The sequence below is a fragment of the Budorcas taxicolor genome, chromosome 2 (assembly GCF_023091745.1).
Source record: "Budorcas taxicolor isolate Tak-1 chromosome 2, Takin1.1, whole genome shotgun sequence".
NCBI lineage: Eukaryota > Metazoa > Chordata > Mammalia > Artiodactyla > Bovidae > Budorcas > Budorcas taxicolor.
Genome location: NC_068911.1, coordinates 16,145,060 through 16,287,670, shown reverse-complemented (window position 1 = coordinate 16,287,670; position 142,611 = coordinate 16,145,060). Strand labels below are relative to the sequence as shown.

Here is a 142,611-nt window from a genome sequence, read left to right as displayed (position 1 = left end):
TGACAATGAGGCATTAAAAAGAATGTTTGTAAGAGATTTCCAACTGGGAGGCTTCTTAGTACAGGGATTTTCACTGGGGGCTCCCTAAATGTTTGTACTTATAGGTTTTTCTCCCCTGGGCAGATTTATTTTCTCCAGAGAAGTACCTTCCACCTGTGCCAGGCAGGGGCAATATAAGCTTCCCAGTGTTTCTAATACTGAAGCTGAGAGAGCGGGCTGGACAATCTCGTTTTTATTCTTGCTTTTGGTGAGGCTCCCTGTCCTCTGCTCTGCTGATTGCCTTTTTATAGTATTTTTTAAATTCACATTTCCCAGAGACCAAACTGTCCTTTACCTACAGAGGTGAGAGGCAGTCATGTGGCTGTATGACATGGTGTGGGGAGAAGTTTGAAAACTGTGAAGATTAATTACCCTATGCATAAACTTTTAACCAGTATCTTTGACCCCATCTTCCTTGGTGTATTTGGAGCCTATCCCCAACTCTGAAAGCATTTTTTTAGGGGGGCCACACCTTGCAACTTTTGAACTGTGGTGTTGGAGAAGACTGTTGAGTCCCTTGGACTGCAAGGAGATCAAACCAATCAATCCTAAAGGAAATGAGTGCTGAATATTCATTGGAAGGACTGATGCTGAAACTGAAGGTCCAATACTTTGGCCACCTGATATGAACTGATTCATTGGAAAAGACCCTGATGCTGGGAAAGACTGAAGGCGGGAGAAGGGGATGACAGAGGATGAGATGGTTAGATGGCATCACCGACTTGATGGACAGGAGTTTGAGCAAGCTCTGGGAGTTGGTGATGGACCGGGAAGCCTGGCAGGCTGCAGTCCATGGAGTTGCAAAGAGTCAGACATGACTGAGCAATTGAACCGAACACCTCACAGCATGTGGGGTCTAAGTTCCCCAACCAGGGATGGAACCCATGCCCCCTGCAGTGGAAGTTTGGAATCTAACTACTGGACCACCAGAAAAGTCCTTCTGAAGGCATTTATACTTTGGCCTCCTCTGTTCTAAGTCAATTACCCGTCTTACACCCACCTTCCACCTTCCAAGAACAGCTGGCACCTTTCCTTTGCCATTTCCTCTCCCACCCTCTAGGCCTTGGGATTTATGACTGTTACGATCCTTTGCTGTCAACACCAAATGTTATGTTGGTTCATTTTATAAAACTGTAAAAGATGAATAATTCCAAAGATACATTCGCCAGAAGAATTTTCAACAAAACTATTTCACTAGAAATTGCTTTATTGATGAAATCACCAGGAATTTTCAACACAAGATTTAACATCTTAATGTCCACCAAGACCTGGGCTCTGGGGTTTGGTCTGCCTCTCCCAGTCCTTAAAGGGGTTTAGAGAGAGACATCATTAACAGAGACCAAGTAAGGTGGTTGGAGGTCCTCCTTTCCCAGTCATTGGACAAGCTGCTCAATTCTTGTCCGGAGTAGGAAAGAGCCAGTGTTTCAGAGTAATCTAATAAGAATTTGACATTGCATTTAAATCTCTCATAACAATTTCAATTTATCAACAGTATTGGTCCAAACTTATTTCTGATCTAAGTCTTTTTCATTTTGCATTTTTGGTGTAATTTTAGTAAATAATCTCACTCCCTGTACAGAAATCAATTAACCCCGTGCCAAGAAAACTATCTCAAACCTGAGTAATCTCCTCTTGCTCTTGGAAAGAGGAAACGGGGGGGTTTTCTGCTTTTTCCACTCAAGAGATGACCAAATATATACCCTCGACCCCCCGGAAGTCCAAAATGTTACTTCTGGCCTTGGAATGTGCAGCTTTTGATGGGCTGACTCAAATTACCTAGGAAGAGCATCTGGAACTACTATGCAGGCAGCCTTCTTTGGAAATTTCTTCCTAAAATCAACTCTGGCGATTGCTCCATGCTTGTGTACAAAGGCTGTACAGTTCGAACAACTTCTGCTATTCCATCTCACAAGCTAGGCTCAGAGGAGGCACTGGAGTTCTCAGGAGCAAGAGTAGCAGTGGCCCCACGAGGTAGGACCTCAATAACGCGAGGCTTGTCAATGATCCGGGCTGTCCGGTTTCCCTTTTCCACAATACCAACGATCCAGGCTTGATGACCCTCTCCATACTTTGAAGATTTGATTTCTGAACAAAAGCGAGCTGCTTGTTCTCTTGGCAGACAAATCAGTAGCCCCCCAGAAGTTTCTGCTGAGGTTCCTTGCAGGAGACCGAAGCGCCCGCTGGCCTTGCTGATGGCAGCCATCTTGGCAATGATGGGCAGATTATGAATGACAAAGGAGACCTCATTTCTTTGTTGTTTTGCAAGGTTCTGAGAGTGACCCAGAATGCCAAAGCCAGTGATATCTGTGGCTGCGTGGGCATTAAACGTGTGCATCAGCCCGGCAGCAATTCTATTGAGGGTAGCCATGTTGAACATGGCTTCCTGATAACCCAGCTCTACCTCTTCTCTGGAGACCACCATCTTTATCTTATTCCATCGTTCAGGATTATCCAGCCATTGGTGGGCATTGACGGCAACCTGGGTTCCTAAGGGTTTAGTTAACACGAGCACATCCCCAACAACGGCGCTGTCGGGCAAGATGAATTCATTTGGTTGACATACTACAGTGGCAACTCCACCGATGATAATCCAAGGGTTTACCACCGTTTGCCCACCAGTCACTGCAGTCCCTCCTTCCTCGGCAGCATCCCGAAAGCCTTTGATCATGAGTGGTGTTACCTTTTCTCGCTCCTCCTCAGGCATACTCTGGCTGACGCTGAGTAGCATTAACATGTTATCACACTCAGTAATGCCCATCGCGTAGAGGTCACTCAGCACGTTGGCACATGCGATGCGCCCCATCATATAGGGATCTTCCACCAGGGGGTAAAAGAAGTCGGTGGTCTGCACCAAGGACAGGCCCCCGTGTCTCAGGGGTATGACGCAGGAGTCCATCCCAATGCCCAGGATGGGGAAGGGAGGGCTGGGCTCCGCCCTCACCGGCAGACCGGCTTCCTGGGCCGTCTCTTCAAGGCCTCCGACCAGGCCCCGGCCCGGCGCGGGCAGCACCTCCGGTCGCGTCAGTCCCGCCAGGAGTTTGAGCAGCGTCTCCTGGGGGACCTTGCAGCCTCAGCCCTTCATGCCAGAGAAGCCGGTGAGCCGCCAGCTCGGGCTGAGACCCAACGCCTGGGGCTCGAAGGGCCGGTAGCTCGAGAAGCCCCGGCCTAGAGGCAAGCCCACCGGGCCCGAGGAGCCTTCCCCCGCCGCCACTGCCGCCATAGCCTCTCCGCCGGCGCCAGTCGCCGCGACTTCCGCCATTACGCCTACCCGGCAGGGAGGGAGAAAAGGGGGTGGAGGAGGAGAGGTCCCTTTTACTTTCCACTCCAGTTAGTAAGGCGTAACGACATTACCGCAGACTCTCTCTAGCACGACTAGCGCAGCACAACCGCCGCCGCACCACGCGCTCCAGGACGTCCTGAGGAAGCGGCCGCCGGCCTCTCCGTATTTACCTTGCTGGTGATTGACAGCCGTACCAGCCAATGACGGCTTCTCCACTAAGGGGCGGGTTTCCTTTGGTCTAAAAGATATACTACAAATCAACCACCAGCTTGCGAAATTGGTCTCGGCAAGATTACTGAGCAAATGCTTTGGTTCATTTCCCTTGATGTAATTTAAATGATCTCTTAGGAGTGGCTGGCGGAACCCTGATTCCCTAGAGACAGTTTACCAAGTCCAGCATTTTCAAAGACGAGGGCAGATCGGTCATTTGGTCAACCTCAAGCCGGTCAGATTAGTCCAAGGGTCACTTGGTAGCGCACATGATCTATCCAGGGTAGAAAAATAGCCCAGGAGAAAAATCGGAACGAATATTGAGAAATTAGATGTTAAGTTACTACCATTATGTAAGCAAACTGCAGCATCAACATAATGAAATGTGAACGAGGACTTGGTCGGACATGACTGAGCGACTAAGAACAGCGACTGAACAACTTCAAAGTGTTTTAGGACTCTTAAGTCCAGACTCCTGCGAGGGTTTTGGTGCTATTTCCACCACTAAACCTATGCCAGTCACTTCCTCTCTCTTGGGATCAATGACTCATCTGAACAGTAAAGTAGCTTTACCTAGGGTTCTTCTAGTCTAAATTTTTTATATCCCTTTAAGTTAATATATATGAGAGTGTGTGGTGTACTCATGAAGGAAAGCTTGTCAATATCTGTTAAAATGATAGCTGCACTAAATACCTTTGACCCAGTAGTTCCATTCTAGAACTTTATCTTTTAGATATACTCACCTATGTGAGTGGGAAGTGATATTTATTGCTGTGCTATAAACATACCTGAACAACTTAAATGTTTATCAATTATGATTAAAATAAATTGATACATATATATAATGGAGTATAAGACAGCCATAAAAAAGAATGAGAAAGCATTGATATGATTATGCTGACAATAGTTACAGTTCTAATAGGCAGGATTCTAAATGCTCTACATATATTAACTAATTTAATTCTCATAAAGACATTATAAGTTAGGATTTGTTCCACATTTTACAGATAAGTAATATAAGACACAGAGAGATTAAATGGCCTAATCAAAATCACCATGAGTTTAGCTTGAAGCTGAATATGAATCCATGCAATCTGCTCCAGAGACCACCAAATTATATTGCCTATAATGTTTGTTAAGAGAAACAAACAAGCTTCAGAAAAGTATGTATGGAATACTACAAGTTGTTGTAAAAGGGGGAAATATATGCAAAAACATATTTCTGGAACGGTGATCACCAGAAACTGTTAATTTTGATTATCTGTGGGGAGACAATAAGATGATTAGGGGACAGAGATTCTTTTCATTGTGTCGTCTTTTTGATCTTTTTGAGTTGGAACTTAAAAATAAAATTTAACATTTGAATGTAATACTTAAAACAAAAGTAAATGCCTATGGGAGTATAAATTGATGCAAACATTTTGAAAAAGAGCCTGACCTTAACTGATAAAGTCGGACATATGCAAACCCATGTGATTCCACCCAAGGACATGCCCTAGAGAAAAATCCTGCCCTTGTGCCCCAGATGATATATACAAGAATGGCTGTAAGAGGTCTGGAGAGGATTGTACAACAGTGGGAATGTACTTAACACTACTGAACTTAAAAGGTTTAAAAAAGTAGATAAGATGGTAAATTTTATGTTGTGTGTATGTGTGGTGTTTTGGGGTTTTTTTTTTTGGCTGAGCTGAGAGGCATGTGGTATCTTAGTTCCCTGACCAGGGATCGATCTGTGCCCCCTACAATGGAAGCACAGTGTCCTAACCACTGGATCGCCAAGGAATCCCCTGTTATGTGTGTTTTTCCACAGTCACAAATATAAAAAAATATAGTAGATACTTATAGACTTTATAGTCCACCATTACATTTGGTTTTTATTACTGCATAAGTGAAGTGAAGTTGCTCAATTGTGTCCGACACTTTACGACCCCATGGACTATAGCCTACCAGGCTCCTCCATCCATGGGATTCTCCAGGCAAGAATACTGGAGTGGGTTGCCATTTCCTTCTCCAGGGGATCATCCCGACCCAGGGATCGAAACTGGGTCTCCCGCATTGCAGGCATACTACAGTATTAAGTCCTGGAGTGAACTGGAAGGAACCAGAATGTTAGATTTAGAATAAGCTGTCATCATGACTCTCCTAAAAGGCTTAGCTAACTTGTCTAGTGTGTGGCTGTGTGGCCTAATGGATAAGGTGTCTGACTTCGGATCAGAAGATTGCAGGTTCGAGTCCTGCCACAGGCGAAAGGGGATGGATTGCTTTTTGAGAGCTTCCCGGGTGCCTCAAGTGGTAAAGAATCCACCTGCAATGCAGGAGCCACAGGAAATGCACATTCGATCCCTGGGTGACCCCTTGGAGGAGGAAAGGGTAACCCACCCCAGTATTCTTGTCTGGAGAATCCCATGGTCAGAGGAGCCTGGCAGGCTACAATCCATAGGGTCACAAAGAATAAGACACGACTGAAGCATATCAAATAGAAATGTTAAGAGAATTGAATTTTTTAAATGTGTGTAAAGTTCCTGGCTGATGGTAAACTCAAAATAAATGATAGAACTTTTATCATATAGTACTGATATTGTGGTTGTAGGGACTGAAATTTAAATTCACAAATCTTGTAACATCGTTCAGAGTTTTTTATAAAAATAAATGTATCCATCTTTCAAAGGAAAAAGAATTGTAACAGAAAAACACTGAAATGATCCAAGTTCTCATTGACCTAAGAGTGCACAAACAAGCTGTGGTGTCACCACACAATGGAATATTATTTATCTTTAAAAATGAGGTGTAGGCATCATCAATATGAATAATCTCAAAAACAAAACATTGAAAAGAAGCAAGTTATAGAAGAAAACATAAATTAGGATACCATTTATAAACAAGCAATAATATTTTATTAGTAGCAAATATTAATATTTTATTAGTAACAAGCAATAATATTGTTGAGATGCATACTTGATAAAGACTCTTAAAAGGTAAAAGAATGAATGATTAACAAAGGAGTTGTTAAAAGATTATCATAGGAATTACTTCTGGGGAAGGATATGTAAAAGAACTTTTGGGCTATGTTAAATTCTGTTCCTTGGACTGAGTAGTAGTTACATAGGTTTTCTTTAAACCATGCACACGTATTTCCCCATGCTTTTTGTAAATAAACTATATATTTCAACATTTTCAAAAGAAGAAAATAGGCTATATTTCGGAATTTTAAAAAATGAGATACTGAAGAAGCAATAGATGTGGAAGCAAAGGACCTCTGGGTTTTATCTGATCTCTGTGTTTGCCCTCAGTGAGTTGTCTGGCCTTAAGGAAGGTACATAACCTCTCTACACCTTAGTTTTAATTTCTGTTAAATGAGTATAATCTTCTTTGCTTCAGACCACATGAACATCTCAACTATGAAAAGTTCTTTGCAAAATGTTCAGCGTATTGTTCATGTGAAGAATTCTCTTATCAGTGAGTGAAAAACAAAAACAGTCTATGATGTCTGTACTAACTTCAACTAGATTAGGTGGCCCTGGTTATATTTTCTCTTAGTTCTCTGGACTTTTCCTTCTCAGTATTTGGTGTAATTTGTACTTCTTCATTCATGTGGTTACTCCATGACTATCTGTTCCACTGACCTGTAAGCTCCAGAAAGCAGGGGCTGCTCAGTTTCATCCACCCTAGCATTTATATCGGAGAAGGCAATGGCACCCCACTCCAGTACTCTTGCCTGGAAAACCCCATGGACGGAGGAGCCTGGTAGGCTGCAGTCCATGGGGTCGCTAAGAGTCGGATACGACTGAGCATCTTCACTATCATTTTTCACTTTCATGCATTGGAAAAGGAAATAGCAACCCACTCCAGTGTTCTTGCCTGGAGAATCCCAGGGACAGGGGAGCCTGGTAGGCTGCAGTCCATGGCGTCGCTCACGGTCTGACACGACTGAAGCGACTTAGCAGCCGCAGCAGCAGCATTTATATGGCAAAAACATTCCTTGAATGAATACTTTATTTTATACAATACAGTTTGCTGAGCACACGAGTCATGTGATGTGTTCGTGCATGCTAAGTCGCTTCAGTCGTGTCCGATTCTTTGCGATCTCATGGACTGAACTATAGCCCACCAGGCTCCTATGTCCATGGGATTCTCCAAGCAAGAATACTGGAGTGGGTTACCATTTCCTCCTCCAGGGGATCTTCCTGACCCAGGGATCAAACCTGCAGTTCCTGCATTGCAGGCAGATTCTTTACTGCTTGAGTCACCAGGGAAGTCCCTTGAGTCTCATGATAGTGCTGAGCATTTTCATTTATTTATCTCCTCATTTCATCCTCGGAGCAGCCCCAGGGAATCAACACTCTTACCTGCATTTTACAGATGCAGAAACTGAGGTCCCTGATAGGTTAGGAGAGTCTTGCACAGGGTCAACCAGCTAGGAATCAACCTGGTGAGAATTGCAAATCCGAGTTTGTCTAGCCTGAAGGCTGGTGCCCTACCCCTCATTTTGGCAGGCCCTTTGAAAATACTAGTAACCCTCACCACACCCCTCAAGAAAACAAGACTCTTTCTTTTTATAGGTACATAAGGTAATTTTTTAAAGTTTAGTTTTAGTTGGAGTATAATTGCTTTAGAATGCTGTCTCTGTTTCCGCTGTACAACAAGAATCAGCAACATGTATGTATATATCTGAGCTTCCCAGGTGGCGCTAGTGGTAAAGAAGACATCTGTCAATGCAGTAGACGAAAGAGACATGAGTTCAACCTCTGGGTCCGAAAGATCCCCTGGAGGAGGGCATGGCAACCCACTCCAGTATTCCTGTCTGGAGAATCCCATGGTCAGCGGAGCCTGGCAGGCTACAGTCCATAGGGTCACAAAGAGTAAAACATGATGGAAGCAACTTAGCACAGCACAGCACAGCCCGTACACATATCCGCTCCCTCTGGAGTCTCTCTCCCACTCCTTCCCCTGCTGTCACCCTTCTAGGTCATCACAGAGCACTCAGCTGAATTCCCTGTGTTATACAGCAGCTCCCATTAGCTGTCTATTTAAACGTGATAGTGCATGTATGTCAACATCACTCTCTAAGTTTGTCCCATCCTCTCCTCCCTCACCCCCAGGGACTCTTTGGGGGGAAAGTATGTATCCATATTACTTCCTGTCACTTCTCCCTGGGACCAATGTTCCCTGGGGCCAGTGCAAAGAAAGTCTGGAATTTTCCTTGGCCAGTGACCAACCCCCTGAACCAGGACAAGTTCATGTGCCTTTGAGCAGACCATTCACCTGGGTGGATCCTAGTGATTGCATCATGAGCTTTCGAAAGCATCCTTTTTATCTTTTTCTTCTTTTTTCACTGAGAGATTCATTAAACTACATTTGCCATTCGGGCCAAAGACTGCAAGGTAGAAACCTGGAGGTGGAGTGGGGAGAGCAGACAAAAGAGAAGAAAGAGGGATTTTAAAGAATAAGATAATCTGAGTACCAGCCCATCATGTTAAAGAAAAACAGAGGTATATAGTTGATTTACAATATGATATTAGTTTCAGGTATACAGCATAGAGCTTCAAAACTTACAGATGTATTCAACTTAAAGTTATTATCAAATATTGGCTATACTTACCCCGAGCTGTACAATACACCCTGTAGCTTGCTTATTTTATACACAGTGTCAGTAGTTTGGACCTCAATCCCTTACCCCTGTCTATTGCTCCCCACTCCCCCCATTTGTTTTTCATATGCAATAAAAGCCTTGGGGCTGGTGCTACTTACAGTTATTTCCAGTTATAATCATTCAGAATCATAACACTACACTTTAGGCTTCAGTGCACTTTTTGTTTTATTTATTTTATTGAGTTGGCCAAAAAGTCTGTTTGGATATTTCTATACAATCTTATGGAAAAGTCCAAATGAATTCTTGGCCAACTCAATACATGCTGCCCTGCCGAGCCGCAAGCAGGATCTTTGTACCTTGACCAGGGATTGAACCCATGCTGCTTGCACTGGAAGTGCAGAGTCTTAACCACTGGACCAGGAGGGAATTTCCTCCATACACTTGGAAAATTTTGTTGTTGTTGTGGGAAGATAGATATTCTGTAAATTTTCAGTACACTGAAAACACTTCAACAGGCTGTTTCCATTACATTTTTTTCTTGTTACAAAATCACTGTCTTGTTGTTGTCTGTGGCCATGTGGCCTAATGGATAAGGTGTCTGACTTCGGATCAGAAGATTACAGGTTCAAGTCCTGTCATGGTCGCAAGGACAGGTTGCTTTTTGAGGGCTTCCCTGGTGGCCATGCCCGTGCGGCAACCCAAGATGGGCGGGTCACGGTGGAGAGGTCTGACAGAATGTGGTCCACTGGAGAAGGGAATGGCAAACCACTTCAGCATTCTTGCCTTGAGAACCCCATGAACAGTATGAAAGGGCAAAATGATAGGATACTGAAAGAGGAACTCCCCAGGTCAGTAGCTGCCCAATATGCTATTGGAGATCAGTGGAGAAATAACTCCAGATAGAATGAAGGGATGGAGCCAAAGCAAAAAAAATACCCCGCTGTGGATGTGACTGGTGATAGAAGCAAGGTCCAATGCTGTAAAGAGCAATATTGCATAGGAACCTGGAATGTCAGGTCCATGAATCAAGGCAAATTGGAAGTGGTCAAACAAGAGATGGCAAGAGTGAACATCGACATTCTAGGAATCAGCAAACTAAAATGGACTGGAATGGGTGAATTTAACTCAGATGACCGTTATATCTACTACTGCAGGCAGGAATCTCTCAGAAGAAATGGAGTAGCCATCATGGTCAACAAAATAGTCCGAAATGCAGTACTTGGATGCAATCTCAAAAACGACAGAATGATCTCTGTTCATCTCCAAGGCAAACCATTCAATATCACAGTTATCCAAGTCTATGCCCCAACCAGTAAAGCTGAAGAAGCTGAAGTTGAACGGTTCTATGAAGACCTATAAGACCTTTTAGAACTAACACCCAAAAAAGATGTCCTTTTCATTATAGGGGACTGGAATGCAAAAGTAGGAAGTCAAGAAATACCTGGAGTAACAGGCAAATTTGGCCTTGGAATATGGAATGAAGCAGGGCAAAGACTAATAGAGTTTTGCCAAGAAAATGCACTGGTCATAGCAAACACCCTCTTCCAACAACACAAGAGAAGACTCTACGCATGGACATCACCAGATGGTCAACACCGAAATCAGATGGATTATATTCTTTGCAACCAAAGATGGAGAAGCTCTGTACAGTCAACAAAAATAAGACCAGGAGCTGACTGTGGCTCAGATCATGACCTCCTTATTACCAAATTCAGAGTTAAATTGAAGAAAGTAGGGAAAACCGCTAGACCATTCAGGTATGACCTAATTCAAATCCCTTATGATTATACAGTGGAAGTAAGAAATAAATTTAAGGGTCTAGATCTCATAGATAGAGTGCCTGATGAACTATGGAATGAGGTTCGTGACATTGTACAGGAGACAGGGATCAAGACCATCCCCATGGAAAAGAAATGCAAAAAAGCAAAATGGCTGTCTGGGGAGGCCTTACAAATAGCTGTGAAAAGAAGAGAAGCGAAAAGCAAAGGAGAAAAGAAAAGATATAAGCATCTGAATGCAGAGATCCAAAGAGCAGCAAGAAGAGATACGAAAGCCTTCTTCAGAGATCGATGCAAAGAAACAGAGGAAAAGAACAGAATGGGAAAGACTAGAGATCTCTTCAAGAAAATTAGAGATACCAAGGGAATATTTCATGCAAAGATGGGATCAATAAAGGACAGAAATGGTATGGACCTAAAAGAAGCAGAAGATATTAAGAAGAGGTGGCAAGAATACACAGAAGAACTGTACAAAAAAATCGTCATGACCAAGATAATCACGATGGTGTGATCACTCACCTAGAGCCAGACATCCTGGAATGTGAAATCAAGTGGGCCTTAGAAAGCATCACTATGAAAAAAGCTAGTGGAGGTGATGGCATTCCAGTTGAGCTGTTTCAAATCCTGAAAGATGATGCTGTGAAAGTGCTGCCTTCAATATGCCATCAAATTTGGAAAACTCAGCAGTGGCCACAGGCCTGGAAAAGGTCAGTTTTCATTCCAATCCCGAAGAAAGGCAATGCCAAAGAATGCTCAAACTACCTCACAATTGCATTCATCTTACATGCTAGTAAAGTAATGTTCAAAATTCTCCAAGCCAGGCTTCAGCAATACGTGAACCATGAACTTCCTGATGTTCAAGCTGGTTTTAGAAAAGGCAGAGGAACCAGAGATCAAATTGCCAGCATCCACTGGATCATGGTAAAAGCAAGAGAGTTCCAGAAAAACATCTATTTCTGCTTGACTGACTATGCCAAAGCCTTTGACTGTGTGGATCACAATAAACTGTGGAAGATTCTGAGAGAGATGGGAATACCAGACCACCTGACCTGTCTCTTGAGAAATCTGTATGCAGGTCAGGAAGCAGCAGTTAGAACTGGACATGGAACAACAGACTGGTTCCAAATAGGAAAAGGAGTACCTCAAGGCTGTATATTGTCACCCTGCTTATTTAACTTATATGCAGAGTACATCATGAGAAACGCTGGACTGGAAGAAACACAAGCTGGAATCAAGATTGCCAGGAGAAATATCAATAACCTCAGCTATGCAGAGGACATCACCCTTATGGCAGAAAGTGAAGAGGAACTAGAGAGCCTCTTGATGAAAGTGAAAGAGGAGAGTGAAAAAGTTGGCTTAAAGCTCAACATTCAGAAAACGAAGATCATGGCATCCGGTCCCATCACTTCATAGCAAATAGATGGGGAAACAGTACAAACAGTGTCAGACTTTATTTTTTTGGGCTCCAAAATCACTGCAGATGGTGACTGCAGGCATAAAATTAAAAGATGCTTACACCTTGGAAGAAAAGTTATGACCAACCTAGACAGCATATTCAAAAGCAGAGACATTACTTTGCCGACTAAGGTCCGTCTAGTCAAGGCTATGGTTTTTCCAGTGGTCATGTATGGATGTGAGAGTTGGACTGTGAAGAAGGCTGAGCACCGAAGAATTGATGCATTTGAATTGTGGTGTTGGAGAAGACTCTTGAGAGTCCCTTGGACTGCAAGGAGATCCAACCAGTCCATTCTGAAGATCAACCCTGGGATTTCTTTGGAAGAAATGATGCTTAAGCTGAAACTCCAGTACTTTGGCCACCGCATATGAAGAGCTGAGTCATTAGAAAAGACTCTGATGCTGGGAGGGATTGGGGGCAGGAGGAGAAGGGGACGACCGAGGATGAGATGGCTGGATGGCATCACTGACTTGATGGACGTGAATCTGAGTGAACTCCGGGAGATGGTGATGGACAGGGAGGCCTGGCATGCTGCGATTCATGGGGTCACAAAGAGTTGGACACGACTGAGCAACTGAACTGAACTGAACTTGTGGCTCAAGCGGGAAGGAATCCACTTGCAATGCAGGAGCCACAGGCAATGCAGGTTCGATCCCTGGATGACCCCCTGGAGGAGGAAATGGTAACCCACTCCAGTATTCTGGCATGGAGAATCCCATGGACAGAGGAGACTGGTGGGCTACAGTCCACGGAATCACAAATAATTGGACACGAATGAAGTGACTTAGCATAGCACAAATTGTCTAACCTCTAGGAACCTCAGTTGCACTGCCTAAAAGATAATAATACATATCAAATAGGAATGTTAAGAGAATTGAATTTTTTAAATGTGTGTAAAGTTCCTGGCTGATGGTAAACTCAAAATAAATGATAGAACTTTTATCATATAGTACTGATATTGTGGTTGTAGGGACTGAAATTTAAATTCACAAATCTTGTGACATCGTCCAGAGTTTTTTATAAAAATAAATGTATCCATCTTTCAAAGGAAAAAGAATTCCTTAAAAAAGATTTTTTAAGATTCCTTAAAAAATTGCAAATAGAACTGCCTTATGACCCAGCAACCCTACTGCTGGGCATACACACCAAGGAAACCAGAATTGAAAGAGACACATGTACCCCAATGTTCATTGCAGCACTGTTTATAATAGCCAGGACATGGAAACAACCTAGATGTCCATCAGCAGATGAATGGATAAGAAAGCTGTGGTCCATATACACAATGGAGTATTACTCAGCCTTTAAAAAGAATACATTTGAATCAGTTCTAATGAAATGGATGAAACTGGAGCCGATTATACAGAGTGAAGTAAGCCAGAAAGAAAAACACCAATACAGTATACTAACACATATATATGGAATTTAGAAAGATGGTAATGATAACCCTGTATGAGAGACAGCAAAAGAGACACAGATGTATAGAACAGACTTTTGGACTCTGAGGGAGAGGGAGAGGGTGGGATGATGTGGGAGAATGGCATTGAAACATGTATACTATCATGTAAGAAACGAATCGCCAGTCTATGTTCAATACAGGATGCTTGGGGCTGGTGCATGGGGATGATCCAGAGAGATGATATGGGGTGGGAGGTGGGAGGAGGGTTCAGGATTGGGAACTCATGTACACCCGTGGCGGATTCATGTCAATGTATCACAAAACCAATACAGTATTGTGAAGTAAAATAAAGTAAAAATAAAAATTAAAAAAAAAAAGGAAAAAGAAGAACTGTAACAGAAAAACACTGAAATGATCCAAGTTTCTCATTAACCTAAGAGTGCACAAACAAGCTGTGGTGTCACCACACAATGGAATATTATTTATCTTTAAAAATGAGGTGTAGGCATCATCAATATGAATAATCTCAAAAACAAAACATTGAAAAGAAGAAGCAAGTTATAGAAGAAAACATAAACTAGGATACATTTATAAACAAGCAATAATATTTTATTAGTAGCAAATATTAATATTTTATTAGTAACAAGCAATAATATTGTTGAGATGCATACTTGATAAAGACTCTTTAAAAGTAAAAGAATGAATGATTAACAAAGGAGTTGTTAAAAGATTATCATAGGAATTACTTCTGGGGAAGGATATGTAAAAGAACTTTTGGGCTATGTTAAATTCTGTTCCTTGGACTGAGTAGTAGTTACATAGGTTTTCTTTAAACCATGCACACATATTTCCCCATGCTTTTTGTAAATAAACTATATATTTCAACATTTTCAAAAGAAGAAAATAGGCTATATTTCAGAATTTAAAAAAATGAGATACTGAAGAAGCAATAGATGTGGAAGCAAAGGACCTCTGGGTTTTATCTGATCTCTGTGTTTGCCCTCAGTGAGTTGTCTGGCCTTAAGGAAGGTACATAACCTCTCTACACCTTAGTTTTAATTTCTGTTAAATGAGTATAATCTTCTTTGCTTCAGACCACATGAACATCTCAACTATGAAAAGTTCTTTGCAAAATGTTCAGCGTATTGTTCATGTGAAGAATTCTCTTATCAGTGAGTGAAAAACAAAAACAGTCTATGATGTCTGTACTAACTTCAACTAGATTAGGTGGCCCTGGTTATATTTTCTCTTAGTTCTCTGGACTTTTCCTTCTCAGTATTTGGTGTAATTTGTACTTCTTCATTCATGTGGTTACTCCATGACTATCTGTTCCACTGACCTGTAAGCTCCAGAAAGCAGGGGCTGCTCAGTTTCATCCACCCTAGCATTTATATCGGAGAAGGCAATGGCACCCCACTCCAGTACTCTTGCCTGGAAAACCCCATGGACGGAGGAGCCTGGTAGGCTGCAGTCCATGGGGTCGCTAAGAGTCGGATACGACTGAGCATCTTCACTATCATTTTTCACTTTCATGCATTGGAAAAGGAAATAGCAACCCACTCCAGTGTTCTTGCCTGGAGAATCCCAGGGACAGGGGAGCCTGGTAGGCTGCAGTCCATGGCGTCGCTCACGGTCTGACACGACTGAAGCGACTTAGCAGCCACAGCAGCAGCATTTATATGGCAAAAACATTCCTTGAATGAATACTTTATTTTATACAATACAGTTTGCTGAGCACACGAGTCATGTGATGTGTTCGTGCATGCTAAGTCGCTTCAGTCGTGTCCGATTCTTTGCGATCTCATGGACTGAACTATAGCCCACCAGGCTCCTATGTCCATGGGATTCTCCAGGCAAGAATACTGGAGTGGGTTACCATTTCCTCCTCCAGGGGATCTTCCTGACCCAGGGATCAAACCTGCAGTTCCTGCATTGCAGGCAGATTCTTTACTGCTTGAGTCACCAGGGAAGTCCCCTGAGTTTCATGATAGTGCTGAGCATTTTGCGTTTATTTATCTCCTCATTTCATCCTCAGAGCAGCCCCAGGGAATCAACACTCTTACCTGCATTTTACAGATGCAGAAACTGAGGTCCCTGATAGGTTAGGAGAGTCTTGCACAGGGTCAACCAGCTAGGAATCAACCTGGTGAGAATTGCAAATCCGAGTTTGTCTAGCCTGAAGGCTGCTGCCCTACCCCTCAGTTTGGTCAGCCATTTGAAAATACTGGTGGGTCAGAGGTTAAAACATCTGCCTGCCATGCGGGAGACCCGGGTTCGATCCCTGGATCGGGAAGATCCCCTCGAAAAGGAAATGGAAACCCACTCCACTATTACCTGGAGAATCCCATGGATGGAGGAACCTGGTACGCTGTAGTCCACAGGGTTGCAAAGAGTCGGACACAACTGAGCCACTTCACTTTCACTTTGAAAATACTAGTAACCCTCACCGCACCACTCAAGATAACAGGACTCTTCTTTTTATAGGTACATAAGGTAATTTTTTAAAATTTAGGTTTAGTTGGAGTATAATTGCTTTAGAATGTTGTGTTTGTTTCCACAGTACAACAAGAATCGGCAACAAGTATGTATATATCTGAGCTTCCCAGGTGGCGCTAGCGGTAAGGAAGACATCTGTCAATGCAGTAGACGAAAGAGACACGAGTTCAACCCCTGGGTCTGAAAGATCGCCTGGAGGAGGGCATGGCAACCCACTCCAGTATTCCTGTCTGGAGAATCCCATGGTCAGAAGAGCCTGGCCATAGGGTCACAAAGAGTAAGACAGGACTGAGGCAACTTAGCACAACACAGCACAGCCCGTACACATATCCACTCCCTCTGGAGTCTCTCTCCCACTCCTTCCCCTATTGCCACCCTTCTAGGTCATCACAGAGCACTCAGCTGAATTCCCTGTGTTATACAGCAGCTCCCATTAGCTGTCTATTTAAACGTGATAGTGCATGTATGTCAACATCACTCTCTCAATTTTTCCCACCCTCTCCTCCCTCTAGTTCCTCCTCACTTTCTGCCATAAGGGTGGTGTCCTCTGCATAGCTGAGGTTATTGATATTTCTCCTGGCAATCTTGATTCCAGCTTGTGCTTCTTCCAGTCCAGCGTTTCTCACGATGTACTCTGCATATAAGTTAAATAAGCAGGGTGACAATATACAGCCTTGAGGTACTCCTTTTCCTATTTGGAACCAGTCTGTTGTTCCATGTCCAGTTCTAACTGCTGCTTCCTGACCTGCATACAGATTTCTCAAGAGGCAGGTCAGGTGGTCTGGTATTCCCATCTCTCTCAGAATCTTCCACAGTTTATTGTGATCCACACAGTCAAAGGCTTTGGCATAGTCAGTCAAGCAGAAATAGATGTTTTTCTGGAACTCTCTTGCTTTTTCCATGATCCAGCTGATGTTGGCAATTTGATCTCTGGTTCCTCTGCCTTTTCTAAAACCAGCTTGAACATCAGGAAGTTCATGGTTCACGTATTGCTGAAGCCTGGCTTGGAGAATTTTGAACATTACTTTACTAGCATGTGAGATGAGTGCAATTGTGCGGTAGTTTGAGCATTCTTTCAGTTCAGTTCAGTTCAGTCGCTCAGTCGTGTCCGACTCTTTGCCACCCCATGAATCGCAGCATGCCAGGCCTCCCTATCCATCACCAACTCCCGGGGTTCACTCAGACTCACGTCCATCGAGTCCGTGATGCCATCCAACCATCTCATCCTGGGTCGTCCCCTTCTCCTCCTGCCCCCAATCCCTCCCAGCATCAGAGTCTTTTCCAATGAGTCAACTCTTCGCATGAGGTGGCCAAAGTACTGGAGTTTCAGCTTTAGCATCATTCCTTCCAAAGCAATCCCAGGGTTGATCTCCTTCACAATGGACTGGTTGGATCTCCTTGCAGTCCAAGGGACTCTCAAGAGTCTTCTCCAGCACCACAGTTCAAATGCATCAGTTCTTCGGCGCTCAGCCTTCTTCACAGTCCAACTCTAACATCCATACATGACCACAGGAAAAACCATAGCCTTGACTAGACGGACCTTAATTGGCAAAGTAAGACGAGTGCAATTGTGCAGTAGTTTGAGCATTCTTTGGCATTGCCTTTCTTTGGGATTGGAATGAAAACTGACCTTTTCCAGGCCTGTGGCCACTGCTGAGTTTTCCAAATTTGATGGCATATGGAGGGCAGCACTTTCACAGCATCATCTTTCGGGATTTGAAACAGCTCAACTGGAATGCCATCACCTCCACTAGCTTTTTTCATAGCGATGCTTTCTAAGCCCCACTTGACTTCACATTCCAGGATGTCTGGCTCTAGGTGAGTGATCACACCATCGTGATTATCTTGGTCGTGAAGATCTTTTTTGTACAGTTCTTCTATGTACTCTTGCCACCTCTTCTTAATATCTTCTGCTTCTGTTAGGTCCATACCATTTCTGTCCTTTATTGAGCCCATCTTTGCATGAAATATTCCCTTGGCATCTCTAATTTCTTGAAGAGATCTCTAGTGAAAAAGTTGGCTTAAAGCTCAACATTCAGAAAACAAAGATCATGGCATCTGGTCCCATCACTTCATGGGCAATAGATGGGGAAACAGTAGAAACAGTGTCAGACTTTATTTTGGGGGGCTCCAAAATCACTGCAGATGGTGATTTCAGCCATGAAATTAAAAGATGCTTACTCCTTGGAAGAAAAGTTATGACCAACCTAGATAGCATATTCAAAAGCAGAGACATTACTTTGCCAACTAAAGTCCATCTAGTCAAGGCTATGGCTTTTCCAGTAGTCATGTATGGATGTGAGAGTTGGACTGTGAAGAAGGCTGAGCACCGAAGAACTGATGCATTTGAACTGTGGTGTTGGAGAAGACTCTTGAGAGTCCCTTGGACTGCAAGGAGATCCAACCAGTCCATTGTGAAGGAGATCAACCCTGGGATTTCTTTGGAAGAAATGATGCTAAAGCTGAAACTCCAGTACTTTGGCCACCTCATGTGAAGAGTTGAGTCATTAGAAAAGACTCTGATGCTGGGAGGGATTGGGGGCAGAAGGAGAAGGGGATGACAGAGGATGAGATGGCTGGATGGCAACACTGACTTGATGGACGTGAATCTGAGTGAACCCCGGGAGTTGGTGATGGATAGGGAGGCCTGGCGTGCTGCGATTCATGGGGTCGCAAAGAGTTGGACACGACTGAGCGACTGAACTGAACTGAACTGAACTGAACTCCTCCCTCAACCCCAGGGACTCTTTGGGGGAAAAGTATGTATCCATATTACTTCCTGTCACTTCTCCCTGGGACCAATGTTCCCTGGGGCCAGTGCAAAGAAAGTCTGGAATTTTCCTTGGCCAGTGACCAACCCCCTGGGCCAGAACAAGTTTATGTGCCTTTGTGCAGACCATTCACCTGGGTGGATCCTTGTGATTGCATCATGAGCTTTCGAAGGCATCCTTTTTATCTTTTTCTTCTTTTTTTCACTGAGAGATTCATTAAACTACATTTGCCATTCGGGCCAAAGACTGCAAGGTAGAAACCTGGAGGTGGAGTGGGGAGAGCAGACAAAAGAGAAGAAAGAGGGATTTTAAAGAATAAAATAATCTGAGTACCAGCCTGTCATTTTAAAGAAAAATAAAGGTATATAGTTTATTTACAATATGATATTAGTTTCAGGTATACAGCATAGTTTCAAAACTTACAGATGTATTCAACTTAAAGTTATTATCAAATATTGGCTATACTTCCCCCGAGCTGTACAATACATCCTGTAGCTTGCTTATTTTATACACAGTGTCAGTAGTTTGGACCTCAATCCCTTACCTCTGTCTGTTGCCCCTCACTCCCCCCATTTGTTTTTCATATGCAATAAAAGCCCTGGGGCTGGTGCTACTTACAGTTATTTCCAGTTATAATCATTCAGAATCATAACACTACACTTTAGGCTTCAGTGCACTTTTTGTTTTATTTATTTTATTGAGTTGGCCAAAGAGTTTGTTTGGATGTTTCTGTACCTTCTTATGGAAAAGTCCAAATGAATTCTTGGCCAACTCAATACATGCTGCCCTGCCGAGCCGCAAGCAGGATCTTGCTGCTTGAACCCATGCTGCTTGCATTGGAAGTGCAGAGTCTTAACCCCTGGACCACAAGGGAATTTCCTCCATACACTTGGAAAATTTTGTTGTGGGAAGATAGACATTCTACATTTTCAGTACACTGAAAACACTTCAGCAGGCTCTCTCCATTACATTTTTTTCTTGTTACAAAATCACTGTCTTGTCATTGTCGGTGGCCATGTGGCCTAATGGATAAGGCGTCTGACTTCGGATCAGAAGATTACAGGTTCGAGTCCTGTCATGGTCACAAGGACAGGTTGCTTTTTGAAGGCTTCCCGGGTGGCTCAAGCGGTAAAGAATCCACCTGCAATGCTGGAGCCACAGGAAATGCAGGTTTGATCCATGGCTCAGAAAAATCCCCTGGAGGAGAAAATGGCAGCCCACTCTAGTATTCTTGCCTAGAGTATCCCATGGACAGGGGAGCCTGGTGGGCTATACAGTCCATGAGGTCACAAAAAGTTGGAAACGACTGAAGCGACCTAGCATGCATGTCATTGTAGAAAAATCACGAATTGCAACTTAGGAAGGAGGAAAAAAGTTTTAAAAAACACTTGAAATCCTTTCTCCCAGAAAGAGTGTTAATGACCCCTTAGTAGAGCACAGCTAAGTTTTTCTTCCTGTGCTACGTGGAGGGCCACCACTTAACACTGAGCTCTAGGGGGCGCCCAGTCATTCCCTCCAGGCTATGTGGAGCAGCATGCTGTGTATTTGGTGCATTACATAAGCTTACACACACACAAAAAGATGGAGGACTTCCCTAGCAGTCCAGTGGTTAAGATTCTGTGCTTCCACTGCAGAGGGTGAGGGTTTGATTCCTGGTGGGGGAACTGAAATCCTGCATGCCTCTTGGCCAAAAAAAAAAAAAAAATTCTTGAACTGAATGAAAATACAACATATCAACTTAAACTTATAATTATTTTATTATTTTTATTGTTATTTTACTTATTTTTATTTTTTGTCTGTTACTTGCCTCATGTGGCTGTACCGTACTCCAAATTGGGAAAGGAGTACATCAAGGCTATATATTGTCACCCTCTTATTTAACTTATATGCAGAATGGTGGTGGTTTAGTCGCTAAGTCATGTACCACTCTTGCGACCCCATGGACTGTAGCCTGCCAGGCTCCTTTGTCCATGGGATTCTCCAGGCAAGCATACTGGAGTGGGTTGCCATTTCCTTCTCCAGGGGATCTTCCTGACCTAGGAATTGAACCTGGGTCTCCTGCACTACAGGCAGATTCTTTACCAACTGAGCTATGAGGGAAGCCCTGTATGCAGAATACATCATGGGAAATGCCGAGCTGGATGAAGCACAAGCTGGAATCAAGATTGCTGGGAGGAATATCAATAACCTCAGATATGCAGATGACACCACCCATACGGCAGAAGGTGAAGAGGAACTAAAGAGCCTCTTGTTGAAAGTGAAAGAGGTGAGTGAAAAATTTGGCTTAAAACTCAACATTCAAACACCAAAGATCATGGGATCCAGTCCCATCACTTCATAGCAAATAGACAGGAAAACAATGGAAAGAGTGAGAGAGTTTATTTTGGGGGGCTCCAAAATCACTGTAGATGGTGACTGCAGCCTTGAAATTAAAAGACGCTTACTCCTTGGAAGGAAAGCTATGACCAACCTAGACAGCATATTGAAAAGCAGAGACATTACTTTGCCGACTAAGGTTCGTCTAGTCAAAGCTATGGTTTTTCCAGTAGTCACATAGGATGTGAGAGTTGGACTATAAAGAAAGCTGAGCACCGAAAAACTGATGCTTTTGAATTGTAGTGTTGGAGAAAACTCTTGAGAGTCCCTTGGACTGCAAGGAGATCCAACCAGACCATTCTGAAGGAGATCAGCCCTGGGATTTCTTTGGAAGGAATGATGCTAAAGCTGAAACTCCAGTACTTTGGCCACCTCATGCGAAGAGTTGACTTATTGGAAAAGACTCTGATGCTGGGAGGGATTGAAGGCAGGAGGAGACAGGGATGACAGGGGATGAGATGGTTGTGTCACGCAAGTGTATATTCCTCAGTTGTATCGTCACAACAAAGATTTGGAGTGACGGACATGAAAGCCCTCAGTGCATCACAGCTCTTGGGTCTTGGACAAATCGTGTTATAGCTCTTAGGCAAATCAGTGTTACAGCTCTGTTTTATTTAGAAAATAGCAGGAGAATCCATCCTCGAAGTGTGAGGGCATGCCAACCCAAAGACTTGAAGGAAAGAGAGTGGAGGAGCGCATGGGGGAGGGGGAGAGAGGGAGAGAGAGAGAAAGAGCACACGGAGGTGGGAGAGAGAAAAAGAGAGAGAGAGAGCATTTTGGCTCCTCCTTTTATATGTTTTTTTCCTCCACCTGGGCCTGCCCTATGCAAATTGGGCTTAGCCAGGAGTGCTGTTTGTTGTACCTGAAGTCTTCACTCTGGTCCTCGGACCTTCCTTTGACCTTCCTTGTGTTTTAGCCACCGCCATTTTGGACTCCTTTTCCCTAGTCTACCACTGACTCAATGGACATGAGTTTGAGTAAGCTCTGGGAGTTGGTGATGGACAGGGAAGCCTGGCGTGCTGCAGTCCATGGGATTGCAATGATTTGGACATGACTGTGCGACTGAACTGAACTAACAAATGACTGCCCTTATCTATTGTTATCTCTGTCTCCATTAGCATGTCAACAGACTGATGACAGGGATTGCTGTTCACTGCTATATCTCTAAGAGCCAGTGCACAAAGGAGGCCTTCTATAAATACTTGTGAATGAACCTAGGGGAGTCTCAAGCATCTATTACTTGCCAGATATTTTCCTACCACTCTTGCATTTCTTACTAGAAATAAATAGGATGATCCTCTTTTTATTATTTTTTTAGTTTTTAATTTAAATTGGGGCTTCCCTGGTTGTCCAGGGGTTAAGATTGTGTGCCCCTACTGTAGGGGTCTTGGGTTTGATCCCTGGTCAGGGAACTAAGATCCCACATGCCACAGTTCAGCTCAGCCGCTCAGTCGTGTCTGACTCCTTATGGCTTAGCTGGTAAAGAATCCACCTGCAGTGAAGACTTGGGTTTGATCCCTGGATCAGGAAGATCCCCTGGAGAAGGGAAAGGCTACCCACTCTAGTATTTTGGCCTGGAGAATAGTCCATGGGGGTCACAAAGAGTCAGATACAACTGAGCGCCTTTCACTTTCTTTCAGGTTGCTCATAGCTTTCCTTCCAAGGAGCAAGCATCTTTTAATTTCAAGGCTGCAGTCACTATCCACAACTGATTCTGGAGCCCCAGAAAATAAAGTCTGTCACTGTTTTCATTGTTTCCCCATCTATTTGCCATGAAGTGATGGGACCAGATGCCATCATCTTCGTTTTCTGAATGTTGAGTTTTAATTCAACTCTTTTCACTCTCCTTTTTCACTTTCAACAAGAGGCTGTTTAGTTCCTCTTTGCCTTCTGTCATAAGGGTGGTGTCATCTGCATGTCTGAGGTTATTGATATTTCTCCCAGCCATCTTGATTCCAGCTTGTGCTTCATCCAGCCTGGCATTTCGCATGATGCACTCTGCATATAAGTTAAATAAGCAGGGTGACAGTATACAGCCTTGATGTACTCTTTTCCTGATTTGGAACCAGTCTGTTGTTCCATGTCCAGTTCTATCTCTAATTTGTTAGTTAGGGATAGATATTAAGAAGAAAAAGTAAAATCTGGAGAGAGGGAGATAAGAAGTCTGGTATGTGAGTGTTCATTGTGTGATTGTGGCCAGGGAAGGCCTCACTGAGAAGGTGACCTTGAAGTAAAGACCTGAATGAAAAAAGGAATAAGAATGCAGACACCTGGGAGAGAGTGTTTCAAGAAGAGAGAACGGCAATTGCAAAGGCCCTGGGGCAGGAAGGAGTGCACCTGGGGAGTTCTAGGAACAAGGAGGCCAGAGTGCCTGCTGCATAGTGAGTGGGGAGAGTTTGAGGAGATGAAGTCAGACAGAAGGGCACAGGGTAGCAGGCACAGGACATAGGGTTTCATAGGTTTTTGTAGGATTGATATAACCTCACTTTTAAGCTTTTAATCTTCAGTCAAATCCCAAAGATTCAAAACTTTTCCCATAGGCTTGAGTCCCCCTGCTCTGGCCTGACACCCAGGTCAGTGTTCTCATTGCTGGTCCCTGATTTGGACCTGACCCAGGCCATGTTCAACCCTAGTTCCCATTTCTCACCTCGCCTGAGCTTGCCCTGTGGGACATCTAGCACAGTTGTAGCCACGCGTTCCGGGAAACAAACTCACTCAGAAGGACAATGAAGATAGTGGAGTGCAGTTTATTAACACCGGCGGGCCCAAGGCAGAATCTCCTCTTAGCCAAGGACCCCTACCAGTTTTTGTGAAAACCTTATATACCCTAAGTGTACTTGCTCAAACCCACCTCCCCAAATTCCTCGAAACTAATCTGGACAAGGTAAAAGAGAGATACGATCAAAGTTAACCCATGATTCATGTGTCACAAGACTAGATAAGCAGTGGATATTTATCAATAGGCCTGTGGTCATATCCCAATAAACATAATGGAATTGACCACTTTGTTCTGTTACAGAGATAATTAACATATTCTTTTAGGCAACAGAGAGTCCAAGTACAAGTCCTGAGGTTCTTTTATCCGGGGGTCTGGTTTTCCATTGGTGTGCCGTTTCTATAGACACTGGGCACAAAATTCACAGTCCATCGGGAGGGTGACCATACGTGTAGCCTAATGTTTGCAGCCTGGTCTAAGGTGGAGTCCAGCTGTTTCCTCCTTCAGCAAGAGCCCCTACCTCAGAAAACTTGAGAAATGACACCCACAGCCACATAGCTATCACACTCTTAACCACCTGCCATCATCCCAAATGGCAGGAAGTTTCATCTCTGTATTTGGGGCAAACGTGAGAAGCCCTAGTGCAATGATGCCTGCCACAAGAAAAAAAGAGAAGCAAGGAGAGAAAGAGGCTGGGAGTGATAATGGTACTCAGGGAAGAGAGGGTTCTGAGACAAAGATAGAAATCAGGAGAGCGGCTTTGAAGATGATGAGAGAGGAAGTCATGTCATCATCTAGGAGCACAGATTTCCAAACAGAGAAACCCCTGGAGCAAAGGCCCTGGGCCAGAGCGAGCCTGATGTGAGCGGAAGAGCAGGAGGCCATTGTGAGCAGTGACAAGTGGGTGAGAGAAGAGGTGGGTGAGAGAAGAGCAGGAAGGGGTGACGTCAGAGGGGCAATGAAGAGCCTGATGTGCAGAGACCATGGGCCACTATGAAGCCTTTGGCTTTGGCTCTGGGTGAAATAGAAGATGTTGGATGTTTAGACCAGAGGCCTGACACGACAGCTCTGACTAAGCTGGGGGCAGATGGGTTTGGGAGTTAGAAGCAGGAGGACAGTGAGGAAGTTTCTATGAAAACACAGGCAAGAAGCAATGGTGGTTTGCAGCAGCGGCTACACTGAAGGTGGCGAGAGGCAGTCGGAGTCAGGACATGTTTTAAAAGTAGAACCAACAGATTTCTGATGACTTGGGTGCAGGATCTCCTGGGTGGAGGATCTTTGGATTTTTTTCTCCTAGTCGCAAGAGGAAGCCACAGAGTTGGTTTTGAGCAGGGGGTTGACATGGTTGCCTTTGTATTTTTGAAAGATCACTCTACTGTTAGGTCAAAGATAGTCTGGAGGGGAAGCACGCAGTGGAGGGCAATGAGGGATGGTGATAGCTTGGACTAGGAGGAAATAGGTGGAGGGTTAAGCAACGCACCACAGCTCTTCCTGCTTCTAGGCCTTTGCACAGGCTGCTCCCAATCACCCAAAAAATGTCTATGGCTGACAAGTGCTATTATCGTCAAGACTCAGGGAGTCCTTCCCCCAGTGATTTCCTCTGTTCTAGCATTTATCATGCTGGGTTTTCTCTGACATCTGTGAGCTCACAACGGGGATCACATCTCACTAAGCTCTAAAAGCCCAAGGCCCAGGATGAGGTCTGGTGCAGACAAGGCCTTAAAGAGCATTTGTTGAATGAATAAACAAAAAGAATGTGAAGGAGGAAATAGATCAACACTGTGATATTCGGAGCTCACCAAAGCACTGTGAGCTCACCAAAGCACTGTGAGCTCACCAAAGCACTGCGAATCCTTTATTATTGTTGTCACTGTTTTCTGATTATGAAAGTAATAAGTGCTTTTTATAAAAAAAAGTTACAGATATCAATCATATCATTACGATCCCCCAAACCTCATCCTCTATACTCTAGAAACAAGACATCTCTAGTATTTAGAAATAATGGCACCCCACTCCAGTACTCTTGCCTGGAAAACCCCATGGACCGAGGAGCCTGGTAGGCTGTAGTCCATGGGGTCACTAAGAGTCGGACCCGACTGAGCGACTGCAGTTTCACTTTTCACTTTCATGCATTGGAGAAGGAAAGGGCAGCCCACTCCAGTGTTCTAGCCTGGAGAATCCCAGGGATGGCGGAGCCTGGTGGGCTGCTGTTTATGGGGTCGCACAGAGTCGGACACGACTGAAGCGACTTAGCAGCAGTAGCAGCAACATGCAGAGTTCAGGAAACATTCTCCCCCCATTTGTATATAGATACACTAAAAAACAAAATGTCTAAGAGGCAGAGAGAGAGGAGAGAGAGAAGCTGAGAAAGACAGACTTCCTGCCTAGTAGACAAACAGATTGTGACACACTGTTTTGCAACTTTTTTTTCTACTCTCATTATCACGACAATCTTTCTACGCTAAAAATTTACTATTTTTTGGTAAAAGGCTGAACAATATTCTATAAAATGAATTTGTTTAAGCGATATAAGCAAATTCTTATTCATATTGGCTCTTCAACTTATTTTCTACCTTTTTTTTTTAATGTAAAGATTTCTTTGGATATCTTTGTTGTATGTATTTTGAGACATCACCTTTTTTTTTCTGTGCTGGGCCTTGTCTTCATAGCGGCCTGAGTGTATTTCTCTACTTGCAGCTCTTGGGTTTAATTGCCTCATGCCATGCCATGGAGATCTTAGTTTCCCCACCAGGCAGCAAACCCAAGTCCCCTGCATTGACCACCAGGGAAGTCCCTTGAGACACCAGATTTTAGAAGCAGAGTTGAAACATGTGTTCCTCTTGCGGTGGTTTTAAGACTTGGGTCTTGGTCTTATGTGACTATTAGATATAGTCTAATATCTAATAGTATAATTAGATCACATTGTGATCACACATGATGGTGTGATCACTCACCTAGAGCCAGACATCATGGAATGTGAAGTCAAGTGGGCCTTAGAAAGCATCACTACGAACAAAGATAGTGGAGGTGATGGAATCCCAGTTGAGCTATTTCAAATCCTGAAAGATGATGCTGTGAAAGTGCTGCACTCAATATGCCAACAAATTCGGAAAACTCAGCAGTGGCCACAGGCCTGGAAAAGGTCAGTTTTCATTCCAATCCCAAAGAAAGGCAATGCCAAAAAATGTTCAAACTACCACACAATTGCACTCATTTCACATGCTAGTAAAATAATGCTCAAAATTCTCCAAGCCAGACTTCAAGAGTATGTGAACTGTGAACTTCCAGACGTTCAAGCTGGATTTAGAAAAGGCAGAGGAACCAGAGATCTAATTAACATCCGTTGGACCATCGAAAAAGCAAGAGTTCCAGAAAAACATCTATTTCTGCTTTATTGACTATGACAAAGCCTTTGACTGTGTGGATCACAATAAACTGTGGAAAATTTTGAAAGAGATGGGAATACCAGACCACCTGACCTGTCTCCTGAGAAACCTATATGCAGGTCAGGTAGCAACAGTTAGAACTGGACCTGGAACAACAGACTGGTTCCAAATGGGAATAGGTATACGTCAAGGCTGTATATTGTCACCCTGCTTATTTAACTTATATGCAGAGTACATCATGAGAAATGCTGGGCTGGATGAAGCACAAGCTGGAATCAAGATTGCTGGGAGAAATATCAATAATCTCAGATACACAGATGACATCACCCTTATGCCAGAAGTGAAGAGGAGCTAAAAAGCTTCTTGATGAAAGTGAAAGAGGAGAGTGAAAAAGTTGACTTAAAACTCAACATTCAGAAAACTAAGATCATGGCATCTGGTCCCATCACTTCATGGGAAAGATGGGGAAACAATGTCAGACTTAACTTTTTTGGGCTCCAAAATCACTGCAGATGGTGATTGCAGGCATGAAATTAAAAGACGCTTACTCCTTGGAAGAAAAGTTATGACCAACCTAGATAGCATATTCAAAAGCAGAGACATTACTTTGCCAACAAAGGTCCGTCTAGTCAAGACTATGGTTTTTCCAGTGGTCATGTATGGATGTGAGAGTTGGACTGTGAAGAAGGCTGAGCACCAAAGAATTGATGCATTTGAACTGTGGTGTTGGAGAAGACTCTTGAGAGTCCCTTGGACCGCAAGGAGATCCAACCAGTCCATCCTAAAGGAGATCAGTCCTAGGTGTTCATTGGAGGGACTGATGTTGAAGCTGAAACTCCAATACTTTGGCCACCTCATGCAAAAAGTTGACCCACTGGAAAAGACCCTGATGCTGGGAGGGATTAGGGGCAGGAGGAGAAGGGGATGACAGAGGATGAGATGCCTGGATAACAACACTGACTCGATGGACATGAGTCTGTGTAAACTCTGGGAGATGGTGATGTACAGGGAGGCCTGGCGTGCTCCGATTCATGGGGTTGCGAAGAGTTGGACACGACTGAGCGACTGAACTGAACTGAACTGAGGATTTTCAGCCAGGAAGAGACTAAGGGCTGATATGAGGCATGTTCACATTTCTCAAGAGGCTTCCAGGTGGGAAAATAAATAGAGTAGTTCTAAGCATTTCCCCAGGCTTGCCCAGTGGATCAGTGGTAAAGAATCCACCTGCCAGTCAGGAGCCCCACCCAGAAGATATGGTTCAATCCCTGGGTCAGGAAGATCCCCTGGAGGAAGGTGATAGCTTATGGTGAAAGGTCAGATTCCTGATCTCCAAAGAAGAAGATTTACCTTCAGGACTTGATCACTCAAGAGCTTTTGTATAGCAGAGTTTTATTAAAGTATAAAAAGAGACAGAGAAAGCTTCTGACACAGACATCAGAAGGAGGATGGAGCGTGCCCCCCTCGCTAGTGTTAGCAAGGGAGTTATATACTTTTTAAATTGGTTATTACAATAAATCAAAAGAATGGCTCAAGATTGTAAAGATCTGACTAGACTCACTCCCACAATTTACATTTTAAGATAACAAGATTAGTCAGAAGGTTTTCAGAAAGGAGAAACTGTCCTTAAGCAGGATATATTGTTATTATGTAATCCCTAGTACAGAGTTTAAACTTATTTGTTTGTTGTGTAATGATCAGTTCTGGGCTTAAAGAAAAAAACGTTTCATGTGGCTAAGACTAAGGAATGTAGGGAAAAAATGTTTGTCCTTTTCTCCTTGAGAATTCCAGACCCCTTTCTCCTCCCCGGGAACCCTGGACTTCTTATCAACCAACCTAGGAATTGACTCTCTCATTCCCTCCTTTTCTTCTAGGAGAATTATGTTGCCAAGGGAAAGGGGTGTCATTTTCGTTCCCTAACTACTTCCTGCTGTTGAGGGGTGTGGTCCCTAAATTGTTGAGGCAACATATTCCCTTAAGGCTCATATTGAGGGTCTCTGATCCAGGGGTTCCAAATAATATTTGGAAGAGGTTGTGGCACTCGTAGGAGCCTGGACAACCATTTGTAACTTAAAAGCTTTCAAATGGTTAGAAATAAATCCAGTTATACAGTTACAGACGCAGGGAGCAAACAGTAAAAACAGAACAATTAGAATTATTACGATTAAGATAGTTTTCCAGCATGGGGAGCTAGTTAACGTTTCCCAAAGTGAGGTGACTGAGGCTTTAGGAGAATCCATAGCCTGAATCATCTTGTTCATGTGTTTAGTAAAGTGAGCAACATTAGTACTCATACTGGGTGTGAATAATGGCACAAGTTTCTGCTTGCGCAGCCATTAGAATATCTAAGGCCAATCTGTTTTGTAAAACCACCTTTCTAATTTGTATTTGTTCATCACTAAGGGCTGAAAGTTAGTCAGAGCGTCCACTTGCAGCATAGCATCTTATCTGTAGTTCCCAGAGAGGGAGCGAACATTGCAGCCAGATAATCATAGCAGTGAAATACATGTCTTGCCCAATGAGTTTTAACATGTGGCAGATTAGTAAGGCTTCTCTGTAAACTCTGAAAATATGAAGCCAAGAGTAAAAGCTAGACCTAGGGTGCGTCTCCCTATCCAACCAGGGGGAAGCCACACCCATAGGTAAGAGCCACATATCCAGTAGACCCTGTCTGGGGCAAGCCAGCATGCCTGGGGGATCCAGTCCCAATTAGTGCCTGGCCAGGCAAAAGGAGGACCTGAACTGGGATTGGAAAACACAGGAACACAGGAATGATTACATTGCATATTTCTTGAGGCAAAAATCTCAATTGTTTCTAATCATTATAATTACTTTGTCGGCTAACTTCTGGGGGTGGCTGTATTTGTTTCCAGCATATAGGAGTATCAGTTAGGAGGTATCCCTCTTTAGGAGTTAGCCATATGACCTCATCCCATATTTGATAAACATCAGGTAGAAAACCACCAGATCTAGACCCATTTACCTTCTTTTGTGCAGCAAAATAGTCATTAAACCAAGTTGAAACATAATCAAAATTAAAAGTTACATTATGCCCATAGTTACATCCATCTTAGGACTGTTGCTGCTGCTGCTGCTGCTAAGTTGCTTCAGTCGTGTCCGACTCTGTGCAACCCCATAGACGGCAGCCCACCGGGCTCCCCCATCCCTGCGATTCTCCAGGCAAGAATACTGGAGTGGGTTGCCATTTCCTTCTCCAATGCATGAAAGTGAAAAGTCAAAGTGAAGTTGCTCCGACTGAGCGACCCCATGGACTGCAGCCTACCAGGCTCCTCCATCCATGGGATTTTCCAGGCAAGAGTACTGGAGTGGGGTGCCATTGTCTTCTCCATCTTAGGATTGTTAGATGTCATCAAATCAAGAAGAGGAGTCACATATGATTGTTGTTGGTGAAGGTATTCTCAGAACTGAAGAAAGTCCTTTCCTTGATTGTCTTTAACTGACGAGGAGGGGAGTGCTCCGCAGACCCAGCAATTATGTGGCGTAGGAATGAGCCCAGGGCAGGAAGGCGTTGTCTTGAGGGTCAAATGGCAGACTCAGGACTTTTGGAGTCAGCAGAAGCAAGCCCACATAGATTCTCAGGCCCATCTCGGTTCCTGGCTCAAACACCATCTTGTTTGATTCAAAGGCTGGGTCAGGAGTTAACCTCCCAGTAATGTCTTTTGAAAAGCTAAAAGCTGAGTCACATAGTTAATTTTAAAGCTTCAGGGTCTATGACAATATCTGTTCACAAAAACAGTCTGTCATAGAGACAGCCCCTTCTTTGGATGGGGAGGGCAGTTCAAGACCTCATTAAAGCTATGGGTAGAACTGTAAACCAGCTGTCTTGTGTTTCCTGAGTTACCTTACATGGGTGTCTTTTAATAATGTCACTAGCCTTTTCAAATTTTTCTGAAGATTGGGGTCTTCAGGAACAGTGTAAGTGATAATTCTATTCCTAGAGCTTTTGACACCCCTTGAGTTACAGCAGCTTTAAAGGTGGAGCATTGTTGCTCTGAACTTTAGAGTTTAAGATCCCACTTACATCATGAGAAATCAGTACAGTAAGATTTTCCCCAACGTACAAGCTTTAGGCATTAGTAAAACAATAGTAACAATCACCCTTAAACAATGTGGCTGTAGCCTTTATTTTCAGTAACAAACAAACTAAACTCTGATCCTGTGGGCAAACTCAAAGTTGAAGCCTGCAAGAGAGCAATTTGAAGAGTCTTAAAAGCTTTTTGAGTAACTAGAGACCAAACCAGCTTGTCGGTTTGGGCCTGCTAAGTCTCAGTTATAAGTTTATATAAAGGCCAGGCAAGTTCCCCATAACCTGGAATCCAAATTTGGCAGTACCCTGAAATGCCCAAGAATCCTTTCAATTGTCTTAAAGTCATAGGTAGAGGATGATCTAACATAAATTTAACTCTAGAAAGCATCCCTCAAATCAATGATTGAAAAATATTTGGCTTGTCCAGACAGCCCCATTACGGCAGTGGATCATGAAGAAAGCAGACCAGGAGCTTTACTGAGCAGAAAGTGGCCCCGGTGTCCAAAAGAAAAGACTGATTGGCCCTCCACAGCTATTAATACCCGGGCTTCCTCAGGTGGTACTAGGACAGGAGCTTGTGTGGGGATCCCTGGGCACTTCCGGTCCGATTGTCTTGAGAGTCTGACCCCTGGGGCCTACACCTCAGAGGGCAATCTCTTCTCCATAAGGTCCTTTGCAGACAGGACAGGGAGCTGGGGCAGCTTACCTGCCTGAGGGCAATCCCACTTGAGATGCCCCTCCTTTCCACAATGATAGTAAGCCCATCCTTTTTCACCTGGGTTCCTCTGGGCGTTTTTCCTGAGGCTGTTTCAGAGCAGATCTAACAGCTTGGGGCTTCAGTCTTTTGCCTGGTTCTCTTTTTCCTTCTCTTTTCCTCCTTCTGCACTTTGAAGATTGACATTAGTAAACTTGCGGAAAGCCTCCCGTAGTCTGTACTAGGAGTTTATCAGGACTTTCCTTCTCTCCCTGTTCTATGTCAGCAAACTTAGCATAGTTTAAAGTCTTAACATGTGCTCACTTGAGTCCTTTAAGAATACACAAGACAAAGTGACTCTGTTATAGGAATTGCTTGGCTCCTAGCAAGAAGGAGGGCTATTTCATGTTCCCTCTTTCCCCTTGTCTCACGTTCAAGCCATTCGTCTCCAAAAGTAGCAGCTTCCCTCAGAACTAGAGCTCTCGAGTCAGGAGTCAGCGTCTGTCCCAAGACATACATTACATCTTTCCAAGTAAGGTCATAAAGTGAAGTTAGTCCCGCAAAGTCTTCTATACACTTTTCTGGATTCTCTAGATAGTCTCCACTGCAATTGGTACTGTTTGAATTTCTGCCGAGACTGAGGCAACCCCTCCTGGAAGTGTGCCCTGATTCTCAGCCTGTTCAGTTGGGAGCCCCTGATACAGGGGCAAAGTAAGAGGATAGGAAGGAGCTGAAGATTTCACACCCAAATCTGCGCCCTTAGGACATAAGTCTGACATGTCTTACAGAGAGATAAAGAGCAACATACTCTTGTTTTCTACAGATCTGGTCTAGTTGTAAAACAGTGATAATTGAGATCCTTCATCAGATCAGCATTCCCCATCTTCCAAAGGACACTGTGGCCATTCACTATCACGGAAGAAAATCAAGAATGTCTTTTTTAAACTCTGGGGATCAAACTTGTCCCAGTTTTTAAAACTACATTTTGAAGAAGTCGTTCTGGAATTGCTAGCTCCCATCTGTAAGAGAGAAAAAAGCGGCATCCACAGCCGTGACTTTTTTCCAATGGAAGTGTCCTTCCCTGCTCTAGATGGGGATGTAGACAGACTCTCCACTGCAGCTTTCTTTCCCTGGTCGGACTTAGTCTGTCCCTTACTGACACAGGCGTCTTACTCACCCCTCCTGGTTCTACCACTGAGGCGGGGTGGAGATGCCCCAGGGGTAGACCTGATGGCATCCCAGAATGATTTAGTTCCATACTGCCAAGACCTTTATTTGATTTCCCCTTTTCCTCTGATGCCACCCAGAATGTAACAGATTAGCTTTCCCAAGCAAATACTTGCTTGGAATGTTTCCCACGCAAGTACTACTAGGGGGAAGCATCCGTCTTACGTGTGCCCATGTACATTCCTGAGTACAGCCCTAACCGCAGTAGAAATGGTGAGTGTAAAGTGATGAACAACAGCCAAGATGTCCCTTCTATGTGTCACCACGCCAGTATATGTGACAGCAAAAGAGGTGGTGGAGGGTTGGCCAGCGAGGAAGAAGTGATTTTTCTCCTCAAGCTACTAGGGCCAATCCTTCCAGTTCATTTCAACAGATTACACAGAAAGAAATACCTAAGGAATTGAGAGAAGAGCCATCAGAGGGTCTCCTCTGGCCCGTTAAGAGCAAGGCTACCAAAGGAAGAAGCCCATTGTGTTTCCAATCTGACCAGACCCTGTAACCTGATCTGTGTCCTCAAGAAACACATGGTCACCAGCAGTGCTTCTATCCACAGAGAGGAGACACAGCCGTGACAAAGACGCACTTTCAGGTTGCTGGCCCCTGAGGCAGGCAGCCAAGGGAGTAACCTCTAGCCTGAGAGGCGTTCCTGGAGCTCGAGTTCTGCCGAGTTCCCGAACGTGCTGCTGGAGCTAGAGTTACATTCTCCTTAGCAACTTTCTCAGAGAAGGCAATGGCACCCCACTCCAGTACTCTTGCCTGGAAAATCTCATGGACAGAGGAGCCTGGTAGACTGTAGTCCATGGGGTCGCTAAGAGTTGGACACGACTGAGCAAATTCACATTCACTTTTCACTGTTATGCATTGGAGAAGGAAATGGCAACCCACTCCAGTGTTCTTGCCTGGAGAATCCCAGGGATGGGGGAGCCTGGTGGGCTGCCATCTATGGGGTCACACAGAGTTGGACACTACTGAAGCAACTTAGCAGCAGCAGCAGCAGTAACTTTCTAGTGAGGCTTGCCTAGTCTAGCAAGGCTAAGCACTTCCATACATGGGGTCTGCGTAAAAGTACACAGTAGCAGCATGGATCACAATTCCCTTGAAAGCGTATGATATGACAAATTAGGTTAGTAGTTCTAATTCCCCATGCAATCACTAAATGGTCAGAGACCAGGAAAAGATGACCAAGAAAGGAAAGTTCAGTCCACACACTCTGCCTGTCTCTGGCCATTCCCCTAGCAGGGACCTTGAGTGTCTCTTGGCCTTGACAGGTCGGTATAAACCCCCGACAAGGCTCCCTTTTTTGGGACTGCCTTCAGTCATTATGAGGCACCATGAAACCACAGAGCAGGGCTCATCACTTGCATCGCACAGGGCATGTCATTCATTTACAGAAGCACACCATAGAGTTAGTAAAGTAAAGCAGAAAATGTGCATACTGAGAAAGCAGAGAGGCTAGAGCTCTGAGTGTTCTTACCTTGTCCTGAAGATACCAGACAAGCTCCCAAGATGATAGCTTGTGGTGAATGGTGTTGGATTTGTGATCTCCAAAGAAGAAGATTTAATTTGGGGACCAGGGGCCAGACTTGATCACTCAAGAGCTTTTGAATAGCAGGGTTTTATTAAAGTATAAAAAGGGACAGAAAAAGCTTCTGACATAGACATCAGAAGGGGGATGGAGCGTGCCCCACACCCCACTAGTGTTAGCAAGGGAGTTATATACTTTTTTAATAAAGAAGCAAAAGGCAAAAGAGAAAAGGAAAGATACACCCATTTGAATGTAGAGTTAAAGAATAGTAAGGAGAGATAAGAAAGCTTTCCTCAGTAATCAATGCAAAGAAATAGAGGAAAGCAAAAAAATGAGAAAGACAAGAGATTTCTTCAAGAAAATTAGAGGGAACATTTCATGAAAAGATGGGCACAACAAAGGACAGAAATGGTATGGACCTAACAGAAGCAGAAGATATTAAGAAAGTGAATTTGCTCAGTCGTGTCTGACTCTTTGCAATCCCATGGTCTGTATTCTACCAGGCCTCTCTGTCTATTGGATTTTCCAGGCAAGAGTACTAGATGGGGTGCCATTGCCTTCTCCAGGGGATCTTCCTGACCCAGGGGTCGAACCCAGGTCTCCTGCATTGCAGGCAGACGCTTTACCCTCTGAGCCACCAGGGAAGCCTCTGAGCCACCAGGGAAAATATTAAGAGGTGGCAATAATACACAGAGAACTATGCAAAAAAGATCTTCACGACCCAGATAATCATGATAGTGTGATAACTCACCTAGAGCCAGACATCCTGGAATGCAAAGTCAAGTGGGCCTTAGAAAGCATCACTATGAACAAAGCTAGTAAAGGTGATAGAATTCCAGATGAGCTATTTCAAAGCCTAAAAGATGATGCTGTGAAAGTACTGCCCTCAATATGCCAGCAAATTTGGAAAACTCAGCAGTGGCCATAGGACTGGAAAAGGTCAGTTTTCATTCTGATCCCAAAGAAAGGCAATGCTAAAGAATGCTCAAACTACCGCACAATTGCACTCATCTCATGTGCTAGCAAAGTAATGCTCAAAATTCTCCAAGCCAGGCTTCAAGAGTATGTGAACTGTGAACTTCCAGATGTTCAAACTGGATTTAGAAAAGGCAGAGGAGCCAGAGATCAAGTTGCCAACATCTGATGGATCATAGAAAAAGCAAGAGAGTTCCAGAAAAATATCTACTTCTGTTTTATTGACTATGCCAAAGCCTTTGTGTGAGTCACAACAAACCATGGAAAATTCTTAAAGGAAAGGGAATACCAGAAGCCCTTACCTGCCTTCTGAGAAATCTGTATGCAGGTCAGGAAGCAACAGTTAGAACCTGACATGAAACAATAGACTGGTTCCAAATTGGGAAAGCAGTATGTCAAGGCTGTATATTGTCACCCTGCTTATTTAACTTATATGCAGAGTACATCATGTGAAATGTTGGGCTGGATGAAGCACAAGCTGGAGTCAAGATTGCCAGGAGAAATGTCAATAACATCAGATATGGAGATGACACCACCCTTATGGCAGAAAGTGAAGAGGAACTAGAGAGCCTCTTGATGAAAGTGAAAGAGGAGAGTGAAAAAGCTGGCTTAAAACTCAACGTTCAAAAAAGGAAGATCATGGCATCTGGTCCCATCACTTCATGGCAAATAGATAGGGAAATAATAGAAGCAGTGACAGACTGTTTTCTGGGGCTCCAAAATCACTTGTGGATGGTGACTGCAGCCATGAAATTAAAAGATGCTTGCTTCTTGGAAGAAAAGCTATGACCAACCTAGACAGCATATTGAAAAGCAGAGACATTACTTTGCCAACAAAGGTCTGTCTAGTCAAAGCTATGGTTTTTCCAGTGGTCACATATGGATAGGAGAGTTGGACCATAAAGAAAGCTGAGTGCTGAAGAATTGATGCTTTTGAACTGTGGTGTTGGAGAAGACTCTTGAGAATCCCTTGGACCGCAAGGAGATCCAACCAGTCCATCCTAAAGAAAATCAGTCCTGAATATTCATTGGAAGTACTGATGCTGAAGCTGAAGTTCCAATACTTTGGCCACCTGATGCAAAGAACTGACTCTTTGGAAAAGACCCTAATGCTGGGAAAGATTGAAGGCAGGAGGAGAAGGGACAACAGAAGATGAAATGGTTGGATGGTATCACTGACTCGATGGACAGGAGTTTGAGCAAGCTCCAGGAGTTGGTGATGGACAGGGAGGCCTGTCATGCTGTAGTCCATGGGGTTGCAAAGAGTCAAACATGACTGAGGGACTGAATTGAACTGAATGGACAATAAATCAAAAGAAGGTCTCAAGATTGTAAATTTACATTTACGCTAACAGGATTAGCCAGAAGGTTTTCCAGGCAGGAAAAACTGTCCTCAAGCAGGATACACCGTTATTATATAATCCTTAGTACAGGGTTTCAAGAGAGTTGTTTGTTGTGTAATCATCAGTTCCCAGCTTAAAGAAAAAAAACGTTTTATGTGACCAAGATTAAGGAATGTGGAGAAAAACAGATGTTTGTCCTTTCCTCTTTCTTGAGAATTCCAGGCCGCTATCTCCATTTCAAGAACCCCTGACCCCTTTCTCTTCCCTGGGGACCCCAGACTTCTTATCAACCTGCCTAGGAATTGACTCTCTCAAAGGGGGAGAGTCGTCTCCCTGGTGGCTCAGACGGTAAAGCATCTGCCTGCAGTGCAGGTGACCCGGGTTTGATCCCTGGGTTGGGAAGATCCCCTGGAGAAGGAAATGGCAACGCACTCCAGTACTCTTGCCTGGAAAATTCCATAGACTGAGGAGCCTGGTAGGCTACAGTCCATGCGATCGCAAAGAGTCAGACATGACTGAGTGACTTCAGTTTTAGTTTCAGTTTCAAAGGCATGGCAACCCACTCCAGTGTTCTTGCCTGGAGAATCCCATGGATAGAGAAGTCTGACAGGTTGTAGTCCATTGGGTTGCAAAGAGCCAGATATGACTGAAGTGACTCAGCACACAGGAATGCAGGTACAAGAATTTCCCCAGGGCAGAACCAAGTCTAAAGCATGGGAGATTTCCCTGACATTCCAGCGGTTGGGACACTGCACTTCCAACACAAGGGGCACAGGTTCAGTCCTGCTTGGGAAATGGAGATCCCACATGCCATGCAGGAAAAAAAAAATTAAAGAATAGAAGTTGCAGGAAGGCACATTGGCATGTAATACAAGAAAGCATTTTCCTATAGGCAGCAGTGCCGGAGACACAGTGAATCTCCTTGAGAAGTCATGTGTGTCCCATCTCTGGAGGTGTGTGAGTAGCCCCTGGCTGAAGATTTAGTGGAAGTTAAAATATAGCAGATTTATGTGAAGTGAGGGAAGGTTGGATTAGGTGATTCAGGAGTTCTTTCAAATTGGAAATTTTCTTATTACACTTCTAGCAGATGTCATAAAGGATGGCGTGGAGAAGCTGGCATGAAGCCTTTGAGATCACCTTGGGAAGATTCTGACACATGGTGATGGGGAATGCACATTTCAGGCAAAAGGGATGGGCCGATGAGAGACTGAGGAAGAGCGAGTAGGACATGAAGCTAAAGAAGTTTCAGCCTAGTTATGTCGTAAGATTGAAATTTACCCCAAATAACAAAGAACTTTTGGCATTTCTGCCTCACCCTAGCCTCACAATTCTATTTGAGTACTACTGCCCCTTCCAGGGGGGTTGAGGATGAGATGGCCAGATGCAGGTTTATAGGCTGGTTTATATTTCGAATGTAATCCTGTTCCCTTGGCCTCAGCTGATTACTGTAGAGTAGACATTGGCACTGTAGCTGGCCCAGTCAGATTCTCCCTTTTTAGATGGGGTGCCTGCTCCAGCCACCTGGAAGACTCAGTTGTTTTGAGGTCCCCCTGAGGGCCCCATGGTCTTTTCATTTGGGATGAGGTTGTCAATAATGGGTTAACTTGGGACTTCACTGGTGGTCCAGTGGCTAAGATTCTGTGCTCCCAAGACAGGGGCCCTGGGTTTGATCCCTGGTCTTGGAACTATATATATCCCACAAGCTGCAACTAACAGTTTGCATGCCACAACTAAAGATCCTGCATGCCACAACTAGGACCGGGTCAGCCAAATAAATACGTACTTAAAAAATAATAAAGGGCAACCATTTTTGAGCTTTGTTGAAGAGGTAGAGAAAGGTGGTCTGCAGAGAGGAAGTGAAGGATGGGAGGAGATGGGGTGCTCGTTCCAGCCACCTGGAAGACTCAGTTGTTTTGAGGTCCCCCTGAGGGCTCTGTGATATCCTTTAAACAGATTTATTGTTTTAATTTTAGCCAGTTCAGATGGGCTCCTGGTACTTGCAACAATGTGAGATTTGCCCAAGACCTTCTTTCATAGGGAGTCAACCAAGGCCTTGAAGGGAATTATCCATAGTTCCTGAAGGAGTTTCAGGAATATTCATCTGGAGGAGGGGTGGCAGAGAAGGTGAGGACAGTCTGATAGGTGATGAGACCTGAAAGGAGGCCTCCCTAATCACTTAGATATCCCCCCAAACACTTCATACGGTGCAAACACTTGTACAATAACCAGTCTTCCAGATTCTGTTTTTCTGTTTGACCTGCTTTCTCTTTCTTCCCTCCCTCCCTCCTTTCTTTCTTTCTGGCAATACAACATGGCTTGTGGGACCGTAGTTCCCTGACCAGGGATCAAACCCTGACCCACAGCAGTGAAAGCACAGAATCCTAACCACTGAACCACCAGGGAATTTTCCCTGACCTGTTTTCTAGATGGACTCAAGCCTTCTAATCAGAAGATGGGAAATGTTTTCTTTTTTCTCACAGAGGTAGAGAGATGGTAGGGAGTCACTTTCTTTGCTGTAACAAATCAAACAGGGTGACGTTACTGATATCCTCAATACACGTAAAGCAGGCCAAACTTGGGTTATGACCACTTTGGAAGTTCAAGAATGGCTGGGCATGCCCAGAGAACTTTCAAGGTAACCCTACAGAAATTCTTTTCAAGAGAGAGTAGAGAAGTTTCCTGAAGGTGAGGGAGACTCATGAACTTGACCCAAGAATGAAGTTGCCAGAGGGGAGCTGAGGTCTTTCCTATATACAGTAGCTACTGTCTAAGTATATATATCTGGCTCAGCCCCCTGAGCATAACTGAGGGTTCGAGACCAAGAGAAGTTGAGAAAGCAGAGTAAGTAAAACCTGAAAGAACTGCTTCACCAGCTGAACGCCCTGGAGCCCAAGCAGAGGAGCCTTGGGGACACCTCTACCATAATGGAAATTCAGAATAGAGAGATTTTCTCCCGACTCTATCACCCCCTGGAGTCAGCTTTGGCATTTGAAGGACTTGGGGCTAGTTGCCTCAGGTCTAGGCTCTAGAAGCTGAGGTAGGAAGCCTGGAGCAGCTCACACACCAGGGACTGGCCTTCTGAAATAGCACAGAAGACTTGCAGGAAGCTGGAGACCTTGTAGTAGCAGGTGGGGGTCAGAATGCAACAGCATGGGAGGATTAAGATGAATATGATCCTATTTGAACTCACAGAGGTTGACTCCTGTCCTCTGAGCTACGTTCAGAAGAAGGAACCGCCCAGAGAGGTAAAGAAATTGATCAGCACCACATGGCAAGACAGTAGGGCTCAACTGAGTTCCAGATTGCTGGCCCTGAACTATATTAGTTTTTAGCCGCAAAAATCAATCCCCCCTCCCCCCAAAAAAACAAACAATGTTACATCTAGAGATTGGGAATGGAGCCATTGAAGTGAGGTCACCCAGGGACCACGGGATCCATGGATTGCAGGTGAATGCCCATCTTTAGGAGATCCCTACCTTTGGTGTGTTCCGCTCAGCCCTCCCTCCAGGTAGAGGAAAAACCCAAGTTGAGTTTCTAGAACTTTAGAATGCATGGTCCACCTAGCCATGACATCATAAGGACCTTGGAAGAGGGTGATAGACTTAGTAAACTCCTTTCCCCTGAGGCTCTGTCTCCTTCTCTGGGGAGGTCTGCCTTCTAACATCTACTGGCAGCTGGGAAGAAGAGAAAGCAACCTTGTGGTGCCCCAGATATTTGCGTCAGAATCATCCTGACCAAAGCAGCTTGTGTCAAGACACCCAGGAGGAAGTAGTGGGTGGGGAGCCGGCGGCTGGGAAACAGCAGCTGATGGCAGCCGGTGGCATTTACACCAGCGGATCTGCTGTGAATCTAAAAAGAGAACTCTGCCCTGATTTGTCCTTGATTTAGAGGCAGTTGGGCCTCGTGGATGGTGGGTGTGGCAGGGAGGCCTCAGCCCCTTCCTGTTGCCAGCTACATCACCCAGAGGCCCGCTGGTCCCTGAACACTGGAGTCTCCCTCCTGCCACAGCCTTGCTTAGTCAATATTTTATTCATTCAAGAGCCACAGGAAAGGGACTTTTTTTTTTTTTCTGGTCCAGTGGGTAACAGTCTGTTCTCCCAATGCAGGGGGCCTGGGTTCAATCCCTGGTCAGGGAACCATTATTAGATCTTGCATGCTGCAACTAAGACCCAGCATAGCCAAATAAATAAATAAGCTTTAAAAAAAAAAACAAAAAACGAGCCACAGGAAAGAAAAGGCTCAGTGTGAGAGTCCGAGTGGACTGGGACACGAGAGGCTATTAGGAGTGGACGCCGCCTTCCAAGTTATCGCTGTGCCTGGTTTATGGAGCTCATATTTCTATCTCTCATGACATATTTCTCTGCATGTTTGCACTGCCCTCTCCTCACTTATAACTAGACAATCCTCTCTCTGTTCCCCAGCTCACATTCTGGCAGAAGCCAGTGGATTGCTTACCTGCCACCAGTGTGTTGTTTCGTGTTATACAGCCATTAAGTAAATTTCTGGTTCTAGGAACTCAGCCTTCTTCTTTAATCTCCTTCAACCTCTTCCTTTAGGATGATACAGATTTTTGCTTCTTAAGAGCCTAGATCCTGGAAAGCAAAAGCCTCTTAACTATCCTTAGAGAAAAGCGTAGCCCCAAGCATTCATTCATTCAATAAATACTTACTGATTCAATATTTATTCACTTTGCTCCAAGTACTGCTTTAGGTACTGGGCACACAGTGAGGGCTTCCCAGGTGGCGCTAGTGGTGAAAAAAAAAATCCGCCTCCCAGTGCAGAAGACACGAGGGTTCGATCCCTGGGTCTGGAAGATCCCTTGGAGGAGGGCATGGCAACCCGCTCCACTATTCTTGCCTGAAGACTCTCCCAAGGACAGAGGAGGCCCGCCCATAGGGTTGCAAAGGGTCGGACACGACTTGGCGACTAAGCACAGCGCAGGGAAGATGGACAATCAACTGGATGGCTAAGGAAATTAGGTAGTAAAAGTAGTTTGTTAGTGCTAAGGAACAAGAACCTCAAGGAGATGAGGGAAGGAGCCTGCAAGAGAACAAGTGTCCGGAGGCGGAGGGTGATCAAAGAGCCGGGAGAACAGAGAGGCTGAAAACGAGTGAGCTTGAGGCGGGCAAGCTCAAACAGATGATGAAATATCTGATGGATTAAAGCTGCATGGGCAATGGTGAGAACTTTGGCTGTTATTTTGAGTGAAATGAGAAGAAGTTGGATGGTTTTGAGCAAGAGATTGATGTGATCTATTATTTTTATTTATTTCTTTTTGGCTGAGCACATGCCATGTGGGTTACCAGTTCCTCAACCAGGGATCAACCCGTGTCCCCTGCAATGGAAACCTGGAGTCTAAACCACTGGACTGCCAGGGAAGTCTCTGACATATTTTCAAAGGACCCCTCTGGCCGTAGCAGAGGCAAAGTTGGAAGCAGGACCGGTTAGTTAGGGGACTGCCACGAAATCTAGGTACAAGGAGCTTCTGTACTGGTGAACAGGTGGAGGTGCTGGGAGAGGGTAATGCCTGGAGAGGACAAGGAAGCTCTTTCCTCACACCCTGCCCTGTTCATCTTTTCCTTCTGACTGTTTCTGAATTATCAGTTCAGTTCAGTCACTCAGTTGTGTCTGACTCTTTGTGACCCCATGGATTGCAGCATGCCAGGCCTCCCTGTCCATCACCAACTCCTGGAGCTTGCTCAAACTCATGTCCATTGAGTCAGTGATACCATCCAACCATTTTATCTTCTGTTGTCCCCTTCTCTTCCTGCCTTCAATCTTTCCCAGCATCAGGGTCTTTTCCAAAGAGTCAGTTCTTCACATCCGGTGGCCAAACTATTGGAGTTTCAGCTTCAGCATCAGTCCTTCTAATGAATATTCAGGACTGATTTTCTTTAGGATGGACTGGTTGGATCTCCTTGTGGTCCAAGGGATTCTCAAGAGTCTTCTCCAACACCACAGTTCAAAAGCATCAATTCTTCAGCACTCAGCTTTCTTTATAGTCCAACTCTCACATCCATACATGGCCACTGGAAAAACCATAGCCTTGACTAGATGGACCTTTGTTGGCAAAGTAATGTCTCTGCTTTTCAATATGCTGTCTAGGTTGGTCATAGCTTTTCTTCCAAGAAGCAAGCATCTTTTAATTTCATGGCTGCAGTCGCCATCCACAAGTGATTTTGGAGCCCCAGAAAATAAAGTCTGTCAGTGTTTCTATTGTTTCTCCATCTATTTGCCATGAAGTGATGGGACCAGATGCCATGATCTTTGCTTTTGAATGTTGAGTTTTAAGTCAGCTTTTTCACTCTCTTCTTTCACTTTCATCAAGAAGCTCTTTAGTTCCTCTTCACTTTCTGCCATAAGGGTGGTGTCATCTGCATATCTGAGGTTATTGATATTTCTCCCAGCAATCTTGATTCCAGCTTGTGTTTCCTCCAGCCCAGCATTTCTCATGATGTACTCTGCATATAAGTTAAATAAACAGGGTGACAATATACAGCCTTGACGTACTCCTTTCCCAATTTGGAACCAGTCTATTGTTCCATGTCTGGTTCTAAGTGTTGCTTCTTGACCTGCATACAGATTTCTCAGGAAGCAGGTCAGGTGATCTGGTATTCCCATCTGTTGAAGAATTTTCCACAGTTTGTTGTGATCTACACAGTCAAAGGCTTTGGTGTAATCAATAAAGCAGAAGTAGATGTTTTTCTGGAATTCTCTTGCTTTTTTGATGATCCAACAGATGTTGGCAATTTGATCTCTGGTTCCTCTGCCTTTTCTAAATCCAGCCTGAACATCTGGTAGTTCACAGTTCACATACTGTTGAAGTCTCACTTGGAGGATTTTGAGCATTACTTTGCTAGCATGTGAGATGAGTGCAATTGTGTGATAGTTTGAGCATTCTTTGGCATTGCTCTTCTTTGGGATTGGAATGAAAATTGACCTCTTTCAGTCCTATGGCCACTGCTGAGTTTTTCAAATTTGCTCGCGTATTGAGGGCAGCACTTTCACAGCATCATCTTTTAGGATTTGAAATAGCTCAACTGAAATTCCATCACCTCCATTAGCTTTGTTTGTAGTGATGCTTCCTAAGGCCCGCTTGACTTTGCATTCCAGGATGTCTGGTTCTAGGTGAGTGATCCCACCATCGTGGTTATCTGGGTCATGAAGATCTTTTTTTGTATAATTGTTCTGTGTATTCTTGCCACTTCTTCTTAATATCTTCTGCTTCTGTTAGGTCCATACCATTTCTGTCCTTTGTTATGCCAATCTTTGCATGAAATGTTCTCTTGGTATCTCCAATTTTCTTGAAGAGATCTCTCATCTTTCCCATTCTATTGTTTTCCTCTATTTCTTTGCACTGATCACTGAGGGAGGCTTTCTTATCTCGCTTTGCTATTCTTCGGAGCTCTGCATTCAAATGGGTTTATCTTTCCTTTTCTCCTTTGCCTTTCACTTCTCTTCTTTTTTCAGCTATTTGAAAGGCCTCCTCAGATTACCATTTTCCCTTTCTGCATTTCTTTTTTAATAAATAAATACTTTCACCTAGACATTACAATGGAAACAATGTTGCCCACCATTCCTGTTCTACAAGATTAAGTTGTAAACCACAGCAGTTGCCTGCTTGACAGTACAGGGAATTCCAGAAGAAAAATAGGTGGAGCTTTCTGTGTTTGGGATGTAGATAATTAAGATGCATGTCTAAGGAAGAATGTCAATGACACCAGATGCTTGCATCTTCTCATATGTAGAAAAGTAGTAAAATCATTAATTTAAGATCTCTGGCTTCGTGATTAGATTAGTAATCTTTTACTAAGATGCATGGGCTTCCCAGGTGGTGCTAGTTGTAAAGAATCCACCTGCCAGTGCAGGGGTTCGATCCCTGGATCTGGAAGATCCCTTGGAGTAGGAAATGGCAACCCACTCCAGTATTCTTGCCTGGAAGATTCCATGAACAGAGAAGCCTGGTTGGCTACAGTCCATGAGGTGGCAAAGAGTTGCACACAGCTGAGCAACTGAGCACACGTACACCTAGATGTATGCTTGATGACGTGTATTTCCCAGCCCCAGAGTCATAGATATCCTGGCTCCTCACTTCCCACTTGAGAGCAGTTCCTCAGAGCTATCTGAGAGGCCAGCTCCTGGGTATAATACTCAATAAGGTCTCAGATAAAACTGAAATTTGATGCTTTTATGGTGTGCATTTCTTTTTTGGTGGGGGTCCGGGGAGGGGGGGGGTCTTCCCTTATGGCTCAGCTGGTAAAGAATCTGCCTACAGTGCGGGAGACCTGGGTTCGATCCCTGGGTTGGGAAGATTCCCTGGTGAAGGGAAAGGCTACCCACTCCAGTATTCTGGCCTGGAGAATTAGTCCACAGTGTTGCAAAGAATCGGACACGACTGAGAGACTTTCACTTTTCTTTTTTTTTCAGTTGACAAGACCATCAAGAGAAAAAAAAGTGAGATATTGACAAGTAAAGAAAAGGAGAATTGGTAGAATTGCCATGATTCCTCTGAAAGACAATTTATTATTATGTATTGTTTTTGAAGATATATATGCCTTATGGCTTTAATTCTTATGGCTATATGATAAGGAAATTTATAAAGAATAAAGAAAGAGACATATACCAGGATTTTTATTGAAGCATTGCAACTCAATATCTATCAGAAAAGGAAGACTTAAAAAAAAAAAGGAAGACTATATGTGAACATATCCAAATAATGGAATATTATATAGCTGTCAAAATGAATAAACCAGAGCTATACATATCTGGGCTTTCCAGGTGATGCTAGTGGTAAAGAACTCGTCTGCTACTACAGGAGACATGAGATGTGGGTTCAATCCCTGGGTCGGGAAGATCTCCTGGAGGAGGGCCATAGCAACCCATTCCAGTATTCTTGCCTGGAGAATCCCATAGAGGAGTCTGGCAAGCTACAGTCCATAGGGTCACAAAGAGTTGGACATGATTGAAGTGACTTAGCACACATACATGCATTCATATCTACTTTGATTGGGCTCACAGACACTGAGTTAACAAAGCAAAGTACAGAATATTTTATACAGTTTGGAAATTATTTTGTCAATTAAAAATCACAAATATCATAAAATGTTTATTGTGATATTTATACATACTAAAATATAAAAGCATCACTGAACTGAACTGAAGTCACTCAGTCGTGTCCGACTCTTTGCGATCTCATGGACTGTAGCCTACCAGGCTCCTCAGTCTATGGAAAGCATCACTACTTTCAAACAATTGTAATTATTGTCTTGAGGAGAGGGCATGAGGGAGGATTACAGAATTATTTGTACTGATACACTTACCAAAAAATATAGAATAATCTGATGCAAAATAAAAAAACTCTGTGCACAAAATGATGATGACTTGAACCATGGAATGATCAATGATGAAGGTACAAAAGAACATAATATAGGGAATTTCCTGGTAGTTTAGTGGTTAAGACTCCACACTTCCAGTGCAAGGGCATGGGTTTGATCCCTGGTTGGGGAAGATCCCATATGCTGCAAGGTGTGGCCAAAAAAAAAAAAAAAGCATGATACAATGTCCTGTTTGCCTTCTTGAGTGGAGCAAGAGAAAATTTTCTCATCATTTTCAGATGAACCTACAGAAAATTAAGACAATGAAAATCACTTTACCCTAGAGAGGGCACGAGACTTGAGGCATCCAAGCCATTGGTTCAGTCTTAGTTTCATGGATTTTGTGTAACCTGGAACTTCCCAATCTGAGATCTCTCTTGTCACTCCTCTGCGAGGTGATAAGTTTGAGCTCATTTCCATGGTCCTGTATGGAACAATTCTTAAGTGGAACAACCATGTCATCCTGGAGAGAGCTGCATCTGTTGAGTCCAACCTATCTATGGCCATCTTTGCCCTGGCCTTGACATCAGGTCCCATCAGCCATCACCATACAAACAGGATCTGTTTCACACTGTTCATGTGATGCAGCCCAGATGACATAACACAGAACCAGCTGCTGAAGCTGCTTCCTTAGAAGGAGGTGCAAGTATGACCAACACTATGTGAGTTTCATCTGTTTTTCTCTAGATACCTGGTCTGTTTGAACACTGAGGAGACATTTGTAGCTTCTTGAAGATACAAAGTACAAGTAAGCCCCCCACATTCTGGGAAGTCAGAGGCCCAATGCAGGAGACAGCAAGTGATTCTGTTTTTTTTTTTTCCAAACTGAAAACCAAAATGTGATAAATATACAAAGGAGTATACCCACCTGCTGAAACATACACATAAACTATAATCCAAAAAGTGGAGCCTTTGAGATTGTTTCCTGAATTCCTTTCATCCCAGGTGCTCTATTCATTGCTACTAATACACTTAAAGTTTCTATAAACTTAAGCCCTAAGTCAAGCATCTAAAATTTGAAGCTGGCGTAAAGCAAGGATTCCCAACCTCTGAGATCTAAAATGCCTGATAATCTGAGGTGGCGCTGATGTAATAAAAATAGAAATAAAGTGCACAATAAATGTAATGCTCTTGAATCATTCTAAAACCATCACCATCCCCCTGCCCGACTCCCTGTCCAAGGAAATGTTGTCTTCCATAAACCCAGTCTCTGGTGCCAAAAAGTTTGGGGACTGCTGGACTGTATAGGAAAACCTTCACACTGGAGATGGCTAATTTGACTATTAATTCTGGGTTAGATGTTCCGTGGGCCTCCCTGGTGGCTGAGTGGTAGAAAATCCACCTGCCAATGCAGGAGACATAGGTTCCATCCCTGGGTTGGGAAGATCCCCTGGAGGAGGGCATGGCAAACCACTCCAGTATTCTTGCCTAGAGAATCCCATGGACAGAGGAGCCTGGTGAACTATAATTCATGGGGTTGCAAAGAGTCAGTTGGACATGACAGAGCAAGTAAACAACAACAGATGCTCCGTGGTGAGAGGAGAATTACAATTTTTCCAGACAGATAAAATCTGTATGCACTTAACTACTAGAATAAGTTTTTGTCACGAAGAATGTACATTTCCAAATGGTTTTGTCGTTTTTTAGCTGCTAAGTCGTGTCCAACTCTTTGCGACCCCATGAACTGTAGCACGTCAGACTTCCCTGTCTTCTACTTTCTCCTGGAGTTTGCTTAAACTCATGTTCATTGAGTCAGTGATGCCTATGGTTATTCTAGAGATTTTATTCTGTTACTTTATATACTTCTATGATGTTTGAATTTTAAAATGTGCATTCTTTTGTAGTTAAAAAACAGAAGAATTCGGTTAGCTGTAAATTGGAACTGCTGTACAGAGAATTAACGAAATCAGTCTGACTTACCTGATTTTAACTGAATTTGAAAAAGACTATTTAACATCATCTCATTATCAAGAGCTAGCTTGTCACATTGTAACTGCTTGGCAGTAGATTACCCATAATCTGCTTGCAAAAGCTTTCCCCAGGAGACTTCCCTGGTTATGACTGGGACTCCATGTTTCCAATACAGAGGGTGCAGCCAAAAAAAAAAAAGCCTTCCTCAAGGCAATAATACTAAAAGTGATCTTACTGGTTGAGCAGGATCTCCTCGCAACAGGAAGATAATCTGAAGTGTATCAGCATTGCCTTCCCATAAACAAGTACACTTCCTCTATTCTGTTGTGTTTTTAATTTTTTTAAAAAAATTACCCAAGTTGGGGTTTCCCTAGTGGCTCAGCGGTAAAGCATCCACCTGCCAATGCAAGAGACACGGGTTTGAGCCCGGATCTGGGAGCATCCTACATGCCTCGGAGGAACGAAGCCCGTGCGCCACAACTACTGAGTTTGTTGTCTAGAGCCCACAAGCCACAACTACTGAGCTACGTGGCCTAGAGCCCGTGATCCGCAACAGCTCCGCAACAAGAGAAGCCGCTGTAATGAGAAGCCCAAGCGTCACAACTAGAGAGTAGCTCCCTCTCACCACAACTAGAGAAAAGCCCTCACAGTGAAGAAGACCCAGTGCAGCCAAAAATAAATGAGTATATAAAATTGAAGCTACTCAAGTTTGACATCTTTGTTATTAAAAAAAATGTCTTTTCCAGAAATATGTAATCTATATTCTGCCGAGGTAGCCACTGTTTGGAGTTTGGTTGTGTCCTTTCAGATTATTATTTTTTCTACACACTCATGATTTCAACTTCCATTTTCCCCTCTTCCTTTGTTTTTTAAATATAAATCACACGCCATTCATCGGTTTCATATATTTACAAAGTTGTGCAACCATCGCCACTAATTTCAGAACATTTCCTCACTCTAAAAATATCTCTATACCCAATAGCAGTCACTCCCTTTCTCCAGTTCCTGATCCTGGCAACCACCAATCTATTTTCTGTCCCTAGAGATTTGCCTGTTCTGGAGATTTCACCTCAGTGCAATTATACAGTCTGCCTGGAATGCGGGAGACCCAGGTCCAATCCCTGGCTCAGGAAGATCCCCTGGAGAAGGAAATGGCAACCCACTCCAGGACTCTTGCCTGGAGAATCCCATGGAGGGAGGAGTGTGGTCGGCTACAGCCCATGGGGTCGCCAAGAGTCGGACGCGACTGAGCGACTTCACTTTCACTTTCTTTCACGTAGCATGATTTTCAAGGCTTGTCCATGTTGAAGTATGTACTAATATTTCATCCTTCTAAAAATATTTCTTTTTTAAGCTCAACAATTTGTATTTATTTATTTATTTAGCTGCCTTGGGTCTTAGCTTTGGCATCGGGGATCTTTTGTTGTTGTTGCAGCGCATGGACTATCTAGCTGCGGCTTGCAGGCTCCAGGGCTTGCAGGCTCAGTAGCTGTGGCTTGGACTTAGTTGCTCTGAGGCCTGTGGGATCTTAGTCCCCAGACCAGGAATTGAACTTGGGTCCCTTGCATTGCAAGGAGGATTCTTAATCACTGGACCCTAAGGGAAGTCCCTAATTTTTTAAAATTTATTTTGTCTTATTCACTAATTTTTTTTACCCACACTGCACTACATATATGATCCTCATTCCCCAACCAGGGATCAAACCCAAGCCCCTTACAGTGGATGCACAGAATGTCAAGCACTGGACCACCAGGGAGGTGCCAACTTCATTCTTTTTTTAAAAAAAATTCTTTTAATACCAAAAACACTTTGTACTGGGGTATAGATGATTAACAATGTTGTGATAGTTTCAGGTGAACAGCAAAGGGTCTCAGCCATACATATACATTTATCCATTCTCCACCAAACGCTCTCCCATCCAGGCTGGCACATAACACTGAGCAGGATTCCATGTGCTATACAACGGGTCTTTGTTGGTTATCCATTTCAAAGATAGCAGTGTGTTCTTGACCCTCCCGAAGTCCTTAACTATCCCTTCCCCCTGGGGCAACCATGAGTTCGTTTTCTGAGTCTGTGAGTCTCTTTCTGTTTTGTAAATAAGTCTATTTGTGTCGTTTCTTTTTAGATTCCACATGTAGGGGGTGTCATATCATTCTTTTTTTATGACTGACTAATATTCCATTGTATGAATAGACCACATTTTGCTTACCCATTCATCAGTTGGTAGATGTTTGCATTGTTGCCAATTTTGGGTTAATACGAATAATGCTGATTTGAGCACTCTTGTATAAGTTTTTTTGCAAAAACATATTTTCAGTTCTTTTGGATCTAGACCGAAACTGTGTTTAACTTTTCTGAGAGACTGTCAAACTGTTTTCCACAGTAGTTTAAATTCCCACTGGTAGAGCAGAAGGGTTCCAGTGTCTCCACATTCTCACGAACCGTTAGTTCTTTTCTTTCTTTCATTTTTAGTCTAGCCATCCTCGTGGGTGTGAAGTGGTATCTTTTAGTGTTGATTTGCATTTCTTTAGTGACTAATAATATTGAACATTTTCATGTGCTCAGTGGCCATTTTATATACTGTCTTTGGAGAAATGTCTTTGCCCACTTGAAAAACTGGGTTGTCTTTTTATCATTGAGCTACAAGAGTTCTTCATATATTCTGTTTCATTTTTCCCTTTTTTGGCCACACCTCACGGCCTGTGGGATCTTAGTCCCCAGAACAAGAATTAAATCCACTCCCCCTGCAGGAGAAGCTTGGAATCCTAGTCACTGAACGCCTGGGAAGTCTCACCAGAGTTCTTTATATGTGCTGGATACAAGTCCTGTACCAGATGATTTACAAATCATATATCTTCCATTCTGTGGAAATTAGTTTTTTGTTGTTATTTTTTAGACTCAAAATGAATGATTAAATGTAACTTGCTTTTTTTTTTTCTTCAACAGTGAGTATATTAAGGGCATCTTTCAATGTCAAGGGAAAGCTATCTCATCCTTTATCCCCCACCCCCATCTTATGTTTTTCCTTCCTTCCTTTTTTGTGGCTATAGAGCATTCCGTGACGGTTGTACCACAGTTCATCTGACCAGTCTTCCCCCGAGCGTTCTTGTGTTGGTGAAGGACAGAGACACCGCAGCTGTTGGGCAGCACGACTTGCTGTCTTCCCCAGGATAATATAAAAATGCAAGAGGCACAGGAAGTGTCTAACCTGCTGAACACTTCCTCTCCAAACCCCATGCATGTGGTTTCACAACCTCCCTAGGCACAACCCTCTCTCCCCCAGATCCTGTCACCAGCCTGGTGCCTCTGTGAGAAAGTTCCACTGCAAGACGCCCTGGGGATTTATCATTTCCCTCTTTCACCCAGTCCGGTCGCCAGTAAATCCCAAGAGCCCTCTGAGGCTATACCTGGGGTGGCTCCCTCCAGCCGGCTTGAAAGATGAATTCCTGCACCATCGTGATGAGGTTCCTGCTGTTTGGGCCTTTTGTCTTTGGTAGGCAAGGGAGATGGGGAGGGGAAGGGGCATGCCTCTGTGCTGAGGGAAACAGCAGGTCTTTGTAGAACTTAGAACGGAGTAAATGAGCAGCTGATTTAAGGGTGGCATGGGCCATAGGTAATGCGGGGGGCTGGGGAATCCTGGAGAGGAGAAGGAAAACAAAGAAAGTCAGACAAACAAACAAACAAACTACAGGCAGGATCTGAAGGTCTTTTCAGGCCAAAGGGGGAGAAAAAGGTCACAGCAGTGAGAGATGGGGGAGGGGGCTCTTAGAAGGGGGATATGCCTGTGTGCTAAGTCGCTTCAATTGTGTCCAGCTTTGTGTGAACCTTGGAGAAGGAAATGGCAACCCACTCCAGTACTCTTGCCTGGAAAATCCCATGGACAGAGGAGACTGGTAGGTTACAGCCCATGGGGTCACAAAGAATCAGACACAACTTAGAGACTTCATTTTGCACTTTTGTGCGACCCAATGGACTGTAGCTCACCAGGCTCCTCTGTCCATGGGATTCTCCAGGCAAGAACACTGGGGTGGGGTGCCATGCTTTCTGGGGGGAATGGTTAATGTACACATAGATCTGGCCTAGGATCTTGTTCTATGCATGGTTCTACCTCTCATTGTCATCTTGGACAAGTCCCTTTCCTCTTTCTGGGGCTCAGTTTCTTCATCTGAATAAACGAGGCCTGCATCTCTGACATCTTAAGTTGTGTGAAATAAGCCCAAGACCTGTAAGGAAAGCAGGGCTGAAAAAAGACAGTGTGGGGCCTTTCAGATGACACCAAGGATCGCTGAGGTTGGGGAGGTGATAGGGGAATTTGAGATCTAATGGTTATGGCAGAGACTGGTCCATGGGGGTGGGGGAAGTTAGGGAGCATTACCTGAGCAAGGAGGCAGCCTCACAGAGTCAGGGGATCTCCAGCTTTCACAGGAAGGAAGCCTGAGGCTAATGATCTAAGTTTTCAGGGCGACTGGGCCCCATGTCCCAGGGAGAAGTGGGTGTGTGAGGAGCTGCAAACCCTTGCGGCATTCCCATCACCACAGGGGGCCCCTTCAGATTGCTCCTCCCTTAGGCGCCACCATCTTCTCATCCTTCCTTTGCTGAGAGGCCAGTCAGAAGTTGTGTGTCCTTTAGAGCTCTGGGTAGTAGGAATCGCAGCTTCCATACGTCCTGCAGTCCAGACCCCCAGGAGAGGTTGGAGGGCAGCTTCTGGTCCTGCCCCAGGTGTGGGTGGCTTGACCACACTAAGGGCTGTGGTTGGCGGCCAATCAGCGCCTGCCGCTGTGGGGGCTTGTGAGGTAAGGAGGAGCCCCTGATCGAAAGTGGCTGACCTGCTTTTTATCTCAGCCCCAGCCTGGAGCTACAACCTGGATGTGCGACATGTACAAAACTTCTCCTTCCCACTTGCCGGGAGGCATTTTGGGTACCGTGTTCTGCAAGTGGGAAACAGGTGAGCTGTTGCTGCAGGCCCTCTCTGCCCTGGCCAGGACCTTGCTGTTTCGAGGAGTCTGTGGTGGGATCGAAGCAAGGCCATCTGATAGTAGGATGAGAACTATCCATCGTTAAAGGGCCCCAGAACTTCCCTGGTGGTCCAGTGATTAGAACCCCAGGCCTCCACTTCAGGGGCAGAGTTCAATCCCTGGTTGGGGAACTAAGATCCCACATTGCGGTGCGAAAAAAAAAAAAAGTCCAAAAGTGCCTAATAGAAGGGGATACATATGACAACCCCTAAAGCGCTTTGCCACACTTTCTCAATTCCAGACTCTCTCCCAAACTAGACAGTGAACTCCTTCAAGGCAGAGATTTTGTTTCTCTCTCAAATCCCTCTCCATCCCTAGTACATAGCACATAGCAGGTAAGCCATATGTGACTTTTGAATTGATTGCTAATTGAATGAAACCGCAGTGTCACATTCTGGCAGATCATTCTCTCAGCCTGTTTTTCTGTACTGTTAATGGAAAAGATCCTTAACTTTCTAGAATTCTGGCATATTGGATTATTTTTCTGGGATCCAATAAGGAAGAGATGGGAGCTTAGCATCCACCCGGATAGGGAGTGGCTGAATTGCTTCCAGAAACCTTTTGGGAGATCTGAACCCCCTTAATAGGTCAGAGTGGTTGGGCAAAGACCTGGGCAACTCCATCTCACAGGTGGAATTTCTCATCAGGGTTGTTGTGGGAGCTCCAAATGAAGGGAACCGGATGGGAAACCTGTATCAGTGCCAGCCAGAAACTGGAGACTGCCTGCCAGTCACACTGAGTGAGTAACTGGTTTGGGAGGAATGTGCTCAGGAAGTCGAGGCTGGCCCCATCACACCTGGGTTGCCTAAGTTTCTCCAGGTGAATCTTCTGGTGCCCACAGGTTCCAGCTATACCTCCAAGTACTTGGGAATGACCTTGGCAACAGACCCCACAAGTGGCAACCTTTTGGTAAGATTTTTGTATAGTATGATATCAGTACCTATGAAGCTTTTGCTAGGAAAGGGAGACAAAAGAAAGAAAAAAGTGAATTAAAGATCCTATACAGATGAATGAAGAAAATGTGGCACATATATACAGTGGAATATTGCTGTTGTTTAGTCTCTAAGTCGTGTCTAACTCTTTGCGACCCCATGGACTGTAGCCCACGAGGCTTCTCTGTTTATGGGATTCTCCAGGCAAGAATACTGGAGTGGGTTGCCGTTTCTTCTTCCAGGGGATCTTCCTGATCCAGGGACCAAATCCAAGTCTCCTGCATTGCAGGTGGATTCTTTACCATTGAGCCACTGGGGAAATCACACAATGGAGTATGTCTTAGCCATAAGAAGGAATGAAATTGGGCCATTTGTAGAGATGTGGATGGACCTAGAGTCTGCATGCAGAGTGAAGTAAATCAGAAAGAGAAAAACAAATATCATATATTAACATATGTATGTGGAATCTAGAGAAGTGATATAAATGAACCCATTTGCGGGTCAGAAATAGAGACGCAGACGGAGAGAACGGATGTGTGGACACAGTTGGAGAGGGGAGGGTGGGACGAATTGGGAGATTAGAATGGACACATATACACTGTCATGTGTAAAATAGATAGCTAATGGGAAGCTTTTGCATAGCACAGGGAGTTAAACTCAGTGCTCTGTGATGACCTCGAGGGGTGAGATGAGGGGACTGGGAGGGAGGGCCAAGGGCCCAAGTGGGAAGTCCAAGAGGTCCATGTATACGTATCGCTGGCACTATACGTACACTTCGTTGTACAGCGTAAATTAACATAACATTGTAAAGCAAATATACTCCATTTTTTAAAAAAGATCCTATGGAAGAGTAAAGGCACCAGAGAGATCTGGATTCAGTTAGCATTTATTGAGACCCAACTATCAGCTCTTTTTAAGACCTTAGCTACCTCAGTTTTTTTTTTCCCCAAATGTGAAATATCTGTGACCATTCATACACAAGATGACTTATGGTGGTATATGACTTTAACATTTTAATAGTTATACATTGATTTAATGGTTTATTAGAAAAAAATATACAACAAGTCCCTCAAATTCTTGATTTCTTGGATTGCATTGCTTAGGATGAGGCTAAAGTTGTAAAAAGTAAATTTTTTTTTTTTTTAGACAAAGCAAAACCCAAGAGGGAATGCAAAATGGGACTGGAAGTAGGTCCAGGAGAAGGAAGCAAAATAACTTACAGCATAAATAAATTAAAAATGAACCCATTATTACTGAACCAAGAGACTCACAATATATTTATATCCATTGCACATAGCCACTTTGTCATTAGGAGCAAGAGTTTCAGAAGTGGACGGGGAGGGGAGCGAAGCGCGGGGCCAGCGAAGCGCGGGGTCAGCGAAATTGCTACACTGTATTCACAATTGGGGTTCAGAGGCTGTACAGGGAGGAGAAGCCCCCATCCCTTTTCTTACCCACTTTGGTCCGTTAAGACCATGAGACCTGATGGCCGGAGTTGATTTTAAGCAACAAAGTCCTGGGTTTTTTTGTTTTTTTTTTAATTCTGTTGAAGTCTAGTTGATTTACAATGTTGTGTTAATTTGTGCTGTACAACATAGTGACTCAGTTATACATATGTTTCTTCATATTCTTTTCCATTATGGCTTATGACAAGATACTGGATATTGTTCCCTGTGTTATACAGTAGGACCTTGCTGTTTATCCTATGTATAATATACATTATATAGGATAACTATATATAATAGTTTGCATTTGCTAATCTCTAACTCCCAATCCTTTCCTCCCCTATCCCTTCTCTCCCAACAATGTCCTATTATATAACACAAGGAACTATATTCAATATCTTGTCATAAGCCATAATGGTAAAGAATATGAAAAAGAATGTACATATATATATATGTAACTAAATCACTTTGCTGTACTCTAGAAACTAACACAACATTGTAAATCAACTGTACTTCAATTTTTAAAAAAATAAATCTTAATTAAATGAAATATTAAATAAATAGTAGTATGTGTGATATGCCCATATGGCAGAAATTGTGAATTCATACACAAATGCCTAAAGCTTGAGAAACCCTGCGTTATCTCTTCTAATCCTTAGGACAGAGGTGAGATAGGGATCAGTATACACATTTTACACAGGAATAAACAGGACCCAAGGGGTTAAAAGCCTTTGTCAAGATCACACAGTTTTAAGGAAGTAGAGCCAGGATTTGAATCAGATTGCTATCTGAGACAAGTCCATTGTTCTTCCCAATTCATCTCAGCAGTATCCTGACCCAGGTGTATGAGAGACAGAAGGTTAAGTGAGTGAAATAAAGGGTTGGCTGAAAAGTTCCTTTGGGTTCAGTATGGAAAAACCCAAACAAACATTTTGGCCAACCCAATATTTATCCAGTATTTACTTGGAGTTTGGTTACTTAGCTATGATTACACACCAGGCACTGTACTGGGTTCTGATGGGGGAAAGGGGAATGAGATACAAAGACGACTATGACATGATCCAGACCTTTCAAAATTACAGTCTGGCAGAAAAGATAGTCATCAAAAAGGAAGCAGCATTGAAGATTCTAGGAACAGTCATTTGATTTGGTGTAAACGCAGAATGTGTCATTGGGAATAGAAGCAGATGGGCCTGGATATGTACAATAGTGCCCACTGTAAACAATATGAATGCCAAACTAACAAGTTTAGATTTCATCCTGGAGGCAGCGAGCATCCACTGGGGTATAGCATTGGTAGTGAGGATGAAGAGACTGATACAAAAGACCTGGAGGCTGAATTACCTTGCCTTGGTAACCAGTTGGTTATAAGGAATGAGAGTCGAGGGATAATGATGCTAAAAGGCAACGTAGACTTGGTATTTCTGTTTGATGGCTCAAGGAGCTTGCAGCAAGATGAATTTCAGAAAATTATGGACTTCATGAAGGATGTGGTGAAGCTTTTTGTTCTTGGCTGATGATGCACAAAAGACACACAGCAAGAGGAAGCCCCAACCCGTTTCATTTTTAATAATTTAATTAATTTTTTTTTTTTTTTGCTGGGCTGAGTCTTCATTGCTGAGTGGGCTACTCTTCAGTTGTAGTATACAGGCTTTTCATTGCAGCACCTTTTCTTGTTGCAGAGTACAAGCTCTACAACACATGGCCGTTTTGGCTTCTGGGCTCTAGAACAAAGGCTCAGTTGTTGTGGCATATGGCTTAGTTACTCTGAGGCATGTGAGGTCTCCCGGGATCGGGGATCGAACCCGTGTCTCCCGCATTGGCTAGCAGATTCTTTACCACATGGAGCCACCAGGGAAGCCCGCCTCAACCTTTTTGAAACTCTTTGCTTCCTTCAGGCCTGTGATCCTGGGCTGTCTCGAACATGTGACCAGAACATCTATCTAAGTGGTCTCTGTTACCTCATCCACGAGAATCTGAGGGGTCCCGTGCTACAAGGGCACCCTGGTTATCAGGGTAAGGAGTGGGGGGCCCAGTGGGGAGCAATACCTCCAAGTGGTTGCCCTTTCATGGGAACAAGCATGGGGAGGCCAACCCCTGGAGACCCTTTACCAAGTCCCTCCGTGTCTGACCTCTGTAGAATGTATAAAGGGCAACGTAGACTTGGTATTTCTGTTTGATGGCTCAATGAGCTTGCAGCAAGATGAATTTGAGAAAATTGTGGACTTCATGAAGGATGTGATGAAGAAACTCAGCAACTCTTCCTACCAGGTAAATATAGTAGTTAGGATTCCTGGTGGTAGGCAATAGCTACCTAAAGGCATAAAGGGAAATTCTAATACTAATACAATGTGTCTCTATAACCTAAGGGCATGACTATTACTGGACTTTTGCTTCCAGAATTCTCCCTAATTTGTATTTCTGTTTCTTTTTGCCTCTTGCTTCCCTCTTCTCTTTCTTTCTGTTTCTCTCTGCACACTGGCTCTCAGCTTCTTTAGATCACATGGGCTGGTGGAAAGTGCCCAAGTTCACATGTTCAAGTTGCAGGAGGGCTGTTGGGTTTTTTTAATTTTTTTAATCATCTTCTCAAGCAACCCCTCCCTCTGTAAATTCCAGTTTCACACAGGAAAGATTTTGACTGGCCTCACCTCAGTCCAGTGGCCAACTTCGGCCCAGCCAGTTGTACCCAGTTTAGCAGGGTCATATTCATACTCAGCAGAAATATGGCTTCTAGGAACCATCTCCTGTTGGTGAGGTGGGCAAACCCAGAGAACTAGAGCCCAGCAGACAGCATTCTATAAGGGATTTGAAATGTATTTATTTCTGTGTTTGTTTATATACGACCTCATTCCTTCTTCTTCTTTTATACAGCCTCATTTTCAAAAGAATGATTTGAGGCAGGAATGTGGAGTTGGGTTGCCCAGGTCTTGGACAAGAAGTTGAGATTGGAGCAGACAAGTGGGAAGGGCTGTGTAAAGAGCTTCATGTCTTCCTTCTTTTTTCTAGTTTGCGGCTGTTCAGTTTTCTACAGATTTCAAAACAGAATTTACTTTCTTGGATTACAATAGACAGAAGGACCCTGACGCTCTGTTGGCTGGAGTCAAACACATGCGTTTGTTGACCAACACCTTTGGTGCCATCAACTATGTTGCGTGAGTTCCCTTTTGTGAAAGATCCCATCCATTGGTTGTCTTGGGTATTACTAGCTTCTTCAGGTTGCAAGGTGTAGGAACTCAACAGGTAGATCTAGCAAGGGACAGGTTATTGTAAGAATTCAAGTGGAGCTATTTTAGTTCAGGTCCTCTCATTGATTTATTTTTAGTTGAATGATAATTGCTTCACAATGTCATGTTGGTTCCTGCCATACAGCAACGTGAATCAGCCATAAGTATACATATATCCCTCCCTCTTGAATTTCACTCCTACCCTCCACCTCATCCCACCTCTCTAGGTCCTCACAGAGCAATGGGCTGAGCTCCCTGAGTTATACAGCAACTTCCTAGTAGCTATTTGTTTTACATATAGTAATGTATATGTTTCAATGTCACTCTCACAACCTTTTTTTAAAATTATTTATTTATTTTAGGCTATGTCAGGTCTTAGTTTCTGCATGTGGGATCTAGTTCCCTGACCAGGGATCAAACCTGGGCCCCCTGCACTGGGAGCGTAGAGTATAGGCCACCTGACCACCAGGGAAGTCTCTCATTGGTGATTTTGGACAGAGGAGTGATAATCTGACTTATGTTTTTAAAAGGATCCCTCCAGCTGCAGAGTTGTGATCAGACTGTGGGAAGGGCAAGGGTGGAAGCAGGGAGGCCAGTTTGCAGGCTATTGAACAATCTAGAAGAGAGACGATGGTGGCTTAAGCCAGGGTGGGAATCCTTGAACAGGATCCATGATAAACTGTGTTCAGGTGGATGGAAGCTAGGGAAACAGTTGCATCCGAGATAGAACCAGATATTGGCAGCAAGTGGTTTTGGCCCGGCCCACCCATCAGATTCTTCTGTCCTTGGCAGCTTCCAAGTGTTAATAGCTCTCCCATTCTCCCCTCGTTATCTCTTCACCTCACACTGTGGCCTCTGCAGGTGACTTTCAGCTCCTGTGCCCAAAGCAGATCATGCCCTAAGTCAGCGATGGTGGGATGGCCACTCTTGGATAAATTGTCCATCTTTGGTTAGAAGATGGTTTGCAGAGAAGGCAATGGCACCCCACTCCAGTACTCCTGCCTGGAAAATCCCATGGACAGAAGAGCCTGGTGGGTTGCAGTCCATGGGGTCGCTGAGGGTCGGACACAACTGAGCGACTTCACTTTCACTTTTCACTTTCATGCACTGGAGAAGGAAATGGCAACCCACTCCAGTTGTTCTTGCCTGGAGAATCCCAGGGATGGGGGAGCCTGGTGGGCTGCCGTCTATGGGGTCACACAGAGTCGGACACAACTGAAGTGACTTAGCAGCAGCAGTTGGTTAGGTGTGGGGTGAGGAGAGAAGGATGGTTCAGATAGAGTGGCTGTCCCAGGGGAAGTGGTGGGCAGCCCATCTTGCTTCAGAAGGAGGCTGTGGGCAGGGCAGGAATTTGCAGCCTGGACCTGTCCAGAATTTAGCCCTCCCCTCTTTCTCTTCTGTCACATGTCTGAGCACCTACTCGAGTCAGGACCCAGAGATACAGCAGCAAATCAAACATGGCTCTTTCCTCGGGGAGCTCATGATTTGTGGGGGAAATTGCTGTGGAAACAAGCCTCTTTGATTCCCTAGGAAACTTGCTGTTGCAGAGATGTACAGGCAGCCTGCAGATGGTTGGGGAGGCAGAGGTGGTGTTGAATGAGCTTTCTCTAGAAGAGTGCCTTTCCAGTTCTCTTTGGCTATGGAACCCATCCTTCCACTGGAATCTCACCTAGATCACCAGCATATCTAACTGATTGAAGGGTAGTTGCCATGTGGTTGAAATGGAGAGTAGGAAGCCCAGAGTCTCCCCTCACTGCCCACGGTCTCTGGGACAACCTCGTGGCTACCTAGAATTCCGTTGAGGACCACTGGTCCAGAAGGAGAGATATGGCGACCTGGGCTGAGGAAGGAGGCTCAGAAGAGAGCTTTTGAGGGCTGGAAATAGCTGCCTGGTAATTGTGCAGAGGGATTTGTCATCATTAGCAGGGCAGTGACTTAATGAGCATGGTGAGGCAGAGCCTCAGAGGATCTGGCGGGGAGTCTCTTACATCCCCCTCTTCCTGGATACAGGAAAGAAGTGTTCCGGCAAGAGCTGGGAGCCCGCCCAGATGCCACCAAAGTGCTTATCATCATCACTGATGGGGAAGCCACCGATGAACAGAACATTGATGCAGCCAAAGACATCATCCGCTACATCATTGGGGTACAGGCCCCAGGTCCCTGCTACTTCTTAGGACCCGTCTTCCCTCTCCTATTCTTGAACCCCACTCCCTTTCTCCCTGGGGCCAGGGTCTTGTGAAAATAGTAGGAAACTGTTCTGCAAGTTTGGAGATGCCAGCTCTTCACTCTTCATTTCTTCCAGATTGGAAAGAATTTTAAGACCAAAGAAAGTCAGGAGGCGCTCCATCAGTTTGCCTCCAAACCCGTGGAGGAGTTTGTAAAGATCCTGGACACATTTGAGAAGCTGAAAGATCTATTCACCGAGCTGCAAAAAAAGATCTATGTCATTGAGGGTGAGTGGCAGGCCCTGGGAGAGAGGGTTTGGGGGGTGTATAAAGAACCTCACCTAGGACGTTAGATTTGAAGCACGTGGAATAATAATCACGAGCGCTTACAAAGCATGTGTCACTGTGCTAAGAGTTCTCTGGATAAAAGACCTCAGGTAGGAACTTAGGGGAGGCTGATATAGGAGCAGCCTCTATTTTCCTCTGAAGTTCTGTCTTCCTCTTGAAGCTCGGCCTGGTCCAGGACGGGGCTCCGAGCTGACCTATGTCTTATTGGTGTCAGCTGTGTCCTGTAGAATGACTATAATTGTTTCCATAACTCAGCTCTCTCGCTGTCATTTAACCTGGGCTTCAAATTATTTGAGACGGGCAAGCAGGGAGGGGCTGAGTGGAAGGAGCCCATAGGCCCTCTTTCTTGCCCCAGAATAAGAGAAGGTTTGGTTGTAGTTGTCAGACAGGAGAGTATTTCCCCAAGTAGCCTAGTCTGCTGAAAGGTACGCGATTCCCCCAGGAAGCCCCTTCGCTTAGGACACAGCCTTGGTGTTCACATCCTGTGAAGAGGCAATGTATTATATATGATGGGACCAAGCAGAATTAACTCTGCCTGTGTTGTGTGACCTCAGGCAGGTCACTTTCCCTCTCTGAGGCTCGTTGCTCTGTCAAACGGGAATAGTAATAGCTATCTCAGAAGGTGGTAAGGTTTAACCACTGTATTCATTTCCTAGGGCTACTGTAACAAAGTACCAAATATGAGGGGGCTTAAAGCAAGAGAAATGGGTTGTCTTACAGTTCTGGAGCCTAGAAATCAATACTCAAAAGCTTGACAGGGCCATGCTCCTTGGGATGGTTTTGGAGAGAATCCTTCCCTGCCTCTTTCTTTAAAAAAAAAAAAAAGGTGAATAATTAATTAATTTGGCTGTGCTGGGTCTTAGTTGAGGCACACAGTATCTCTGATCTTCATCGGGGCACACAGGATCTTTTGTTGCAACATGTGGGATCTAGTCCCCTGACCCAGTCCCCTTGCATCGGGAGTGTGGAGTCTTAGCCACTGGACCAGCAGGGAAGTCCCTCCCACCTCTTCTAACTTCAGCGTTTGCTAACATTCCTTGGCATTCCTTGTCTTGTAGCTACATCATTTTGGTTGCCTGGCTGTCTTTTCCCTGTGTGTCTGCCATTATCTGTTCTGTGTGTCTGTCCTTCTGTGTCCAAATTGCCCCTTTAATAAGGACACCAGTCATATCGGATCAGGGCCCACCCTAATGACCTCGTTTAAACACATCATAAGCTAATGCCTGTGGCTGGCAATTTGTTATGTAAGGGAATATTGAAACACTCCTGTCAATAACATCCGAGTAACAAAAGACGTACAACCATGACTCTGGTCAGTAAGTTGTTGACTTGATTACCTCTGTAAAGACCCTGTTTTCAAATATGGTCACGTTCTAAGGTACAAGGGGTTAAGACTTCAGTATATTTTCTTTAAGGTACACAGTTCAAGCCTTAATGACTGTTTAGAAAGTGCTTGGTAGCTTGTAGGCTCTAAGTAAGTCATAGCTCTTATCCTCTATCCTCCCAGCCCTTACTCATCCTTCAGATCACAGTTTAGATGTCATCCTCTCTGATACTTCCTTGTTGATCCCAAGTCTGGGATCCTGTGTGCTGCTTTAACCACTGTGTTTGTTTCCCATCACACCGCTAGGATATACATTGTATTAGAACTCCCTATTAGGATTTCCCTAGGGGGTCCAGGGCTTAAGACCCCGAGCTTCCACTGCAGGAGGCATAAGTTTGATGTCTGGTCAGGGAAGTTCAAGTTTGTTAATTCTAGCCATGGAGTCACGAATATATTGAGGGCTTTCCTGATGGCTCAGTGGTAAAGAATCTGCTTGCCAATGCAGGAGACAGGTTTGATCCCTGGTCTGGGAAGATCCCACATACCACAGAGCAACTAAGCCCATGCACCACAATTATTGAACCAGTGCTCTAGAGCCTGGCAGCCACAACTACTGAAACCTAAGCACCCAAGAGCCCAAGCTTTGCAACAAGAGAAGCCACGGCAGTGAGAAGCATCACAACTAGAGAAAGTCTGCACAGCAACGAAGACACGAAGACCCAGCACAGCCGAAAATAAATAAATACATTAAAAAAAAAAAAAGAATACATTGGAAAATCACTGGAGAAGGTACATCGACCATAATTCAATTAGAAAACAAACAAATAGGAACTTCCCTGGGGGTCCAGTGGCTTAAACTCTGTGCTTCCAATGCAGGGGGCCCAGGTTTAATCAGGGAATATGCTGCAGCTGGTGGCTCAGACGGTTAAGCGTCTGTCTACAATGCAGGAGAGCCGGGTTCCATCCCTGGGTCGGGAAGATCCCCTGGAGAAAGAAATGGCAAGCCACTCAGTACTACTGCCTGGAAAATCCCATGGACAGAGGAGCCTGGTAGGCTACAGTCCATGGGGTCGCAAAGAGTCAGACACGACTGAGCGATTTCACTTCTTCATGCTGCAGCTGAGAGTTTGCATGCCATAGCTAACACCTGGTGCAGCCAAATAAATAAATAAAAATTTAAAACAAAAACTTGGACTGAAAAAAATTGAAAAAGAGAAAGAACTCTCTATTAGATGTCTGTCTCCCACACTATACTGAGATATCTATCTCGGTAAGCATGGTGCCTGATTTTCCACCACTGTGTTCCTGGCACCAAGTATTTAGTGACTGTAAATATTTCTTCAGTGAATGAACACATCTTCATAATAATGGCTATGGTTCTTAAAAACTTACAGGTCACAGGCCCTTTATCTATATCACTGAATCCATTCTTAGTATCCTTGCCAGGCTGGTGGTAATTATTTTCATCTTATTGATTAATGCTGGCAGCAACTATGGAGCAGACACTGTGAATCCGACTCTCAGGGATAGTGTCAACATAGAACTCATGTTCAGGTTGAATAAAGAAAGATAAGGGGCTTTCCTGCTGGTCCAGTGGTTGAAAGTCCTCCTGCCAATGCAGGGGACATGTATGCGATCCCTCATCCAGTAGGATCCCACAGGGGCCGCACCCATGGAGTCCAAGCACTCTAGAGCCTGAGCTCTGCAACAGAAGAGGCCACTGTAATGAGAAGCCCATTCGTGGCAACTAGAGAAAGCCCTTAAGACCCAGCACAGCCAAAACCAAATAAATACAAAGAAAGATAGTAAGACAGGAAAACAGTGGAAACAGTGAGAGACTTTATTTTGGGGGGCTCCAAAATCACTGCTGTTGGTGACTTCAGCCACGAAATTAATTGCTCCTTGGAAGAAAAGCTATGACCAAACTAGACAGCATATTAAAAAGCAGAGACATTACTTTGCCTACAAAGGTCTATCTAGTCAAAGCTATGGTTTTTGCAGTAGTCATGTATGGATGTGAGAGTTGGATATAAAGAAAGCTGAATGCTGAAGAGATGATGCCTTTGAACTGTGGTGTTAGAGAAGACTCTTGAGAGTCCCTTGGACTGCAAGGAGATCAAACAAGTCCATCCTAAAGGAAATCAGTCCTGGATATTCATTGGAAGAACTGATGCTGAAGCTGAAACTCCAATACTTTGGCCACCTGATTTGAAGAACTGACTCATTTGAAAAGACCATGATGCTGGGAAAATTAAAGGCAGGAGGAGAAGGGGACGACAGAGGATGAGATGGCTGGATGGCATCACCGACTCGATGGACATGAGTTTGAGCAAGCTCCAGGAGTTGGTGATGGACAGGAAAGCCTGGCGTGCTACAGTCCATGGGGTCACAAAGAGTTGGACACAACTGAGCAACTGGATTGAAGCAGGATGTTTCAAGATTGTGATAGGTACTGTAAAGTAAATGAATAAACAGATAATACAGGTTTAACTGGAAGAAGCCATGTTAAGGAAGCTTTTTAAGGAAGGCCTTTCTGAGACGCAGAATTTTTTGGGGGCCACACTGACCAGCTTTGGGGATCTCAGTTCCTCGACCAGAGGTTGGACTCAGGTCACAGAGTGAAAGCCTGGAATCCTAACCACTAAGCCACCAGGGAACTCTCATGAGATGCCTTTTTTTTTTTAAATTGAGATAAAATTCACTCAGAGATGACTTTTGAGCTGAGGCGTGAAAGATGAGAATCAGACAGTTATGGGAAGAGAGTAGACAAAGAGGATTATAGTCAGAGATAAGGTCAAGTGCAAAGGCCCAGAGATGGGGCAGGGATGGACATGGAGGAACAGGGGAAAAGGTCGGTGTAATGAATGTGGGGAGTAAGAGAGAGAAAAGGCTGGAGAGGAAGGCAAGGCCTCCCAGTTCCTCATAAGGAGTTTGAATTTTAGTCTTCAGACCAATGCAAAGTTGTGAAAGGCTTTAAGAAAGTGAAAGATGGGATCTGATACACATTTTTCAAAAAAAAGAGTTAACTTGCTGTGTGGAAAAAGGCATAGAAAAAGGAAAAAATGAAGTCCAAGGGGGTTCCCTGGCAGTCCAGTAGTAAGGGCTCTGTGCTTCCACTGCAGGGGATGTGGGTTCGATGCCTGGTCAGGGAACTAAGATCCCACGTGCCTTGAGGCATGGTCAAAAAGAAATTAAACAGAATGAAGGAAAAGGGAAGAATCAAGGTTGATTCCTGGCTTTTAGCATGAGTCATTAGGTGGATGGGAGTGGCCTTCATTGAAGAGGGGAAGCCTGAGGAGAAACAGAAATCAAGAGCTGCCTCTTAGATGTGCTGAGTTGGATAACAGAATATCCACATTTGGGTCCCATGGAGTCTCAGGGTACACTCAGGGCATAAGTGGCTTCCCCGTCTGACTCTAAAGTCCATGCTCTTGGGAATTCCCTGGTGGTCCAGTGTTTAGGACTTGGTGCCCTCCCTGCTAGGGCCCCAGGGTCGACCCCTAGTGGGGGAACTAAAATCCCATAAACTGTGTGACGCAGCCCCCCAAAAAGTTCATGCTCCTTCTACCTTGCCTATGGGCAGATGCTGTGTGATTTTTTTCTCAGTCCTTTCATGAGCATCACTGCTCCTTGGGATTCAGCCCATTCTCCCTACTTCATCCCTCAGGCACAAGCAAACAGGACCTGACATCCTTCAACATGGAGCTGTCCTCCAGCGGGATCAGCGCGGACCTCAGCGAGGTGAGTGACGGGCCTGGGGCAACCAGCAGAGGAAAGTGGTGAGAATGAAGCTGATCCCGCTCGTCTGCCGCTCTTGGCAGGGCCATGGCGTTGTGGGGGCCGTTGGAGCCAAGGACTGGGCTGGGGGCTTTCTCGACCTGAAGGCAGACCTGCAGAGCAGCACATTTGTTGGGAATGAACAACTGACAGTAGAATCGAGGGCAGGATATTTGGGTAAGTATTTCTTTTTTTTCTGCTGGTTTCTTTCCGGTTTGGGGAACCAGAGAATCACTCACGTTGACTTTCAAAATCATAATGAAAGCAATGAAGCAACAGAATGAAGAAGTTCAGTTTAAATATGATCATAATAGTCTTCATTTTTCTTTAACAGCCTCTTGTGTGTGGGTGCATGCTCACCATGTCTGACTCTTTGACCCCATGGACTGCAGCCCATCAGGCTGCTCTGTCCATGGGATTTCTCAGGCAAGAATACCAAAGTGGTTTGCCACTTCCTCCTCCAGGGGATCTTCCTGACCCAGAGATGGGATTTGAGTCTCCTGCATAGGCAGGCCGATCCTTTACCCCTGAACTACCACGGAAGCCCCAAATATGATCCTGACAGTCTATTTTTTCCTTAATAACCTCTCACCTAGGTATTAATCACATTTTTATTTTCTGTGTCTTATGATGCTTTGACATGTTATGGCCTCGCTAGTCCTGGAGAGACTGGCTCCTCCCAGGGCTAGTTAATTTCTACAGGTAGAAAACTGCTTGCCTGGGAGAAGGCTTTCCATTGGCCAACCAGCCAATCCAGAGCCTGCTCCCTGATCAGTTCTTTATCTAACTTTCATGCACCAGGCTAGTATCTGCCCTGACCTAAATCATCCCTGGCCCAGGTACTAGACAACTGAAGACCATCCCTATAGCTCAGAGCCTACCAATGTTATTCAAACTGCCCAGTCTTGTGTGTGTGTGTGTGTGTGTGTGTGTGTGTGTCTAAGTTAGTCATTCAGATGTGTATGACTCTGCGACCCCATGGACTATAGCCTGCCAGGATCTCTGTCCATGGAATTCTCCAGGCAAGAATACTGGCGTGGGTTGCCGTTTCCTCCTATAGGGGATCTTCCTGACCCAGGGATCAAACCCAAGTCTCCTGCATTGCAGGCAGATTCTTTACCTTCTGAGCCACCAGGGAAGCCCAACCTCTTTGTGTTGTCATTCAGTCATACCTATGAAATTAAAAGACGCTTACTGCTTGGAAAGAAAGTTATGACCAACCTAGATAGCATATTGAAAAGCAGAGACATTTCTTTGCCAACAAAGGTCCGTCTAGTCAAGGCTATGGTTTTTCCAGTAGTCACGTGTGGATGTGAGAGTTGTACTGTGAAGAAAGCTGAGCGCCAAAGAATTGATGCTTTTGAACTGTGGTGTTGGAGAAGACTCTTGAGAGTCCCTTGGACTGCAAGGAGATCCAACCAGTCCATTCTGAAGGAGATCAACCCTGGGATTTCTTTAGAAGGACTGGTGCTGAAGCTAAAACTCCAGTACTTTGGCCACCTCATGAGAAGAGTTGGCTCATTGGAAAAGACTCTGATGCTGGGAGGGATTGGGGGCAGGAGGATAAGGGGACGATGGAGGATGAGATGGCTGGATGGCATCACTGACTCGATGGACGTGAATCTGAGTGAACTCCAGGAGATGGTGATGGACAGGGAGGCCTGGAGTGCTGCGATTCATAGGGTTGCAAAGAGTCGGACACAACTGAGCGACTGAACTGAACTGAATTGATGCATTAAGTCCTGAATACATTTTACTGTGGTGGCTTCTCTTGTTGCAGAGCCTGGGCTCTAGAGCACTCAGGCTCAGTAGTTGTGGTGCACAGGCTTAGCTGCCCCATGGTATGTAGGATCTTCCCTGACCAGGGATCGAACCCACGTCGCCTGCATTGGCAGGTGGATTCTTAACCACTGGACCACCAGGAAAGTCCAAGTACAGTTTAAAACAATCTAACTCATTAATAGGCGGACCAGCCCCTCCTCTGCAAGGTTTCTTCTTCTAGAATTGTCCAGGAACTCCAGGATTGATTCAGTCTCAAGAGTTCACCAGATGCCAAGCACAGAGGAAATGCGTTTGGTCAACTCACAACTGTTATTGCTTCTTTCTGCCTCGTGATGTCTTGTCCTGCACAGTCCTGGGGATGCTGTTCATCCAAGGTGATGCCAGTCTCAGGAACAGAGGGATCTTGGCCTTGCACTCAGGGTTATAGCCATTCTAGTTCATGTTCAACCAGTCTCAAGGCATAAACTGACTTCAAGAGCCCTGCGATAGGACTGCTTCTGGGTCCTATCTCCTCACAGATCTAGAACCAACAGCTTCCTCCCTTCCTCACATGTGACCCTTGCCTAGGAGTGGGCTCATTACACAAAGACTATTATTATTCAACTCTCAGAACACAAAGATCTTGTTAAATACTTTCCTCGGGAAAATTGGTGCTATTCATCATGCATCTACCCTTCTAAGGGGGACTGCCCCAAGTGATTTTTTTCATTTTCTTTTTTTGACAAGTATTTGGAACAAGTATTCTTTTTTTGTGAAGGCTTCCCCAGTGGCTCAGTGGTAAAGAATCTGCTTGCAATGCAGGAGCTACAGGAGATGCTGGTTCAATCCCTGATTCAGGAAGATCCCCTGGAGGTGGGCATAGCAACCCACTCCAATATTATTGCCTGGAGAATCCCATGGACAGAGGAACTTGGTGGGCTACAGTCCACGGGCTGCAAAGAGTCAGACATGACTGAAGCAACTTAGCACGCATACATTCTTTTTTTGTGCAAGTATTATGCACCAGGCACTGTTCTAAGTGCATGACACCTATTAACTTCTTTGATCTCATTTTATCTTCCCAGCAACACTGTAAGTAGGTATTTTTATCATCTCTATTTTACAGATGAAGAAACTGAGGCCAGGAGACTATTTATTTATTTATTTTGGCTGCGCTGAGTCTTCAACAGATCGAGGGCTTTCTCGAACTGTGGTGCCTGGGCTCTAGAGCACGTAAGCTCACTAGTTGCAGCAAATGGGTGGAGTTGCCCCTGGGCACTTAGTTCCCTGACCAGGGGTTGAACCCATATCCTCTGCACTGAAAGGCGGATTCTTAACCACTGGACCACCAGGAAAGTCCCAAGCCCAGGGGACTTTAAATAACTTGTTCAGGGTCACAGAGCTAGTGGGTGGAACCCAGGGTCTGTGGTTAGTGACCACTTCACTTACCCTACAGCATCTACACTGCTGCCTTCAAAGAGATTTTTTGTGCTTCAGTATCCAGCTGGCTCTCCGCAGCTGTGGGTTCCATGTTTATGACCCAAGGTTGGTTGAAGCCACCGATTTGAAAGTCGGGGATATCAAGGGCCAATTGTAGGATTTTGAGCGTCTGTGAATTTTGGTATTGGGGCAAGTCCTAGAACCAATCCACTGCGGATACCTAGGGACAACTGTACTGTAAAATAGTTGGCAAGGTGGCTCCCTAAATAAGAAGAAATAATGCCAAAGTTGAATCTCTAGTTAGGCACCCACTCCACAATACACACACCCCCACCCCCACACATAGATGTCTGTGTGCGTGTGTTTATATATATGTAGAAGTAAATATATTCTTGATTTCCTGCTACATTACTGTCCTTCAGATCTTAGTTTATGTTTCACTAGCATGGTGCCAAGCATCTTACATCCACGATCTTATTTAATCCTCAAAACAACCCTGTAAGATTGGTACTGTCTCATTTTTTTTTAATGAGAAAACTGAGGCTCAGAAAAAAGAAAGTAATTTACTTAAGATTATACAGCCAGGAAGAAGTCATACTTGGATTAAAACCTAGTCTCTCTAATTTCAGAGGTCAAGTTCTTAATCCTTGTGCTTCAGGAATATACATGAAGAAACCAGGAGAGTGGTTTGGCCTCTTCACCATTCCTCTCCTGGGCTATAGCATCTCAGACATCTGTTTGTCTCACTCACTTTGAATTGCTCTAAGCAAAGAAGGTCATGCAGGGAAGAGATAAACTGAGAGATCAGGAATGATATATGCACATTAAAGTGAAAGTGAAAGTGAAGTCGCTCAGTTGTATCTGACTCTTTGCGACCCGTGGACTGTAGCCCACCAAGCTTCTCCGTCCATGGGATTCTCTAGGCAAGAATACTGGAGTGGGTTGCCATTTATTACTATATATAAAATAAAAGTACATATTGTATATAGCCCAGGGAACTCTACTGAATACTCTGTAATGGCCTATATGGGAAAAGAATCTAAAAAAGAGTGGATATAGGTATATGAGTCAGTTTGCTATATATGTGAAACTAACACAACATTGTAAATCAACTATACTCCAATACAAATTAATTTTAAAAAATAAGCAAAGAAGGTCAAGTTGGGTTAGTGAGCCATCTTCAGAGCATTCCTTTAAGCTGGCTCTTGGCTCTCACACAATCCCTGATCTAATTTCCTGCAGCACTTGCTCCAGCATTTTGTCAGTAGGAACAGAGGGCAGGAAACGTCGCCACAGAAGCTGTGAAGTATGAAGATAACCTGCGTGATACTTTGAAGCAGGAAATAGTTTCATGTTACCTCCTTTTTTTTTTTTTCCTTGAGGTATGGTTGACTTACAATAATATATTAGTTTCAGATATACAAGATGGTGATTCAAGTTTTTATAGATTATGCTCCATTTATGGTTATTATGAAATAGTGGCTATATTCTCTGTGCTGTATGGTGACTACTCTTGGTGTTTGTTGTTCAGTCGCTCAGTTGTGTCTGACTCTTTGGGACCCCATGGACTGCAGCGTGCCAAGCTTCCCTGGCCTTCACCATCTCCTGGAGTTTGCTCGGACTCATGTCCTTTGAATCAGTGATGCCATCCAACCATCTCATTCTCTGCCACCCCAGCTCTTTATGTTTACATTTCAGTATTTTTATTAGGCTATGTCTCCAGGCTGATTGATTTGTATAATCTTTTCATTTCAATCTTTTCTATTAAATTTTTATGAAAAAATTTTCAAACTTTCGAGAAAAGTTAACAGTACAGTGAACACCCATATACTTTTCACCTTATCAGTTATTAACATTGGCCACTTTTGATTTATCTCTCTTTACGTATATATGTGAAGAATAATATACACAAATGTATATTATCAGTCAGCATTCTCCAGAGGAAACAAAGCCAACAGGATATATCTAGATCTGTATCTTTATAAAGATACATAATTCTTTTTGTCTCTTTTCTCATCTATCTATAAAGAGATTGGTTTTAAGAAACTGGAGACTTCCCTGGTGGTCCACCGGTTAAGAATCTGCCTGCCAGTGCAGTGGACACAGGTTCTAGCCCAGGTTTGGGAAGATTCCACATGCTGTGGGGTAGCTAAGCCGGTGCACCACAACCACTGAAGCCTTCTAGAGCCTGTGCTTGAAACAGAGAAGTTACCACAGTGAGAAACCCTTGCACCACAACAGGAGAGTAGCCCCCACTTGCTGCAACTGAGACCCAGCTCAGCCAAAAATAAATATGTTTTTCTTAAAAAAAAGAAAGAAAGAAAGAAATTGGGTCATGCGGTGTGAGAACTGCCAAGTATGAAATCCATAGGGCAGGCTGGCAGTCTTGAGGTCTCTCTTGCCCTGTTTTTAATCTTCATGCAAACTTTGCCTTCTTCTTACTAACATATCACATTTTATTTCATTCTTTAAAAAGAAGGTAGTCTCCTTTACAGACCCTCAGGTGAACTGAATCTCGGGAAGATGTTTACCCTTTAGCACGCGGCTGCTTTGTCTGCGCATGCGTTTTATCCACGGTTTGAGAAATAGTTTTGGACCATGGCGCCAGGATTTGTACCCCTCGGAGCACATGGCTGCTCCTCAGGAGAAGGTCTTCTGATGATTTCAGTGCATCGTTCCTGCTAACGCAGCTTCCCAGGATCTCCACCACCTTTTCCCCTGGGGTGTACCTTCTTTCAGCAGCCCTTGTGTTCCTGACTCCAAGGCCCTCCCTCTCTCTCTCCTCAGGTTACACGGTGACCTGGCTGCCCTCGCGAGGGACCATGTCATTGCTGGCCACTGGAGCCCCCAGATACCAGCATGTCGGGCGGGTGCTGCTGTTCCAACAGCCAAAGAGAGGAGGACCCTGGAGCCAGATCCAGAAAATAGACGGGATCCAGGTGAGCGTGGCTGCAGTGGCATCAGTCAATGAGGGGCTGGCATGATACTAATTATGCTCTCTGTCGTCTTCTGAACACTCATGCACCTGTTGTGTGGTGGCCCTATGCCAACCACTGTCACATTTGTTCCCCACAAAGCCTCTGGGGTGTTCTGTCATCCCCTCTTGCCAATTTAGGGGCTTCCCTGATGGCTGATCATCTAGTCCCATCACTTCATGGCAAATAGATGGGGAAACAATGGAAACAACAAGAGACTTTTTTGGGGGGTATGGGAGCTCCAAAATCACTGCAGATGGTGACTTCAGCAATGAAATTAAAAGACACTTGCTCCTTGGAAGAAAAGCTATGACCAAACTAGACAGCATATTAAAAAGCAGAGACATTATTTTGCCAACAAAAGTCCATCTAGTCTAAGCTATGGTTTTTCCAGTAGTCATGTATAGATGTGAGAGTTGGACTATAAAGAAAGCTGAACACCAAAGAATTGATGCTTTTGAACTGTGGTCTTGGGGAAAACTCTTGAGAGTCCCTTGGACCGCAAGGAGATCCAACCAGTCAATCCTAAAGGAAATCAATCCTCAACATTCATTGGAAGGACTGATGCTGAAGCTGAAACTCCAATACTTTGGCCACCTGATGCACAGAACTGATTCATTGGAAAAGACCCTGATGCTGGGAAAAATTGAAGGCAGGAGGAGAAGGGAACGACAGAGGATGAGACGGTTGGATGGCGTCACCAACTCAATGGACATGAGTTTGAGTGAGCTCCTGGAGTTGGTGATGGACAGGGAAGCCTGGCTTGCTGCAGTCCATGGGGTGGCACAGTCGGACATGATTGAGCAACTGAACTGAACTGGTGGCCCAGATGGTGAAGAATCTGCCTGCAATGCAGGAGACCCAGGTTTGATCCTTGAGTCGAGAAGATCCCTTGGAGAAGGTAATGGCTACCCACTCCGGTATTCTTGCCTGGGAAATCCCAGGACAGCAGAGCCTGGCAGACTACAGTTCATGGGGTGGCAAAGAGTCGGACACGACTGAGCGAATAACACTTTCACTTTCTTGCCAATTTAGGAACCCAATTTGGACTCTTTGGTGGTACAGTGGATTAGAATCCGTCTGTCAATGCGGGGGGACACGGGTTCGATCCCTGGTCTGGGAAGATCCCACATGCCGTGGAGCAGCTAAGCCCACGGGCCACAACTAAACAAACAAACAAAAAGAACCCCGCTTGTCTAAATTCATATGGGCTCTAAGCTGGATTGTTACTTGGCCTCCTTCATCAATTGAAATTGATCAGAGGCCAGACAAGAAACTCAGGCCTGGCTTTACTGGGGTCCTTGATGCAGCAGGGCAGATCAAGAACAGGTTCCCTTGTGGGCTTGCTCCCCAAGAGGGGGCAGACTTGTTCCTTCTGTGAGGTGAGGGTAGGGTTCCTTCTATGAGGGAGGGCTGACTTAGGTGGTTTGCCCACTTCTTAGGTGGTGTTGGGTGCCAGGGGCATGCGCATTACCCTGCTTTTGCTCCCAACCCCCTGTTTTTGCTCCAGGCTCTTCAAAAGCCGCAGTTAGGTTTTTTGGTCTCTTTGTATCATTTGTCCAGAATTTGACCTAACTGCGGGCACATACACAGTTAAATTTAGTCTCACACAATTTCTTTGTATAAAATACAAAGAGATGTGTGTAGGTCCAAGCATTGCAACGCTGCAGCCCAAGGTGTCGCAGGTCCTAGCTTGTCTCAGGATCCAGGACTTGCACCTTTATTTGAGGGCTTGGAGTAGGATGGATGTGGTGCAGCTGATGAGGAAGGAGGTGTGTGGCTCTGGATTTCTTCCTCAAACATTTTCCTCTCCTTGCAGGTTGGCTCTTATTTTGGTGGCGAGTTGTGTGGCGTTGACGTGGACAGAGATGGGGAGACAGAGCTGTTGCTGATTGCAGCCCCCCTGTACTATGGGGAGCAGAGAGGAGGCCGGGTGTTTATCTACCAGAAAATACAGGTGGGGACCAGAACACTAAGCACAGAATGTGTGAGAGACTCCCAGGCTTTCTCAGGTCTCAGTTATTCTGAAAGTTTCCTGTCTGACCCTGTGTTAATCAGACCTTTAGAACAATGACAAACAATAGCTAGTATGCAGGGGTGGGTAAAATGTGTGCCAGGCCCAGTGCCAAACTTTTTATATGTAGGATACCTCGTTTGAGTCTCATAATCACTTTCTGGGACACTATGAGCTTTATGAATGGAAATGTTGCAGCTCAGCAAAGTTGGGCAACTTTCCAAAGGCACAAAGTCATACCGACAGCAAGGGTGGGGAGTTCCCTGGTGGTCCAGCAGTTAGACCTCTGCCAAATAAAAAAGCGGGAGCTGGAACTTGAACCCAGGTTGATGTGACGGCACTGTTCCAGTTCTGGAAAGGACCACACCCAGTATTTCTGTAGTGTTCTTCCTGTCCAGTGGAGAAGGAAATGGCACCCCACTCCAGTATTCATGGCCGGAGAATCCCATGGGCAGAGGAGCCTGGTGGGCTACGTTCCATGGGGTTGCAAAGAGTCAGACACGACTGAAGCAGGCACACACACTCCAGATCCAGTGCCTTACCCTGTGAAAGCTTACTGAGTGACTGAGGCGCAACCTGTCGCCTTGCTCCCTCCCAGCTGGGGTTCCAAATGGTCTCAGAGCTGCAGGGGGAGACCGGCTACCCCCTTGGACGATTTGGAGCCGCCATCGCTGCCCTGACAGACGTCAATGGGGATGAGCTGACAGACGTGGCTGTGGGAGCCCCTCTGGAGGAGCAGGGGGCTGTGTACATCTTCAATGGGCAGCAAGGTGGGCTGAGCCCCCGGCCCAGTCAGGTGAGGATCCTGACCTGCCAATCAAAACCCATTCCCAGGCCCCTGGAAGCTTTCAAACCCCTATCCTGCTCCCCAGTCCAGCTCTTCCCACCCTTCTGCCCATCCTCTCCGCTAGCTTAGCATGAATTTCTCTCTTGGCTTCAGCGGATAGAAGGGACCCAGATGTTCTCAGGAATTCAATGGTTTGGACGCTCCATCCATGGGGTGAAGGACCTCGGCGGGGATGGCCTGGCAGATGTGGCTGTGGGGGCTGAGGGCCAGGTGATTGTGCTCAGGTAAGATGGGACTCCTGAGTCCTACCTGGGGATAGTTGCAGCTCTCATCTTTTGAGCAGTTGTGGTGTAGTAGGCGTCATGCTAAATGCTATCGCCATCAGCACATTTGGACTTCAGCCCAACCCTGTGAACCTGGTTCTCCTTCTATATCAGCTTCGTGTCTTACTCCAGATTACACAGCTGCTGTTCAGTGGCAGATTGGGGTTTGAACTGAAGTCTGACACCAGCTTCCCTGGTGGCTCAGTGGTAAAGAATGTGCTTGCCAATGCAGGAGACGTGGGTTTGATCCCTGGGTCGGGAAGATCCCCTGGAGAAGGAAATGGCAACCCACTCCAGTATTCTTGCCTGGGAAATCCCATGGACAGAGGAGCCTGGTGGGCGGCAGTCCATGGAGTCTCAAAGAACTGGACACAACTTAGCAACTAAACAACAACTGTCTGACACTAAAACCTCCTACTGAAGCATGTGATAGCTTTAGAACCTGGTCATTTGAGTTCAAGTCAAAGACAGTTATTAACTTCTTGGGTCATCTTACCCCAGTCACTTAGCTTCTCCGGACCTCAAGGTTGTAGTCATGTTTGAAATTGTAATGGCATTTCCTGCCTGACGCATGTTTTAGAGTCACTGGAAGCCTCATGTCATGTCACATAGTGAATGACATCATGCTAAATACTTGATGTACCTACTGTCTTCAGTACTGAAACAGGCATTGACTGCAGGGTGTATGGGGTGGGGGGGGGGAACATATAATAAAAAAGTAAAATAAATAGGTAACTATAACTGTGGTAAGTGCCACTAGGGACATGAACAGGGTTCTGTGAGAGAGAATAGCAGGGGAGAACTACGATAGGCTGGATGGCCAAGAAAGGCCTGTTTGAGGAGCTGGGACTTGAAAGGTAAGAAAGAGCCAGGCTTGCAGAAATCTTGGATAAGAGCTTTCTATGTTGAAAGCCCAGGAGGTGCCAAGGCTATAAGGCAGGCAAAAGTATGACATGTCAAGTCTTTTCTGGTGGTCCAGTGGTTAAGAATCCAAGCTTCCACTTCAAGGGATACAGGTTTGATCCCTGGTTGGGGAACTAAGATTCCACATGCCTTGAGGCCACAATGTAAAAATAAATAAATAAGTCAGGCCAAGATATTTTAAAAATTACTAAAAAAAAAAAAAAACAAGTATGACGGAACTGAAAGAAAGATGGTAAGGAACTGAAAGAGGGTCAGCGTGGTAGGTGGTAAAACTGGAGAGGCACATGGTATGAAAAGACAGTGAAAAGTTTGGATTTTACTCTGAACATGGGGCATCCTTGCAAGATTACTGGCATTGAAGTAGTACAATATCTTAGTTCCCCCACCACGGATCAAACCTGGGCCCTTGGCAGTGAAACCTTGGCACCCTAACCACTGAGCAACCAGGGATTTCCCTGACTTCTTTCTTTAGAAACTCACTCTTCTGTATAGGAAATAGGTCAGAAGGCTGGTAGGATGAATTATCATTATGGGGAGCCCTAATGAATGATCATTATTATTGTTGTTGCAAAGAGACAGTGACAATGAGGTCTGTAGTAGGGAAGGGAAGTCCTCTGGATTCTGCTGGAGCCCCAGGTCTGATTAGGGGTGGCAGCTGAGGCCAAGGGAGAGTGTTGGTTGTTTCCTGCCCTGCAGCTCCCGGCCTGTGGTAGACATCATCACAAGCGTGTCCTTCTCCCCGGCCGAGATCCCAGTACGTGAAGTCGAGTGCTCCTATTCCACCAGCAACCAGAAGAAGGAAGGCGTTAACATCACAGTCTGTTTTCAGGTCAAGTCTCTCATCTCCACCTTCCAAGGTCAGTGCTGTCCTCTGGGTGGCCCCCAATCCCAGCCCCTGGCCCCAGGATCTGCCACCACTCACCTCTTGCCTTTCCACCCTGCCCAGGGCACCTGGTTGCCAACCTCACTTACACTCTGCAGCTGGACGGCCATCGGACCCGAAGCCGAGGGTTGTTCCCAGGAGGGAAACACGAACTCAACGGGAACACAGCTGTCACCTCTGTCAAGTCCTGCTTTATGTTCTGGTTCCACTTCCCGGTGAGGAGCCAGCAAGGCTGCTTGGGGCAGGGGAGGGGTGGATGAGCTGACCACAGCGGGAGGCAGCCCCAGTGCCAGGCTCAGCTCCATCATTGTCCAGTGAGGGTCACAGGTCACCTTGATCTCCCAGTCCTACCATTTCCTCTTTGTACCATAGTAGTAACTATACCTTCAGCATGTTATCTTAGAGTCCTTAATCCACGTCCACAGGCATTTTTAACATGACTACAACTGTAAAATGCTTACCATTTTTCCCATACTCTATTCACACATTGCATATCAATGCTGCAGTCTAGCTTTCAGATTTATTGATTCTGGGGGGGAGCCATACCGAGCAGCATGTGGGATCTTAGTTCCCCAATCAATCAGGGATCAAACTCTTACCCCCAGCATTGGAAGCTCAGAGTCTTAACCACTGGACTGCCAGAGAAATCCCCAGATTATTTTTAATGGCTACAGAATATGTAGTCTTATGGAATATTCAGGCATGGCAGTGTGTCACTATTTTCCAGGTATATATGGTCATTTATTATTAGCATCGATCCCCAAAAGAATTTTTTTAAGTTATTAGTTTAAATAACTGCTAAAATATCCAAATTCAGTTTGTTGACAACCATCCTGTGTGAAATAGGATTGATACTAGATTTTATGCTGGTCTCTTAAGTATTTCATAAGAAACTGAGTATAAAATTGGTGTGTAAGTTTGTTTTTAGTTTTTTATTAAGGGAAATTTTGGACATACAAAAGTAGAAAAAATAGTTCAGTGAAATCCCAAATATCCATCTCCTGGTTTCAACAATTATCAGCTGACGATCTTACTTCATTCAGAGCTTCTCTGTCTCATACTGCAAATCCCCACCATAGAATTTAGACATTTTAAACAGAAATTAGCCAGAGAAGAGGCATTGTGACATCATAGAAAGACTTTAGGCTTAGGAGTTGGAAGGGTCTGGGTTCAATCCCTAGTTCTTGTCCTTAGGGAAATGTGTCACCTTTTTATACTTCATTTTCCTTGTGTATAATTTGAGGATAATGATACCTACCTCTTCAAGTTGGGGGAAATGTTACCTAAGTATAATATGAATGTCTCCAAAGTGTCAGGCACTGGTATTAATAATAACATAAAAGACCAAGACTCTGGACTTCCCTCGTGGTCCAGTGGTTAAGAATCACCCTTGAAGGCATATACCTTGAGGAAACCAAAATTGAAAGAGAAAGATGTATCCCATTGTTCATTGCAGCACTATTTACAATAACTAGAACATGGAAGCAGCCTAGATGCCCATCGACAGATGAATGGATAAAGAATTTGTAGTACATATACACAATGGAATATTACTCAGCCACAAAAAAGGAACGCATGTCAGTTCTGATGAGGTGGATGAATCTAGAACCTATTATACAGAGTGAAGTGAGTCAGAAAGAGAAAGATAAACATATTCTAACACATATATACAGAATCTAGAAAAATGGTACTGAAGAATTTATTTACAGGGCAGCAATGGAGAAACAGACATAGAAAATAGACTTATGGACATGGGGAAAGAGGAGCAGAGGGTGAGATGTATGGAAAGAGTAACAGGGAAACTTACACTACCATATGTAAAATAGATAGCCAACAGGAATTTGCTGTATGGCTCAGGAAACTCAAACAGGGGCTCTGTATCAATCTAGAGGGGAGGGATGGGGGTGGGAGATGGGAGGGAGGTTCAAAAGGGAGGGGGATATATGTATACCTATGGCTGATTCATGTTGAGGTTTGACAGAAAACAACAAAATTCTGTAAAGCAATTATCCTTGAATAAAAAATTTTAAAAAATAATAATAGAAATAAAGTACACAATTAAATAAATTTAAAAAAAAAAGAATCCCCCTTGCAATGCAGGGGACACAGATTCAAGCCCTGGTCCAGGAACTAGGATCCTACACGCCACAGCTAAAGATCCTGGGTGCCATGACTAAGACCCAAGGTGTCCAAATTAATTGATTTTTTAAAAAGACTAAGACCCACTCCTGTTCTCGAGGACCTAAGATATTCTGGTTATTCCAGAGTATTTTTTCTTTGTGCAAACTTTGATAGTTGTTGCCTAGATGAGTTCGACAAAGATCTGGGGGCTTCTGTTAGGACTCAGGGAGGAAAAGCACTGTGGTTGATGGCTGATATCTGCCTTAGAATTGGGGCTGAGGGATGAACACTGACAAGAAAAGCAAGTCAGGCATTTCACAAACACCCGATGTGTAGTAAACATATTCCCATTGGTAAGTTCTCAGACAACTAGCTGCTGGAATTCCCTCATTTATAAAGTACGGACAAGGTGTGTCTTTCACTGGAAGTGTAGTAAAGGTTAAACTCTTGACAAAGGATGTATTCTTGTGGTCCTCAGATATGCATTCAAGATCTCATCTCTCCCATCAACGTCTCCCTAAGTTACTCTCTCTGGGAGGAAGAAGGGACACCGAGGGACCCAAGGGCGGTAAGAACAGATGAGTTGGGGGAATTGATAGTAAACAGGGGAGAATAGAAATTCGATTTGGCAGGATTGTATTATATTGGATTCAAGCAGTAGAAATGAAATATGCTTACTTAAGCAGGAAGGAGTCTATGGGAGTTTTGTACTTAAAAGACATTTGGAAAACTGGGGTTGGAAAGATGGGGGACCAGAGTGGGTAGAGTCTCTAGGGGCTGTCAGTAGGAAGAAATAACGGATGGACTGCCCAGGGCATGGCCCCTGCTGTGAATCTTCTCCCAGTCCCTCAGCGCATCAGCTTCAGACTTCATTAGGCTTCTCTTGCCCAGTTGTATCTGACTCTGCAATGCTATGGACTGTATAGCCTGCCAGGCTCCTCTGTCCATGGGATTTCCCAGGCCAGAATATTGAAGTGGGTTGCCATTTCCTCTTCCAGGGGATCTTCGTGGCCCAGGGATTGAACCTGCGTCTCTTGCATTGGCAGGCAAATTCTTTACCCCTGGGCCACCTGGGAAGCCTCATTAGGCTTCTAACAGGAGGCAAATGTCTGAGAGATGCAAATTCCAGGGAGAGAACACCAGAAGGCCTAGGACCATTCCTTATCTGTGGAAGAACAGGGCACCTTGATCAGCCTTGCCAAAGGATACTCCACTGAGGGGGCAGGTAGTTCCCGCAGAGCCTCACTGGGGTGCCCTTGTTATGGGAAAGAAGAGGAAAACCCTGTCTATCTTTGTCTACCTGATCACATGCTCCCTGCCCAGCGCCAAAAGCCTGGTTTCCTCTTCTGAAATCCTTGACACTCAGCCGCTGGTTTAGCTTCTGTTGGAAGGGAGCAGGGTCTGAGGGAAGGAACCTGGGCCTGGAAGCCTGAAGATGAGGATTTTTTTTTTTTTAAGGAATATTCTTGGTTGATTACAGACCCAGCCAAAGCTGTTTATTGTTTTATTTATGGCTGTGCTTTATTTATGGCTCTTTGCCACTGCACAGGCTTTGCTCCAATTGCAGCAAGTGGGGGCTACTCTCTAGCTGTGGTGCTCACGCTTCTCTTTGCACTGGCTTCTCTTACTGCAGAGCATGGGCTCCAGGGCGCAGGCGTGTGGCCTCAGCAATTGTGGCTCCCAAGCTCTAGAGCATAGGCTCAGTAGTTGTGGCTTAGTTGCTCCCAAGCCTGGGCGATCTTCCTGGACCAGGGACCAAACCCCTGTCTCCTGCACTGGCTGCAGATTCTTCACCACTGAGCCACCAGCCAGGACCCCTGGATTTTTTTTCCCCTGCCCCGGCACAAGCAGGTTCTGTCTTACTTCGGGACTGTCTCTGCTCTGAAGTGAGTCCCAGCATTGTGGGCCCCTTCAGAGCTGGAGCATGGTGACTGCTAAGCACCATGTGGCTTTTGCCAGTGCCCCACTCCCCAACCTGCCACGCACTCAGGATGTACAGGGACAACCAGCAGTTTCTCCCACTGGTACTAATTAAAAGAAAAGACAAACTGTGTGGGGTGGCAACTCAGGGTTAAAAAGAGACCTGAGGTCACAGTTGTCAAAAAGGCTTCCTGAGGGAACTGTCATTGGTTCTGGATCTCACAGAATGAGTGGACTTTGTGGGAAGGAGAGGCATGGTTTTAATTTTGGAGACAATGAGAAGGTGGGCTTAGCTTCTGTCAGGACAACTGAGCAAGACAGAGGCCCTGGATGCCCCTTTGGGGACTGACTGTAGTTTCTGGTGGGTGGTGGGAATAATTTGTGTGTGAATGTTGAGGGTAGGCGAAAGCACTCAGCAGAGAATGCCAGGACCCCTGCCTTTAAGGAAGAGTCAGAGGCTGCTTGGCAGGTGGCTTAGAAGTCGAGGAGGCATCTGAACATACAGATGATCACCCATAAAATATTTCTGTGACCCCATTACCCTCCACTGCCTAATATGAATTGTCAGGCCAGGGGGATTTGGACCCCACATCTGGACACCTCCTGACAGGTGGCACCCCAGCCGGCCTGAGCACCTCTCTGCTCCTTACACCTTATGCGGGCAGTCTCTCTTGCCTTGGTCTCGGTGTAAATTATTCTTTCTTCCTCTCTCTCCATCCTCTTCACCTGGCTCCCTCCTCCTCATCCTTTATATTTCAGTTGTGATGCCATCCCTTCAGGAAGCTTCCCTGATCTCCAAGCATGGGAGAGTCCCCTTCTACACCCTTTAAACACATCCTGTACTTGTCCCACCCTCACGCTTGAGGGTGCCTGGCCCTTTCTCTCACCAGATTGGGAGGAAGGGCAGGGTGTCTGTTTTGTTCTCTGGTGTGGGGGGGTCTGGGGGCTTCCCAGGTGGCCAATGCAGGAGACATAAGAGACTCAGGTTTGATCCCTGGGTTGGGAAGATCTCCTGAAGGACGAAATAGCAACCCACTCCAGTACTCTTGCCTGGAGAATCCCATGGACAGAGGAGCTTGGAGGGCTATGGTTCACAGGGTCACAGAGAGTCGGACATGACTGAAGGGACTGAGCATGCATGCACATGGGAGTCTGGTCCAGAGCAGAAATTCTAGAAACATTGAAAAAACTGGCCTTGATCTAATAAGAGCTGGAGAGCTATTCTAGAAGGGAAGTGGGACTCACACAAAAGAACCACAGGAAGAGCTATTCCCCAGCAGAAGAGCCTAGATGCTGTGCAGTCAGGTGTTCCTGCGAGCAGAGAAGTTGGGCTGGGGGAAGCTAGGCGAATGCATGGTCAAGGTCCAGATCTCCTGGCCAGGATGGGAAGTGGACACACGTGCTGAGCCTCCCTTGAGAAGCTGCCTCCAGAGGAGGACAGCACAGACAGCCTCAGGCTGAGTTGGGAGGTGGGGCCCACACTGGGAAGGCTTTGGCTCCTGGGAGGGATGCAACCACACCCCACCGCCCAGCTGAGCCCCGGCTCTGAGCCCTCCAGCTCTGCTGCCTCAACCACCTACTCCTGTCTCCCCCTCCTCCGTGCTCAGCAGGGCAGGGACATCCCGCCCATCCTGAAACCCTCACCACACTTGGAGACCAAGGAGGTAAGAGGGGCAGAGGGGCAGACAGAGAGGCGGGGGCCAGCCCTCCTGGGTGTGGGGACCTGAGCCTCCAGGTCCTTTCTTCTTGGCCTTTCAGATTCCTTTTGAGAAGAACTGCGGAGAGGACAAGACTTGTGAGGCAGACCTGAAGCTGGCCTTCTCCGACATGAGGTCTGTAAGGCTTCCCACCCCCGGGCCCTCCTGTTTCACCCAATGTTTTCCCGAGGCAGCTCCTGGCTATAGAAGGAACACAGGGTGGATTTCCCTGGTGGTCCAGTGGTTACGAATCCGGGTTCAATCCCTGGTCAGGGAACTAAGATCCCTTGTGCCTCAGGGCAACTAAGCCCGCATGCCACAATCAAGACCTGAAGCAGCCAAGAATAAATAAATATATAAGTACTTTTTAAAAGAAAAGAAAGAAGTAGTAGTTGTATGACGTGACGGTCAGAAGACCCCCATGGACACTGACTCTTATTTGTCATCTGGGCCTTAGATTCCTCCTCTGAGAAATGCTGGTTCATTGCAGCCCTCCTATCAGGAATAGAGGAGATGGCAAAACTTAAAGCCTGTGCATAGGAGCATATTTTGCTATGTTTCCTTTTTCTGGCCTACCGGATCCCTCAGTTCTGAAAGCCTCCACCTCTAATCCTGTTTCTTTCATGGACTCCCATAACTTTGCCCTGATTTCCCCTCAGATCCAAAATCCTGCATCTGACCCCCTCCGCCAGCCTCTCTGTGAGGCTGACACTGAGGAACACAGCAGAAGATGCTTATTGGGTCCAGGTCACCCTGAGCTTCCCCCAGGGACTCTCATTCCGCAAAGTGGAGGCGCTCAAGGTGAGTGAGAGGGCAGGGCCTGCCCACAGACCAGGCGCCAGGCTAGTCCTGCAGCATCTGCTGCCTCCTGGAGCCCCAGGCGGCCAGGACAGCCTGAAGATGTGGGTGGAAGTCTTCAGATCACGTCTGGGTTCTCAGCCTGATGGCCACCCATGAACTGTGAGACCTAAGATACAAGGTTCATGCTCTGTGAGCCTCAGATTTGCCAGCAAGAGGTGAAGCTGGGGATGTCATGGGATTAGAGAGAAGGTCGCATGAGATGGAGAGCGTGACAGAGGCTTAAGGACCTGGGGACCAAAAAGAAGTACACAGATTCAGGGAGATGGAGCCACCTTCCTCCTAAAGGTGACCAACATGTTTTCGAGGAATGGCCTGGGTTTTTTTTTTTTTAATTCCAGTTTTATTGAGATATAATTGACAGAAAGCACTGTATAAGTGGAAAGTGTACAACAAGAAAAAAGTACACTCACAGTTCATGCAACCATCCCCACTATCTATCTGAAAAAGTTTTCCATCATCTCAAAAAAAGTTCTGTACCCACGAGCAATAACTCCCATTCCCCACTCTCTGCCACTGGTAACCTTTAATCTATTTTCTGTCTCAATGAATTGGCCATCTCTAGATATTTTGTATACCTTGAGTCATATAATGTTTGTCCTTTTGTGTTTTGTATCACTTAGCATACTGTTCTTCACCTTTGCCTAATGTTTTTGAGGTTCATCCCTGGGATAGCGTATGAATTTCATTCCTGTTTAAGGCTAATATTTTATCACAAGGATATAGCACATTTTGCTGATCTGTTCATCTGTTGATGGACCCTTGAGTTATTCTTATACAGCAACATTCACTGCTTCTTTTTGAAAATTGTTATTTTTTTTTTTAATGGCTGCATTGGGTCTTTGTTGGTGCGTTCGGGTTTTTCTCTAGTTGCGGTGAGCAGGCATTCTTCGTGGCAGTGCACAGGCTTCTCATTGCGCTGGCTTCTCTTGTTGCGGAGCACTGGCTCTAGGGCGTGTGGGCTTCAGTAGTTGTGGTGAGTGGGCTTAGTTTCTCCTTCACATGTGGAATCTTCCTGGACCAGGGTTGGAACCCATGTCCCCTGCATTGGCAGGCAGGTTCTTAACCACTGGACCACTATGGAAGTTCTGAGTGCTTCCTTAAGGGACACATAGTAGAGCGATTAAGAACTTGAGATCTGGAGTTAAACAGACCTGTGTTCAAGTTCCTACCAGATTCCTGCCAAGGTTACCTAATTATGAGACTGTGGGAAAGTCACTCGACTTGCCTGAACCCTTATTTCCTGTCTAACTTTCTTCCCAATCTAAGCTGAAACCTGTCCCTTCCAGATAGTCATGAAGATAAAGGGTTTTGTTCTGCTTAGCCCAGGATCAAATACATTTTGGAAATGGTTGCTGAATGTGTGAATGTAGCATTTTAACTCTCCTGTGATTGTACCTCAGTTCACTGAACCATGCTTCTCTTTGGCTTGTTGGATCGCTTCCAGTTTCTCCCTAGGATAAATAGTATTGCAGTGAACATCTTTGTTTTTTAAGTACTGTTTTAAAAGAAAATTCCTGTACCTTTATTTTTTTGCCCAAACTTTAAACTTTCTATTTTGTATTGGGGTTTAGCCAATGAAAAACATTGTGGTAGTTTCAGGTGAACAGTGAAGGGACTCAGTCATACATATACGAACATCTTTTTTAAAACTTTATTTATTTATTTGGCTACACTGGATCTTCTTTGCTGTGTGTGGACTTCCTCTAGTTGCGGCAAGCAGGGGCTACTCTGTAGTTGCAGTGCCCGGGCTTCCCACTGCGGTGACTTCTCTTGTTGCGGAGCCCAGGCTCTAGGGCGCGTGGGCTTCAAGAGTTGAGACGTGGGCTCTAGAGCACCAGCTCGGTAGTTGCAGTGCACAGGCTTTGTTTGCCCCCCGCAAGTGGGATCTTCCCAGACCAGGGATGGAACCCATGTCTCCAGCATTGGCAGGAGGATTCTTAAACGCTGGACCACAGGGAAGTCATTACAGTGAACACCTTTGTACTGAATCCCTGATTCTTTGGCCCCACCGTTCTCTACACGGGCCCTGGCAGGGAGGAAGTGGGCCCTGAGAGGTTAGTGGCCTTTGGGGAACCCTTAGCTTTACCCACTGAAAAGCTCCTTCTCTCGCGTCTCACCCCCAGCCCCACAGCCATGTACCTGTGGGCTGCGAGGAGCTTCCTGAGGAGGCCATACTGCAGAGCAGGGCCCTCTCCTGCAACGTGAGCTCTCCCATCTTCGGAGCAGACAGCATGGTGAGTGCCTCCAGCCCCCAGGGGCCCAGCGGCCAGGGGCTGTAAGCTCAGGAGGGGAGGGAGGGAGCTCCTGGCTCTGGGGAAGGGGAAGGTGATTGACAAGGCCAGGTGTACCCCACTCCCTACCCCCAAGAGAGTGTGTGCAGAGGTGTCCTGTGTCGTGTTCAAGAAGCTGGACTTTGGAATCGGAGAAACCCAGGGCTGGGTCATACATACTGTGACCGTACACACACGTCTTAATCACTCAGAAACTCGGTATCCTCATCTCTACAGTGGGGATGAAGCACCTAGCCCAGGGAGGTTCCTATGACTATGGCAGTGGGGCCACGGGGCTGTGAGGGCCCAAGGCAGTCCCCTGAGGCCCAGGCCCCTTCCTTCTTCACACCCCTCTCTTCTCCTGCCAGGTTGATATCCAGGTGATGTTTAATACGCTGCAGAAAGGCTCCTGGGGGGATTTGATCAAGCTGCACGCCAATGTGAGCTGGTGAGCAGACCCCCACCCGCGTCTCCACCCGCCCTTGGCCTCAGACTGTCTCACGGTCCTGGCCAAGCCGTCTCCTAACACTGCCCTCTATCCTGCCCCCTGCAGCGACAATGAGAACTCAAGCCTCCTGGAGGACAACTCGGCCACCGCCAGCATCCCTGTCATGTACCCCATCAACATCCTCACCAAGGAGTGAGTCCTGAGCGGCCACCCCGCCTTCTCCTCCTGCCTCGGCCTCCCCACGCAGGGCCCCAGCCTTCCTCCCAGGGCTGCCCCTCCCCCCACCCACTAGAGGCCCAGGGGCGATAAGAACTGATTCCAGCCACAACCCCAGCAGATTTCAGTACTCTGTAGAGTGAAGGCCCTCGGAGAGTTCTGAGTCTGAGTCAGATGGAAACTTACTGACCTGGTGTCACCTTCTGCACCAGCTGCAATGCACAGCTGGGGACTTTCCTGGGAGCTTTTAATACTTCGTGGGGCAGCCATTTGCCTCTGTCCCATTTACTTATGAACCATGAGGCCCAGAGAAGGGAAGAACTTCCCCAGAGGGGACAACTACCAAGCACTGACCCCAGGATCTGAACTTGAGTCTGTCTGACTTCAAACCCCAGCCAAGCTCTTTACTACTTCCAGCTGTGCTAGATTCCCTCTTCCCTGGGGCCAGCAGAGCTAGAAGAGATAGAAAAGTTTTCACCATGACCCTTGCCCACGGAGATTTTATGGTCAGGTAGGAGAGCCCAAACTCATGTACACACAGAGGAAATGAGTCTCCGAATGTTGTGGTAGGAAGGACCCATAGGGCTCACTTGTTGGATTTTCTCGTTTACCAAAAGGGGAGGAAGCCAGAAAAAGGAAGTGGCATTTTTAAGTCATCTGAATGAGATAAGGATGAGGATAGTGTCTGAGCCGGCGTCCCTGGTGCTTTTGAACATAAATGCCACACACAATGATGTTTTCTGAGGCGTGATATGGAATTAGAGCCAGGAAAGATGATGTGGATTGGAGGACACTTGGAAGGAAGGGTTGGTGGGGAACAGGGGCTTGAACTGGGGTCTGGAGGATGGGGGTGGAAGTGGTTCAGGTATGGGCCAGGAAGGAAGGCATCTGTGGTTATCAGAGAGACAAGTGGAGGGGGCAACATGGAGGCAGCAAACAGTGGGGCCGATCCGGGGAGCAAGGAGTGGGCAGGCCCAGAGGTGGCAGGTGTGAGCGGGGAGCAGTCAGCAGGTAGACCAGGAAACAAGCAGGTCTGGCTGTGGGGGAACACTGGACCTGACTCATTGTGGGCACCAGGGAACCACTGATGGATTCAAAGGAAATGCATGACAAGATTAGGAAGGTCATTAGAAGGATGGAGTGGGGAGTGGTCCAGAGGCTGGTGCAGTTCTCTAGGAGATGAGCAGTGGGGTCCAAAGGACAACGGAGGCCCCAGCGAGGTGGTGTCTAGTGGGGAGAACACAGCTCCAAAGGCCACCCCTCTGTGATCCAGCCCTGGTCCCCCACTGCCGGACTCTGAGTAAGACCGACCCCTTCTGTGAGCCTGAATTTCCCAAGGGCAACAGCAGAGCAGCGTTGGGATGATGTGAGACCAAACCTGCGCCATTTCTAGAACAGTGGCTGGCAACTCCAAGGCTTCCCCTAGCCCTGGGCCCCCCACGTGACTGGTTTGCTGTCTTCTCCATCATCTCCAGCTGCTCCTCTCTCTCCACAGCCAGGAAAACTCCACGCTGTATATCAGTTTCACCCCCAAGAGTCCCAAGATCCACCATGTCAAGCACATCTACCAGGTATGAACCTCAATGTGTAAGAGTCCTTAGAAGTGCCAGGCGCAGCCCCATCCTAAGAACTAAGTATGCAGCAGAGACCAACTAGATCCTGTCCCTAAAGGACCCCAGCCCTCCACCTTCTGTGATCCTTTCCTGAGATGCTCCCAGTGGCAGCATACTCATCAGCTCCTTTCCAGCCCTGGATAAATTATTTCTGGAATCACAGAACTCAAGAACTAAGAATCTAGAGCCCAGTACTCTAAGAAAGAACCTAGTTTTTTGAGTTTTGTTTTTATATTTAAAAATTTTTTTGATATGGACCATTTTTAGTCTTTATTGAATTTGTGACTATATGGCTTCTGTTTTTTGTTTTGGCTTTTTGGCCCTGAGGCATGTGGGATCTTAACTCCCTGACCTGGGATCAACCCGCACCCCTTACATTGGAAGGCAAAGTCTTAACCACTGAACCACCAGGGAAGTCACTGATTTGTGGTTTTTGTATTTATTTACTGAAATATAATTGATATGTGCTTCCCAGGTGGCATAGTGGTAAAGAACCCACCTGCCAATGCAGGAGACTATAAGAGACGCAGGTTAGATCCCTGGGTTGGGAAGACCCCCTAGAGGAGGGCATGGCAACCCACTCCAGTATTCTTACCTGGAGAATCCCATGGACAGAGGAGCCTGGCAGCCTATGGTCCATAGGGTCGCAAAACTTAGCACGCATTCATGCATAATTGATTTTCAGTGTTATAATGCTTTTTTGGTTTTTTGAAATAGAAAATTCCCATTTATTTTAAGATTCAATTATGTAGACATTTGATCTGCTAATTGTGTTCTCAGTTAGGTATGGAATCCAATTCATGTCTTTCAGAGAAAACCTAGGTTTTTGTTTGTTTGATTGTTTTTGCCTCAAGGCACTGCTTGCAGAATCTCAGTTCCCCAACCAGGGATTGAACTTGGGCCACAGCAGTGAAAGCCTGAAATCCTAAACACTAAGCCAGTGAACTCCCAGGAAATGTTTCTTAAATTAATCCAGTGCACTTGCCAAAATGTCTTTGCCAACCTGCATTGTGCAAATAATTTTTGCATCCATCCTTGTTAAATGTCCTTCCTCTTCCACTCATTCAGAAAACAACTCTTGTGAGGCTGGTTATGTGCTGCGTACTGTGTCATGGCTGTATGAAGTGCACGTGAAATGATCCCTGGCTCCTGCCCTCACACAGCTCAGTCTAGGGGGATACACACACACACACACAAGCAGATGGTTTACTATCTTGCTGGGGAACAAAAGTGCTTTGGGGAGTCAGCGAGACCTTCAGGGATGATGTCTGAGCAGTATCTTGCAGGATGGGCAAGGGTAAGCCACATGGAGGAAGCAGAGAAGAACCCAAGCTCTAAGGGTGTGATTGACCATGGCCCGCTGCCTAATGAAGAGGGGGGTCCTTGGGCCCCAGCCAAGGAGGATTGGATCTGGGGTGACAGTTGGGGTGGCATTCAGGGCTCTGCAGCCCCTTGTCTTCTGTACCAGGTGAGGATCCAGCCTTCTAACTATGACAACGTGCCCCCACTGGAGGCCTTGGTTAGGGTACCACGGGTGCACAGCGAGGGGCTCATCACCCACAGGTGGAGCATACAGATGGTGAGTGGGCCCAGAGGAGGGAAGGGCACCCAGGTCTGTGCGGGGGAGCTCCTGATGGGGAATGAGGGGCGAGAGATGGGTAGAAATGGTAGTGGACTGATTGAACCTGCCAAGAACCAAGGAGGGGAGAACTGGGAGACAAGGTGGTATCTGAGAGGTGGGGAGGAATGATGGGTCTGGGCTCAAGGGGCCGGCATCCTCTCAGCTCTGGACTAACTGAAGACCCTGCCTCCTCCTTCCCAGGAGCCTCCAGTCAACTGCAGCCCCAGAAATCTGGAGAGTCCATCTGATGTGGCTGAGGTACCGGCCGTGACCTCAGCAACTGCAGCAGGGGCGGGGCAGGGGCTGGGCAGGGGGCAGGTGGGAAGAGACCTCTCTGACCCCCTGCTTTCCTTCTTCCCATCAGCCTTGCTCGTTTGGAACTGAGTTCCGCTGCCCAATCGACTTCAGGCAGGAGATCCTTGTCCAAGTGAACGGGACGGTGGAGTTGAGGGGGACGATCAAGGTAGGACGCACCCACTGGCCACAGACCCCAAATGGTTGGCGGGGGGGTTGGCCTCAAGAGGTGAGAGTGGGTTCTTCCAGCAGACCTGCCTTTTTTTTTTGTTCTGTCTTGAGGAAATGTCCCTGACATTTACACAGTTGCAGATGAAAGAGTACCGTTTGTTTAAAATTTGCAGGACTGTTTTCATGGGCCGACTGATGGTTCTTAGGGCTTCCCTGGTGGTTCAGACAGTAAAGAATCTGCCTGCAATGCAGGAGACCTGGGATTGATCCCTGGGTCGGGAAGATCCCCTGGAGGAGGGCATGGGAACCCACTCCATTATTCTCGCCTGGAGAATTCCATGGACAGAGGCACCTGGCGGGCTACAGTCCATGGGTCTCAAAGAGTCGGGCATGACTGAGTGACTCACTCACTCACGGATGGTTCTTACAAGTTCTTTGTAGGAAAAACCTCCTTCCCACAGTAACAAGCGGCACGTTAGGAACACTCCAGGAGAGAATGGAGAAGAGACAGCATGCCCACCAGGACCCTTCCACTGCCTCTGCCCCTTGAGTTGTGCTGGGGGGGCAGAAGTCAGGGGGTCCCGAGTCCTCCTTCCCTCTGGCCTGATAGCTGCCCCTCCTGCACCCCTGCCTCCCACAGGCCTCCTCCATGTTGAGCCTTTGTAGCTCCCTCTCCATCTCCTTCAACAGCAGCAAGCACTTTCACCTCTATGGCAGCAACGCCTCCATGGCCCAGGTATCTCTGCCTCAGAATCCCCGGGGACAGGGGAGAGCAGAGGGGTGGGAGGAGCCCCAGGGCAGAGCTAGGAGAGCGGAAGCTGGGAGTGTGGGAAGCCAGGGAGGAGAAGGTTGGGGCGTTAGTGCCATAAGAAGCTCCTCTCAGCCAGAGCCACTGGCCTTGGCACAGCTCCCCACCACCGCTGGCGGGCAGACAGACCAACCATAAGGCCAGGATGAGTTTGATGGCAGCTCAGCCAAGGGGCCGCTACCCTGCAGGCGGGGCACAATGGGAAGGTGCTCTGGGCAGAGAGCACGTGCAGGGCCCAGCTTTGAGAGAGCGGGCGAGGTGGGTTTAACAGCAGGAAGTTCAGGGACTTCGCTGGCAGTCCAGTGTTAAAACTCCACGCAGCCGATGCAGGGGGCATGGGTTCGACCCCAGGTCTGGGAACTGAAGAGTCTACAGGCTGTGATGCATGGCCAGAAAAAGGAAAAAAATAAAATAAGAGCAGAGAGCTCAGAGCAGAAGGGAAGAGATAGCTGAAAAAGTAAACCGAAGCCAGGTTCCGGAAGGCTTTGAGTTGGGATTTCATCCTGGGACTGAGCGAAGCCTTTCAAGGGCTTAAGGGGGGGCCTGAGGTGCAGGTTTGCTGGTTCATTACAGTGGCTGTGGTGGGAGATGTACTAGAGAGGGAGGGTCTGGTCCCAAGCCCCGTGCTCTGCATGACACAGTCCAGATGGGAAAAGCTAAGACCTAGAGTCTGAGGCCAGATTCACACGTTGCATCCAGGGTGGGAAGAGCTTCCTCCCCGCATTTCTGTCTCTCCTCTCCCACAGGTCGTCATGAAGGTTGACCTTGTATATGAGAAAGAGATGCTCTATCTCTACGTGCTGAGTGGAATCGGGGGGCTGTTATTGCTGCTTCTGATTTTCATAGCTCTGTACAAGGTAGGAGCTTCTGGAAAGAACGGGCACCCAACAAGGCTGTGGAAAGCAGAACTGAGTGGAGTCAGGGAGCAGAGCACCAAGACGAGAGGGTGTTAAAGCCGGAAGGGATCTCAGCCTGCTCCTCCTTCTACAGATAAGCCCACTGAGGCCTAAAGAGCCAGCAAGACTTGCCCCATCCCTCAACAAGCACTGGCAAAGCCAGACCTGGGTACCCAGGGAGAAGAAGAAGGAACTTCCCGTGTATTGAGGGCCAGACCCTGGGATACAGAGGCACAGGCTACACACATGGTCCATGCCTCTGAGATGCTCCCAATCTCTGCGGCGGATGGATGTGAACATGCTCTGCAGCCTGTAACACAGGAGTCTAACCGAGGCTGAGGAAGTCCAGGAAAGCCTCTCAAGAGAGGCGGCCTTTGAGTTGGGATTTGAAGGATGAATAGAAGTTAGGGCTCTGCTGGCTCGTTGTTCACTCCAGTGTTGTCTTCCTACAGGTTGGTTTCTTCAAACGGAACCTGAAGGAGAAGATGGAGGCGAATGTAGATGCTTCCGGTGAAATCCCTGGAGAAGATGCTGGGCAGCCGGAGTTAGAGAAAGAGTTCAAGGACCCAGGCTGCCTGGAGCCCCTCCAGAAGAAGGATGAGGATGGAAGTGGTGGAGATTGAGGTGCAGCCCATATGCAGAGGGCCTAGGACTGGACTCGGGGTGCCTGGTACCAGCCTACCTCTACCTGAATTTCACTGTGTGTTCCTGGGCAAGTCCCTGCCCCTCCATAAGCGTCAGTTTCCATATCTTGAACATGGGCCCTTTCCTGCCTGCCTCCTGTGCAGGCTTGTGATAAAGATCCACTTAGGGATGCACCAGGAAGGTCACAGAGGTGAGGCCTTGTAATCATCACATGTCCTGGTTCCCACCGGCCCCTGTTAGTTTCCTCCCCTGGAAGAGAACATCTGATCTAAATTTGGAGAAATGGTCATCTCAGGACCTAGTAACACTCCAGGCTGTCATATCCACCTGTGCCTGGATGTCCTCAGGGACCTCAGACCACGCCCCCCTCCCCAGAACCTTGCCCTGCCTTCGCTGGAATCCTGTCAGCTTTTAATTCTCATGCCAGAGCAAATCTCTTCTGTGTCACTACACTGCTCCTGCAAACCCTTTGACTAACAACCAAATTCCTTAATATGCCTTCCAGAATCTGCAAAATTGGGCCCCTGTTTCCCTCCCAGACTCTTCTAGAAATGTCCCACCTTCCTTCCTGAGGTGACTAGCCTTTTCACCTGCACCGCTCCTTCCTGGCTTACTGCCTTCACCCAGACTCTTCTCACTTCTCACTTCAGACTCCTCTCACGTTCCTCCTGCCTAACTCTCAGCCTTCAGTTCTCAGCTTACACATCACTTTCGCAGAGCAGCACCACCCCCCCAACCTCACCTCAGTTGGGTTCCCATGTTATACATGCTTACACAGCCTGTACTTGTTCTGCACAGCACTGATCATATCTGTTAATTGTTAAATGATTTACTTCATATCTGTCTCTGAAATTAAACGATGAACTCCATGAGGGTGAGGATCATAGCTGTCTTGTTCACCTTGGGACCCCTGGTGATATCAGAGCCAGATACATAGTAGGTGCTTGACACAGTTTCACTGTATTAGTGTGGGTGCCTGTGGGAAGACAGGGAAAAAAGTTTGGGTGGGCCCCCTGGGCAACCTCATCCACTGGGGCTCAGCCTCCCCCAGGCACCTGCCTCCTCATTCTACAGCCCCCCACCCCAGGACCCCATCACATCCTACTGTGGCCCCCGCTGGGAGATTGTGAGCTCAAAGATGGAAACTACGTCCAATGACTTGGCTCCCAGTGCCAACCACAGTGCTTGCATGTATTTAGCAAATAAACAGGAAACTCTGGCCAATTTTGTGATGTTTTTGTACTGGTGTAACATTCCAGCCTGACTCAATTAAATGAACATTTCCTCCTCAACCCTTCCACTAAGTGGGCCCGAAACAGTCAGATTTTTTTTTGGTTGTTTTCTTTCCTTTCTTTTTCTTCCTTCCTCTTCCCCTTCTTCCTCTCCTTCCCCTTCTTCTTCTTTTTTGTCATGATGACCCTCAGAAACTGACTTGTGCCTGATATTGTGAGTTAATTGAAGAGAAGCAGCAAGAGGGACTTCCCTGGTGTTCCAGTGGCTAAGACTGCACTTCCAATGCAGAGGGCCGAGGTTCAATCCCTGATCAGGGAATAAGATCCCACATGCTGCAACTAAAGATCCCGTGTGCCGCAACTAAGACCTGGTGCAGCCAAATAAATAAATAAATATTTTTTAAAAAAGAAGAAGCAGTGAGAGAGGCACAGAAAGTGAGGAACAGGTTAGGGAGGGGCATTGAACATTTATTAGGCTGTGACAATAGACCTTCGCTGACATTACCCCCCCACCCCACCTTTTTTTATTTGTTGCTTGGAGATTATTTTCCACTTGGTACAAGGCAAGGGTTATGGGACATCAGGAAGTCTCTTGTGTGGCTTGGATAGTAAAGGGTGGGGTTCTCTCAACTTCCTTCTTGGTATTTTTCTGTTTTCATATTAAAAGCCCAACTGTCTCTGTGGGTTGCAGTCTGCTTAGTCTTGGAGAGGGGATGGGAGAGGAGGGGTCTCTGATGAGCCTGTGCCTTGGAAGGAAGTCTGGGGGCTGCTGGTGGTCACTCAGGATTGGAAGCTGCAGTTGGTTTTGCCAGGCTGCTACTTCCCCATGGCTTCCCGAGCCAGGTCACTGGTGATAATGCCAGTGGATCCTGGGCAGATTCCGAGTGCTCGATGGCCATGAGTGGGAGAGCAGGCTTCCCAATAAAGAAGCTAGCTCACCAGTATCCCAGGTCAGCTTTGGGGAAACAGAGGTGGTAGACAACCCCTCCTTTAAATTTTATTTATTCATTTATTATTTTGTCTGTGCTGGATCTTTGTTGCTGCGCACCGGCCCTCTCTAGTTGCAGCAAGTCAGGGCTACTCTTGCTTCCGGTGCACAGGCGTCTCATTTTGGTGGTTTTTTCTGTTGAGAAGCACAGAATGCAGGCACGCGAGCTTCAGTAGTTGCAGCGCACAGGCTCCGTAGTTGCAGCTTGGGGGCCCGAGAGCATGGGCTCAGCAGTTGCCGCACATGGGCTTACTTGCTCCGAGGCATGCTGGATCTTCCTGGATCAAGAATTAAACCCATGTCCCCTGTGTTGGCAGGTAGACTCCTATCCACTGTACCACCAGGGAAGTTGTTTAAAAAAAATTTTTTTTTAATTGAGGTATTGTCGATTTATGCCCACCGCCCCCTCTTTTTAAAAAAGCAATGAATTGTTGTAGGGCCTTGACCCTGAAACCACCTCTACCTTCAGAAGGAACAGACGGGACTGGTCACTGCTGCCCTCTTGTGGTCAGTAGGATTCCAGGGGAGTATTGAGTACTCCTACGGCCAGCTCCTGTCCAGACCTGGGAGGTGAGAAGCAACATTTTGTTCTCCAAGCAGTGACCTTTGATGGCTCCTTTCTGTCTACAGCAGGGTAAGTGGACATTCCTGAGCCAGACACACAAAGCCCAGAACAGTCTTTCAAAGCCTGCCAGCCTCTCCACTTCATCAATGCCCTTCTGGTCCAGCCCCCAAGGAACCATGGGTCTGGCTCCAAAGCAAGACATCAAGCAGGAAGAAGCAAGGCTCATTTTTCCAAAGAGGGGAAAAAATGTTTTGACCAGGCCTATCACAGGAGAATTCCCTGGTGGTTTCATAGTTAGAACTCCAAGTTCCCACTGCAAGGGGCACAGGTTCCATTCCTGGTCAAGGAACTGAGATCCTGTATGCCATGTGGCATGGCCAAAATAATAATATTAAAATTAAATCTCATCATGCTTGTGCATGCTCAGTTGCTTCAGTTGTGTCCAACTCTGTGTGACGCTATGCACTGAAGCCCGCCAGGCTCCTTGTCCATGGGGATTCTCTAGGCGGATGGCCATGCCCTCCTCCAGGCAAATCTCATCATATCAAGTTTGTTTTTTTTTTTAAAGGAGTATCACAGAACTACTAAAAGTACATGGAATGATCTATAAGCCTTGGAAGCAAGAGGTTCTATTCAGGGTTTCCTGAGCACTCTGTGTCAGGCCCTGGGCTGAGTTTGAGGACATGGTGAACATAACAGACAAGTCCCTGCCCTCAAGAAGCTTCACTCCAGTGGGAAACAGAGTGAAAAGTAGAAATATGATTCTAGGTAGGGATAGGGGCATGAAAAAAAATGAAGCAAGGTAAGGGGTAAGGGGGTGAAGGAAAGGGGCCTTTTACATAGGTGATCGGGAAAGTCTCTCTGAGGAGGCAATACGATGTGACATGAGGGAAAAAGTGGATGTTTTCATCCAAAGTGAAAGTAAGAGTCACTCAGCTGTGTCTCTTTGCGACCCCATCGACTGCAGTACACCAAGCTTCCCTGTCCATCACCGACTCCCGGAGTTTACTCAAACTCATATCCATTGAGTCGGTGATGCCATCCAATCATCTCATCCTCTGTCGTCCCCTTCTCCTCCTGCTTCAATCTTTCCCAGCATCAGGGTCTTTTCAAATGAGTCAGCTTTTCGCATCAGGTGGCCAAAGTATTGGAGTTTCAGCTTCAGCATCAGTCCTTCCAATAAATATTCAGGACTGATTTCCTTTAGGACGGACTTGTTTGATCTCCTTGCAGTCCAAGGGACTCATGAGTCCTCTCCAACACCACAGTTCAAAAGCATCAATTCTTCAGCACTCAGCTTTCTTTATAGTCCAACTCTCAGACCCATACATGACTACTGGAAAAACCATAGCCTTGACTAGACCGAGGAGGAGAAAAGGACAAACTTTTTGGTTTTTTCTACATTGATTTGTCTTAGTCACCTAAGACTTTATTTTCTTTAAGCCCAGAGTCAATGATTACACAAGACAACTCATCTTAAACTATGTAACAATAATGTATCCTGCTCGAGAACATGTTTCTCCTTCTTAAGAAACTTCTGATTAAACCTGTTATCTTAAAAAGCAAATTGTGGAAGTGGGTCTGGTAAGACTTTTCTATTTTTAGTTCTAATCTTGTTAATTTAAGATTTATGTTATGGGAGTGGGTCTGTTAAAGTATATAAGGCCTTGATAAGACTAGTTGGAGACACTCTCCCTCCCCCTTCTGATGTCTATGTCGGAAGCTTTCTCTGTCGTTTTTCACTTTAATAAAACTCTGCTACACAAAAGCTCTTGAGTAATCAAGCATGGTCACTTATCCGAAAGCTAAATCTTCTTCAGAGATCACAAATCTGACATCATTCACCGTAAGCTATCATTTCATAATGGTTTGATTCAGTGATCCTAAGTGTATATGGATTAAATCTATTGGTTTTATCCAATTAGAAATTGAAATGGAGAAAAATTTAAAACATAAGAATACCCAAGTCCACATTCCACGCAAGCCATCAAAGTGATGACATAAGTTATCATATGTCAAGCAGCTTCAAGAAAACTGTTCCTTGTGGGAGAAAGAGAGTGAAAAAAGTAAATAACTTCTTAGTATTATTAATGTCAGTCGCTCAGTCGTGTCTAACTCTTTGCAACCCCATGGACTGGGGTCCTCTGTGCATGGAATTCTCCAGGCAAGAATACTGGAGTGGGTTGCTATTTCCTCCTCCAGTGGATCTTCCCAACTAAGGGATCAAATCTGAGTCTCCTGCATTGCAGACATATTATTTACCGATTGGACCACCAGGGAAGCCCTTGGTATCCTTAGGAAGGGATGGAATACAGGCTCTTCCGCTTCCTAGCTGTGTCATGTAGAGCAAATTCCTTATCCTCTCTGGGATTCATTTCTTCATCTGCTAAACGGGAATAATAGCTCAGAGCTTCTCTGAGCATTAAGTAACATGTGTAAACTGCTTAGCACTGTTCCTAGTGTGTAAGCACTAATGGTGGTGGACAGAAGTGGTTGGTCTGTTGTGCAGGTGAAGTGATGTGAAAGTCACTCAGTCGTGTCCAACTCTTTGTGACCCTATGGACTGTGTCCATGGAATTCTCCAGGCCAGAAAACTGGAGTGGGTAGCCTTTCCCTTCTCCATGGGATCTTTCCAACCCAGAGATCGAACCCAGGTCTCCTGCATTGCAGGAGGATTCTTTATCAGCTGAGCCACAAGGGAAGCAGGAGGGCATAGCAAAAGCAGCAGGCTGAGACTTCCCTGGTGGCACAGTGGATAAGAATCTGCCTGCCAATGCAGGGGACACCAGTTTGATCCCTAGTCCACATGTCTCGGATGCAACTAAACCCATGCACTACAGCTACTGAGCCCGAGTTCTAGAGCCCACGCTCCCCACCACAGTGAGAAACCTGAGCACCACAACAAAAAGAAGCCCCCGCTCACCTCAACTAGAGAAAAGCCCATGCAAACAGCAAAGACCCAGTACAGCCATAAGTAACTAAATAAACAAAATGACCATCAAAAAAAAAAAGCAATAGGTTGACCAAGAGTCAAGAGACTTGGTGCTGGAGACCAAGATCTTCCATTATCCCTTCTACCTTGATGCTGAAGAACACACATGTCCTTTCTGGGTTTGGTCTGCTCCACCTGGCAACTGAAGGTACCCCAGGAGCTGTCATGAAGAGAGGGGTAGGAGCCGAGCATCTACATCTCCATCCTCATTTGAACCGATTTTAAATACCTAGGCCACTGGCAATTCCCTGGCACTCCAATGGTTAGGACTCAGTACTTTCACTGCCAAGGGCACAGATCCAGTTCCTGGTTGGGGAACTAAGATTTGGCATGAAGGATGTGACCAAAAAGAAGAAAATAAAAACAAAAAAAACCAAGGCTACTTTGTGGTGCTACAGTTGAACACCACAGGCATTGTGCCCAAGGCCTTCTAGCTTTCAAGTGCCTACATTTTGGAGCCAAAGAAAAATCCACCTCCAAAATGAGGAGATTGAATTGTATAATTGAAATAAATGTCGCGGTAAATGTCTACTAATGTGATATCATGTCAGATATTCAAATGCAGTTCTGTTCAACATATATGAATTATATTAGATGTGAGAACTGGAGTATTTTACTATCTGAAATTGTGTGTAGTAGTGTGTCTGTACAGAAATATGCATACATTTTACAAAGGTCTTTAAAAAACTGAGATTTCACTTGAAAAGTAATGTTCTGTATCCAAAATCATCTAAACTTTGAAAACCACTAAACACACCAAACTGTACTGAACTACGTATCTGGGGGCCCTTTCCAGAGTTTATAGATCACAAGAGGTTGGACTGAAATGTGCTTAGGGAAGTTATTTGCTTTTGACAAGTTCTAAGGCGGCTATGAGGATGGGTGTGGGGCCGAGGGTGATGTCGGGGTCCTGGGGCCCTAGAGGTCTCATGGAGCAATGAATCCCCACCCGCCTGTGAGGCTGAGCTGCTGGGGGCAGCTGGTGCCAGGCAGGCATGTTCTGAATGTCTCCTTCACAGGGCACTGCCCAGCCCTCAATAGGTGCTCATCTCAGATGTGTCCGGCAGCTGGGTAATTCCCTGAGGGGCAGCCTGGCCTCCTCAGCTAAGGTCATGACTGGCCACACTCCAGAATCCCCCAGACTGATGGCACCAACTCCCCATCATTTCCTGAGAAGTCGAGTGTCGGGAGGGCTGAGACTCAGGAAAGTAGGAGAAAGGTGGGGTGGTAACAAGGTGGTCCTAAAAAGGACCAGCCTGGTGGGAGGGTCTTGAAGCCTGAAGCTGTCTAACCTTCATACTGGATCCAGTATGTTCCCTTGTGGGTGGGGTTGGAACTGGAGACACTCCCTGTAATTGACACACTAGTGTGTACAGAAGGGTGGCTAGAGGCTCCAGCTGGGAGGGGGAGGGGATGGCCCAGCTGGGTGCTGGGAGCCCAGGAATGCTGGAATGCAGGCTCTGGGCCTGGATATGAGAATCAGGGTCTATTTTCTGGCCCAAGGACAGACCCTCCGTGTTTGTGAACAAAGTTGAGTTTTCTCACACCGACAGTGAATCCCTTTCGCATTTGTGCAGGATTCAAAGCACAGGACATGAACTTGAGCAGATATGGGCAAGTCATGTCTCCTGTGCCTCGGATTATAGGATTCCGGTGAAACGCTCAATCTAAAAGCACTTCCCAGACAAGGCCTTATGGCTTCGTTGGCTGCCGTTATGACCCAGCATCTCTCAATGCCCAGGGAACTATCCACACACAAAATTTAAGGACAAGTCTCTTTTACCACATAAAGGTATTTATTGAACTCAAATTCAGGGGCTCCAAAGCCTGAGGAAGACAACAGAGGCTGGGGTTTGCGCTCAGAAGCCAGGCCCCACTTTGGGCCCCACCCCTCCCCTCACCCCTTCCTGATTCAGTGAGGGTCTCAGTAGCTACCAGTCTAAGCTACCCGATCTAATTAAGTAACCCGACCCCCCCTCCCCCCACCCCCATCTAGCACTTTGCCAAGCCAGGCTTCCACCAAGGGGCATGCTGCTGCTGAGGCCAGCTCTCCACTGACCTCTTTCTCGATCTCTCCCAGAGCCTCCGGCTGCCAGCTTGGCCTCCCTCCAACCCCTCTTCATAGCCCATTTACCACAACTCTCCAGGGCATGTCACTTCCTCCACCCTGGCCCCCTCACCTCCTAGAATCTTTCTCCTCCAGTCTCCACTATTCTCTCGCAAAGTTGCTCTAGCTCCCTGTCCCCTTCTTTTCTGCCTACCAGCTCCCCAACCCCGACGGGGCCCCGGGTCAGCGCCGGCCGGCTGCGTGGGTCCGCTGGTGGCGGATGAGGTCGGAGCTCTGAGAGAAGGCTTTCCCACAGTCATCGCACTTGTAGGGCCGCTCCCCACTGTGGACCCGGTGATGCTGCAGCAGCGTGGAGGAGCGGCAGAAGCCCTTGCCACACACGGCGCACCTGTAGGGCCGCTCGCCTGTGTGCGAGCGCTGGTGTTGAATCAGCGTGGAGGAGCGATTGAAGGTCTTGCCGCAGTCGGGACAGCTGTAGGTGCGGCCTGGCAGGTGGGTGCGGGCGTGGATGGCGAGCACCGAGCTCTGGCCAAAGCGCTTGCCGCACTCGGGGCACTTAAAGGGCTTCTCGCGAGCATGGCTGCGGGCATGGGGGATAAGTGCCGAGCGCTGGGAGAAGCTCTTGCCGCAGATGCCACAGCTGAAGGGCCTCTGCCCAGTGTGCACCCTCTGGTGACTACGCAGGGAGGAGTTCTGGCTGTAGCACTTGCCACACTCGGGGCAGCTGTAGGGCCGCTCGTGGCTGTGAGTGCGCTGGTGCCGCAGGAGGTAGGAGCTGTCGCCGAAGGCCTTGCCGCAGTGTGGGCACTTGTAGGGCTTCTGACCAGAGTGGGTGCGCTGGTGGCGAAGCAGGTAAGAGCTGTCAGCGAAGGCCTTGCCGCAACGGGGACACTTGTAGGGCCGCTCGCCCGTGTGGGTGCGCTGGTGTTTGATGAGGTCAGAGCTCTGGGAGAAGGCCTTGCTACAGACCTCACATTTATAGGGTTTTTCACCCGTGTGGATGCGCTGGTGCTGGATGAGGGTGGAGCCCCGCCCGAAGCTCTTCCCACAGATGCCGCAGATGTTGGGCCTTGGGCCCTGCCCACCCCTGGCCCGGCCACCCCGACGGCCTGGACCACGAAGGGTCCCCGTCAGGCCCAGGGGATTCTGGAGCATCTCAAACTGGGGTGGAGCCAGCAGGGCCCCCGTGGGCATCTCAAATGGGGGCCCTAGGGGCATGCCCCCTGAAGGCTGTTCCCCAAACCCCTGGGTGAAGGCGTCCAAGGGGTGGACTCCCAAGGGGATGCTCAAGGGATTCTTTTCCTCAGGATTCAGAAGAATTTCTGCACCTTCCTGGAATTTGGAACTTTCAGCTTCAAACTCGGGGCTTTGGGTTTTGAACTCCGGATTCTGGGGTTCATACCCTGGGCTCTGGGGTTCATACCTGGGACTCTGAGATTCATATCCAGGGCTCCGGGGTTCATACCGAGGGCTCCGGGGTTCATACCCAGGGCTCTTGGGTTCATACCCAGGGCTTTGGGGCTCATACCTAGGGCTCTGAGGTTCAAAATCGGGACTCTGAGAATCTGATTCAGGGCTTCTGGGTGCAAATTCAGGGCTTGGGGGCACAAACCCAGGGCTTCGGGACTCAAAACCTGGGCTTTCAGGCTCAAACCTGGGGCTTTGGGGTTCAAACTCTGGGCTTTGTGGCCCAAAACCAGGGCTCTGGGGTTCAAGCCCAAAAGATATCTCTTCGACCTCATAGTCCCCAGTGCCTTCTTGCTGAGAAATTTCCTCTTCCTCATTCTCACTCATGTTGCCTGCAGGATCAGAGAATTACAAAAAACCCAGATTGTGTGGGACCTGGAAGGTTACTGGGTCCCAACATTAATTGACACAAACCTTTCCCTCCTCCTCAATCAGGGTCGCTGGCCCTTGGGCAAGTGCTGAAATTCCCACCTCCCCCTCAGCAAACCCAGGCCACCAGGTCCCCAACCCCGCCTCCTCCAAGTCCCAGGTGTCCAAGCCCCCTGCTTTCTTCCCCTCCCACCCACCACAGCCCCCTCTCCCGCTCCCAGGCACACTTCTCGGAGGGGCGCTCCCTCCCTCACCTTTGAGGGACCCTTCAGGGCTCCCCATTTCATCAGGACTTTGCATATCTCGGGGCTCGAGGCCCCACGGCGACGCCTCCCGTTCCATCCCCGCCGACTCCCAGTGCGGCGGCGGGGGCGATGGTGGACGATCCTGCGACTCGGTCTGAGTGCCCCAAGACCCGAGCCCTGGCCGCCCGCCCGCTCAGCGCCGGCCAGGAGACCCGGCTGTCCAGCCCCGGCCCCTGAGGCCGGACGTCTTGACCCTGGGCCTCTCCGGCCCGCCGGGCCCCTCCCCTACCCGCGGCCCCGCCCCCACCCACAAGGTCTCGGCTTGCCCTGGGGTCCTCGCAGGCCCCCAAGCGTCGTGGCCTCGGAGGTGAAGGGCTTCACGACTCGCCTTGCTGCCCCCCGATACCGCTCCCCACCCGAGACCCCGTCGTCTGGCCTCCCAGCCCCCGGCTGGGCTGCGGCTGGCCGACCCCCTCCCCACCGCACAGGAAGTGTCCGTCCGCGGCCAGTTTCCCCCGCCGGCTAGCTTCGCGGCCTCTCTAGGAGCGGCTGGAGGTGGAAACTCGTTGGCATTAACCCTGGGCAGGATGGCCCCGGCGTCGAGGTAGGGGGAAGACTGGGCGCCCTGGAGCCCGCGGGAGAGGCTGGGGCAGTTTATGTGCCTATGTCGTAGGTCTCCGTCCGCCCGAGGGCCTATCTGTCAGTCTCCAGGGCCCTGCGTCCGTCAGTGCCTGTGGCCAAGGGCGAGGCAACAAGAGAGACCAAGGTCAGCGAGAAGGAGCGACGCTTCCCGGCGCCAGCGGGGGCGGTGTCTAGCTCCTCTCCCCTCCCGGGCCTTGGGGTCAGTTCTGGCCGCGTCTCGGGAGCCTGGACAGACCTCCCCCTACCCTCACCCCTGACTTAGGCTCATCGAGGCACCTGAGTCCGGGACCCCTCTTCGAACTCCACTCCCCCATACGGGAGCTCCCGCCCTCACTCCTCCTGGTCCCCCCCGCCTCCCGCACCTCGCTGCTTCTCCTAATCTCCACCCTTCCCCCGCTCTGGGAGGGCTAGGATCGTTGCCAAGGAAACAGCCCCGCCTCCAGTTTCCAGAGGCACCGCCCGTCCCTCCCAGGGAGCTCCGCGATTGGTTGGTGGAGCTCGTGCTCTCACCATCCCGCCTCTTACCGCTACACCAACTATTAAGCGTTAAGGGTCGCCAGGGACCGCGAGGCACCTTTCTGATTGGTTGCAGGGTGCGCAGGCCGGTTCCACCTTCTCCGTGCTCCAAAAGTGCCCCCGGGAGGAATGCGAGGGAGGTCCTGGCGTCTCTCGTCTTCTCTGACCTGTACTTTGAGGGCTTTTCCCGCCCTCATTTACCCTTCATCAAAGTTTATCTTTCTGAAGAATGAAAGACAGGGATTTCAGGACAGACACCCTTGGCTCCTCTCTCTCCCTTTCCCAGCAGTTTTCTATTTCTCATAGGTTCCAGGTTCCCAAAGGGGCCAGTCCGGTCAGAGGAGGTTGGGTTGGGGGGATCCTGCTGCAGAAAGAAGGTTGCTTCCTTTTCTGTTACCCTGCTTCTCCCCTCAACCTGCTCCGAAGCCTGAGTTTAACTCAGTCCCTTGGAGCTTTAGTCCCTGGTTCCTGGATTTTCTCACCGGGAGGCAAGGATCCTATGAAAATTCCTTCAGGTGAGGGTAATAGAGTTCAGGAGGGGAAGTGGATAGCTGGCCTTTAAGGCAGTTAAGAATTTTCCACTCCTGTCTGACTTCGATAGAGGCTTCTAGAGAAAGGGAACCTGAGAAACAGGTGCAGCTTTGAATCAAAGGAAAAGTGATCCTGGAAAGACAACAATAGAAGCCAATTCTTGACCTTTTTCTACCCTTGCTGCTAAAACTAGTGTTCTTGACAACCAATGAACCAGTGAATGATGCAGGAGCCATAGATTGTTCTCCTGTCGCCTGCTCAGACAAAGGAAGGAAGGAAACTGGTGGAGAGGAAAGATGACATCTTCCATTCTCCTGAAAAGCGATGAGAACAAGAATTTGGAGAATTGCAAATGGGCAAAGGCTGGAGAGAAACAGTTCTCAGTAGAGGCTTACAAACAATCACAGACAGACACCTTCCTACTAATAAAGCAGAAGTCCTTTTCTGCCCTCCAAAGGATCAGCTTCCAGCTCCATACCTCTCTCCCATCACAGGGTCCAGCACTAGAGGGTCCACAGGCAGAAGAGCCTACAAGTGCAGTGATTATGGGAAGAGTGGGACCTGGGGCATCTTCTGATCATTGCCAAAGCACACAAAGGACCTTCCCGAGACACTTCTCTTTGACCTCCAACCTTCTTACCTACCAGGAAATTCATACCAGAGAGCAGCTGTCCCCTGCAAAGTGTATAGTGAGCCCTCCAGCCCCATCTCTGACGTGGTCCACTGCCTGGACTCTTCATAGCACAAGCCTCAACCCCATGAGTAGCAGGTGTGGGGCCAGGGCTTCATTCGGCTCTGGCACCAGTATTTCCACGTGGAAATTCAGTCTGTTAGTACATGACCGACTGCCAGGCAGCCTCCTCCAGCACCTGTCCTCTCTCATCAGTGGGCTTTCAAGAGGCAGCCAGCCTCTGCCTGCCACACGCCCATAGCAGTGACAGGCTAGAAGCACAGGTAAGCCTCTGATGAGGGTTCCAACTTGACCCTGAGTGTGTGTGTCCTGAGTTGGGCAACCACTTTATCCACAGAATCATCCCGTGATGTGCAGCAGCACCGGGGCAGAGCCTTGGTTTATGGTGGCTTGGCCCACATTCAAGGTAGGTTCTCAGTGTGAGAGAGGCACCTCTGTGATCTGCTTCCTCCCTGCATGCAACGGACAAACCCTCTGAAAGGCCTTCTGGGGCTTCCCTGGTGGTGCCATGGTTAGGAATCTGCCTGCCAATGCAGGAGACATGGGTTCGAACCCTGGTCCAGGAAGATCATGTGCTGAGGAGCACCTAAATCTGTGTGCCACAACTACTGAAGCCCAGGTGCCCTAGAGCCCATGTTCTGCAACAAGAAGCAATTGGAAGCTCACACACGGCAACGAAGAGTAGCCCCCACTTGCTGCAACTAGGGAAAGTCTCTGCATAGCAACAAAGCCCCAGTGCAGCCAAATATAAATAATAGTCAAAAGAAGAAAAAAAAACCTTAAAAAAATAAGTAAAAGTCCTTCTGTCAGATGCTACAAGCAATGTCCTGGTATATTCAAGATTTAAGGTACCCAGGAAAAGACCATTCATGGCACAGGCCCTTTTGGGAAGAACAAAGGAAATGGGAATCTGTGTGTATGGCAAGGTCATCGGCTGGCCTGACACATTTGGAACATGCCCAGAGATCAACCCCTACACTTGTAAAGCTAAGAGCAGCCCGAAAAATAAGTTTTCTGTTCAGAGCAGTCGTCCTCTCAAACTTTAGCAGGCATAAGATTCCATCCCTGGAAATACTGATTCAACAGACTAGGGACAGGGCCCAGGGAGACAGCTGCTTCTGAAAAGATACTACATATAATTCTGTGGCAGAGAGGCCTTACTTTGAAAAGTACTGGTCTGGGGCAGATTTTAGCCTCTGAATCATAAATGTCTTTGCACATGTTCCTAGAAAGATACACATAAACAAATATCGCCCTCCCCCCGACCCTGCCCAGACTTAGGGGGTCTTTGGAGCTCAAATGAATACCCTTTACATGACCTGGACACATTAGGGATAGGCCATGTGGGTAGGGCTCAGGTTTTCACTAGTACAGATAAGCATTTCTCCTGATGCACCAAAGAAGCCCTAGAAAAACCCTCTTCCTGGCTTAACTTGTTTCGCAGCTGAGCCTCAAAGACCTATGGTATGTCTCTGGTGGTCCAGTGGTTAAGAATCTGCCTACCAATTCAGAGGACATGGGTTCAGTCCCTGGTCTGGGAAGGGTCCATGTGCCTTGGATGCAACTAAGCCTGTGGGCCACAACTACTGAGCCTGCACGCTCTAGAGCCCATGGTCTGCAACAAGCAAAGCTACTGAAATGAGAAGCCCATATACCACAGCTAGAGAGTAGCCCCCACTTGCTGCAACTAGAGAAAGCCTATGCACAGCAGTGAAGACCCAGTGTAGCCAGTAATTAAAGAGAAGCCCTATCTATAGCGGGGCCAGGGGGAAGAATCCGTGCCAAGGAGTGAGGAGCTAAGAAGGGGGCAAGACTGAGGCTTAGGTGTTCCATGACTCTCAAAAACGCATTAAGTGGAGCAAATTTGGGTCAGGAGGGCAGGAAGCAGAGGAGTTGGATTTGGTTTGAGGGCCCTAAGCAAGTCTTGAAAACTTCAAAGTACTCAAGAGAAAATAGTAATTACAATACTTTTAATTTGCAAGCTCAGGGCAGGGTCTAGATCTGGCTTTGAGGCTGCCCTGAGAACTGGTATTGCAGGCTGTGTGTTCCTCAGGCAGTGCTGAAGGGCAGAAGGATGGCTTCTTTGGGGGATTAAAAGGTAGCTACTACTGCCAAGGTGCCTCTCCTCGCTCCCACATCTCCCTTGTGACAGTTGGCAGATTCTCCCAGTGAACTTAAGGCTAAGAGAGGTCCTGGTGGGGCCAATTAGGTTGGAATCAAGTCAGTTAATCAGTTTACCTAAACAGTCTTTTCCCCAAATTTTCAAGCTCTTCCTTTAGAAATTCCTTTAGGCTGACAAATCTGGTTTCTTCCTAAGTTAGGCCAGACACAGGGCTGAGTTGTCAGAAGGCAACCGAGGACATAGGCCCTTGCTAATCCTACTTGAGGTGAAAGGTTGTCCTGACCAGTGGCAGGAAAGAGTCTGTCTGTCCATGGCTGGCTGCTTCCATCACCTGGGCAATGCTGGACTCTGACCACGAAGAAATGAGTGGAAGATGAATAATGGAGTCGCAGGGTGATGGGGGAGGGATTCTGTGCAGAGCTTGAGAATATCGACAAGCACAGTTCCCTCTGGCTGCTGATCCCAAATGTTTCTGTTCTGGTCCCCCTTTGCTGGTGATGGAGATCCTAGAGAGTGAAGATGCAAGGTTTGATTTTGTTGGCCCTGGAACTCTCCTCTCAGGCCGGTTTTTCCCTTGCCTTGGTGGCTTTGTCACTCATCCTGTACCTGGGCTTCACTAACACTGGGCTGCTCTGTCCCTGTCTGGGAGATGCCTCCAGAACCCTGGCTGAGACACTGGCCAGGAACTCAGGAGTGGTGTGAAGACACAAGGAAACCCAGAATCCTAGTGTCTCTTGCCCTGTGTGAGATCGTAGGCAGGTTACTCAGTCTTTCCCAGTCTGTGTCCCCAGCTGCAAAAGGATGGAAAGCCTCAGATCTCTTTCAGTTCAAAAATGTGATGAGGGACTTCCCTGTTGGTTCAGTGGTTAAGACTCTGTGCTTCCTATGCAAGGGGCACAGGTTTGATCTCTGCTCAGGGAACAAAGATCCTACATGCCAGAGAGCAAAAGATTAAATGAAATAAAGCCATTTAAAAAAAAAAATGTAATGAGGCCTTCCTATCTCAGCCTAAAGTGGCAAAGCCTAAGCCATAGGGCTCTTCCAGGGAGGCCCAAGAAGGGAACAAAGATCCAACACATCACAGGGGCTCTTGGGTCCTTCTTCTTCAGAAACAGGAAGTGCAGGTCAGCTGAGGGGTGCCGAGGTGGAGCCACCACTTGTTTGGGGCAACAGATTCAGTCCTGGAACTTCCCTGGTGGTCTACTGGTTAAGAATCCACCTTCCAATGGAGAGGATGCAGGTTCAATCCCTGGCCCGGGAACAAAGATCCTACATACCACAGGGCAACTAAACCTGCACCCCCAACTACTGAGCTCGTGTGCCACAACTAGACCCAATGCAGCCAAATAAATAAATATTGAAAAGATTCAGTCCTAACTGCCTCTTCCTGATGACCTGTCCTCTCCAAGCAGATGCTTCCTTCCAGAGGCAATTATGAGGGTGAGTTGAGTTGATGGACAAGACAGTCCTTTGTAAACCATAAAATACAATATGAGCCAAGATCTAACAGAAAAGCCTGCTTTTACTTCTCTCCTGCTGCCCTTTCACAAATGTGCTCTCTACCTGAATCCCTGATTCAAAAACAACTGAATGCCAGAGACTATAGTTTGTAAATTCAAATGACTACAGGAGGGGGCATCCCTGGCAATTCAGTGGCTAAGACTCAGTGCTCTCAATGCAGCAGGCTCGGGTTCGATCCCTGGTTGGGGAACTAGATCCTAAGACCACTAAGACCAGCCAAATAAATAAATACATATTTTTATGTATTAAAAATACATATTGTTTAAAAAGTGACTATAGGAGTCCAACAGGTCATGTAAATGAGTAGAAAATGCCAGATGGAGAGGGCCTGCTTTGCCAGAAACAGCCATGACAAGTGGCAGCTGACACTGGTCAGGAAGTGCTGAGTTGGCAGGTGGGCTGAACTGAAGAGCCTGGGCTCCATTCAAAGGGGCCTCTAAGCTCCTGTCAATGGTGGTTTTGTGGGAGCTCAGGTCAAGTCGCCAAATCTTTGGATTTTTTCAAGAGGCCAGAAACTTGGTTTTCTGTGTGAAATAGCCTGATTTTTACATCTTAACAAATAATTCATAACACTTAAAAATGCTGGCTGGTCTAAAACGACATGTATTATAAAAGGCTGCTGGGAGACCAGATTCAGTACCTGGCCGTCAGTTTTTAACTTCTCCAGTCAAATCAGTGGATAAAACAAAATTCTCCACCTCAGTCCTCTTACACCTAAGCTGAGAAACAGCCTTTCCCAGAGTGGAAGTCTAGTGGGGGTTCTTACCTCAGCCCTGACTCAACAAAGGGCGCTCTAGAGTCTGGGACCACAGGGGACAAGGTCTCAGCAGATGAAACTAGTGAAGGCCTAAGATAAAATGGTCCTCACCTCCCACCCCCCCCCACCCCCCCACCCCCCCACCCCCCGCCCCGTCCAGTGCCCTCTGGGAATTTTGTGACCTCCCTGGAGTTGCCTGAGTTTGAGGCCCCTAAGGCCATCTTGGGCCTCAGACAATGTCTGCATCTTCACCTTTGGCCTTGTCACCCATGAAGCCATCACCCACACTCCTGGAATATCTCTGGGTAATGCTGGAAGCCCACGGGGGGATCCAGGTCCCCTAGGGCAGAGGCCAGGGGCACAGGCAGCCCACCGGCACCCCCACCCCTGCGCACCCCCGCCCCTGGACGATGGACCCACTGGTGCTTGGCCATGGCTGACTTCTGGCCAAAGCACCTGCCACACTGAGGACAGGCGTAGGGGCGCTCGCCGCTGTGGGTGCGCCGGTGGGCGGCCATCTCCGAGCTCTGCCGGAAGCAGCGCCCGCAGTCTGGGCACGGGTAGGGCTTCTCGCCGGTGTGGGTGCGCACGTGGCGCCGGAGGTCGGAGGCATGGGCGAAGGCGCGGCCACAGTGCGGGCAGGGGAAGGGGGTCTCCCCGCTGTGAACCCGCTGGTGCTGGTAGAGGGCGGAGCTCTGGCTGAAGCAGCGGCCGCAGTCGGCGCAGCGGTAGGGCTTCTCGCCCGTGTGGACCCGGAGGTGGGTGGTGAGTGCCGAGCGCTGCGTGAAGGCCCGGCCGCAGTCCGGGCAGCGGTGGGGCCGTTCCCCACGGTGGATGGCCCGGTGCTTGCTCAGAGAGGACGCCTGGCTGAAGCCCTTGCCACAGTCCGGACAGCTGAAGGGCTTCTCGCCCGTGTGGGTGTAGAGATGCTCCACCAGGGTGGAGCGCCAGGCGAAACTCTTCCCGCACACGTAGCAGCCATGCCGCCGGTCGGCTCTGGGGACCGGGGGGTGGGCAGAGAGTGGCGGGCGACCCCGGCGAGGCACCTTCGGTGGCTGCTGCCAACCATAAGGAAAGCCAGCAGAGAGGGGTTTGAGAGCCGTCAGCCCGGGAAGCTGAGTGTCCACAGAAGGAATCTTCCCCAGTGCTTGCCTCCCTCCTCTTTGTCCTTTTTCTGCCTGATTTCCGGAAACTGCTGGGAGACAAGGGGAGAGCTCAGACCTCAGCTTATCCTGGTCCTTGATGCCCACACCCACTATGGGGTCAGAGAAGCCTTTAGATACAGCTGCTTCTGGGACTCAGCTCGGTACAGGCAGGGAAGTTAGAAGTTACACTTTACCCTCAGTCGCACGGGACAGAAAGAAAAACTGTAGAGACAAAATGAGAAGGAAGGACAGGGGCACAGTACATTCTGGAAGCTGGGGAAATGGGGGTTGGGGGACGACAATTGAGCTAGATCACAGAGCATGAGTGGATGTTAAGTATGCAGCCAGCAGCGGGAACAGCACTGAGAGGCATGAAGGAGGCAGGCATTGCCAAGTTCAAAGGGGCTGGGCACAAGTGCAACAGGAGGACAGAATGAACCAAAGGAACAAAACAGTACCAGCCAAGAGAAAGGAGGCTGCAACAAAAATATAACAAAACCAAAGTGAACACAGGAGGTGGTGGAGGAGCTAGAGAACAGGCTAACAACAGGTGGGGTGATGTGGTGCTCAGAGGAACTTAGAGACCAGCTAGAGGTCAGGGGCTCAGGTTCGGAGGAGCTGGGGAGTGGAGAGGCAGGGATGCCTGGGTCACACTCTCGGGCCCTTTCTAGGCTGAGTCCAGAAGCTAGGCAGGAATCAGGCATAATTATAACCTTCGCTGGGAAAGCAATTCAGGCAGGAAACTGATGAGCAGGTAAGGAGTTGGCAGAGGGTAACATGATGGGTAGGACCCAGAGGTCCCCACTACTTCACCTGTGTCTGCTTCGGTAAGACACTCTCCCATCTCAGGAGGCCCGGCATCTGGACCCCACAGTTCTGCCTCTTCTTCCACCCAGGAGATGAGGGCTGGCTTGGTGCCTCGGAAGCCTGGAGGGAAGCGGGAGAGAACGCAAAGCCCACGCTGCGCTGCGGGGGAGGCCGCAGCCCAGGGTCCCGACTTCCTGGGCCCTCCCACTCCACGTGCAGGATCCAGAGGCTGGGCGGGGTGGACGGGGTTGTGAGCACAGGCGGGCAGGTGGGGCCTCACCGAGCGCGCCCAGGTGGCCATAGGTCTCCCGCATCACGTCCCGGTACAGGGCCCTCTGCGCGGGCCGCAGATACCCCCACTCCTCCGGGGAGAAGTACACGGCCACGTCCGCGAAGCTCACGGGCTCGGATGTCCCCCCCTGGGGCCTGACCCCGTTAGGTTCCCGCGCTGGGAGCGGGGCCGGGGGCGGCGCCATCGTAAATGCCCTCCGGGCGGCGGGCCGGCGCCACCCCTACCCGCCGGGGTCCGCGGAGCCTCCGAGATCCAGAACGCTCCCCGGCCGGGCTCAAGAGTCAGGGCGCGGTCGGGAGGCCGGGAGAGCAGGAACGGCCCCTCGAGGGTCCACGAGGGTGGCTGAACACTGAGGGCAGGTGGCTGAAGGTGCTCTCCTAAGAGATGGCGGCCACGCGGCCCCACGCATTTCGCTCCCGCGCCATCGTGCCCGGATGACGCCACCCTGCTGTCTCTAGGTGGCTTTGTCTTCGAGCCCTCAGCCAACATGGCCGCGGCGGCTACAGGCGCCCGGGAAGCCGCCGCCACCGGCCCGGGCAGGGGTGGAGGCGTTCTCCAGCGCGGCGCCGGGCCTCGGAGGCGCGGCGGCCGGGCTTCCCCGGCGGGTCCCCGCGCCCGCCGCGCTGGAGGCCTCGCCGCGGCCCCGCCCAGACTTGGAGCAGCGACCTCCAGCCCCGACTCCGGCCCGCTCCGCGCAGTGATTTCAGACGTTAGGTTTCGTGGCTGGCCCATCGCTGGGTGACCGCACGCTTCCCGCACTGTCGAGAGTAAAAGAATGGAGCGGGAAAAAGAAACTTGATGAGCTTTGAAATTCTGGGAACTTCAGTTTCAGGAGATCGTGGGGGCAGCCGGCGAAGGGTAAGATGAGGTTTGAGAAAGGTCGGAAGGACCCTCTTTCTGTAAGCTTACCCCCTCCCCACGTACCCTTCAGGACGCCTCCCGAACATCCATTTAGCTCTAGCTCAAGGCGAGTTGGCAACCCACTCCAGTATTCTTGCCTGGAGAATCCCAGGGACGGGGGACCCTGGTGGGCTGCCGTCTGTGGGGTCGCACAGAGTCGGACACGACTGAAGCGACTTAGCAGCAGCAGCAGCAAGGCGAGTTCCTTGAATTCCTGGTCCCAGAGCCACTTGCCACCGTGCCCTGGCATGGATGGCCCACAAACACCTCGGATTTTGCAGGCTCAAGCTGAACTCATCCTTTACTTCCCTCTGCCTGCCGCCCCTGGGGTGTTGTCTTAGCAAATGGCACCAACTCTCTTCATCGTTTTTACCTCCAAGCTCTCTCTCTCCCTAGACACATTTACTAACTGCCTACTCAGTGCTTCCCACAAGCCTTCATAAATATACCCTGCCTAAGAAGCCTTGATATTTTTCCTTTGGCCAGATAAATCAATCACTGCATTTCACACACTTCATGGACAAGCGCTTCACATTTGCTGGTCTGGGGGCTTACTCTGGAGCTTTGGTCTGTTTGCCTCCTTCCTTCCAAAGGCCTCCCTGACACCTTCGCAGACTCCTTGTATCTGGTGGCTGCTTCTCCCCAGGGCAGCTGGGCAAGTAAAGAACTGATCTCTGAACTTCCCTGGTGACCCATTGGCTAAGACTCTGCACTGCCAGTGCAGGGGGACCGGATTCGATCCCTAATCAGGGAACTAGATCCCACAGGCTGCAACTAGTTTGCATGCTGAAACTAAAGATCCCGCATGCTACCATGAAGATCGAAGATCCTTCGTGCTGCAACTAAGATTCAGCACAGCCAAAAAAAAAAATCTCAACAGAAGAAGGGAAGGGGAAGACATAAACTTGGGAGGGGTCAGCCTGGCTAAAGAGAGAGGCTTGTTGGAGGGTGGCCAGTAGAGGACAAGGACTAAGGGCACAGAGTTGACTAGGGGCCCTAGTCCTCCTTGCCTTGAAAGACAAAAAAGACAATAGAACATTTCCATTAAGACTGAAGGCTTTTTGTCACCTGTCAGTGCCCAACCCCATCACACACAGACCTGGAAGAGAGCCCTGGGTAGTCCTGGACACTTGCAGGGGGGTCTGGACCCTCCTGGAGAAGAGCCTAGGGCGGAGTCTGCTCCCCTAGATGGGATTCTGAGGGCCACAGCACCAGGCTGGTGGGTCTGCTCTGGCCTCTGGCTGCAGCACCTTCCACTGTGGGGACAGTAGTAAGACTCCTTGCCTGTGTGAGTCAGCAAATCGCATGAGAGGTATAGCACTAGCTGCAGGTGACGGGTCCCTCCCCAGATTGCACTGGGTCCGGACTACCCTGGCGGTCCAGTGGTTAGGACTCAGTGCTTCCACTGCAGGGGGTCTGGGTTCAACCCTTGGTCAGGAAACTAAATCCCCCATGCTGCAACGAAGACGTCACATGCCACAACTAAGACCTGGCACAGCCAAATAAAATAAATATTAAAAAAAGAGTGCCCTGGGCCAAGTTGAAGGTAAGGGTAAAGCATAATTGCACTCCGGGTGGGGATGAAGGTAAGTCGTCAGTGCCAGGTGTTGAAGCTGGGCACAGGCTGAGGGCCTGGGAAAACCCCGACTACAGGAAGCCTTGGCCACAGGCTCAAAGACCACGTCAGTGTCTCTGACTCTAGGGCCTCATGACAACTCCCAGATAGACTCCTTTTGCTGACAAATGTATCACTTTTCTGAATGAGTGCTGGGAAACAGATTCAAAACTTACATTTTTCCCTGTTAACTCTCCAAGGTCTACTCATGTTCAGGCTGATAGAACCAAACTTCACTAAGAAGCATTCAGTGGGTACCCAGTCCCTGGAAGCCCCCTTCTAGACTGTGTTGGCCAGTTGAGGGCTTGCAGGTCAGGGACATTCCTACCCACTCCAGGGTCAACAGAGGAGATACTCTCAACCAGAGGAGCAGCTGTGATGGGACTAGGGACCTGAGAGACAGATAAACTATCTCCATCCTAAACTTTTATTTTTTGGCCATGCTGTGGGACATGCCTTGGGAGCACAAAATCTTAACCACGAGACTGCCAGGGAAGTCTCAAACTGCCTCCCTCTTAAACTTGAATTCACACACAGCCACTGACCTTTGGATGATTCATAAAGTATGACCTAATCATGGGACCACTTGGATGCTTCAGAGCCAATTAAGTGAGAAAGAGAAGGTCAAGATTGCAATATCCAGTGGGTGTCATAAATTCAGATCAGCAAAAACTAGTAAGGTCAGCGATAAAGAACATGCAGAGGGTGTTTCTTACTCAACAAACATTTTTCCCTTCCAGCTGGAACTGGGACGTCGATTCTACTTTTCATCTTTCTGGCTTGCCTTCAGACTTCCTACTCCTGGGAAGACTACCTGTGTGGACTTCCCTGGTGGTCCAGTGGTTAAGAATCTGCCTTACAATGCAGGGGACTCAGGTTTAATCATTGATTGGAGAACTAAGGTCCCACAAGCCTTGAAGCAACTAAGCCCCCTGAGTCACAACCACTGAGCCTGTGAGCTACAACTAGAGTCCATGTGATCCCTTTGCCAAAACTAAGACCCAGAGCACCCAAATAAAATAAACATTTAAAAGAGAGAGACGCGTGCACTGGGCCAAGTTGTAAGTAAAGGCAAACCATGATTGCACTCGGTGGTGTGGGGATGAAGGTGCAGCCTGAGGGCACCTTTGCATTCATTTAATGAAAATGTATTGGGCACCTCGGGCTTCCATGGTGGCTCAGACAGTAAAGAATATGCCTGCAAAGTGGGAGACCTGGGTTCAATCCCTGGTTTGGGAAGATCCCCTGGAGGAGGGCACAACACGTCGGTCCAGTATTCTTGCCTGGAGAATCTCCATGGACAGAGGAACCTGTCAGATGAGGTCACAAAGAGTCAGACACGACTGAGCGACTAAGCACACAGCACACTGGGCACCTCATATATGCCAGGCGTCGTTCTAGGTGTTTTAAGAGAGATTCCAGGTAGTAGCTTTGCTGGCAAAGGTGCAGAGAGGACTTCTGGGCAGATTGTGCTCAGGGCTAGAGATGGACACAGAGCCACAGTTTGGAGACTTCCAGTACAGGGCAGAAAAGCTCCAGAAGAAATTTCTTTACTCTCTTTCTTTCCTTCTTTTATAAATTTGTATTGGGAGTATAGTTGATTTACAGTGTTGTTAGTTTCAGGTGTACAGCAAAGTGAATCAGTTACGTGTACATCGATTCTTTTTTAGATTCTTTTCCCATATAGATCATTAGAGTATTGAGTAGAGTTCCCTAAGCTCTATAGTAGGTCCCTATTAGTTATTTATTTTATTTTTAAATTTTTATTTATTGATTTGATTGTGTTGCATCTTTGTTGATGGGAGGGCTTTTCTCCAGTTTCAGTGAGTGGTGGTTACTCTCTAGTTGCAGTGCCAGGGCTTCTCAGTGCGGTGGCCTCTCTCGTTGCAGAGCACAAGCTCTAGAGCGAGCAGGCTTCAGTAGTTGTGACACCTGCGCTTAGCTGCTCCTCGGCATGTGGGATCTCCCCAGACCAGGACTGAACTCATGTCTCCTGGATTGACAGGCAGATTCTTTACCACTGAGCCACCAGGGAAGCTCTAGTTATCTATTTAATATATATAGTAGTGTGTATTTGTCAATCCCAATCTCCCAATTCATCCCTCTCCTAAGAAATTTCTTGAAGATGGCATCTGAGAAAGGCAGTGAAGGGTGTGAGAGTTGGAGGGTAGTGTGTAACAGAACAGCAAGAACAAAGACTCATTAAGCTAGAAGCATGTCCAAAATACAAAGATTCTACTTGGCAGGAGCCAATGAGATGGCGTGCTGGTACAGAAAGAGGAAGATGTTGAGTGTTACGGGCCTTGAAGACCAGTACAGGTTCTTTAGTTTTTGCACAAGTCTTGCGGAGCCAGTATTGGTATCTGACAGTGGAGGGTAACTCATGAATTTCAGTCAGACTGATCTGGCGAGGATCCCGGGAACCAATTATCATGAGGCAGGACTGGAGTCAGACACCCAGCCCGGCTCTTCCCACCCACTGCCTTCCCTTCTCGGAGATCCGGGACGCTGGGCGTCACCGAACGCGCCCAGGTGGAGGTTTTTCACCGCAGACACCCCACTCCTCGGGGAAGAAATATAGGGCCACTTTCACGATGCCCGCGGCCTTCTCCCACCTTCTTCCCGCCGGGTCTTCACCGACACCTCTGGGCGCCCAGATCGGGAGCCGGGAGTGGACTCTAGCGACTGGGCCTCCGGTGCAGGGTGGGGGTGGCTCCCTCCAGGCCCAGGCGACCGGAAGTAGCTTGTAGTGGGACCCCTCTAGGACGGCGGGTGACGGCCCGTTAACCGAACTCATTGGTCCGTGGGTCGAGAAATGAAGGCTCCCTCAGAAGAGGCGGTGGCACTCTACCGTCCATTTTAGAGAAAGGCATTGATGATCTGGTTTATTCCCCCCTCGAGTTGTCTTCTCTTGCTATTCTGCCGGTGGCCTTGCAAGGGCCTCTTGCCCATAGTTAAGATGGCCGCAGCTGCTTCGGCGTCCGCGCTCATATCTGGCGGGTGAAAGGTGAGGCGGGTGCGCGGGTGCGCGGCGGCGAGGAAGAGTGGCCACAGAGCCAGGAATAAGGGGCGGTACGAACAAACGTCCCCTTCTCAATCCGCGAAAGAAGGCCCATTCAGTGGCCTGGTGTTTAAAAAAATTTTTTTAACAAACTATTTCTCATATTTTTGTTTATTTTTCATTTAGAAGGTTACAGCAGAATATTCAGTGAATGTGCTCTCCCCCAGCCCCCACCATACCTCTACTAACGGTTTCTTAAATATTCCTACACTGATTGTCTACGCCCTGCAGAGACATCTATCATTTTCACACATTTACTGTATCTTACTGAGGGCACTGGGACGCATGCTTCTCAGTGCCTTAGAGTTAAGGCATTTTACAGAAGAGGAAACTGAAGCCCAGTTAAGACCCAAGGTCTGGCAGCGTGTTAGTGACTGGGTCTTCAGACTCCTAATCCAGCCTTTCCTCCTGGCGCTGCCTCCTTCAGACGCCTTCCAGAAATGCAACATTAACGCTTCGAATTTACGGGCCCCTGCCGTCTCTGGGGTCGCACAGAGTCGGACACAACTGAAGCGACTTAGCAGCAGCAGCTGACATTGTGAAAACGAACTGGATTCTCAAGTTATTAAGTTATGATTGAAGTAAAAAGATTTTTAAAAAAGTTTTAAAATGTGAGATGAATTAAGGGATGACAGGACTCATTTGCTTTCAATGCTCCATCTCAGTGTGCCTCCAATTCCAAGCTCTCCTAACAGAACAGTGGCCAATTATACAAGAACTGCAGTTGGTTCTGTGAAGTGAGTAAGACATCAATAATATTAGCTTACCTTGATCGATCACTTACTATTAATACATGCCAGACTCTGTTCTAAGTGCATTTGCCTGTTAACTCATTTAATCCCTCAGAACACTTCAGAGATAAGTACCCTTCTGGATCAGTAGACCACAGCCCCGGGGAATGACCTTACTGCAGGCCACACAGCTAGTGAGTGTTCTGACTCCAGAACCCGTGACATCATGGGTTACTGAAGACAGAATCTCAGCAACCTGAGAGAGGTGGGATTTTAGGCCAGGTCACGAAGATGCAGTTGTATGTGGGGTAGGACAAGAAGCAGGGACCTGGAAGTCAGAAATACTGCTTCTGGTCACCTATGCCATTCCTCTGTAGTCACCAAGTCATGTCTGACTCTTTGTGACGCCATGCACCTTAGCACACCAGGCTCCTCTATCCATGGGATTTCCCAGAAAGAATAATGGAGTGGGTATGTGATTCCATTCTGTTGCATTAAATGTAGAGAGAAGAAATTAAAATGATGAGCTTTAAATATTTTTTTTTTAATTTCAACATCCTAGAATTCGAAGTCAAGTGGGCCTTAGGAAGCATCACTACGAACAAAACTAGTGGAGGTGGTGGAATTCCAGTTGAGCCTATTTCAAAGCCTAAAAGATGATGCTGTGAAGGTGCTGCACTCAATATGCCAGCAAATTTGGAAAACTCAGCAGTGGCCATGGGACTGGAAAAGATCAGTTTTCATTCCAATCCCAAAGAAAGGCAATGCCAAAAAATATTCAAACTACCCCACAATTGCATTCATCTCACACGCTAGCACAGTAATGCTCAAAATTCTCCAAGCCAGGCTTCAACAGTATGTGAACTGTGAACGTCCAGATGTTTAAGCTGGATTTAGAAAAGGCAGAGGAACCAGAGATCAAATTGCCAACATCTGTTGAATCATAGAAAAAGCAAGAGTTCCAGAAAAACATGTTTCTGCTTTGTTGACTATGCCAAAGCCTTTGACTGTGTGGATCACAACAAACTGTGAAAAATTCTTAGAGATGGGAATACCAGACCACCTGACCTGCCTCCTGAGAAATCTGTATGCAGGTCACGAAGCAACATTTAGAACTGGACATGGAACAACAGACTGGGTCCAAATCGGGAAAGGAGTACATCAAGGCTGTATATTGTCACCTTGCTTATTTAACTTATATGCAGAGTACATCATGAGAAACACTGGGCTGGATGAAGCACAAACTGGAATCAAGATTGTCGGGAGAAATATCAATAACCTCAGATATGCAGATGACACCACCCTTATGGCAGAAAGTGAAGAAGAAATAAAGAGCCTCTTGATGAAAGTGACAGAGGAGAATGAAAAAGCGGACTTAAAACTCAACATTCAGAAAACTAAAATCATGGCATCCGATCTCATCACTTCATGGCAAATAGATGGGGAAACAGTGAAAACAGTAGCTGACTTTATTTTGGGGGGCTCCAAAATCACTGTAGATGGTGATTGCAGCCATGAAATTAAAAGATGCTTGCTCCTTGGAAGAAAAACTATGACCAAACTAGACAACATATTAAAAAACTGAGACATTACTTTGCCAACAAAGGTCCGTCTGGTCAAAGCTACAGTAATCATGTATAGATGTGAGAGTTGGACTATAAGGAAAGCTGAGTGCCGAAGAATTGATGCTTTTGAACTGTGGTGTTGGAGAAGACTCTTGAGAATTTCTTGGACTGCAAGATCAAACAAGTCCCTCCTAAAGGAAATCAGTCCTGAATCTTCATTGGAAGGAGTAATGCTGAAGCTGAAGCTCCAATACTTTGGCCACCTGATGTGAAGAACTGACTCATTGGAAAAGACCCTGATGCCAGGAGAGATTGAAGGCGGGAGGAGAAGGGGATGACAGAGGATGAGATGGTTGGATGGTATTGCTGACTCCATGGACATGAGTTTGAATAAACTCTGGGAGTTGGTGATGGACAGGGAAGCCTGGTGTGGTACAGTCCATGGGGTCATAAAGAGTTGAACACAACTGAGTAACTGAACTGAAAATTTTTTTAATTAATTTATTCTTTAATTGAAAGATAATTGCTTTACAGAATTTTGTTGTTTTCTATCAAACATCAACACTGACCCTAAATATTAAAAGTACATAATAGAAAAAATGAAAGTTGCTCAGTTGTGTCCAACTGTTTTCAACCCTGTGGACTGTGTAGTCCACGGAATTCTCCAGGCCAGAATACTGGAGTGGGTAGCCTAGCCCTTCTCCAGGGTATCTTCCTGACCCGGGAATCGAACCAGGGTTTCCTGCATTGCAGGTGGATTGTTTACCAAAAGTACATAATAGGGTTGTGTTTAGGGGTCAAATCATGGGAAATGAGTATGTCGTTTGAGTGCTTGGGAGTTATGGTACATGTTCAGATGGTAAAGCGTCTGTCTACAATGCGGAAGACCTGGGTTCGATCCCTGGGTCGGGAAGATCCTCTGGAGAAGGAAATGGCAATCCACTCCAGTGCTATTGCCTGGAAAATCTCATGGACAGAGGAGCCTGATAGGTTACAGTCCATGGGGTCGGACACGACTGAGCGACTTCACTTTCACTTTCACTTTCAAATGCTTAGTAGATATGTGTTAACTGGATAAACGAGAAAGAGTAGACAGCACTTGCTCTGTGCCAAGTGCTGACCTGGGCAGGTCTGCGTGACACATTATGTCTGGTTCTGCTCCCCTCTCGGTGGCTCCTCCTCTCAGTTCTCCCCCTGCCCCCCATAACTCACCTCATCCAGTACTGGTCACCCCTGGACCTTCACACCTGCCCTAGTGCTTAGGCTCCCTTGCTGCAGCTCTCTACGCTTGAAACCTCTGGGACTTACTTGTTCACAGCTCATGTTGGTCAGTTCACTGAACCATGCAGGTTCTATGACAGAAGTCTCTCAGGAGTACCTTTCTTTCCAAGGTCAGCAGACAAGGGCAACTGCAAAAAAAAAAAAAAGTCTTGCTTTCTAGCTTGGTCCCACTACTAATTGTTTCTACCTGGGAGCAGATGCCCAGTAGATTTCCCATGTCTCATGCCCAGGCTCCTCTCATGGGTCACACTGCACACTGTTTGACAAAGACACATATATATATTAATTTGGCTGGGCCACAGGGCATGTGGGATCTTAGTTCCCTGACCGGGGATCAATCCCTCAGCCCCTGCATTGGAAAGTTGGAGTCTTAACCACTGGACCACCAGGGAAGTCCAGACAAAGACATTTTCTGACAGCAGGAACTCGCTCCTACTGAGTACAGGGACTTTCTATGGCTCCTCAGTGCCTACAGGGTGAACCTCAAGATCCCCAACTAGGATCTGTGGTCCTCCCAGATAGGTCCCGCTTCTTGGCTGCATCTGGTATCCATTATTCTTTACTTTCAGTCTTTATGTTTCAATCAAGTGGAGCTGCTGATCATTCCCTATACATGCCCATCCTGGTTGAAATCTTTCTCATCCTTCAAGGAGAGTTGAAGTACCTCCTCTAGGAAGACTTCCTTGATTCAGAAGACCTGTCCATGTCTCCTCTTGGTCCTGCTCACGTACTATTTTGTATTGTGTTTGAATAACAACAATAACCAATGTTTGTTAAACTATAATGTACAAGGCGTCATCCTGTATTATCTCATTTAATCGTTACATCAGTCTTTTGAGGTAGATGCTATTATTATCCAGGTTTTATAGATGAAGATAGTAAGGCATAGAGAGGTGACTTGGAGCAAGAAGTGAGTTGCCCAAGTTCACAGTTACAAAGCAGCTGAGTCAGGATCTGAAGGCAGACAGTCTGACTCCAGAGCCCACGCTTCTAACCTCCACTCCACACTGTGTCCATCTTTTATCCTTTCTGGGAAATAAGCCTCCATCCCTACTTCCTCTGCCTGAAAAATCTCACTACAACCATTTCTTGCGTAATGCTGTAGGAAGCACAACCACTCCTTTTCTTCCAAGTTGCATTTCCTGGTATATCACCAACCAGGATGGTGGTGCCTCTGGACTCCTCCATTACAGCCCCAATCAATCTTTTGAATGTTGGTCCTGAGTCAGTGTGTCCCTGGAGCCCTACACAAAATTCCACAGATGGTGTTGCAGAATGAGGGAAATTAGTCTTCCTCATCTTGGGAGTCCTTTATCACCAGGCAGTGTCTCCAACAGAAGTCATTCAATATGATCACTGAATGTTGACTTTTTTCCTCTTTTAAGACCTTTTTCTTTATTTAGATCATTTTTAAAGTCTTTATTGAATTTGTTATAACACTGCTTGTTTTATATTTTGGGTTTTTGGCCACAAGGCATGTGGGATTTTAGTTCCCCCACCAGGAATTGAACCCTAGTCCCCTGCATTGGAGGGCAAAGTCTTTACCACTGGACCACCAGGGAAGTCCCTTGATTGCCCTTTCTCAGTGAAAGGTCTCTAGCTATGGTGGGGCTCTCACTTTCCTGCTGAGACTGCCCAACGGGCAAGGCTGGCTCCCTCACTTCACTCTTACCTGAGGCCCTGATCTGTGTTCTGCCCAGATCTGACTGCTCATAGGAAGTAGTAGAAATATGTGGGCAGTGCCAGTTTCCAGCTTTGCGGCCTTGTAGCAGTGAAACTTGGAGCCCCGGGTGACTCATCTGGAAACACAGCTATTGATACTCATCCCTGCCTCCTTAGCAGACTTCTTTTCATGATCTGAAGTGGAAAATATCAAGTCATTTTCACTCTTTCAACAAATGTTTATTGCACATTTACTTTGCCACACATATTATCTTGTTACAATGTCAGTCTTCACAGTAACCCTTTGAGGTAGATATTATTGATCCTCATTTTACAGATGAGGGAGCTGAGGCTCAGGGAGGGTGGGTGACTTACCAGCTGTGCCTTGAGACCAAGCTACAGACATGAGGTCTGCATCTGGTGCTTCTGTGCACTTCCCACCCACTTCACTGCCTGGGCCTCCTGTTGAGTGACCTAGGGCTTGACCAGGCCCTCCATCTGAGGCCTCCTCCTCAGCCTTAGTCCCCCTCGGCATTTACCTCTGCTGCAGATAAGCAGTGGGGATTTTTGTAGACAGTTTTGATCTTAGTTGCACCTGCCACTGAGATAACACTTTGAGAAAAGTCCAGCATCTCACTCTCTTCGTTGTTGTTTTTTTTTTTTTTTTAAGAAAGATGAGGGGAGAGCGGGTATCGAGTTTGATCTATTTGAATCTTTACAGGCACTTCTCTTTTTACAAGCTTGGAAACTTGAGGGATCCTTGAGGAAAGCCCAAGGGATGAACTGTGGATCCCAAAGCCCTGACTCAGGAGCCTCCCTTGGGACCCAGTGAGTCCTCAGCGCCGAGGTCAGGCTCAAACCCTGCCAGCGGAAGCCGCTCATCCGCACTCCTCAAAGATGTCTGGGTAGTGCCGGAATAGCACCGGAGGGTCCCGGTCACCTCGGACCGGGGCCCGAGGCACAGCCCGGATCCCAGGCCTCCGGCCCCGCCGCCCCCCAGAGCAGGAGCGGTGGATCCACTGGTGAGCTTCCACGGCGAACTTCCTCTTGAAGCGCATGCCACACTCGGGGCAGGGGAACGGCCGTTCACCCGAGTGCATGCGCCGGTGGCTGACCAGCAGCGAGGGGTAGGTGAAGCGCCGGCCGCAGTCTGCACACACGTGGCGCCGCTGGCTGGCCTGAGCATCCGCGCTGGATACAGGGGCCGGGGGCTGATCACCTGCACCCTGGTCCCAGACAGCTTGTCTGGGTGGCTGTGCTCTGGCTGAGGTTTTGCTGACGGTCGTGCCAGGGTTGTGTTTAACCAGCTCCTCAGGCCTCTCCTTCCCAGGAGCCTTTCTCGGTGCTTTGGCTCCTAGTCCTGCTTCAGGTTCCTCTTCCTTTTTGTTGGGGGTAGCTCCTAGGAAACAGGAATCAAGTTCCTTTTAAAAACACATTTGCTTATATTGTCTTAGGTTATAGGATGCTATTCCTCAGGGAAGTGCCATAAAAGTACTGCCCAGCGAATAACACCGGCTTTGAAAAACCATACCGCTACTGCTAACTCACTTCAGTCGTGTCTGACTCTGTGCGACCCCATAGACGGCAGCCCACCAGGCTCCCCCGTCCCTGGGATTCTCCAGGCAAGAACACTGGAGTGGGTTGCCATTTCCTTCTTCCATGCGACAGTGAAAAGTGAAAGTGAAGTCGCTCAGTTGTGTCCAACCCTTAGCGACCCATAAGCAGGGTTCAAATCTCTTAGGTGGGCCTTGGTTCCCCATGTGTCAAATGGGAATCATAATGCTTTCTTTACTTCACAGGGTTGTTGGGAGGATTACATGTGTAGAAGCATCACTTAGTAAATGCTTAATAAGCAGTAGCTATTACTTTTATGGTTCCTCAGTTTTTTTGCTAGGATTAAGGCATTTACAGAGGAGGAAAGACATTTGCTGATGAGCATTCTGGTGAGGGCCAGTGGGGAGTGAAGAGCCAAGCTGTCAATTACTGGGTATTCTCTCTTGTACCACTTTGCTTTGCTTGAGGAATGTAAAAGGCAGACCTGAAGCTGTTTTCATTCTTCTATGCTAAGTTGCTTCGGTTGTGTCCAACTCTGAGACCCCATGGACTGTAGCCCACCAGGCTCCTCTGCCCATGGGTTTCTCCAGGCAAGAATACTGGAGTGGGTGGCCATTTCCTCCTCTAGGGGATCTTCCCCACTCAGGGATCCAACCCCTGTCTCTTGTGTCTCCTGTATTGGCAGGCAGGTTCTTTACCTCTTTGGGAGTTTTAGTTGTTCCTGAAAATGAGAGAATGAGCACCGTTTCTAGGACAGGGAGTCTGGGCTCCTGATTCTTATTCTGGTCTCAAGTTGTCTCAAGTTCTGAAAACTTTGTATCAGGTCTGCCTTTTTTCCTTAGGTAGTATCCAACATCGGTTGGCTCTTTCATTCCTTTAGGGGTGCCGGAGGTGGGGATCTGAAAGGAAACACTGCTAGACAGGAAGCTCTGGAACGCCAGGCAGGGAAGACCTGGGACCATCCCTCACCTCTCAGAGCTCCTCCCAGGCTTTCCCCCTCCTCAGGATCCTGGGCGGCGGGGCTCCAAGCCTCACTCTCCTGTTCCATCCAAGAGATGAGGGCTGGTTTGGGGCCTGGGAATCCTGGGAGAGAACAGGGATCATGGTGCTGGCTTGAGGCTGCCCTGGGAAGACGGCGCCCCCCGCATCAGGGTGAGGGCATCTCCTCAAAGTTTAGGCTCAATCTGGACTGGGTCTCCAGTGCGCCTTCCAGAAGGAAGCAGATGTGGGATGCAAGGACTCCCGTGGGGGTACCTGAAACGTTAGGGATGGGAGGTGGCAGGTGCTGTTGGTGGGATAGGGCGGGATTAAGGCTTACAATCCTCCAGGTCCTTATTTGATCTCCCCTGTGAACCCCAGTGAAGCAGGAGGGGGGCTCTGACCCGGGGCCTCACCGAGCGCGCCCAGGTGGCCGTAGGTCTCCCGCATCACGTCCCGGTACAGGGCCCTCTGCGCGGGCCGCAGACACCCCCACTCCTCCGGAGAGAAGTACACGGCCACGTCCGCGAACCTCACGGCCAAGGGCTTCTTGCAACCAGGCCCGGTCTCCCCCGGTCTCAGCACCAGGAGCGGGGCCGGGGGCGGCGCCATGGGGCCTCCCAGCCCCGAGCAGCCGCCGCCTGGTCCCCGCGCCCGGCCTCAGCTCTCGTCGTCCACAAGAAGGGCTCCCAAGCCCGAGGCCCCGCCCAGCCTCGGCTTCCGTACGCAGCCAAGGGAACCGAAGTAGCAGGGCTGGGATTCGGGATTCTGATGGGGACAAATAGACCGCCTCGGTGTTTATTCACTTCACGGCAGCTTGGACACAGACACCAGAGTTAAGAGACCCGGAAGGTGCCTCCAGAAAATATGGCGACACCGTGGCTTCAATTCTGTCTGCCTTTAAGGGCGCCGTCCTTTGACCGTATCAAACATGGCGTCCGTCTGGCTTCTCATCTTTCACTTGCCCTTAAATACAATGGCTCTGCAGGTGGACTTGTAAGGGACTGGAAGGCAAAGGGTAGTTTTCTTGCCTTCAAGAAAGATGGAAGGCCCCGGGCCTTCTAGCCCTCTCCCTGCCCGCGTCGCGCGGCGACGGGTGATTGGCCGCGACAGCAGGAAGCGGCTGAGCCGCGAGACCGGGGTTTGGGGGGCGTTTTCGCCCGGAAGTTTCGATGAGCCGGATGTGGAACCCACCAAGGACCTCGGCGTTTGTTGGGTCCTGGACTGTGTCCCAACGGCCCCAACACCTCCCGACCGCGGATCCGGAAGCGGGTCCTGGCTCCTGAGGAAAGACGCACACACCTGTCCTAACCCGGGGTCGCCGAGGTAGAGACCTCGTACAGGTTTACTCTCTTGCCCGCCGCGGCGCCCACCCGACTCCGACTCGACTTAGGAAGGTGCTTGGTGAAGCTGGAATTAGGAAGTTTTAAATTATCTGTGTGTGTGTGTTTAATTGGAGGAAAATTGCATTATAATGTGTTGGGTTTTGCTGTGCAATAAGGGCTATCAGCCATAAATATATATATAATCTCCCTCTTGAGCACCCTCCCACCCTAAATTTCGGTTCAAGTTTTTCCGAAATAATTAATATGCATGGCTTTTAAAAATTAATACAATGACTTCCCTGGTGGTGCACTGGTTAAGACTTCCTGCTCCTAATGCAAGGGGGCCCAGGTTGGATCCCTGGTTGGGAAACTAAGATCCTGCCTGTGTCATGGGCACAATCACACCATGATGAACATGTGAGTGTTTACCATAAAATTCTTCCTTTATTTGTCTGTGTTGAGTCTTGGTTGCGGCATGTGAGATCTTCATTGCTTCATTCAGGATCTTTCTTTGCAGCGCATAGACTCTCTAGTTGTGGCTCCTGGGCTCAGTAGTTACAGCGCTCTGGCTTAGTTGCTCGACCATGGATTAACCGGGAGTTCCCTGGTTGGCAAAGTGGCTTTTAACCACTGGACCACCAGAGAAGTCTTACTATAAAATTCTTTAAACTCTAGAAATGTTGAAAATTTTTCACACTAAAATGTTGAGGAGGCAGCTCTGCTATTCATTCTTCAAATCATAAAGATATGCCTAAATGCCTTCACCTTTTATCTCAGACAACTCTGTGAAGTTGACATTGGTCTTATTTTGCTAGTGGAGCCAACTAAGGCTCAGAAATGTTGAGTAATCTACTTAAGGCAGGATGTCCCTGGATGTGGTTAAGAATCCACACCTACCAATGCAGGGGACCGTGGTTTGATCCCTGGTCTGAGAGGATTCCACAAGCTGTGGAGCAATGAAGCCCTCAAGCCACAACTGCTGAGTTCATGTGATGCAGCTACTGAAGTCCTTGCACCCTAGAATCCATGCTCCACAACAGAAGGAGCCACCGCAATGAGAAGCCCTCCCACTGCAACTAGAGAGTAGCTCCAGCTCTCCGCAACTAGAGAAAGCCCACGTGCAGCAATGAAGACCCAGCGCAGCCAAGAATAAATAAAATGTTTTAAAAATACATGCTTAAGGCTACACAGCTAGTGGGGACTGAGTTGAACCTGGAAGCCAGGTCTACCAATTCAGAAGAGGCTATGTGGCAAAGTAAAAGTAACCCTCAGTTCCCATTAATAATCATTTTTGGAAAACATATTCAGAGAAGTCTTTGGTCAAGAGATACCAATATTTGAGCCTCCAGCACCACTCCTTACATGCAGACATACTTAGTCCCACCAACCTTGTGTTTATTCTTTTAAGAGTTTCCTGTTCTAAAGTAGGGCTAGCAAATCTCAATGGGTCAGAAAGACCTCTCAACTGTTGACACATAAAAACATTATGGTAAAAATAAAGATGGAAGATAACTATGTTGTGATTTCAACTCTAATCACAAGTAATATACTCCTTCTTAAAAAATTCCCCAGCATATTTCCAGCTGCAGTTCAGAAAGCAGAACACTCTGTAAGGGAGGAAATAACCCAGAAAGAAAAGCCAGTTAGGTGAATTAGTTTCCAAGTGTGAGTGGGAGCCTCAGAAAATGGGTTCAACTGCTGTATTTAAAATGGATAGGTTCGGCAAGAACAAGCGCCTTACGAAAGGAGGCAAAAAGGGAGCCAAGAAGAAAGTGGTTGACCCATTTTCTAAAAAAGATTGGTATGATGTGAAAGCACCAGCTATGTTCAATATAAGGAATATTGGGAAAACATTGGTCACGAGAACTCAAGGAACCAAAATTGCATCTGATGGCCTCAAAGGTCGTGTTTTTGAAGTGAGTCTTGCTGATCTGCAGAATGATGAAGTAGCATTTAGAAAATTCAAGCTAATTACTGAGGATGTTCAGGGCAAAAACTGCCTGACTAACTTTCATGGTATGGATCTTACCCGTGACAAAATGTGCTCCATGGTCAAAAAATGGCAGACCATGATTGAAGCTCACGTTGACGTCAAGACTACCGATGGTTACTTGCTTCGTCTGTTCTGTGTGGGTTTTACTAAAAAGCGCAACAATCAGATTCGGAAGACCTTACGCCCAGCACCAGCAGGTGCGCCAGATCCACAAGAAGATGATGGAGATCATGACCCGAGAGGTGCAGACCAACGACCTGAAAGAGGTGGTCAATAAACTGATTCCAGATAGCATTGGAAAAGACATAGAAAAGTCTTGCCAATCTATTTATCCACTCCATGATGTCTTCGTTAGAAAAGTAAAAATGCTGAAGAAGCCCAAATTTGAATTGGGAAAACTCATGGAGCTACATGGTGAAGGTAGTAGTTCTGGAAAAGCTACTGGGGATGAGACAGGTGCTAAAGTTGAACGAGCTGATGGATACGAGCCACCAGTCCAAGAATCGGTTTAAAATGCAGACTCTTAATGGTGACAAATAAAAGATCTTATTTGTGGTAAAAAAAAATAATAATAAAATAAAATAAAATGGATAGACCTGTGGAGCACAGGGAACTCTCCTCCAGGTTATGTGGCAGCCTAGACAGGAGGGAAGTTTGGAGGAGAATGGATACACTTAGGGGCTTCCCAGGTGGTGCTAGTGGTAAAGAACCCACCTGCCAGTGCAGGAGATGTAAGAGACACTGGTTTAATCCCCTGGAAGAGGGCATGGAAACCCAATCCATTGAGAATCCCTTGGACAGAGGAACCTGGGGGTGGGGCTATAGCCCACAGGGTCGCAAAGAATCAGACACGACTGAAGCGACTTAGCAGGCACGCACGGATACATGTATATGTATGGCTGAGTCCCTTTACTGTCCATCTGAAACTATCACAACATTGTTAATCTGCTATGAAACTGAAAGTGTTAGTCGCTCAATTGTGTCCCACTCTTTGCGACCCCTTGGACTGCAGCCCGCCAGGCTACAATTCTTCTCCAGGCAAGAATACTGGAGTGAGTAGCCATTCCCTTCTCCAGGCATCTTCTTGACCCAGGGATCGAACCTGGGTCTCCTGCTTTGCAGGCAGATTCTTTACCACCTGAGCCACTACAAAATAAAAAGTTAAAAGGAAGTGAGTTCAGCCTTCATGCTGAACACTAACAGCAGGTGGCTGAAGGTGCCCTCCTAAGAGATGGCAGCAATGCAGTCCCAAGAGTGCTGCTGCTAAGTTGCTTCAGTTATGTCTGACAACGTGTGACCCCATAGACGGCAGCCCACCAGGCTCCCCCGTCCCTAGGATTCTCAAGGCAAGAACACTGGAGTGGGTTGCCATTTCCTTCTCCAATGCATGAAAGTGAAAAGTGAAAGTGAAGTCGAGTCAGACTCTTAGCGACCCCATGGACTGCAGCCTACCAGGCTCTTCCATCCAGGCAAGAGTACTGGAGTGGACTGCCACTGCTTTCTCCACCCAAGAGTGCTACTAGTCCTAATTTAGGTGTTCTCTTGGGCCATTGTGCTTCCCCGGATAGCTTCCGTTATATCAGGGTTTCCCTGATAGCTCAGTTGGTAAAGAATCTGCCTGTAATGCAGGAAACCCCGGTTCGATTCCTGGGTCAGGAAGATCCCCTGGAGAAGGGAAGGCTACCTATTCCAGTCCATAGCGTTGCAAAGAGTCGGACATGACTGAGCGACTTTCACTCACTTGGGCCACTGTACGGTGAGAAAGGAAGCTTTCTGGAGATGAGATTCAGGGAGACACGGAGGGGCTCTGGAGAAGGGAATGTGTGCAAAGGATCAGAGTAGGGGAGGCGTTTATATTTCTCTCCTCTCTGCTAACAGCAGCTGAGATCTGGATCCTGAGCCGGCACCTCTCCTTTCACCAAGGGGTAGAAGCAGGTATGGGGTCTTAACTACCTCCTAGAAGGGTCCCTGTGGCTCAGCTGGTAAAGAATCTGCCTGCAATCCTGGAGATCTGGGTTCGATCCCTGCGTTAGGAAGATCCCCTGCAGAAGGAAACGGCTACCCAATGCACTCCAGTATTCTGGCCTGGAGAATTCCATGGCCTGTATAGTTGTCTATGGGGTCGCAAAGAGTCGGACACAACTGAGCGACTTTCACTTCACTTCAAAGGGAAACACTGGCCTCCCTTGAGAACCTGAGAGGCAAGCTGAGGACGCCTGCCCAGTGCCCCACACTTCCAACCCACTCGCCTCTGGGCACATCAGTCCTCCCCTCCCACAGAGTACTGCGTCCTCGCCGAGCCGCCGGGGCCGCAAGGAGCGCGGCCAGGAGGCTGTAAGTCTCCAGCATCATGTCCAGGTTCATGGCCCTCTGGGCGGGCCGCAAAACATCCCCACTCCTCCGGGAATAAGTACCCGGCCACATCCGTCGAAGCTCCCGGCCCCTCGGTTGATTTCCCTCGTCCGCTGGGTCCCGGCCTCCCAGGGCACATCTGCCACCTTCAACGGGACCGGGGGCAGCACCACGGGAAACGTCTGTGCTTCGCAGAGAGGCTTCTGGGAAATGTGGAAATGCTGTTAGCTGTTTCCGCCCGGCCTCACAAAAAGGCCAGAAGGGCCCACAGGCCTGCCCTTAACTAGGATGGCGCTGCCCTTAACTAGGATGGCGCCTCGCCGACGTCAACATCCGGGCTTTTTTCAATCGGTCCTCTACGTACAAGGAGGCTTAACCCTGGCTATAGATAACGTGCGTTGGTTGGACAGCGCGGGTCGCCGTGGGAAGGACTCGGATTGGACTTTCCGGGGCGGTTTGTTTAAAAGGCCGAGAGTACAGTAACGGCAGAGCTGAAGGTGATCGGCATTGAAAGGCCGTGGGGTCGCTCTTGATCTGGCTTTTCTGGCATCTAAGAGAGAGGTTCTGACGGAGTAAAGGTACTCCTTTCTGCTGCTCTTTTGAGATCTCTTGAGATCTCCGGAAACTGGAGGTGTGTAAAAGCCCAAGGGCAAGATTGAGGCGGGTTCTGGAGGTAAGGGAGTGGAGGGAGGCTTATCCCAACGCTGTGGCGTGCTGCGATTCATGGGGTCGCAAAGAGTCGGACACGACTGAGCGACTGAACTGAACTGAACTGCACTGTGCCCTGGTACTCGGGCAGGACTGGCTCCTTGGGCTGTGGAAATAGGTTCCTCAGGTATTTGATCTGGCCCATGCTCCAAGGTCTCAGATGTCTCCCCTTTTACAGACACTGAAACTAAGTGACGGGGCAAGTGACTGCTCAAGGGGCAGCAGAGCTCGATTCCAGAGTCCTTTTCTAGCCCTCGTTTAGGTTGAACTTAATTTCAGCCAAGTGCTTAGGATAGAGCCTTGCCCAAAGTAAGTACTCAATAAATAGGAGCTTGTAGTTGTTATTGTAATTATAACACTAACTGGACAGGCCTCGATCTGAAAACCTGTGTTCAAATTACAGCTCATAAATGATTAATAACACTGGGGAATGAAGCAGACCATCTCTTAAAAATTTTGTTCAGTTTCATATCAAGCTGGTGGAGGACACACCGAAACTACAACCACATATAGAACCGCTGCCTCTGAGAACTGACCTGAAGAGTAGCAGACAGATTTTCTACAGCTAAGGGTATAAGGAAAAGGCCACATTAAGAAAGGTAGGAGGCTCAGAGTCCTGGTCTAGTGAGAACCACCCCCACACACTCCTGTGCGGCAACCCACAAACAGGAGAGATATCACAACTGCAGAGGTACCCCTGAGGAGCAGGGGTCCAGGTCCCACATCAGGCTCCCCAGCCTGGGGGAACCTGCACTGGGAAGCTGAGTGCCCATAACAGCTGACTTTGAAAATCAGCAGGGTTCCCATCTCGAGGAGCCCAGGGGCTGTAGGAAAGGGAAGAGACTCCACTTTTAAAGGACTCACAAAGAAACTCACTTGCTCCAAAGTCCATCACAGAGGCAGCAGTTTGAAAAGTGCCTGGGCCATGCAAGAAAGAGAGTCATTGACTCATTGACTAATTTCAGGGTATGCACCAGAGGGGCAGCGGTCCAGTGGAACTTTAGGGACGGAAGTGCTGGCAGACAGCATTTGTTTTTACTTTCCACGTAGCTGGCGTGGTACTGCTGAGCACCATTTCAATCAGTCTCCATCAGCCTAACTAACACCACCTGCCCTGCCCCTGCTTTCCCCTGAGAACTCAAGAGGCCACCTATACACCAGCACCCCCTCCCCACAGCAGTTTCATCCAGAGCCCGTAGACATTTGGGCCAGGGACCAGCTTGACCTACTAAGGCCATCTGCAGCAGTCACAGCCAAGTCTGCCTGGGGACCAATCTCACTCACCAACACAGCTGCAACAACTGCTGTCCATCCATCACAGGAGGCACACAGCCCACACAGGGGATACCCTGGGACACCTGGCTTTGTTGACCAGGGGAGATTGCACCACTGGACCCTATAGGACACCTCCTACATAAGGCCACTCTTTCAAGGCTGGGCGACAAAGCTGATATACGTAGAAAAAAACACAGAGTTAGGCAAAATGAAGGAACTACAAAATGTCTTTCAAAGAATATCTTTCAAATAGGATCTCTCAGAAAAACAACTGAATGAAGAGGAGATAAGAAACTTACCAGACAGAGGATTCAGAATAACAGTTGTAAAGATGTTCATCAGACTCAGTAGAAAACTGGATGAACTTGATGAGAGAATCACCAAAAGCCTAGGCGAGTTGCAAGCCTCCTTCAGCAAAGGGCTAGAAACTATAAAAAAGAAAGATTTAGAACTTTTGAATTCGTTTACTGACACCAAAATACACTAGTGGAAACCAGCAGGAAGTCAGAGAAGGGAAAAAAACAGACCGGTGATCTGGGTGACAAGGGTAGTAAAAGTCTCTCAATCAGAACACCAAAAAGGAAAAAGAATAAAACAAAAAAAAACAAGAATAGGGTCCATGAGGTGTCCCAGCTGCTCCGGCAGGGGAAGGAGCAGCCGTGGGCAGGCAGACCAGCTTCCAGACTCCTCTCACCACTCCCAGCACGTGCCCACTCTGCTGCCAGGGTGCCCCAGAGGAAGGTCAACTCCTCATCAGGGATGGGGAAGGAGGAGCCCAAGAGGCGACCTGGGAGGTTGTCAACTAAATCTACTCCTGCCAAAGTGGAAACAAAGCCAAAGAAGGCAACAGGAAAGGATGAATCTTCAGATACAAAAGGGCAAAAGGGAGCAAAGGGAAAACAGGTGGAAATGGCCACCCAAGAGACTAAAGATTTACCTGCATCAAATGGAGAGACTGAAAACAAGGAAAGAAAGAAGTTACGTGTGATTAATATCACACACCCTAGTCTATCAGTGGTCCCTTCTCAAACAATCCAGAGGAATATTTTTATCAATTATTTTGTAAATGCAAAGTTTTTTAGTAGCTCCAGTAGTATTTTTAAGAAAGTAGAAATCCTACTTCATTTTTAAAGTGCAAGTACTTTTTTTATTGGAGCATAGTTGATTTACACTGTTGTGTTAGTTTCAGGTGCACAGCAAAGTGAATTAGGTATACATATATCCAGTCTTGTTTTAGATTCTTTCCTATATAGGCCTAAACCAGAGTATTGAGTGGCGTTTCCTGTACTATACTGTATACTGTGGTATTTATTTGATATATAGTATGTGTCTTTGTCAATCCCAGTTTATCCCTCCCTCCCTCCCTCCCACCCCTAATCATAAGGTTGTTTTCTCCATCTGTGACTCTGTTTCTGTTTTGTAAGTTTTTTTGTACCATTTTTTAAGATCCCACATATAAGTGACATCATATGATATTTGTTTTTCCTTGGCATTACTCAGTTTGACAATCTCTAGCTCCATCCATGTTGCTGCTGTAAATACTTTTTATTTAAGAGTTGAAATTATTTGCTGGTTGGTTTATTTTTTTTTCGGTACAACCAGAAAATACTATTATATTGAATTTGGGAAGCATATTAAATGGTGATTTGGCATCAGCAAAACCGGGAAATACTATTATATTGAATTTGGGAAGCATATTAAATGGCGATTTGGAATCAGCAGTGCATTTAATGTCTTAAACACTTTTTTTTTTTTTGGCTCTGACACGCAGCATGAAGGATCTTAGTTCCCTGACCAGGGATCAAACCCATGCCCCCTGCTTTGGGAGCATGGAGTCTTAGCCACTGGACTGCCAGGACAGTCTCATTGAACACTTTAAATTTCTTCTCTTTCCCTGTTGTTTTTGGGTAGAATTGTTTCCCAAAGCAAACCACTCCTTGATCTTGGCTCTGTGGTCAGAATTTTGTGCACTCTGTAACGTCTTGGGTCATGGTAGTCCAATTTTCCTAGTAACTTTGTTATGTGCTATGAACACTTGAAAACCTTGAGTATGTATTGTATATGATACTAAATTGTGAATTAGTGGGACTTATGATGTAACAACATATCAACATTTGAAGATATTGGTAGGTGTATCCTGTTAAGTAATATTCTATTGTATATATGTACCACATCTACTTTACCCAGCCCTCTGTCAGTGGACATTTAGGTTGCTTCCTCTGCCTCCATGTCTTAGACTCCATTGTGCGTGTATCTTTTCAGATCATGTTTTTCTCTGGAGATATGCCCATGAGTGGGATTGCAGGGTCATATGGTAGTTCTGTTTTTAGTTTTTTAAGGAACCTCCATACTGTTCTCCATAGTGGCTATAACAATTTACATTCCCACCAACAGTGTAGGAGGGTTTCCTTCTCTCCACACCCTCTCCAGTATCTATTGTTTGTGGCTTTTTTGATGAAAGCCATTCTGGCTGATGTGAGGTGATAACCTCGTTGTAGTTTTGATTTTCATTTCTCTAATAATTAGCAATGTTGGGCATCTTTCCATGTGCCTGTTGCCCATCTGTATGTCATCTTTGGAGAAATATCTACTTAGGTCTTCTGCCCATTTTTTGAGTGGGTTGTTTGTTTTAACTGTTAGATGTCATGAGATGTTTGTAAATTTTGGAGACTAATCCCTTATTGGTCATACAGGTGCTCGTAGTAGTCTTTTAGGATCCTTGGTATTTCTGTGGAGTCAGTTGTAACTTCTCTTTTTTCATTTCTAACTTCATTGATTTGAGTTCTCTCCCTTTTTTTTCTTGATGAGTCTGGCTAAAGGTTTATCAATTTTATCATTTCAGAGAAGCAGCTTTTAGTTTCATTGATCTTTGCAGTTGTTATCTTGGTCTCTATTTCATTTATTTCTGCTTTGATCTTTTTTATTTCTTTCCTTCTATTAACTTTGAAAGTGAAGTCGCTCAGTCATGTCCAACTCTTTGTGACCCCATGGACTGTAGCCTACCAGGCTCCTCCCTCCATGGGATTCTCCAGGCAAGAGTACTGGAGTGGATTGCCATTTCCTTCTCCAGGGGATCTTCCCAACCCAGGGATCGAACCCAAGCCTCCTGCATTTCAGGCAGACGCTTTAACCTCTGAGCCACCAGGAATTTTTTCTTCTTTCTCTAGTTGTTGTAGGTGTAAGGTTAGGTTGTTTATTTGAGATTTCTCTTTGTTTCTTGAAGTAAGGTTGTATTGCTATAAACCTTCCTCTTAGAGCAGCTTGGGCTGCATCCCATAGGTTTTGGACCCCTGTACTTTAATTTTCATTTATCTCTAGGTCTTTTTTTAATTTCCTTTTTGATTTCTTCAGTGAAACCCATTGATTATTTAGTGGCCTATTGATTAGCCACCATGTGCTTGTGTTTTAGAGTTTTTTTCTTGTAGTTTATATCTAATCTCATAGCATTGCGATCAGAAAAGATGCTTGGTCTAATTTCAATTTTCTTAAATTTACCAGAGCTCGCCTTGTGGTGCACCATGTGGTCAGTCCTGGAGAATGTTTCGTGTGCACTTGGGAAGAATGTGTAGTCTGCTGCTTTTGGATGAAATGCTCTTTAAATGTCATTTAAGTCCAGCTCTTTTCATATAAGGCCTGTGTTTCCTTATTCATTTTTTGTCTGGATGATCTGTCCATTGGTGAAAGTGGGGTAGTCAAGTCCCCCACTATTATTCTGTTACTGTTGATTTCTCCCTTTATTGTTGTTAGTATTTGCCTTACACACTGAGGTGCTCCTTTGTTGGGTGCATGCGTGCGTGCATGCGTGCGTGCATGCGTGCTCAGTCGCTTTGATTGTGTCGGACTCTTTGCTATCCTGTTGACTGTGACCTGCCAGACTCCTCTGTCCATAGGACTCTCCAGGTGAGAGTGATTGACAGGCAGGTTCTTTACCCACTAAGCCGTGTGGGAAACCCATTCAGTTCAGCCACTCAGTCATGTCCGACTCTGCGACCCCATGAACCGCATCACGCAAGGCCTCCCTGTCCATCACCAACCCTCGGAGTTTACCTAAACTCATGTCCATTGAGTTGGTGATGCCATCCAACCATCTCATCCTCTGTCATCCCCTTCTCCTGCCTTCAGTCTTTCCCAGCATCAAGGTCTTTTCCAGTGAGTCAGCTCTTCGCATCAGGTGGCCAAAGTATTGGAGTTTCAGCTTCAACATCAGTCCTTCCAATGAACACTCAGGACTGATCTCCTTTAGGATGGACTAGCTGGATCTCCTTGCAGTCCCAGGGACTCTCAAGAGTCTTCTCCAACACCACAGTTCAAAAGCATCAGTTCTTCAGTGCTCAGCTTTCTTTATGGTCCAACTCTCACATCTACACATGACTGCTGGAAAACCCATAGCTTTGACTAGATGGACCTTTGTTGGCAAAGTAATGTCTCTGCTTTTTAATATGTTGTCTATGTTGGTCATAACTTTGCTTCCAAGGAGTAAGCGTCTTTTAATTTCATGGCTGCAATCACCATCTGCAGTGATTTTGGAGCCCCCAAAAATAAAGTCTGACACTGTTTCCACTGTTTCCCCATCTATTTGCCATGAAGTGACGGGACCGGATGCCATGATCTTAGTTTTCTGAATGTTGAGCTTTAAGCCAACTTTTTTACTCTCCTCTTTCACTCTCATCCAGAGGCTCTTTAGTTCTTTTTTGCTTTCTGCCATAAGGGTGGTGTCATCTGCATATCTGAGGTTATTAATATTTCTCCCAGCAATTTTGATTCCAGCTTGTGCTTCCTCCAGCCCAGCGTTTCTCATGATGTACTCTGCATATAAGTTAAATAAGCAGGGTGACAATATACAGCCTTGACATACTCCTTGTCTTATTTGGAACCAGTCTGTTGTTCCATGTCCAGTTCTAACTGTTGCTTCTTGACCTGCATACAGATTTCTCAGGAGGCAGGTCAGGTGGTCTGGTATGCCCATCTCTTTCAGAATTTTTCAGTTTACTGTGATCCACATAGTCAAAGGCTTTGGCATAGTCAATAAAGCAGAAATAGGTGTCTTTCTGGAACTCTCTTACTTTTTTGATGAATCCAGCGGAAGTTGGCAATTTGATCTCTGGTTCCTCTGCCTTTTCTAAATCCAGCTTGAACATCTGGAAGTTCACGGTTCATGTATTGCTGAAGCCTGGCTTGGAGAGTTTTGAACATTAATTTACTAGTGTGTGAGATGAGTGTAATTGTGCAGTAGTTTGAGCATTCTTGGCATTGCCTTTCTTTGGGATTGGAATAAAAACTGACCTTTTCCAGGCCTGTGGCCACTGATGAGTTTTCCAAATTTGCTGGCATATTGACTGCAGCACTTTCACAGCATCATCTTTCAGGATTTGAAGTAGCTCAACTGGAATTCCATCACCTCCACTAGCTTTGTTCGTAGTGATGCTTCCTAAGGCCCACTTGACTTCACATTCCAGGATGTCTGGCTCTAGGTGAGTGATCGCACCATCGTGATTATCTAGGTCGTGAAGATTCTTCTTTCTACAGTTCTTCTGTGTATTCTTGCCGCCGCCTCTTAATATCGTCTGCTTTTGTTAGGTCCATACCATCTCTGTCCTTGATTGTGCCCATCTTTGTATGAAATGTTCCCTTGGTATCTCTAATTTTTTTGAAGAGATCTCTAGTCTTTCCCATTCTGTTGTTTTCCTCTATTTCTTTGCATTGGTCACTGAGGAAGGCTTTCTTATCTCTCCTTGCTATTCTTTGGAACTCTGCATTCAAATGGGTATATATTTCCTTTTCTCCTTTGCTTTTCATTTCTATTCTTTTCTCAGCTATTTGTAAGGTCTCCTCAGACAGCCATTTGCTTTTTTGCATTTCTTTTTCTTGGGGATGGTCTTGATCCCTGTCTCCAGTACAATGTCACGAACCTCCATCCATAGCCGTGTTGGTGCATATATATTTCTAATTGGATTTATATATATATATTTATAATTGGATTGAACTCTTGATCGTTACATGTAGTGTTGTTATTCCTCTTGAAATCTTAAGAAATCTAAGTGATAAAAGCAATCCTATCTTTAAAATTAGTGTGAGAATGTTGTTCAAAATTTGATCAGGTTATATTTATCATTTTTGCAGTATCATTGGGTTGTATTTTTCATGGAACATAAGGATAGAAGGAGCCTTAATGGTTTTTTAGTGTAATTGTGCTTCTGCTTTGCTCTTTTTTTACCATTGTTGATGAGGTAGTGTTTTTCCTCTTGGTGGAGATAGTTTAGTAATTCAGTTACAGTATGTTGTGCTTGTAGGATATTGTTTATATTATATATCATCAGTAAATGTATATGTGTAAGTACACTATGATAATAGGGTTTTACAGTTATGTATCTTGTCATTTATGGCAAATTATGCTCCAAGGTGACTTATTTGCTGCTGCTTCCTAGGTCAGGAACACTCTTACTGGTGATAGCATTTTTCTTGTGACAAAATGACAGCAAGTCATTTTATGAGTTCAATCCATTAAATTCCATTCAATGAACATTTTTTGCATAGTGGCAAATTTGAATGTGGCATTTCTTCTGTAAATGTCAAGGGTTAGATATTAGTAAACTCCCCTGGTAGGAAAATTTGTGTTAGAGAAACTTAAGACTGGATAGAGTGTAGAGGGGGCTTCCCAGATAGCTCAGTTGGTAAAGAATCCACCCGCAATGCAGGAGACCCTGGTTCAATTCCTGGGTCAGGAAGATCCCCTGGAGAAGCGATAGGCTACCCCCTCCAGTATTCCTGCCTGGAGAACCCCCATGGACAGAGGAGCCATAGGGTTGCAAAGAATCAGACACAACTGAGTGACTAAGCACATCCTGTTAAGGAAAACTTGCCTCTAAATTTCAAGCTGGAAAGTCACTGGAATAACTGTTCAGAAAATAATCACAACTAAATGATTTTTTTAGATTTTTAGTATGTACCTTAAGAATTGTGTACAAATTGAAACATCTGTGTATTGATCCTCAAAACAACCAGTAAAATCTCAATTATAGAAGAAAAGGAAACAAAACAAAAATGAGGATAGTTTAAGGGACCATTGAGGGAACATCAAGCAGATGAACATTTGCATTAGAGAGGTCCCAGAAGGAGGAGAGAGAGAGAAAGGGACAGAAAACCTATTTGAAGAGATAACGGCTTAAAACTTCCCTAGTTTGGCAAAGAAACCAGACAACCAGGTCCAGAAAGCAGTGAGTCCCAAACACGATGTCCCCAAAGAGACCTACACCAAGACACAGTTAAAATGTCAGAAGATCCCACATGCTTCATGGCCAAAAAACCAGAGTATAAACAACAGAAGCGGGCTTCTTGGTGGCTCAGTGTAAAGAATCCGCCTTCCAATGCAAGAGTCACGGGTTTGGTCCCTGGGCCAGGAAGATCCCACATACCTTGGAGCAACTAAGCCCACAACTATTCAGCTTGTGCTCCAGAGCCTGAGAGCTGCAACTACTGGAGCCTGCATGCCCTGAAACCTGTGCTCCGCAACAAGGGAGGCCACTCCAGTGAGAGAGCTGAGCACGGCAAGTAGAGAGTGGCCCCTATACCGCACAGCTAGAGAAATCCCACAGAGCATGGAAGACCCAGCATAGCCCCCCGCCCCCCCCCCCCAACGAAAGAATTGTGATAGAGGGTTGTCTTTTGTTTCTAGCGTGCTGACAGATTGATTCCTGTTTTAAGTGCTGGATACTCAGATGTATTCAGTTTGTGAAAACTGAGCTGTACACCTGTGATATGTGAACTTATTTGTATGTGTATTATGCTTCAGTTTTTCACCAAAAAAATCTCTTCTCTAGTGTTTTTCCCATCCCTTGAGGCAACTTCTATAACCGGTTTCTTGTGTTCCTCCTGAGTTATTTTAAGCATATAAAAGCTTACATCTTTTTTTTTTTTTCCACAAGTACCATATGAATCACACTTCACTGCTTTTTTCCCCCTTTCACTTTATATCTGTTTTGAATTGCTCAATTTCAGCACATATAGTTTTGCCTTTTTTAATGGGTCTGGGAGCATCCTCCTAGCTCTGAATTCAAAAATTGGAGATTTAAAAGAGAAGCAGTTCTCAAAGATATCATGCTCAATGACAGAAGCCTTAGACAAAAGAATATATGTTCTGTGATACCAGCTATATGAAGTTTTATATAATGGAAAATGAATGTATGGTCAGGACAAAATTACAACAGTAGTTGTCTCTGGTGGGGTGTGGTTGGGATTGACTAAGTAAGGGCCTGAGGGAAATTTCTAGGATGATGATAGTGTTCTGTATCTTGATAGGGGGTTGGGTTAGACAGATGGGTGCATTTGTCAACACTCAGCAAAATACACTTAAAATTTGTGCATTTTATGTAAGTTTGACTCAAAAATATGTAAAACAGATACTCAGCTCTAGTTGACGACATGCATGCTGAATTTTTAGGGGCGAAGTGTACTGATGATGACAATGTCTTTGAAATGCATCAGAAAATAAAATGGACTGGAATAGTAAAGAACAGAATAGTAAAATGCTAATGGGTAGAGAATAGTTGATGAGTATATGGGTGTTCACTGAAAAATTCTAAAAGTAAAATGTTGGGAGGAAAAGAGAAAGAGAAGCAAGCTGGGTATTGTCTGGACAAAACATGATTAACCATTTTAAAGTGTACAATCAGGTAGCATTTAGTGCGTTCACAACGTTGTATAACCACCACCTCTCTAGTTTCAAAGCTTCATCACCATTGAGACTTTGATTCAGGGTTACATTTATTCCTAAGTATTCTTTTTATGCTATTGTAAATGGAGTTGTTTTCTTATCTTTTTGGATTGTTCATTGCAACTGATTTTTGTGTGTTGATTTTGTATCTCGAAACTTTGCTGAATTCATTTATTAGCTCTTAGTGTGTGTAATCTTTAGGTTTTCTAGATGTAAGATCATGTTGTCAGTGAACAGAGATAATTTTACTTCTTCCTTTCTAATTTGAATGCCTATTTCTTCTTCTTGCCTACTTGCTTTGCCTGGAACCTCTAATATAATATTTACTAGAAGTGGCAAAAGCAGACATTGTTCCTAATTTTAGGGGAAAAACTTTCAGTCTTTCACCACTGAGTATGTTATTAGCTATGGGTTTTTCATGTATGGTTTTTATCATAGTGAGTTT

The 142,611-nt window shown here is 46.8% G+C and overlaps 3 protein-coding genes, 3 non-coding genes and 1 pseudogene across 6 annotated transcripts; 5 read left to right on the top strand and 2 right to left on the bottom strand.

The window, feature by feature from the left end:
• Window positions 1–1,237: 1,237 nt before the first annotated feature.
• On the bottom strand, window positions 1,238–3,474 carry SEPHS2 (selenophosphate synthetase 2). Its single transcript, XM_052661320.1, has one exon. It carries the CDS (start codon window positions 3,296–3,298, stop codon window positions 1,946–1,948), a length of 1,353 nt encoding a protein of 450 aa, XP_052517280.1. The 5' UTR covers window positions 3,299–3,474; the 3' UTR covers window positions 1,238–1,945.
• Window positions 3,475–5,702: 2,228 nt separating this feature from the next.
• Window positions 5,703–5,775, top strand: TRNAR-UCG (transfer RNA arginine (anticodon UCG)). The gene has a single exon. It is a non-coding gene; the product is annotated as a tRNA-Arg (tRNA).
• A 3,915-nt stretch (window positions 5,776–9,690) lies between these two features.
• TRNAR-UCG (transfer RNA arginine (anticodon UCG)) lies at window positions 9,691–9,763 on the top strand. The gene has a single exon. It is a non-coding gene; the product is annotated as a tRNA-Arg (tRNA).
• A 10,264-nt stretch (window positions 9,764–20,027) lies between these two features.
• Window positions 20,028–20,100, top strand: TRNAR-UCG (transfer RNA arginine (anticodon UCG)). Its single transcript has one exon. It is a non-coding gene; the product is annotated as a tRNA-Arg (tRNA).
• A 31,926-nt stretch (window positions 20,101–52,026) lies between these two features.
• ITGAL (integrin subunit alpha L) lies at window positions 52,027–93,484 on the top strand. Its single transcript, XM_052663958.1, has 31 exons — window positions 52,027–52,081; window positions 53,431–53,533; window positions 54,251–54,342; window positions 54,445–54,512; window positions 57,879–57,996; window positions 58,121–58,251; window positions 58,987–59,132; window positions 61,215–61,347; window positions 61,507–61,657; window positions 66,709–66,782; window positions 66,863–66,995; window positions 72,807–72,958; window positions 74,814–74,951; window positions 75,607–75,804; window positions 75,949–76,079; window positions 77,739–77,899; window positions 77,989–78,140; window positions 80,525–80,614; window positions 83,574–83,630; window positions 83,725–83,798; window positions 84,323–84,464; window positions 86,648–86,758; window positions 87,163–87,242; window positions 87,348–87,434; window positions 88,954–89,029; window positions 90,540–90,650; window positions 90,894–90,950; window positions 91,057–91,155; window positions 91,798–91,893; window positions 92,712–92,822; window positions 93,314–93,484. Exons 1-31 carry the CDS (start codon window positions 52,027–52,029, stop codon window positions 93,482–93,484), a joined length of 3,498 nt encoding a protein of 1,165 aa, XP_052519918.1.
• A 7,800-nt stretch (window positions 93,485–101,284) lies between these two features.
• Window positions 101,285–126,664, bottom strand: ZNF764 (zinc finger protein 764). Its single transcript, XM_052636248.1, has 12 exons — window positions 126,220–126,664; window positions 125,795–125,908; window positions 124,160–124,670; window positions 117,907–117,964; window positions 117,587–117,731; window positions 112,862–113,214; window positions 112,445–112,676; window positions 112,171–112,284; window positions 110,654–111,407; window positions 106,974–106,989; window positions 101,908–102,362; window positions 101,285–101,823 (listed from the first exon to the last, which is right to left on the bottom strand). The coding sequence occupies exons 1-12, from the start codon at window positions 126,413–126,415 to the stop codon at window positions 101,574–101,576; spliced, it is 3,198 nt and encodes a 1,065-aa protein (XP_052492208.1). The 5' UTR covers window positions 126,416–126,664; the 3' UTR covers window positions 101,285–101,573.
• Window positions 126,665–128,813: 2,149 nt separating this feature from the next.
• On the top strand, window positions 128,814–129,687 carry LOC128043838 (40S ribosomal protein S3a-like; annotated as a pseudogene).
• Window positions 129,688–142,611: the final 12,924 nt, after the last annotated feature.

Coding starts and splice junctions, on each gene's coding strand:
- ITGAL (XM_052663958.1), top strand. CDS start 52,027: ATGAATTCCTGCACCATCGTGATGAGGTTCCTGCTGTTTGGGCCTTTT. Junction 58,252..58,986: donor TCAGCAACTCTTCCTACCAG/GTAAATATAGTA, acceptor TCTTTTTTCTAG/TTTGCGGCTGTTCAGTTTTC. Junction 75,805..75,948: donor TGAGCCCCCGGCCCAGTCAG/GTGAGGATCCTG, acceptor TCTTGGCTTCAG/CGGATAGAAGGGACCCAGAT.
- ZNF764 (XM_052636248.1), bottom strand. CDS start 126,415: ATGGCGCCGCCCCCGGCCCCGCTCCTGGTGCTGAGACCGGGGGAGACC. Junction 117,965..124,159: donor TACCCAGACATCTTTGAGGA/GTGCGGATGAGC, acceptor TTCACCCGCCAG/ATATGAGCGCGGACGCCGAA. Junction 111,408..112,170: donor TCTTACCGAAGCAGACACAG/GTGAAGTAGTGG, acceptor CTTGTCTCCCAG/CAGTTTCCGGAAATCAGGCA.